The sequence below is a fragment of the Camellia sinensis genome, unplaced genomic scaffold, assembly GCF_055761805.1.
Source record: "Camellia sinensis isolate YWXY unplaced genomic scaffold, ASM5576180v1 Unanchor3, whole genome shotgun sequence".
NCBI classification, from domain to species: domain Eukaryota; kingdom Viridiplantae; phylum Streptophyta; class Magnoliopsida; order Ericales; family Theaceae; genus Camellia; species Camellia sinensis.
Window position 1 is genome coordinate 13,324,260 of NW_028129178.1, and position 113,749 is coordinate 13,438,008.

Consider the following 113,749-nt stretch of genomic DNA (forward strand, 5'->3'; position numbering starts at 1 on the left):
GCCCTTCCCATTTTGGAGAAAACTTGGGCAAAGGCTGTCCTCGCATGATTGGGTCTACAATCTTCCATACTAGATCACCTTCTTCAAACTTCCTTGGTATCACAGTCTGGTTATAGGCTCGGGCGATGGATTCATGATACCTTTCCATGACTTTTGCAGCTCTGTCATGCTTTTCCTCTAATGCTTCCAATCTGGTGGTTCGAGGCTCCAATACCATCCCCGAGGCGAGAGCCATTCGAGCAGATGGCGTTTCCAACTCTATAGGTAACACTGCCTCGGACCCATACACAAGGGAGTAAGGAGTTGCTTGAGTTGGCTTTCTCTTCGAAGTGCGATACGCCCATAGGGCTACTATCAACTGTTCGGACCAAGTCCCCCCAAACTCATCCATCATCTTGCTCAGAATCCTTATCAGTGTCTTGTTTGTGGCTTCCGCCTGCCCGTTCCCTTTTGGATAGTAGGGTGTGGATTTGTGATGCTTCACTTGGTAAGTCTCTAAGAGGCTCTTCACATATTTGTTTATGAAGGGAGTACCGTTATCCGAGAGGATGGTGTTTGGTACCCCAAATCGGCAAATGATATTCTCCTTGATGAAGTTCGCGACTACAGGCCCCGTAGCGTTCTTTAGAGGAATTGCTTCGACCCACTTTGTACTCAATTCTGTGGCTGCGAGAATCCACTTGTACCCCTTAGAAGATGTGGAGATGGGCCCTATCAGATCAAAAGCCCAGGTATGGAACGGCCATGGCGTTCGGATACTATGCAGGTCTACAGCTGGAGCGTGGATCAAATTTCCGTGTTTCTGACAAGTCTGGCACCTCTTCACGTGATGGGATGCATCTGACTCCATGGTCGGCCAGTAATACCCAAGGTGTATAAGTTGCTCGAACAGCCGAGCCCCTCCTTGATGTTCAATCTCGTGGGCTCTTCCGAGGACTAGATCTGACTCCTCCTTGGAGAGACATCTCAGGGGAGTGCCCTCAATACTTCTTCTATACAGCTTGTCCTGATCAAGAAAGTACCGCCTCGCTCTCCTCTTGAGGTGTGCAATGTCCCTCGGGCTCTCAGGTAGTGTTCCCTCTTTGAGATAGTCAATGTAGACTTGCCTCCAGTCAGGGGTATCAATTTCAAAGCAACTCTCATCCTCCCGGATGTATGACTGACACTTGGGGCATTCCCTCTGTAATTGATTTGAGTCCTTCTCCATCTCGGGCCAATAATAACCTTGTCTTTGGATTCTTCTATACAGACTGATATCCCCATCCTCGCAAGACTTTTCATGGATCTGTTGTAGTCGGAAGCTTGCTTCTTGTTGGCCAATACACCGGGCTAGGAATCCGGTACCTCCTCGGAAGTAAAGTTCACCTTGAATAATTGTGAATTGGGCAAGCTTGGCCATAGTCAGTTTTCCAACTTTGCTTCTGAGTTGTTCGAGGACTTCTCCTCTCCAGTCCTCCGGAAGGCCTTTGTCTTCGGGTATTATTGAAGGTTCTGTTCTTTTCTTGATAACAATTGTTGCCTCTTCCTCTGGAATGTCAACTCTTGCCCCTAATGTTGCGAGGGCATCTGAAAACTTGTTGTCGGAGCGAGGCACATGCTCTATTTCGACCTTCTGAAATTTGTCAAGAAGCCTTTGGACTGTTGTTCGATATGTGGCCAAGGCAGGCTCCTTTAAGACGAACTGTCCTGAAACTTGCTTCACTATCAGCTTTGAGTCCCCCCGGATCCGAATCTTCTTGATACTGTGCTTCTCAGCTGCTATCAAGCCTAAAATAAGAGCCTCATACTCGGCTTCGTTATTCGAACAATGGAAATCCAGTTTATAAGACAAATATAACTTTTTCCCACTTTTGCTTGTAAGGACTATCCCGGTTCCTCCCTTCCCTCCGGCTGCTGCTCCGTCAAAGCTCAACGTCCAGAAGCTTTCCTCGGAAGCCATAGCTGCGTGCACCTCTCCTCTTAATTCTTCATTCACTGGTTCATAGTCACCACTTGGAAATTGGGCAAGGAGATCAGCTAAGGCTTGGCTTTTGATCGCCTTGGGGGCTACACATGTGATCTCGAATTCACCCAATGCTAACAACCATCTTGCCACCTTCCCGGTTAGAGCAGGCTTGCTGAGGAGGTATCGGATTGGATCACTTCTAGTAACAATCTGAATCTGATGTGCTAGGAAATAATGTCTGAGCTTTTGGGCAGTGAATACCAAAGCTAAACAATGTCTCTCTACTGGAGTATATCGGACTTCTGCTCCTCGAATCTTCCGACTGATGTAATACACCGGGCGTTCTACTCCATCTACATCTTGGACCAATAATGCCCCTATGGACTTGGGGGTTGAAGTTAGGTACAACATTAGAGGCACCCCGGGCTGCGGGGCTATCATGGTCTAAGGCGAGGTCAAGGCCGCCTTGATTCTCTCAAAGGCCTTTTGGTGCTCTTGGTTCCACTCGAACTTGGCATCTCCTTTTAACAAAGAGCCGAAAGGCGCAGAGATCTCTGCCAGTGCTGGGATAAACCTCCGAATATAAGACACCTTCCCGAGGAACTTCTTTAACTCCTTCTGAGAATGCGGGGGAGGCATTGCTCTGATAGATTTGACCTTGTCTTCATCTGCCTCGATACCATGCCTATGTACAAGAAACCCGAGGAACTTCCCGGCCGTCACCCCGAAAGCACATTTGAGAGGATTCATCCTCATTTTGAATTTCTGGCACCTCTTGAATACCTTCTCAAGGTCTCGGAGATGGTCTTCTTCTTTCTTGGATTTCACCACTAGATCATCAACATAATCTTCCATCTCATGATGGATCATGTCATGAAAGATTGCAGTCATAGCCCTTTGGTAAGTTGCACCGGCATTCTTGAGTCCGAAAGGCATGACTGTATAGAAGAAGTTTCCGAGAGGTGTTCTAAAAGCAGTCTTTTCTGCGTCCTCTTCAGCCATCTTAATCTGATTGTATCCACTGAATCCATCCATGAATGAGAACATCTGGTGTCCCGAGGTAGTATCCACGAGGGTGTCGATGTGAGGAAGAGGGAATTCATCCTTCGGGCAAGATTTGTTCAAATCTCGAAAGTCTACACATACTCTGATTTGGCCATTCTTCTTCTTTACTAGCACGATGTTTGCTAACCACGTGGGGTACTGTATTGGCCGGATGAAACCAGCCTGTTGAAGTTTTTCAATCTCCTCCTTAATCTTCTCTTCGAGATCTGGATGATATTTTCGAGCAGCTTGCTTAATTGGCTTGGAGTTTGGGAACACATCAAGATAGTGGGAGACTAGGTCAGGATCTAGTCCGGGCATTTCCTTATATAACCAAGCAAACACATCTGAGTATCGGCTTATCAACTTTAACAACTGTTCCCGCTTTTCTGGGCTAAGGCTCGAACTTACGAATACCGGCCTCGGTGCATCTTGTCCATCACTCAGATCTATTTCGATAAGTTGTTCAGGCTGAGGCTTCGGCCCATCTTGCATACATTCTGGAGCCACTTCAGGCTTTATTACTATATCATTGTCAGGAGGCTCTTCTTTTGACTCGGAGTCGGTGACTGAAGAAACCGACTCCCCGCACCTTCATAAATAATACACCATCTTGCCTCCTTCTCGAACTTTCATCACCTTCCGAGGAATAGGCGGACTTTCTGGTCTAGACATCGCCCGCTTACTTGATTCTGTCATCGGCTCCTTGTCATCTTTGATATCCTCCCAACGAGGAATTTTGACCCCTCGAGGCTTAGAGGTGGTGGGAACTTCTTCGACAGCCAGTTCGGTGAAGTAGATGGCATCAGAATAATGAGCTTCATGGATCTCGAACGGCCTTTCTGTAGCCTGAATTGTCACCGTCTTCTTTCCCCATTTAGCCTTAACACACTGATGATAACTTGATGGTACAGCCCCATATCTATGCATCCAGGTCCTCCCTAGAATGATGTGATAATTTGCCTCAGAATCGATAATATGGAACTTGGTGGCCGAGCGAATCTCTCCAACGGCTAAATCAACTGTTACGCATCCGATAGTAACTCTCCTTTCTCCACCGAAGCCAGTGATGACTATCGGCTGCTTCACAATGCGTTCTTCAGTGATTCCGGCCTTTTCTAGAGTAGCGCGAGTCATAATGTTGATAGAGGCTCCACTATCTAGAAAGGCCCTTTTGAACTCAACCCCGTTAATAAAAGCAGTCACATAAAGCGGGCGATTGTGAGAAAAAGGATACTTCCGATCAACCTCGGAGAAAGTAATGGCACTAGATTGCTCTTTTGCCTTCCTCGGGATAGATCCCTCAGTCGACATGCATTCCTCATGGTGTGCCTCGGCTATATTAATGATAGACTTGGTGATTTCTGTTCTTGCCACCTTGGAAAGTCCAAGCTGGTCAAAGAACTGCTTGAACTTCACACAGTCTTGCAAAGTTTTGGCATAGTGATCCGGATCTTTTTCCACTCTTGGAGGCTCGTAGTTAACCATCTCCTCGGTCTCCTCAAAATAAGATGCCACATAAACATGGTGTCCTCCTCTTCCATAGTATTCTTCTCCTCCTTCTGGATCAAAGGGATCTTCGCCATGAGTCATAAATGCTCTGCCCTCTGGATCGATAGCACTTCCATAGTAAACTTGCTCACCCTCTGGCTCGAGGATGTCGTCCAGATAACAGTCATCGTCATCGAGATTGGCGATAGCCTCGATCATCGGGCCTTCATAAGCTATCATAGCAACATTCTTGCCCTTGTCTCGGTGTTGAGGATATGGTTGTTCTCGGATGTCTTGAGTCCCTCGCTTTTTGAACCTCAATTCGTCTGCCTCGACTTTATCTCTGAAGATTTTCCTGAGAGTCCAACACTTCTCTGTCGGATGTTTCAATGTACGATGGTAGACACAAAATTCAGGGCTCTCACGGTCCTTTTTTGATGGCATTTCTTCAACATAAGGCAATTTTAGCTCTCCGTCAGCCACCCATTCCTTAACTAAAGCTTTCACTTCCTCGATTCCACATGGATAAGAAACATTCCCCTTTTCACCATTATATTGCTTTCTTTTCTGGCCCCTATGACCTCCTCCTTGTGAATTTCGGGTATCCGGGGCAGAGGCAGCAGCGACGATAGGTCCACGAGATGACTTGAAACTAGTCTTGTAACTGGCTTTAAATCCGGACTCCTGAGCCTGAGGGATGCTAATGTTCCGAGCTGCTTCTATTAATGCCGAGAAGGTGGGTAGCTTGTGGTTAACTAGAAACATTTTGTACCTGCTCAATGCCCCTTCTAGACAAATTTGAACCAGATAACTCTCCTCAACTGCTTCATGACAATCCACGGCCTTGTCCTGAAACCTTTTGACGTAGTCAAGGATGTCTTCACTTTCTTGTTGCTTCTCTTTACACAATGTAAGTGTGGTCACCTTCTCCGCCACTTGAAAGAACTTGGAGTGGAATTTGTTAACCATTTCCTCCCAACTTCGGACAGAGTTTGGGGCCAAATTAACATACCAACTATATGCTCGGTCGGTGAGGGACTTAGAGAATTCTCTCAGTCGGAGGACGTGGTTTGAACCATGAATACCTAGAGTCTCGATGAATCGCACAACATGTTCTCGGGCATTTCCTTGTTTGCCGTCGAACTTGATGAACTTCGGCACTGTATATCCCTCAGGGTATGGATAGCTCAGCATCTCAATGGGGTAAGGCGGCTTGACGTCTGGATCAGGCAAAGAGGGTAAGGTCCTCTTGCCCCGTTCGAGATCGAACATGGCCTGCACATCGGCGAGAGTGAGAAACTGTTGAGGGAGAGAGTTTGATGGTGGTATTCCCGGGACTTGGCTTATGTACCCGAAGACTGAGCTAGGGGCGTCTTGGCCATTCTGGTGCTGCGAATTCATCATTGGTGAGGACATTTGACGATACTGGCCATCAGCGCCTATAGACAAGCCAGTTGGTGATGGGATATTGAATTGAGGCCCATAGAGTCCACCGCACGGCGCCGCTATACCGGGTTGTGCTTGCAGATTTGTTGTTGGCACCAAAGGAGGCCTGCTTGGTGCTTGGGTAACATTCACTGGTGGCGTAACAAGATTAGGTACGGGCATAGCTCCCTTTTGCGCCATCATGCTCCTTATGTTTTCCTGGACACCAGCAGTCGTTGGAGTGCCGTTCATTACACCAGAAACTCCCCTAGTCACCATTGGATCTTGGCTCGGCACGCCATGGAGCCTGGGCATGGGCAAACTGCTGCCGTCTACTGTGGTTTGAGCATGTGTTACTGTGGCTGTGTTGCCATGAGCCACAGGTTGATTGGGGCCTGCTTCTCCTTGGATTTGATTTTGCGCTCCGGCGGGAATAACTCCACCACCCGTTTGATTTCCGTTTGGCGCCGGTGCAAAATTAGAACTCATCACTAACATGGTGTGAGTGAGATTCTGAAGAGTGGTAAGAATCTCTTGCTGAGTATTTTGAAGTCCTTGAATGGCTTCAAGCAAAAGTGGTTGATCTGGAGCCATGGTTCTGTCATCACCACCATTAGAGGATCCTTGTTGGTGAACTTCATCTTCTCCCGCCATCCTTGTTGGAGTTGTGTGGATTCCAGATCTCGTTGAGACCATTAACCAATCCGCCTCCCCAGCAGAGTCGCCAAAATGTAGGAGAGGGTTCAAGAAAGGAGTTGGAAAATTCGAAGATCGAATTCTCTAGAATATGATGAGAGGCTTAGATTCTTCAATAATCTCAACTTAGGAACACAACAATAAAGGAGATGATGGAGATAAGAGATTGGGTGAAGAAGAAGGCAAAATGGCTAGAGAATAGAATAATGGCAAGGCTCTCCCAGTGATCTCCCACTTTCACTCTCAAGGTTGATAATGGAGAAGGGAAATTAGTTCTTTCCCAAGAGTTAAAAATCTCCAAAATTCATCCCTTGTAAAGCTATGGGTGGGTGCTATTTATAGGCACCTCATGATGTAGGATGGAGCCCATGTGCAAGGCACATGGGGGATATTCTCTCTAACCACTTTGTCCGAGGAGGTGACCTCTCCGAGGAGGTGACTTCTCCGAGGATGAGAAAACCCCGAAGAGGAGATCACTCCCTCGGCGAACCCTTCTTCTTAGCCACACCTAACCAATGATCCCCAATCATCCCAAAGGGTCAGGGGTAGTCCCAGAGGACGTCCTGCCGCAAAATATTGCCGAGTCTCATGGACCCCCCGGGGTCGTGCCACCTCGACCCGGGTATAGGCTAGTTTAACCGAAGAGTGAATTTATCTCCACTCACCGTCCTCGGGATCGGGTCCTTTGTTCGAACTCCATTACGCCCATGGCTCTGGTGCGTAGATCCCGGAAAGCTCCGAGCCCGCAAGTGTTCTGGGACTCATTAACGGAGCGACTTCTAGATTGCGTCTGAATCCGTTCGAAGCCAAGTACTTCGGATCTCTAGATTCGTGGGTCCGAATCCTTTCGAGTCCGAGTGCCTCGGATCTCTAGGCTTGCTTAATACCCTTTCGAGTCCGGGCCCGAGTAAGTCTCTAGGTTCGTGGACCCGAACCCTTTCGAGGCTTACAGCGATTCAATCCGTTTGATGGCGATAAATCTGGGCCCACCGATTCTTGGACTTGCGATAAATTCGGGCCCACTAATCTTGGGCTATTGGGCCTAAATAATTTAGTGGGCTCAAATTAGCCCCTCTTACAGGTGCCAACCTGGTTCTGATCCATGGGTCAAGTAATGACGCTTTCTTTCCCCATGGTTTGCATGTTGTTCTCAGCCTGATTCTTGTATTTGTGTCTTCATTGTTTCATCAGTACTATTTCCTCTTTTGCTGATCAAAAAAAGAAAAGAAAAAAAGGTCACAAACATGTTACTGAAAACCTATTCCTTGGCTCTGTTGATCTTGTTCTGTTGCTCATTTAAAACTAGTTTGAGGATAATTTTGCATATTTGACTTTACTCTCCTATGTCAAACGAATTTTTGAAATCCGATTTTGTACAAATCTAGCAGTCAAGGAGTTTGTATGGTGAAAAGCCAGTTTCCGATGGTTCCCTCTTACAATTGCCTGATCCATAGGCCTCCATGTGAAACTGCTATGTCCCTTTCATCATCACGTGATGTTGTGATGCAACTTTTGCTCACTTTATTACTTCAATGATGCTACCATGGAAGATGGTAGAGCAATAGGTAATGTTAAAACCAGGAAAACGAAGGTAGAATTCCAGTGGATAGATTCCAATCTCATACATGGTTGACCATTTCTCAACCTGTCCCAAACCTATTTCATTTTTGTTCTATTAATATAACTTTGTATATTTCAATAATTAATATGAGTGAACACAAGACTCCTTTATATAGAAGAAGGAGAAGCTAATATGGTAATGCACAATATGGTAATAAAGATATATGGCAAGTATGATAAATAGAATATATAGTTTCTATATTTAACAAATATGATCATCTTTGTTTGCACAGTTGGTAGAACGTAAATAAGAATATCAAAATGTAAAACACCAGCTAGTTTATACATAAACTAGTTTATTCACAAGCATAAAAACTATTTATACCGTTCATTATTACTATACCCCTTCAATATTAGTATAATCATGTCCAGCTGAAAGCAATTGGACTTCCAACAATGTGTTTTCCATCTGACCATTCCAGACGAGCAAAGCTGACCATGCCTGATGGCATAGAACTAGCAGTGAATGTAACTGTATAACTCTGCTTCTCATTAGGTTTACTGAAAGTCAGCGACGCCGGCTCAACCACCATCTTCACTGCCCGTGTCTCTGAAGACATTGAAACCTTGTATGTGGCCGGCATGTCAACATTAGTCAAAGTTCTGGTATACTTAACCACGGTCACTGCATTACTACCACCACCTGGGCCTGAGGCTGTCTGTAATGGAACAGCAAATGAGGGGTAATTAAGATCTCCCAAGCTGTATTTCTTTCCCAACTCACAGGTAAAATATTGATTTGTGATGATCATAATTTGATTTGAAGTGTAGTTTAAGGCGCAAAGGAAGCCTAGATAATCATCAATTGTGGCATCATAGATGAGGCCTGGGTCAAGGGCTGATACTGGCTTCACGTGGCCAGCACCATAATCGAATGGCGTCGATGGTTGTCTAGTTGCAGCATCTTGTATAGTTTTCCCATTCTTGTAGGTGGTGTAGGCTGTGGTCATCAGCGCAGACCTTATAGCTGCCGGGCTCCACTCTGGGTGGGCTCCTTTGAGTAGCGCCGCTAGCCCACTCACATGTGGACATGACATCGATGTACCGGAAATGATGTTGAAGTTCACCCGCCGGGTGTCTTCCTCCATTTCTGTCGGTCCAACTGCACCGGTCCAACCAGCTAGGATATTGACACCCGGTGCTAGCAAATCCGGTTTGAGTATTTCTGGCGTGATTGGGTTTGGACCTCTTGAACTAAACGCTGCCACAACTGGTGATGGTTGGACACCCAACTGGGTGCCTCCGAATATAATTGTGGCTGTTGGATTAGAATCGGAAAATATATAATTCTTTATCATTTCACCTGTTGTCAGACCAACAGCTGCAGTGGCTACGAGATGTGCATCGGCCACTAGTTCTTCCCCATTGATATCAGTATTTGCTAAGATCATTCCTGCGCCACCGGCAGTTTTTACTGTCGCTCCCTTTTGCACCCTAGCATTGAACCCTCGATCACATACCACTATTTTCCCAGCAACTTTCGCGGGAACCAAACCGCCAGTCATGCATAGATTACCATTTGAGTAGTTACTTGCATTACCAGCGTACACAAGTGGCACGAGGGAATCAGATAATGGCTTTCCACTATAAATTGAAACGCCAGATAAATTCATTCCATTACCAAGTTTAACATATGCCGGGAAGTCACGGTCTAGAGTTCCAGCACCTACGGTGGTTATCCATGGTGCAACGTTTGACACGGTCATGGAACGAGGACCGCTATTTCCGGCCGAGCATGATATGAAAATTCCCTTTGACATTACCCCGAATGCTCCAATAGCTACACTATCTCTATAGAAATCAGAAAGTGCGCCGCCAATTGATAGTGAGAGAACATTGACACCATCTTGAGCGGCCTTTTCCATTGCAGCTACTATGTCACTGCCAAAACAGCCTCCAAGCCAACATACTTTGTATATGGCTACTCTGGCATGACTAGCCATCCCTCTTGCTGCCCCTGCAGCATAGCCGAAGAGGCTAGCGTCAGCAACAGCTGACCCAGCTGCAGTAGTTGACGTGTGTGTTCCATGGCCATTATCGTCCCTTGGTGACTTGGACTCCATTTTCTCATCAATTGGTCCGAAAATTGCTTCATACGCTTTTGAAAAGGACCTTGCACCAATTAGTTTCCGGTTACAACTTGATGAGTTGAAGTTGTTGCCTACCTCACACACCCCTTTCCAGCTTCTAGGCACCGGGCTGAGTCCGGCATCATCGAAGCTTTTTATCTCGGGCCACACACCTGTGTCTAACACCCCAACAACTACGTCGCTCACTGCACTAGAATCTGGGAGGAGTGCTTCACTTGTACCGAGTCCAAGGAACTGTGGTGTACGAGTTGTATGAAGCTCATATTTCACTTCTTCTAGGACAGAAAGAATCCCAGTTTGGCCTTCAAGTGCCTTGGCTTCCTCAGCTGTTAGCCTCGCAGAGAAGCCGTGGATTATGTCGTTGTAGGCATAAAGCATGTCCGCAGAAGCCGAGACTGATTTTAAAGACGAGCCATACCATTGGAAGTGATCAATGAAACTCAATGGCATAGATGACTTGTCCATGTGAACGATGTAAGTCTTCTTTACTTCGAGGTGGTTCTTTTCTGCAACCACACATGCATGATGGGTAATTGTAATAAGAAGTGTCAGTATTAACAGTGGGATGAACCTCAAAAAATTCATGTTTACACTAGCTGTGTCTCCGCTCAACCGCTAGAATATATTCAGGACCTCTAAATTTCACATAGGGCTGTATCTCACAGATTTTCTTGGTTCTTTGCTAGTTCATCTCTATGAATTCTGATTTAAGTAGTCGTTAGTGAGGTCAGTAGCATGGGCAATACAGTCCGCATTAGGCGTCCTGTCTGTCAAGATTGCGAAATGAATAGGAGCCACTGAAGTGACAATAAAATGAACATAGTAGATTTGTGATTTCAGCATTTGATTGGAGTCCAATTATGTGGACAGAAAAGAATCCTTTTGCATCTTTCAAAAATTAACTATTCAAGATGAGCTAATTTTGTCTGGTAGTCATCTGAGATAAGTGTTGTTCCATTTTTTTTTTTTAATATTTTGTTTTAACATAGTATCGAACAACAGCATGTGGATGAGCGGATGATATGTAGGCCATCAACGAGTTAAAAGCAGTGGAAAACAATAATTCATGACTATACTATGGAGCTTAACTCAGGTAATGTTTCAATGGGTGATTATTCACTATTCCGAAGTATGAACACGTGGTGCTCCATAAGGTTTTGATTGGTAGAAAGTGATAGGGCTCCACAATTTATGTTGAGGATGGGGAACAACATGAGCTAAATAATTAGTGATTGGTTTAGAATATGGCCACGTGATATTCCTGAATTATTGAATAACTTCCTTGATTGAATACTCTTATTTGCTTTGGGAGATTTGTGCTGCATTATTCTTCATTAAAATTTGTTAGACAAGTTGAGAATTCTAAGAACCCAGTTGTATATTTGGTCTTATCACTTGAAACAAGAAATACAGTTTTATAAAAAATTTCATAGAAGAGAACCTAAACATTTTCTTCCCCTCTTTTTCTTCAGTGCTGGAGGCAAATCATATACTCCTGAGCCTAGTGGAAATTTTTTGGAGAGCTTATGAATGGAGAGTTCAATCTTATCTAGAAATAGATACATGTATCATATAACTATTGATTGATTAGGTGATTGTGTTCCCAATATAAATTTTAGTCCCCAAAGTATGCTATTTTTGGTTCCTAATGATTAAATTGTATCAATTTAGTTCTTCATGTATAAAATGTATTTCAATTTGGGCCCCTAATTTAACTCCATCATTAGACGCCGTTTAAGGTAAGAATAAATATAGATATTCACTTAAAAAATTACACTTTTAGTATGAAAATACGAAATGTGTCATTATTGTGTTTAAAAAATTACAGTTTTAAATATGTGATGCGGCATTTTGGTATAAAATTACACATTTTTCCCTTTCTTTAAAGGTGTTAATTGATGGAGTTTGGTTTAGTGACCTAATTGAAACACTCTTCATATGTTGAGAATTAAATTGACGCAATTTAAATATTAAAATGCAAAATTGCATAAATTTCTTAGTTTGGGGACTTAAAATGTAATTAACCCTAAAATTGTAGGATGAACTTGCCTATTACTGCTATAATTTCTAGAGAAATGATAAAAATTAACAATTTTAAACCTATAAATTCACTAAACAATATGACAAGAAAATTGAGTCTTATATAATTAAATGTGACAAATTAAAATTAAATATGTATCATGAAACATCATTATACACTACAACATATAAGAGTTTTAGAGACTAAATTTCGTAGTCTCTAAAAGTGAAAATTTTGTTGCAAAAGACATTTAGAGACCAATTTCTAGTGTCGTGAGGATAATCACTAAAAGGTCTTCCCGTAAAGTAAAAAACAAAACTTTTAGCGACAAAATTTTGAAAATGTCATTAATAAGTAGACTTTTAGGGACAAAATAATTTATTTTTTGAGACAAAAAATTTGGTTCTAAAAAGATAATAATTCATCACTAATGTTCAATTTTCAGTTCTAAAAATATAATAACAACATTTTATAACAAAAATATTTGATCCCCAAAAAATAATTTTATTTCTAAATTTTTTGCAGTGATATGCCAAATTAGAAAAACTTTTTTTAGATTACTTTTTTTTAGGAGAATCAAACATGTTCTTCCTAATTTTTATGGGTTTTTCTTGTATATGGACAAAGTAATAATGTCCTTTTATGAGACAGCCCACTTAATCATGCATTAATTAGGGATAGTGGGGGAGGACCACCATGTGTCTAAGTCAAATAGGAAGCAGAAAAGGATTTGGGGTTTGGTCCCTCTCTGCTGCTACTTTTAGCTAATCATTCATTCATATTATTGTAGTGATGACATGGATTGAAATTCGGTAAACTCATGTTACATTGTAACCACTGAAAGAAAAGTGAAGTTAATGTTCATGAAGAAGACACTCTTTGATTAGATATAATCATATATGATACATAGTAATAATTGTAATATATTTAGCTACATGGGATTATTGATTTGTTTGTTTCTCCCATTTTATCATCTTCTTGTGGCAATTATCATCTTCTTGGATTTGTTTGAAGTTTAAAACAAGTAGGTGTATCTGGTTAGTCTACACTTTTTATGTTCTATATGGTTCATTGGAACGAGACAAAACAAAATGATCATTCTGTTATAATATTTATTTTCACGTTTGATTCATTAAAAATATTAAAAAATATATTATAAATGAAATTATTATTCGCTATTATAATGAAATCGTCTGTTTGTAAAGAGGCTGAGAAAGGACCATTCCATTTCATTCTATAAATTATAACACTGCATCATTTTGAATACAACATGCCAAACTGCATTCAAAACACTTTGGTATGGTATGTTTCTAAAATAGATGGATTTTCAAACTGGTATTATTTTTTAAGTTTGAACTCTAGTAAGAGAAACTCTAATCGGAAGGTTAAAAGACTTGCTAAAATTATTTTTAAAGGTAGACATCTTAAAAAGTTGCTAGAAGATCTTCTCCAATATTGAGCAGTTGAATGTCTTGTCAAAAAATTATTAAAATTAATTGTTGCTTCAAATTTGACTTGAAGTTTTGTAAAGCAATTTTTGTCACATTAACAAAATTAAATCATGATCACAAGAAAGTATTTGAGTAGATCCAATGGTAAAAACCTGATGTAAGAATTTGTTATGTCAAAACAGCATGTGAACTATTAGAATGACACTACAAGAAAAAAGGCATACAGCGACGTTTTTTTCATGACGTTTTTCAAAAGCGTCGTCAACTCTGTTCAGATTTTTCAATTTCTAAAAGAATTAAACTAAACCATCTTGTTTTGTGCGCCAATTATTTCTTTTAAACAGTGGCTCAACTCAAGGCTATGGCATTCGTTTATCCTGATTGAGCAGAGGTGTGACATTAGGAAGAGAGAGAAATCGAGGCGTTGGATCTTCGATCTCCATCAATTCTTCAACTGTTTGATCCGAAAAATCTTGTTCTACTCTTCATTTGAGCGTATATCTTCCTGATTGTTCGAATCCCTATGATCTAAATCGATCTAGGGCTCAAGGTTAGGGTTTTCTGGAGCGTATATCTTCCAGATTGTTTGAATCCCTATGATCTAAATCGATCTAGGGCTCAAGGTTAGAGTTTTTTGATATAGATTTGCTGCATTCACACAAGATCTATAAAATTTCATGGCTAAAACTAACGATTTGGAATTATTTTCTCTTGATTTAGTTGATTTCCAGCTTTTTCTGCTTTTGTTTTGTGTTTTCTCCTTTCGTTTTTGTTCCTTTATTCTTTCTAGTCCTTGTGTGGAAAACTCTTCTCTTTCATCAGATTGAGCAGCAGCAATGGTGAATCGATTTATCTAGGGCTTCGAGTGCGGTGTTAGTGTCTCTGATCATGTACGGGACAAGCAAGTGGCGTTGGATGTGGATCGTTGGAAACAGTGAGCAGAAGCTCAACGATGAAGAGATGCCGATCTGCTCTCTCTTCGATCAGATCTGTTCTCTCTCTCTCTCTCTCTCCCCGATCTGCTAACATGGTAATATCAGATCTGCTTTGTCTCTCTCTTGTCCATTATTTTGTCTAACTGTTAGTATCTGACTTTAAATTTCCAGATTTTTTTTTATTGTTACTTCACTGGCACTTGTGTTAATGTTGAATGTATTCCCTGTGTGGACACATTGCAGGGGAAATCCAAAGTTCAATTTTCACAAGTATATGATCCGTGCTTTGGAAGATGATTTTAAGAAAGTCGTTGGTATAAGGCAAGTTATAGCTGGGATTTCCTGTGCAAATTGTACAGCTTCTTATTTATTCTTCTGTGTTCGCTTGGTGTATTGCCAAAAATAAAATTCCAAAAGAGAGAGGATAACATTTGCAGCTGCTGGTTTGTCACTACCCAGTGCTGGGAGGGGTAATCTAGGGATATTGTCTTAAAACAAAAAACAAAAAAACTTGTTATTTTTAATCTGCATCTTGTTTAATATCTAATTTGGCTTATTGCAGTTGGTATTTATGGATATTTGTGGTCTCCTTCTTGTTGTTGAACGTTAATGGTATGTTACTATATAAAGTTACTATGAGTCTTTTTAAATTACGTTGCCGAATGTTGTCGAGTGATTTAATTATTTTCTTTTTTGCTTTGATATTAGTTTCTTTTTTTCTTTGTTTTGGGTTTGACAAGAGGTTATTGCGATCCATTCAATGCTTCGGTTCTCTACTTGAAAGGAAGTAGAGTGTTTTTATTTAGTTTTATTAACATGTTTAAGCTGGAGCATGTAATCACCCAGTTAGCTCACGAGGTTGTAGAGAAGCACATTGCAATTGAAGGGGAATTAGTAGTGCAACCTTCAGATAATCATTTTTGGTTCCATCGGCCCCCCATTGTCCTTTTCTTGATGCATTTCATACTGTTGCAAAATGCTTTGACTCCTGCATAATGGGACATGTCCGTTTTATTATCACCAGGCTCGTTATAGGGTGAGATCCATTGCCCCATTTTCACTTTGATATTATTTCTTATTACAGATATTTTGATGTGTAATTATTGTGATGCTATGGGATTTGAATTTATTCTGTTTATTTACTGTTAAAATTCTAATAACATTATCATTTCGACTTTTTAGGGTATTTGTTCAAGTACGCTGCAGTTATAGCACCCTACCACTCTATTAGGGTATCCATTGCCCCATTTTCACTTTCGAATTTTCACTGTGGGTGAAAATTTCCTTTTTTTATTTTTTATTCTTTTATTTTTTCCTTTTATGTCTGACGAGTTTACTGGTTGTCACCACATATTCCTTCAACTTGCCCTTTTATGGTTATAGACAAGACAGACCCTCGAATCCAAAATAAAACACCAAGTTGATATGCTACAACAAATTGTTCTCTTGATCTCTCCTTCGTCTAAAACTTCTTGGGTCATTGACAAATGACAAATGTCCTTGGAGGTGTTGCCTTTTATTGCAACTGGGGGTTGAATTGGAAACTCAACAAATCTTTCTATTGAAATGACATGAATTCCAAAGATTTTTGATGACCAACAAGCTTGGGTTGACAGATCTTGCTTTATTGACAGACATGAGAAAGCCAAAGCTGGCCGCTGAAATTGCAAAGCAGCTTCGTAGATTCCATCAGGTGGAAATTCCAGGCTTCAGAGAACCTCAACTATGGAATGAAGTTTTTAAGTTCTTTAAGAAAGGTCCTTTACTGATTAATGATTATCTTCCTCTACTTAGTGATGGGTATTCATAGTATTATTTCTTATTTGATTAAAAATTGTCTCTAAATTTGGCAGTTGGAGAATATCTTTTTATTCAACATGTTATGTTTCTCACGTTCAAGTATCCTTTTATTTAAAACACTCTAATCCTATTCTTGCAGCATCCACTCTAAAATTTGATGATAGCGAGAAGCAGAGGAAGTATGAGACAATTTCATTTGAAGAAGTTGAAGCTGAGGTTGTTAAGCTCAAGGTATTCACTCTTCTCATGACTTGCTTGTAATTGGCGTAATACTATCTGTTGTCTTTCTTTTCTAATTTAGGGATGGGAATATGAATCTCTCTCCTGATATGCTGTTTCAGGATTTTAGCTACGGTTCATTGTGTGAAATATTTTTTTATGTTCCTTTCTGTCACATTATAGAAATTTGACTTCGCCTTTTTGAGGCATCTGTTTAACTTGGTGGGAGGATTTTGTTTACTCGTCTTTAGATATGTTATGTGTGGTTTAGTGATAGAAGGTCCAAGGTGCAGGAAACTAGACCAACAGAAGATAAGATAAACAAAATTAAATATTGCTTAGAAGTAGATGCGCATTCACTCAAATGATGTATCGATAGATATTGAGCTTAAGAAGTTGCCAATTGGTGATTTAAGTAATTGGAGCAAAACACACCATATGTGCCAAACCTTGAATTAGATTACTTGGCTTCATTTCCCCCTTTTTTCTTTTCCTTAGGCTGATACATTTTTTTGGCTCTAAAATATTTTGTAGTTGACATTTTTATTGTGAAGGGTCATTTCAGTCAACGTTTTAGTTTCTCCTGAAAACTTGCATCTTGAAACAACATGGAAAAGAGTTCTCAAATCACTCTGGTGTTAGGATGAAGACAATTTTCCTTTCTTTCTTGGCTAGCTTCAGAAGTTCTTTTTTGGTTTGCAATAATCATATGCTGATTTTATGTTGAGTGCTCTTGAGTGTTGAGGAGCTATAGATTGATTTGTGGAGAAATATCTTGTGCTTATGAACAGGAATTGACAAGCCGTCTTGCTGCTCCTGTGGTATTTGCGCATAATGACTTACTTTCTGGAAATCTGATGCTCAATGATGAAGAGGGTATCTACAACCATATCTTACGTCTGTATTTTTTCCCTCTCTTTGTGTTCCATTTTAACAATTTCTGTTTCTCTTTTCTCTCTTTATCTTTAAAAAACATAAGAACTAACCCCAAGTTCTCCATGATATGAAAATACTCCCCGTCCTTTTTTTGTGCGACATATTGACCATCCATATATTTCAAGGAAAGTTCTGTTGCATAAGAGGTTTACAAAAGTGCCATTTGACCCTTTTGAATAATTTTTTTGGGATCAGAATTCTTTTTTGCCAGAAATGGTGTGTAGAAAGGCCAAAGTTTTGTTATTCACCATCAATTGGCCAAAGTTTTGTTGTTCACCATCGATTCCTTATAGTTAGCTATGATCATTTGTCTCCCTTTTTAGTGATCCTTACCTTTGTTGGTTGACATCCAGAGAAACTCTACTTCATTGATTTTGAATACGGATCGTACAATTATAGAGGTTTTGACATTGGAAATCACTTCAATGAATATGCGGGCTATGATTGTGACTACAGCTTGTATGGCATCTTCCTTGCTCTTTTCTCATTTTCTTTTATGACGGTGATATACATAGATGAGGTATTGATTCTTGAACTTGGTGTTTATGTAGATATCCGAGTAAAGTTGAGCAGTTTCATTTCTTCAGGCACTATCTAGAACCTGAAAAACCACTCGAGGTACATTAAGTTTGCAAACTTGTTAAACTTACAGCAATTTTGCATTACTTGTGCATCTTTCATGAGGTTCTGAATTGGTAAAAGTAAATTTTTCCCAAAGTGCAAGAAGTTCTTTAAAATTGTGTTTGATGTGCATTTGAATAATTGAAAACTAAAATTGTTGCTTGTCAATAAACAACATATCTGGCAATAAAAAAGGACCCAAACTCATTTTTTATTTCTCGAAGTTTTTGTTGGGTTGCATTAGTTTGTTTAAAGTCAAGCTTTTAAGCAGGGTTGATTTAGGTAGCTTGAAAATTTAAATGAGATCTATGGCGTAAAATCACTTGACATGCGGAGGACATAGATCCCATTCAATAGCAGCTCGAGAATTTTTTAGATCCAAGGCTAAATATGAAAACGAGACCTTATCTTATTTTGTCTTTGAAAATCTAGGGTCTCCAACCATAATTTTTTTTTATTATAAAATATTCTTCGTGGCATTAGGCGACTGACTAAGTTGCTTAATGGTTGAGCCATCTCTGATCCCATTGGTGGGACCTCTGGATGGTTAGTGCTAAAATAATGTACACCTTGCATAATGATAATGCTGTTCTGTATTTAGGTTCTTTTGCCTGAAAATATCACAAATGCAACACAGTCCTTTCCTTTGTTTCATCTAGTTTACTTAGATTTTTCCCTGTGGCTTTCATTGGCCTCGTATATGGTTGTGCATCAATAATCTTTGTTGAAAAGGTTGAAAATGAATCGAGAAAGAATAAACAATCAGTTAACGTTGATGCTTGGACCATATTGCTTCATTGAAAAGACTGCACATTATATGCTTATAATTTGAAAAGCCGTGCAATAATACAAGTAAGCTGTTCTTAACAACAGGTATCTGACAAAGATCTCCAAGCTCTCTATGTTGAGACAAACACTTACATGTTAGCTTCACACTTATATTGGGCTCTGTGGGCCCTAATCCAGGTACTTTTGTTCTGCAAGCTTTGCATTCATGTCTCCACAATGAACCCATATATCATCTAAGTCAGAATATTTGCTCACTGTTGGCAGGCGAAGATGTCTCCGATTGATTTTTGTGCATCGAGCATGATTCAATAATTGTGATAGTTTTGGGACATGGGACAAAAGAATTTGGGAACGGAAAATTCGTAACCCATTATCTATGCCAATCAACTGATCACAAACATAATCTGCAAATTTAGGCCACCCTATCTAGTGAGGTTGAACTTTGATTTAAAACTTATATTTTTATTTTTATGTCACCTCATTAATTAGGTGTGTATGACTATTCCAGACAATTTGATGGAATTTGAAATACTAACACATTAGGTTTATGCAGAGGTCTCCATTTGCACCAGCTCTGGCCGAGGCACTTAGGGACAGGGTGTTTGGTGTGGATGATTCTGAGAGACAATTGCATATAATTTACCTTGCCAATGACATTCTATTTGACAGGTACACTTCCAGTGCTATGCCAAATCTTAGTTCAACATAAATTTGAGTGCTGTTGAAATGAATTTAATTTTGGCTGCTTTTCTGTGTGAATACCTATTGCTTTATTTTCTTCTTCTTTATTACATCTATTGCAAGATTCTTATTCACTGATATTTTCTGCCTCTTACATGCTTCCACTGCTTCATATCTCGTGGTGTCCACTGGCTACTCGAGTACATTATTATGTGTCCTTCCAAATTTGTCATATAAAAAATAATAATAAAATTTGATTTTCCTCCCAGATAGAAATTTCTTTTTAAGTTTGTTCAACTTGATACAATGATATTACACTGGTGTTTTAATGAATATGTGGTATTGATCTATCCTGGTAATTATATTTTGGCAAGCTCTCCTTCATAGATCTTGTTGGAAGTGAATGAGGTGTAGATACTACTAAAGGTTCAATCTTTTGACTCTTTTGGCTTATCTTCAGATATTTATTCATCAATGAAGGTTCAATTTGTTGACTCCTATGGCCTGCAGATCCATGATTTTGACATACTTCTTTCATATTTGTAGGAGATGAACCTGTTGGTTGAGGCAGATCAACCAGGAAATTAGTTGGATGATTATATCTAGATTGAATGCAATCTTGTCCCAGAAGGCTGCTGGCATTCTACAACTACAAAACGTCTGACGTCTAAAGGAGCATAATGTTCTAGTGTCTTCTTCTGATTGCTAGACCAGTATATGTAATCGTTTTCTATGTTGTAGATTCCATTCTTTTTTCAGTGCTGCAAATACTGTGACTAATATAATTAAAATAATATTAAGATTTTTTTTTTTTTTTTTGCACAATGATTGTGGACTATCATTTGATATGATTTTATTATTTGAGTGTGAGTTATTATTTTATATTAGTATTATTTAGTTTTATTAGAGGTATTTTTTTTAGTTCATTAGAGGTATTTTTTTTAGTTCATTTGCATAAAATTAGCATAATTTCAAAAGCAAAAAAAAAAGATACCACGGCGTTTTAAGAAACGCCACCTAAACCTATAAATCTAACGGTCAGATTTTTCAAAAAATATAACGGCATTTCAAAAACGTCGCTAAATATCATAGTGACGTCATAGTACTGTTAGGTAAGACATTTGGCGGCGTTTTTAAAAACGCCGCCTATAATAATATAACGACGTTTTTCAAACGTCTTAAAGTTATAGCGACGGCCGCGTCATCGGCGTTTGGTACTAAACGTCATAAAAAGAGTTAACGACGTTTTTAGTACTTATAGCGGCGTTTTTTAAACGCCGCGAAAAGTAAATTTTCCTGCAGTGTGATATAGTCAAAATATAGTTTATTTGTACTGTAAGTGTAACTTTGTGTTTGGATCATAAATTTGTGTAAGAATAGGAAATAGAAAGAAAAAATACGAGTGAAATATAAATAAAATATAGTTACATTTTGCTTATATTTCGCTTACTAGTTTTTTTTTTTTTTTTTTTCTTTCAAAATCCATAGGCAAATCTATAATCTAAACATAGCTTAATGGCAAAATCATAAGGCTTCCCAAAGTTATTTTTTAGCTAGATATCTCAAAAATCCTTCTTCAATAGTGAGCCAAATGTCTTGCCAAAAAATGGCAAACCAAATCTTGTGTAAATTTTGGCTTGAAGTTTGTTAAAGTCATTTTTGTCACGTCATCAAAACTAAATCATGATCACAATAAATTTGTTGAGGTGTAGATGTGATGGTCAAAAATTGATATGAGAATCGGTTGTGTTAAAATAGCATAAGTAATTCTATTATTTAGAGACCTAACAAAGGCGTTCGAGAGCCTTTCTCTCTAGACGATTTTTGGCGTCTTTCTGGTGAGTTTTAAAAACACTTCTATAGTGTGGATTTGGATTTTTTATGTCTAAGAAGAGGGGTTTGGGAGCTTCTTTTCTATTCCTGCATAGATTTTTTAATTTTTAATACTCACAATAGTCCCCCTTCTCTCACTTCTCCCTTATTGTTATAGGTGTTTTTCTTCTTCAACTCTTGGCTTTAGGTGGTGTCCAAAGTTAAAGAAGGTAGCAAACACAGCAATGGAGATGAGCAGAGGCGGCAGGGACGATAGCAACACCGACAATGTGTTTGGGCTTTATTTTGATACAGAGTACCGCAACTAATTTTTTTTGACCATTTTTGTAATTTGCTATTTATAATTTGTATAAAATTTCTTATTTGGCCATTTGTAATCCCTGAGAAGTTGTTCTAACAAGTCAAAAGACACTTTAACAGTCATTTTAACTTTTACTATTAGAACTTGGGAAATTCTATAATAGAGATTCAATCTTCAATCATGTATCATATGCCCAGTTATGATGTCGGTGGTATTTGGTTACGAACTATTATGGTATTAGTTATGATTCATTATTTTTTAAGTTTTGACTAATTGTGATATTAGTTGTGACTTATCAAAAAAAAAACAACAACAAATAGGTTTCGTTTGTTTCCCGTGAAGTGTTCATGAAAAAAAATATATTTTAATCATTTTTCATTATTTGATTGTATATAAAGTAAGTAAAATATTTTTGTTAAAACAATATTTTTCATGAAGAGTCCAAAAATAAATTTGATTTTAAAATTCCTTAAGTTGTTTTCTGTTAAGTTGTTCGACTCCTCTCGATAATTGAGGAGTGCCGACACGAATGATTGGTTCTCTTAGTATCAATTCAATGTCCACAACTAATTGCAAGTTAGAGAAAGTGCAATATGAGTATTTGGAAAAATATTATACAAATATCAGCCAAACACTGAAAAATAGGAAGAAATTTTTTTTTTTTTGCATAAAATTATTTCACATGAAAAATATATTTTGATGTAAAATATTTTACGCTAAAATAAATGGAACCTTGGTGTTTATACTAACAGCTAAAATCATACGTGAATACTATTGAAAAATAACCAAGTTTTGCACTTGAAATCTAAAAGAATTTGAAGATCATTTTTATTTCCATAATATTCCAATCAATACAACTGTGTCTCTTATACAATCACTGTAACTGCTTAACTCAATATATCAACTAACTAACCATGGTTATTGTAACCTCCTCAACTTCATACACGTGCTCATCCCTTGAGCATTAGCCGCAAATGGCTTGACCAACTCCTTGAGCTGGAGCTGGGACTTGGTCTACAACTAGTGTAGCTCTATTCATGACTGAGGTTCAGACTTTGCTTGTGATTTTGTCTTGAGCTGTGGCTTAACATGCCCCCTCAAGATTAGGGAAGTCTGCAGGACCATAAGCTTGGATTGTAAGTATTGAAATCTCTGATTGGAAAGGGGTTTTGTGAAAATATCAACCAAATTGATCAGAAGTTGAAATGTGACTAATTTGGAGCTGTTTAGTTACTACTCTCTCTCGAAGACAATGGTAATCAACTTCTATGTGTTTTGTTCGGGCATGGAAGACAAGATTAGACGAAAGAGAGATAGTAGATATATTATCACACCAAAGAGTAGGTGCAGGAACTAAAATGTGAAGAGCATGGTAAGCCAACTGAGATCTGCTGTTGTTTGAGCTAAGGCTCGATATTCGGCCTCAATAGAAGAGCGGGCCACAGTGTACTGCTTTTTAGCAAACCAAGAGATCAAATTGGGGCGAAGGAAAATACAATAGTCGGTAGTAGATCTTTTGTCATAAGAGTTGCCAACCCAATCAGAATCAGAGTAAGCTTGAAGAATGAGAGGACCAGGACTAAATTGAAGCCCATGGTCGAGAGTACCTTTAAGATATCTCAGAAGGCGTTTAACATGAGCAAAATGATTAACAAGAGGCAGGCGCATAAATTGGCAAGCATAGTTCACAACAAAGGAAAGATCAGGACGAGTTATAGTTAAGTATTAAAGAGCACCAACAATGCTTTAGTAAAGAAAAGGATTAGAAAATGGGATATAGAAGAGGAATCAATATGTTTAAGAGCCATAGGAGAGGAATAGGATTTACAATTAGACATGCCAGCGTTGGCAAGGATCTCAGTAGCATATTTGTGCTGAGAGAGGAAATATCCTTGAGATGAAGAAGTAACTAAAATGCCAAGAAAATAGTTGATAAACCCAAGTTCTTTCATGGAAAAAATGGGGTGCATTCTCTTACCAAGTTAAGCAATAAAAGAAGAGTCACTACCAGTTAAAAGAACTTCGACAGTTGGCTGTTTGGCCACAGGACTAAATGTCTCATGAAAATTAATACCCTCTGTTTGGAGGAAACCCTTAGCAACTAAACGAGCCTTATATCTTACAATAGTGCCATTTGAAGTTTTATTGATTTTGTACACCCATTTAGAACCAATGGCAGATTTGCTAGGAGGTAATGGCACAAGAGACCATGTGGCTTGTCTTTGTAAGGCTTGAAACTCATCCAGCATTGCAGCTTGCCATTGAGAAGATTGAGCGGCTTCTTTCTCAGATGATGGTTCTATGGAATCAGTGGATACTAAGAAACAAGCGGACACTGACTTGGTTTTAGACCTAGTAAGCATAGGATGGCTATTTTGGACAGGCATGCTAAGATGCAAATCTATAGAAATACAGGAAATAGAGATATAATCAGGAGAAACAGTTAAAGAAGCTGGGAAAGAGGAGACATGTGCTGTAGAAATAAGAGGGACATGTGCTGCAGGAATAAGAGAGACATGTGCTGCAACAGAGGCAGAAATAGGGAGTACAAAAGCTGCAACTCTAGGTACTGTAGATGCAGGAACTGGTGGGATTGCAGAAAAACCTATAGCTATAGGTACTACAGATATAGCAACTGTACGGACTGCGGAAAAATCAGAAGTGGCTGATGACAGAGGGTGTAAGGCAAGACTGGTTGGAGGCCAGAAGAAAATGTGAAGTTGAAATAAAGTAGGAGCTAGAACATTAGCACAGATAGAAAAGTCCTGAAAAGGAAAAGTGGTTTCATCAAATAGAACATGCCTAGAAACATAAAGTCGACCACTGGATACAAAAAGACATCTATAGCCCTTTCTAGAAGGCTGATACCCAAGAAAAACACAAGGAATTGATCTTTGTTGAAGTTTGTCTGCGATATAGGGTCGAAGCCAAGGATAGCACCTACATTCAAAAACCTTCAAAAAATTATAATCAGGAAATTGTTTAAACAATACTTCAAAAGGAGTGAGATTGTCAAGCTTAGAAGTAGGACACCGGTTAATGAGAAAAACATAAGCAGCAAGAGCATCAAACCAAAATTGTATGGGAAGAGAAGACTGATGCATAAGAGTGATAGTGGTTTCAATTAAATGTCTATGCTTCCTCTCAGCCACTCCATTTTGAGTAGGGGTATGTGGACAAGTGAGCTAATGTTCAATACCCTTATTTTTAAGAAAATTCTAAAATTTAATAGCCAAATATTGTCCGCCATTATCATTTCTTAGAATTTTAAGTTTGGTGTGAAACTTTGCTTTCATAAAAGCTTTAAATTTAAAAAACTGGGAGAAAACTTCACTCTTGTAAGATAGAGGAAATAACCATGTAAATTTGCTAAAGTCATAAATGAAAAGGACATAGTATTTATAATTTGAAAGAGAAGTAACAAATGGTTCCCATACATCAGAATGGATTAGAGCTAATTTACAGACGAATTAGAAATACTAAATGGCAACCCATGACTCTTAGACACACAACAATGTGTGCACAATTTATTTGTAGCAACAGCAGTAGCAATAGTAGGTAAATGATGTTGAGAAACAAGATAGTGCAACATCTTGGATGAAGGATGTCCTAATCTAAAATGCCGAAGGGAATCAGTATGAGTAGTAGCAACAGTGGAACAATGAAGACAGATTGTAGGCCTAGAATCAAATGAAGAAGTATCTGAAGTTGGTAGATGATAAAGACCATTAGAATGGCATCTGTTATAAAGAACCTTCTTGGTAACCTTGTCCTGTATAACAAAATAATCAACATCAAAAGTAATGGTGCACTTGTTGTCAGCAATCAATTGATGACCAGAAAGAAGATTTGAAGAAATAAATGGAGCATGTAACAAATTGTTAAGTTTGAAAGGCATAGTTGGGGTAGGAAGAATGCCATTACCAGTATGATGAATAGGCAATGTAGAACCATCTCCCATAGTGACTTGATCAAGTCCATGATAAGGTTGATAGGTACTCAAATTATTGAGATCATTAGTGAAGTGATTCGTAGCATCAAAATCTAAGAACCAAACAGAACTATCGTGAGAAGCAATAGGAGAAGTATGAACAGAATTGGTTGATGAGAATGCAACGTAAGCCCTGGGATGAGACCTAGACATAGGAGAAGAAAAAGGTGAAGGTGCTTGAAAAGTTGAGTCCAATCTATGCCACCATTCCAAAGCTGAATGATTAGGCTTTCCACAAATTTGACATAACAAAGGTCCAATAGTAGAGATACTAGAGGACTGATTTTGAGAAGATGTTCTGCCTCTACCTCTATTCTGAGAAAACTTGCTGCCATTGCCATTGTTTCGACCTCTAAATGAGCCATGACCTCGATATCCCCCTCTCTATGATCCTCTGAAACCACCTCTATAATTTCCTCGTGTAGCAGCATAAGCAAAAGAAAGGTCAGAGGCCTGTGTTTGCTTAAAAGAGGTTTCAACATGAATGGATTCTGAGCACAGTAGAGCAGATAATAGAGATAGGATCAGATCTGGCTCGAATAGTGGTTTTGAAAGCATTATATTCATCAGGTAAACCATTTAAGGTGAGCAAAACTAAATCCTCATCTTCAATTGGTGAACCAGGTAAACTCAACCGATCAGAAACAATCTTGATTTGATTCAAATAGTCTTCCATAGTAAGATTCTTCTTTGTAATATGATTGAGTTTGTTCTTTAACTGGTGTATATAAGATCAAGAAAGGGATGTAAATCGAGTGGCTAGGTAGTCCATACCACTAAACTTGTACCACAGTGCAGAACAAAAGTGAAGATAGATGATGATAAACGTAGCAGTAATACAACTCAACATATGTGCATCAATGGTTATCCAATGAGTATATGCAGGATTTGGAATAGGATTACCATTTGCATTACTAACTGTGGAAGGAGAACGGAGTTCTGAACCATTAACATAGCCCACAAGCTTTGTAGCTCTTAATATATTCTGTAGAAATTTAATGTATAAAGAGAAATAGAGAGAATTAATTATGTATAGAGAAATAGAGAGAATTGTATTATTGATTGATATATATTGATATCTATTACAATGATTCATGATTCCTATATATAAAAGAGGGTGAGTGTGTAGTAGGTAAGGAGTAGGTGAAGTGGAGGTGGTAGTGGTGTAGTGGGTTAGGTTTAGTGGAGTAGGCGAGGTGGTAGTGGTGTAGTGGGTTAGATTTAGTGGAGTAGGTTTAAGTGGGTGAAGTAGGTGGAGAGTAGGTGGATTTTAACAGCCCCCCGCAAACTCAAGGGGGATAGGAACTAACCAACTTGAGTTTGGAGAGAGTAACAAAACAAGAAAATACATAAAAATAAAAGAGGATAAGAGACACTGTATGGTCGTGTCAGACCATTGGTGAAGACACTGGATAGTGGTGTCATAACGTTGTAGAGGACACTGTATGGGGGTGTCATAACCATGTAGAGGACACTGTATGGTGGTGTCATAACGGTGTAGAGGACACTGGATGGCGGTGTCAGACCGATGTAGAAGACAGTTTATGGGGTCATGTCGGACCGTTGTAGCAGACAATGTTGTGACAGTTGTGGTGACAGTTTACGGAGTCTTGCTGGACCCTTGTAGAAACTAACCGGAATCAATGTCGGGACAGTTTACAGAGTCTTGTCGGACCCATGAAGGAGCTAACCGGAATCAATGTCGGGACACTTTACAGAGTCTTGTCGGACCCATGAAGGAGCTAACCGGAATCAATGTCGGGACAGTTTACAGAGTCTTGTCGGACCCTTAAAAAGTCGCACCCTCAAAAGGTGTGCCCAATCTTTCAAAAGGCGTGCCATCAAAAGGCGTGCCCAATCCATAAAAAGGCGTGCCATCAAAAGGCGTGCCATCAAAAGACGCGCCCACTTCATCAAAAGACGTGCCCGACAGAAAGCGTCGAGCCATCAAAAGGGGCGCCTGACACGCGGCGATGCACGTGATTGACAGAGCGCGTGTCGGCCTCGTCGTCTCTGTCTTTATAAACCAAAGCGAAGTCTGAGGCTTGGAAGCATAACAAACCAGTTGAAACCTCTTCGTTCTCTGTAACATTCTGTAACCAACCCTTCTCTGAAACACTCAGCAACCCATAACATGGCCTCTTCTTCCCGTCCAGCTAACCAGAACATGGCCTCCTCTTCCCGTGGGCTGCTTACGCTCTTTGCAGAACTAAATGAGTCCACAAGAGAAATAACTGGTGTGGTGGCCAGTGAACCTCAACCAAACACCTCTGGTTTTGCTCCGTTAAACTTTCCGATGCGGTCGGTGGAGCAAAAAATGGCGGTGCAAACTGATATTGAGGCCAATCAGTATACTCTGAAGTCATGTGTGGAAACCATGACTGCGGTCACAAATTTGTCGCACCGGCTGCAGAGCAGGACAAATGAGGTGCAACAGTTAAACTCCCAGCTGGCTCTGCTCCAACGCATGTATAAGGATGCGCGAGCAGAGATTAGTGTGCTAAAGGCGGAAAATAAGGAGCTGAAGCGGAAGGCCACCGTTATGTTCCGATTTGGAGGGCCGCCATATGCTGCAGTGGAGGAGCAGGGAGTAGTGATCATGCCCAGTGGAGTGGGAAACACGGAGGCAACACCGGCAAGGGCCGCCCAGGACGGAGGCAAGAAGAAAAGACCGGCGGCAGAGTAGAGAAGAAAAAATCCCACCTGTGAATGTGGTTGTTTGTTTGTTTGTTTGTTTTTTTTTTTTTTTTTTTGTAAAATTGTGATCGGGGTTGATCCCTGAGATGAATAAAATATGGTTTGGTGTGCAAAGCTAGATGGTATGAATGGAATTAGAAAAAGATTAAAAATAAGGTGAAAGAAAAATAAAGAAAGAAATAATAAAAATATATTTGAAATCAAAAATGAAAGATGGGGAAATAAGGAAAGTGGTTTGGAGAAAATAAATAAAAATAATGGAGTTTGAAATCAAACGGAGGAGAGATGATGTTTTTTTTTTTTTTTTATAATAAAAAAAAGAGATATATATATATATATATATATAAAATAAAGAAAGTGGGGAAAGTGGCGGTGGATGCAAAGTGGGTTGGAAAGTGAAAAGATGAGAGAGAGAAGGCATGTAGGTGGTTGTCCATTGTGGAGGACAAACATAGTGGGTTATATTATATTCAGAAAGTTGTCCATTGTGAATGATGGTTTTGATGATGGTGATGGAGGAGTGAGTGTGGAGAGTGAAGGGTATTGAAGAAGAGTGAGGAACGATGGGTCTGTGAGACATATGCTTGTGAGAGAAAAGGAATCTGAAAGAAAGAAGAGATGGGTGTTGTAGCTTTCTCTCTCATCCTGGCATTACCGTAAGGGATGAGCTCGGAAAATGGAAGACATGAACACGACTGGACATTCAGCACTCCACATGTCAACCTTGGCATCATATTGCTGAAATTGCAGAATTTCTGGGGCCATATACAGTGGAGACCTGCAAACTGTCTCTGCGTGATCATTAGGATGTAAAATTCTTGAGAGACCAAAATCAGCAATCTTTAGCACTGCATCACTGTGAGGGCTTGAAAGCAAAATGTTCTCTGGTTTCAAAGTGAAGGTATGTGTTGTGTAGAAAATAAGCGGAATAGGTTGAGGTCCGGCGGGCGGTCAAGGCAAGGTTGCCGCCCGCCGGAAGGCGAAGAACACCAAGATCTTTAACCTATAGCTCTGATACCATGTAGAAATTTAATGTATAAAGAGAAATAGAGAGAATTAATTATGTATAGAGAAATAGAGAGAATTGTATTATTGATTGATATATATTGATATCTATTACAATGATTCATGATTCCTATATATAGAAGAGGGTGAGTGTGTAGTAGGTAAGGAGTAGGTGAAGTGGAGGTGGTAGTGGTGTAGTGGGTTAGGTTTAGTGGAGTAGGTGAGGTGGTAGTGGTGTAGTGGGTTAGGTTTAGTGGAGTAGGTTTAAGTGGGTGAAGTAGGTGGAGAGTAGGTGGATTTTAACATATTCTGAAATTGACTCTTCCAAATGATATAATTTGTTGAATCAAGCTTGGTTGAAACAAATGAGTTTAGATTTGAAATAAGAAGAGTGAGATTGGAAGGTAACACAAAAATGTTTGAAGAAACTGTAGAAGATGATGTAGTTGCAATTGTTATAGCAGCTTCTTGCATGTTTGCCGCCATTATTGTATCTTGTTGAAGATACAATGCTCGGTGGAGCTTTCTAGGCTCTAAAAGAATTTGAAGAAGATCATTTTTATTTCCATAATATTCCAATCAATACAACTATGTCTCTTATACAATCACTGTAATTGCCTAGCTCAATACATCAACTAACCATGGTTATGTTTATATAACTTCCTAATAGATTCTTCTAACCACCACAAGTGGATTGTAAACTCCTTAACTTCATACATGTACACATCCTTTGAGCATTAGCCGCAGATGGCTTGACCAACTCCTTGAGCTGGAGCTGGGGCTTGTTCTACAACTGGTATAGCTCTGTTCTTGACTGAGGTTGAGACTTTGCTTGTGACTTTGTCTTGAGCCCTGGCTTAACAAAATCTTCAACATGAAATGCTTTACTTTGGTCTGTAGTTCCCACTTAGGCTTGTGGTTAGAAGTAACCCTGATAATACGTTCATTTTGGATAGCATTTGCTTAGAATCATCTCTCAAAAAGAGCTTGAAGTTGTCTAGATATGAGGTAACTTGGGTTCAATTAGATTGGGTTCGACTGGGTAAGAGATATCTTGGATTATTGATTTAAAAAAAAAAAAAAAAACGCATACACACACACACAAAAGAGGCCCAAAGAACTTTCATTCATCATGCTCTCGAAGGAACAATAATACTAGTCATAAGATAGATATAGACTTAACCTTTTCCAAGAGGGTGGGAGATAAAGTTGTCGTTATCCACATTAGAAGCTCTTGAAAATTCTTGTCCTTGATCACCAACTCTCTTTGAGTTCACATAATTTTTAGCTTAAACTCATGAATAAAGGGTTGGTTACTCACCTAGAGGCTCCAATCCTCCCAAATATAGTTAAATCATGTGCTAATCCACTTAATTTTCCAATTCCCATGCAAAATCTTCAATGTTGTACCCTTTCTCTCTCTAAATTCGACTCACTCTCTCTAGAGTGCTTATTTCTAATATTTGAGCTCCAAGGAAATAAGTATAAGTGTAATTAGGCTCTTATATATGCTTGCTTAATCAAATTTGATTAAGGCTAAGTAATTGTGCTTAATTAGTTAGTTTGCTCTAATCATTCTGATCCAAATCAATTTTTGATTAAATTTCACCATAGGCTCTAAAAATCACACTTTAATACAATGGTGCAGACAATTTCAGTTTCCATAACCTGTACGGTCTTCAATTTCAAATTATAGCAGTAAATTGAACAGATTTTCTCACGGTCAATAGATAAAAATTCAAAAATACATATAATCACATAATTAGCATTCAAAATCATATCAAGCTCATAATTATAGGCATAATTAGGATTAATTAGCATAACACGGGACAGGGTTATCACAAGCATAGTTCACAGCAAAGAAAAGATCAAGACGAGTCATAGTTAAGTATTAAAGAGCACCAACAATGCTTCAGTAAATAGAAGGATTAGAAAATGGGATATCAGGCGAGGAATCAATATGTTTAAGAGCCATAAGAGAGGAATAAGATTTATAGTCAAGCATGCCAGCTTTGGCAAGGATCTCAATAGCATATTTGTGCTGAGAGAGGAAATATCCTCAAGATAAAGAAGTGACTGAAATGCCAAGAAAATAGTTGATAAACCCAAGTTCTTTCATGGAAAAAGTGGAGTGCATTTGCTTAACAAGTTAAGCAATAGAAGAAGAGTCACTACCAATCAAAAGAACTCTGACAGTTGGCTATTTGGCCACAAGACTAAATGTCTCATGAAAATCAATGCCTTCTGTTTGGTAGAAACCCTTAGCAACCAAACGGGCCTCATATTGTGCAGTAGTGCTATCTGGATTTTTCTTGATTTTGTACACCCATTTAGAACCAATGGCAGATTTGCTGGGAGGTAATGGCATAAGAGACCATGTGGCTTGTCTTTGCCAGGTTTGAAACTCATCCAGCATTGCAGCTTGCCATTGAGAAGATTGAGCGGCTTCTTTGTAAGTAGATGGTTCTATGGAATTAGTGGATGCTAAGAAACAAGTGGACACTGACTTGGTCTTAGACCTGGTAAACATATGATGGTTATTTTGGATAGGCATGCTAAGAAGCAAATCTATAGAAATAGAGGAAATAGGGATAGAAGAAGGAGAAACAATGAAAGAAGCTGGAAAAGGGGAGACATGTGTTGCAGAAATACGAGGGACATGTCCTACAACTGAGGCAGAAATAGGGACTACAAAAGTTGCAACTGTAGGTACTGCAGATGCAGGAATTGGTGGGATTGCAGAAAAATCTACACCTGTAGGTACTACAGATGTAGGAACTGTAGGGACTGCAGAAAAATCAAAGGTGGTTGATGACAGAGGGTGTAAGGCAGGACTAGTTGGAGGCCAGAAGAAAGTGTGAATTTGAAGTAAAGTAGGAATGGAAACATTAGCATAGAGAGAAAAGTCCTGAAACGGAAAAGTGGTTTCATCAAATAGAACATGCCTAGAAACATAAAGTCAATCACTGGACACATCAAGACATCTATAGCCCTTTGTAGAAGGCTGATACCCAAGAAAAACACAAGGAATTGATCTTTGTTGAAGTTTGTCTGCGATATAGGGTCGAAGCCAAGGATAGCACCTACATTCAAAAACCTTCAAAAAATTATAATCAGGAGACTGTTTAAACAATACTTCAAAAGGAGTGAGATTGTGAAGCTTAGAAGTAGGACGCCGGTTAATGAGAAAAACATAAGCAACAAGAGCATCAAACCAAAATTGTATGGGAAGAGAAGACTGATGCATAGGAGTGATAGTGGTTTCAATTAAGTGTCTATGCTTCCTCTCAGCCACTCCATTTTGAGCAAGGGTATGTGGACTAGTGAGCTAATGTTCAACACCCTTAGTTTTAAGAAAACTCTAAAATTTAGTAGCCAAATATTCTCCCCTATTATCACTTCTCCGAATTTTAAGTTTGGTGTGAAACTTTGCTTTCATAAAAGCTTTAAATTTAACAAACTTGGAGAAAACTTCACTCTTGTATGATAGAGGAAATAACCATATAAATTTGCTAAAGTCATCAATGAAAAGGACATAGTATTTATAGTTTGAAAGAGAAGCAACAAATGGTCCCCATACATCAGAATGAATTAGAGCTAAAGGTTTATTTACAGATAAATTAGAAAGACTAAATGGCAACCTATGACTCTTAGACACACAAGAATGTGTGCACAATTTATTTGTAGCAACAGCAGTAGCAATAGTAGGTAAATGATGCTGAGAAACAAGATAGTGCAACTTCTTGGATGAAGGATGTCCTAATCTAAAATGCCAAAGAGAATCAGTATGAGCAGTAGCAACAGTGGAACAATGAAGACAGATTGCATGCCTATAATCAAATGAAGAAATATCTGAAGCTGGTAGATAATAAAGACCATTAGAATGGCATCCTTTATAAAGAACCTTCTTGGTAACCTTATCCTGTATAAAAAAATAATCAATATCAAAAGTAATGATGCACTTGTTGTTAGTAATCAATTGATGAACAGAAAGAAGATTTGAAGAAATAGATGGAACATGTAACAAATTGTTAAGTGTGAAGGGCATAGTTGGGGTAGGAAGAATGCCATTACCAGTATGATGAATAGGCAATGTAGAACCATCTCTCACAGTGACTTGATCAGGGCCATGATAAGGTTGATAGGTACTCAAATTATTGAGATCATTAGTGAAGAGATTTGTAGCAGCAGAATCTAAGAACCATGCAGAACTATCTTGAGAAGCAGTAGGAGAAGCATGATCAGAATTGGTTGATGAGGATGCAACATAAGCCCTGGAATGAGACCTAAACATAGGAGAAGAAGAGGGTGAAGGTGCTTGAAAAGTTGAGTCCAATCTATGCCTCCATTCCAAAGCTGAATGATTAGCCTTTCCACAAATTTGACATAACAAAGGTCCATTAGTAAAGATACTAGAGGACTGATTTTGAGAAGATGTTCTGCCTCCACCTCTATTCTGAGAAAATCTGCTACCATTGCCATTGTTTCGACCTCTAAATAAGCCATGGCCTCAATATCCCCGTCTTTGAGATCATCTGAAACCACCTCTATAATTTCCTCATGTAGTAGCATATATAAAAGAAAGGTCAAAGGCCTGTGTTTGCTTAAGAGAGGTTTCAACATGAGTGGATTCTGAGAACTGTAGAGCAGATAATAGAGATAGGATTAGATTTGGCTCGAATAGTGGTTTTGAAAGCATTATATTCATCAGGTAAACCATTTAAGGTGAGCAATAGTAAATCCTCATCTTCAATTAGTGAACCAGCCATACTCAATTGATCAGAAACAGTCTTGATTTGATTCAAATAGTCTTCCATAGTAAGATTCTTCTTTGTAATATGATTGAGTTTGCTCTTTAACTGATGTATATGAGATCGAGAAAGGGATGTAAATCGAGTGGCTAGTGTAATCTATACCATTAAACTTGTACCACAGTGCAGAACAGAAGTGAAGATAGATGATGATAACGTAGCAATAATACAACTCAACAAATGTGCATCAATGGTGATCCAATGAGTATATGCAGGATTTGGAATCGGATTACCATTTGCATTACTAACTGTGGAAGAAGGACAAAGTTCTGAACCATTAGCATAGCCTACAAGCTTTGTAGCTCTTAATATATTCTGAAATTGACTCTTCCAAATGATATAATTTGTTGAATCAAGCTTGGTTGGAACAAATGAGTTTAGATTTGAAATAAGAAGAGTGAGATTGGAAGGTATCACAAAAATGTTTGAAGAAACTATAGAAGATGATGTAGATGCCATTGTTATAGTAGCTTATTGCAGGTTTGCCACCATTACTGTGTCTTGTTGAAGATACAATGCTCGGAGGAGCTTTCTAGGCTCTTATACCATAAAAGAATTTGAAGAAGATCATTTTTATTTCCATAATATTCCAATCAATACAACTGTGTCTCTTGTACAATCATTATAATTGCCTAACTCAATACATCAACTAACTAACCATGTTATGTTTATATAACTTCCTAACAGATTCTTCTAACCACCACAAGTGGATTGTAACCTCCTCAACTTCATACATGTGCTCATCCCTTGAGCATTAGCCGCAGATGGCTTGACCAACTCCTTGAGCTAGAGCTAGGGCTTGTTCTGCAACTGGTGTAGCTCTGTTCTTGACTTAGGTTGAGACTTTGCTTGTGACTCTGTCTTGAGCTGTGGCTTAACAAAATCTTCAACATAAAATGCTTTACTTTGGTCTGTAGTTCCCACTTCGGTCTGTGGTTAGAAGTAACCTGATAATACTTTCATTTTGGATAGCATTTGCTTAAAATCATCTCTCAAAAGAGCTTGAAGTTGTCTAGATATGAAGTAATTTGGGTTCAATTAGATTGGGTTCGGCTCGGTAAGAGATATCTTGGATTATTGATTTAAAAAAAAAAAAAAAAAAAAAAAAAACACACACACAAAAAAGAGGCCCAAAGAACTTTCATTCATCATGCTCTCGAAGGAACAATAATACTAGTCATGAGATAGATATAGACTTAACTTTTTCCAAGAGGGTGGGAGATAAAGTTGTCGTCATCCACATTAGAAGCTCTTGAAAATTCTATCAGGTACAAATTTATCATTGTTTTGAGCAATTTTTTTATTAACTATTTCATTTTAATTTAGTATTTTAAATTCTTCAATTTTTAAAGAGGTTTTTTTTTTTTTTTTTTTTTTGAAAATAAATCACTGGGCAATGACAAAAGCTAATTTAATTGAAAAGGTTTGGCAAAGACGAAAAATCGATTAAAAAATGCTACATTTTTGAAGTAGAGCTTAAAAACTTAAATTTTACATAATAATATAAATGAAATCATACTTATTAATATCTATCATCTATTTTCAACAGATATGCTAATTTAAACTTCTCAAATCATCAATAAAGCAAAATTTTATTTTGATATAAAAAAAAACAAATATAGATAATATATACTGATTGGTTCTATTTTAATAACATTGAAAACTAGATTAGCATGGCCTTGAGGGTTGAAAAAATACAGAAAGGGTTTTATTTTGCCAAGGATTTTTTTTTTTTTAAAAAAAAAAAAAACAACAACCAAAATCTCAAAATGTGCAATATGTTGGCAGAATTAGTACTTGAGATGATGTTATCAATTTTTCCTTACAAATTCTTTAATAACTCACTATATATAGTTTATTTTATTTTTTTTTAAATAAAAAAATAGATTCTAAATTTTGGTGCAGTGGACTCAAATCAATAGCATTGCTCAAAAGAGTTTTGATTGACAAATGACAATCCAATTAGCACAAGGTGTTCAAAAACATATAAATAAATTCAAAGGTGACAATTGATAATTCAAGGAGCCTAGAGTGTTGAAAAATATATTTTAGAGGTGACAAATGGAAAATCAAAATATGCATACATTATATATATATATATATATATATGAAAATAAAAAAAATAAAAAAAATAAAAACTTGAGGGTGTTACCCTCACATGAATGTTGCGTTGCCTATGGTCATCCGTTCACTTTGCTCAATTTCATTAATCAGAGAACCACTTAAAATACGGTGATGTTTTATAAAACTATGGAATAATTATTGAAAAATTATTAATATATGAAAACAATGTGATACTAGGACCATATGAATGCTGTGAAGATATATATCTTTTTCATGTTGTTATGCCATCAGTTTCAATTATTATCGGTTAAAGCTGGAATAGATAGAGAGAGTTATGCTTTTTAAAGACTTTTCAATTGTGTTTAGATCATAAATTATGAATTTTTTATATTATCATCTCAACCTATGGAGGAGAGCTGAGGCCTCCGAAACAAAAACAAAAAAACCTGGTGTGGTGGGAGGCCACCATGTTGCAACTTACAATTAATTGATTGACGCTTCATGTACGTAAGAGTTGTTTACTCTTTATTTATTTATTTATTTATTTTTAGAAAGGTTAGTGTTCACCTTTTGCCCACGGCAGAATCAGAAAATTAAATTAAGAGGGACACTCATTAATTATATTTTCTTTTTTATAACTAAAAATAAGAAGGTAATAATAATTTTTGAATTAATATTAAGTACAAAAAATTAAATAAATTGTTACAAAAGTATTTCACATAAAATTTTATAATTAATTTCGAATAAAATCGAAAAGAAAGTATTGCGTATAACTAGTGTATCATGAATTATGTAAAAAAGTCATATATTTAAGTTATAATGGAAACATAAATCAATTTTTTACAAAATTTGAGAAAAAATTGCATATAATAGTGATATCACGCCATTATTAACATATGATATCACCAACTAATAGGAAAGCAACATATGAAGGATGAACTCCACATGCAAATATAACTAGCACTCTAATAATTTTTACATATATATAGTGAGATTAATTATTTTTACATATCAATAATGATAGATATTACCCCTTGACTTTCACCTAGCATCTCTCATGGGGTCACCAAGGCCCCTAAAACTAATTGGACCCCCTCAGCACAAGTAATTAGGCAAAGAAAACAAAAGGATTTCAAAATTTGAATTAGTTGGGTTGGTTGTGAAGACAAAATATGTTCAGTTCTAGTAAATCAAGGATTTAGTGAAAAATAAATAGCACCACCTTCTTGCTTTGTAAACAACTTAGTTTGCAATGCAAACCCTAAATCCTAAACCCTAAACCCTAAACCAATAGCAGCACAAGCAAACTTAGTTTGCGTTGTATCTACTTGTGTTTGTTGCTTTACAAGTGATGGCGAGCATGGAAAGAAATTTGAGTCCTAGTTTTTGTACAAGAGTCTTTACCCTATATAAATATATATAATCTCAATGATTCAATAAAATTGATATTATGAGAATTTGAGATTGTATTTGTATGAAATTGCCTAACCCTTGCGAGGGTGAAACACCTCTTTCCCTCTCTTCTTCTCCATCTTCTCTTTTTCTTCTTTGGACACATATCCAAGTTACTATTCACAGACCTCAAAAAGTGCACTTTTCTGTCCCCAAACCCTCTCCAATCACCCTCAAATCAATCATAATCCCTTCTTCTACGTCTTAGCCTTCAACTTAACCGTTAAAACCCCATTACTCACTGTTTAAACCCTTAAATAGCCTTTATTTTGAAAATCGATCAAGTTGCCTGTCGGTTGTGCTTACACTGTCCTACATCAGTTTAGAATTAGAGCTTCAAGATCCTATTGCACCAATTTGTCGTTAAGATCATTTTCTTTACTACAATTTTGACTAAAGCTAAATTGGTTTCCAAAATTTAAAGCTTTATCAAAAGATCATAAGGCTATGAAGGAAGATATCACATCATTGAGGAAGATAATATTGAGTAAAAGAATGAAACTGATGCAGTGCTTGAAGAAACTAAAAGACCAAGATGAGCATGTTGCCGACATTGAGGAACACCCAGGAGTGATCACCTCCTCTCCATCACTACAACTCAATTGAAACATAGCCTGACCTTTGGCTTGCCTATGTCTCCTCTATGCACTCACTCCCCAAGTTGGGTTCACTTTGCTCATTACTATGATGGCCATCACTTGGAAGCCTAGGCTTGGGAGCAGAGCCTGCATTCGTTGGTTAGGATCATTGCAGGATTGTGGATTGAAGGTTAGGATCACTGGTTCATCAGGATTTCTTGGTTGTCTCCCCAGGGAAGACGGCTTCTCTTTGACCAGTCTTAGAGAGGGAACGTTGACGTACTCATGCTTGTTGCATACCATGATAATACACTTCCCAAGATATCATATTTACCTTTGTAGCTCCTATGATGTAGTCTTCCCAAGGTATGAATTGTATGATGGAACAATAAGCTTGTTAAGGGCAACTCACCACCTGCCTTAAAGTGGCTTGGTCTCCAACACTTCAGGAGATTATAAAAGGGGTATCCATTCACATAGTTAGCAACACAACACTAGCATAGTTTAAACAAAGCAATCTCATAACTTATGTTTTCAAGGTCTATCACTGCCAACCTCTTTTTCTATATGATTGCCTTGGTCTTCTCCTTTGCAGCCCCAGCGATCCTTGGCCACTGAAGTGCTAGCCATTTTCCTTGAGATCCATATTCAACCACCTCTAATACCTAAAACCTAAGCAATATCACAACACGGACACACTAACACCAATTTTCAAAAAATACAGGACACAACATGTTGGGAACACAGACAAAATATATAATTTTATATATTTATTATATGTCATATATATGAATATATCATTCAAAGATAATAAAAAAAATATAACACTTGGTTTTATAATTTACATTGTTTTTCGTTTATTATTGTATCCTAAGTTGTTTAATTCAAACTTATAATTAGTTTCATGCATGTATAATTGATGGACACGTGTGTGTCCTCCGAGTGTCCAAAGAGTGTTCGGGTTTAAAAAAAATTTAAAAAAATAAGAGACATTTTGATGAGTGTCGGACACACGTTGAGAAGTGTCCAACAAGTGTAACTGTCTGACGGACACGCCACCATCTTAGAAGTGCCTGTGCCTCTTGGCCTAAAACCTAGGTTTGAATACCTTGGGCTTGTGGGATGTGGCTTTTGTCACAATAGGTTTACTATGCTAGGATGGGATGCTTGTTTGCTTACGTGACTTCTGTGATTATGTGACTAAATGGGTATGAGATTAAACTTCTCGGATGTGATTTGCGCCCATGGAATTCTTAGAATTCCTTTTAGAAAAGCACTTGATCAATACTCTTTCTACTTGAAGCCTTTGAACGTTTGTGGGACGAACCAATATCCTAGAGAGGGGTAATTCGAGCATTGGCAAGGCGAAATAGGTCTGAAACTGTCACGACCCGAACCCGCCCCTATGGATTAAGGCCATAACCGGCCAATAATCACGAGATTACCTACGGCCTCAAACCAAATAAAACAAAACTCATCAGAGTAAAGGGACCAAACGGAAGCAAATTTAAAACTTTGTCCATAGAGCTGTGCTTATATGCACACCATAGCGTTCCAAACATTTATATGTTAATAACTCACATCAAAATATGTACTAACACAAAACACTGTACATACAGGATCATACAAGTTTAAGTCAGTCGAACCCAAGACTCATATACAAAAGTAGTCAAATGCTTTCGCCAACATAACAAAACTATGAACAAAGGACAAAGGCGAAGACAGTCTCATACGTGAGACGTTTGGGCTGACTCCTCAAAACTTTGACTGTTTCTCACAATTTCACCGAGGCTAGTTCTGGACGTCCCTTGGCTCACCTACATGTACATGAATGAGCGTGAGCGAAAGCCTAGTGAATAATATCAAATAAGGAAGATACATAAGCAATCTTTGAAACAGTTATAGTAGCAGGCCTTCGGCCTAATCACTTGTATCACTCGGCCTTCGGCCCATTCATTCATGTCAATCGGCCTTCGGCCCAATCATTTATGTCAATCGGCCTTCGGCCAATCATTCATGTCAATCAGCCTTCGGCCCAATCATTCATGTCAATCGGGCTTCAGCCCAATCATTTATGTCAATTGGTGTCCACCATTCAAATTAATGAACTTACAAAACTTTCATGGAAGCAAACAACTGGACAACAACATATTTCAAATATCTTGTTAAGATATTACTCACAGTGATCGGCTTGTGGATTTGCCCTGGAGTTTCACCCTACCCATCATATAGCACGTATGGGTCACAAACGATTCAATCCGTTCTTTAATTCACATATTCCTCTTTAGGCTTCATTCTTATCTCTTTAACTCAATTACAATGCTTAATGCATGCCTAAGAGTGCTTGCAAGTGAAAGAGAACGGAAAACGAAACACAGAATACACTTTCAAAATTTCAGAAAACAGGGTCCCCGCTCGAGCGTAGGATTCCCCACTCGAGCGGACCCATTAGGTCTGCAAAAGTGCTGGTTGTATCATTTTTACGCTCGAGCGTGAACTCGGACACTCGAGCGGAAGTTCATCCTACATAGCTCCCCGCTCGAGCGGGCACCATGCCAGCAAGAAAATACTGGGAGCTCGAAATCCCCGCTCGAGCGGACATCAGAAATTCTAGGTTTTCCAAAATGGTTCTTGAGCTCGAATTCAACACTCTAACCAGCATTTCTTGCATGCCATGGCTCAAATTTCACATATACATATACTAACATGATACCAACACCAAATTACAACACAATGAAGCGCAATTTCTTGAATTACTTACATGCATGCCTCAAATTAACCCAAACTCATCACCAACGCATCAAATTCAAACCTGCAAAGCTCATACCTCCATGATCTACTCTTGCATGTGAGAAATATTCATTCATATGAACTTAATTGGTGAAGAGATGACGAAATACATGGATTTCAAACAAGATTCAACATAGATTATACGCATTGTGTTCAAATATGGTAATTCATAGTAATTTCCTACATGCATGCATCTATTGACTTCAAATATAATGAAATCAACCCAATTTCCTTATGATCAAACTAACTCATGTTCTTGACCATTAATCAAACTTGAATTCACAATTTACAACCAAAAATCCATGAGTCAATGGTTGGTTACTCACCTAGGAGCCTTGATTCTCACAATTATGGCCAAGTCTTGCGCCTAGCCTTCCCAATTCACAAATTATAAGCCAAAATACACCAAGCTGTCTCCTTTCCCTCCCAAGGTCGGCTCTCTCTCTCTCTTTTCTAAGACACAAATTCTGATTTTTGAGCTCAAGTGAGTGAATTGGGTGTAGTGCCTTTCCTCACATAAGTCCTACTAATTCCAATTTATTAATATAAAACAATTGGACACTTAATTCGTTAATTTAATCTAATTAATTTTATCCGAATCAATTTCCAATTAAATTTCACCATAGGTTCTAAAAATTACGCTAATCACAGTGGCGTAATCAATTTCGGGTTCTGTGGCCGATAAGGCCTTCAATTTAATTTCCAAAACAGATAATCAAACAGATATTCCTACGGTGAACAGATAGAAATTCAAAACCACATATTTTCACATAATGGCACACACAATCATATCAAACACATAATCATATTCATATTAAGGACCAATTAACATAATAAGGGAGAGGGTTATCACAGTCTTCCCCCCTTTAGGAAGTTTGGTCCCTAAAACTTATTTTACTTTCGTCGGGAAACAAATGTGGGTAGCATAGTCGCATTTCCTCCTCTTTTTCCCATGTAGCATTTGTCCCATAGTGTTCTTTCCATTCCACTTTCACCATTGGGATGGACTTACTTTTCAACTGTTTCACTTGCCAGTCGACGATTCGCTCCGGCCATTCGGTGTACTCCATATTTTCATCAATAGCTACCCGGTGATAATCAATCACATGAAACGGGTCTCGGAGGTAATCCCTCAACATCGACACATGAAACACATTATAGATCTGTTCGAATCCCGGTGGCAAAGCAACTCCATAGGCAACTGGGCTAACCAGAATCCGAAACGGCCCAATATAACGGGGCGACAACTTGCCCTTCGTTCCAAACCTGACTTGGCCTTTCATCGGAGATACACGAATGAACACATGGTCACCAACCTCATACTCAAGAGGTCTTCTCCGAACATCTGCATAATTCTTTTGTTGGTCCTGAGCTGTTTTGAGCCTTTGCCGAATGATCTTGATCTTTTTAGAAATGTCTTGCACAATTTCAGGCCCAAGCAAAGCTCTATCCCCGACCTCGGTCCAACAAATTGGTGATCTACACCGCCTACCATACAAAGCCTCGTACGGCACCATACCGATGCTGGAGTGGAAGCTGTTATTGTATGCAAATTCTACAAGTGGCAAATAGTCTTCCCAACTCTCCTGAAAATCTAAAGCACATATTCGAAGCATATCTTCCAAAGTCTGTATTGTTCGTTCTGATTGCCCATCTGTCTGTAGGTGGAAGGCAGTACTGAACCTTAGTTCTGTCCCCATAGCTTCCTGTAAACTTTTCCACAATCTAGATACAAATTTCGGATCTTTATCCAACACAATAGATACCGGAACTCCGTGTAAACGGACAATCTCATCAACATATATGGTAGCTAATCTATAAGCATTAAACATAGTTCTAACAAGTAGAAAATGCGCAGATTTAGTCAGTCTATCAACTACAATCCAAATAGAATCCATACCTCGAGGAGTCCGAGGTAGGCTAACAACAAAATCCATAGTCACATGTTCCCACTTCCATTCAGGAATAGGGAGAGGTTGCAGTAGACCGCCTGATTTCTGATGTCCAGCTTTAACTTGCTGGCACTAAAGACATTTGGACACATATTCTGCAATCTCCTTCTTCATTTTAGGCCACCAATAGGTTTGTTTCAAATCCCGATACATTTTATTATTGCCCGGATGTATAGCAAACACTGACTTGTGGGCTTCATCTAAAATCCTCTTTTTCAGTTCCGGTACATCTGGGACGCACATTCGGTTTCGGAACTTTAACATTTCACTTTCATTACTAAACTCTGCCTTCGGACTTGTCTCAAATTCGTCAATCACTTTCTTGAGGAATTCGTCCTCTTTCTGTTTCTGTTTAATTTCTTCAATGATTGCCGGTTCGGCTGTAATAGCGGCTATCAATCCGCCCTATTCACACAATACCACTTCAATTTCAGACTTCTCAAAATCTTGCAAGATCTCTTTCTGTTCAATAAGCAAACAAGCCATACTCCTCGTTGATTTTCTGCTCAAGGCATCAACAACTGTGTTAGATTTCCTGGGGTGATACTGAATCTCTAAATCATAATCCTTTATCAGTTCCAGCCATCTCCTTTGTCACATATTCAACTCCTTCTGCGTGAAGAAGTTTCAGACTTTTGTGATCCGTGTAGACTTCACACTTTGCCCCGTACAAATAATGCCGCCAGATTTTCAAAGCAAAAACAACTGCGGCCAATTCTAAGTCATGTGTTGGGTAGTTTTTCTCGTGCAGTTTCAACTGTCGGGAGGCATAAGCTATAACCTTTTCGTTCTGCATTAGCACACAACCCAAACCTTTATAAGACACGTCACTAAAAATTACAAAATTTTTCCTACCTGATGGTTGTGTCAAAATCGATGCAGTGGTCAATCTTGTTTTCAATTCATGAAATGCTGATTCTCTTTCATCATTCCACTTAAAAGGTTGCCCCTTGCGTGTTAGTTGGGTAAGAGGCACAGCTATTTTCGAAAAATCTTTCACAAACCTCCTGTAGTACCCAGCTAAACCCATAAAACTGCGGACTTCTGTTTCATTGGTCGGTGTAGGCCAATTCACAATCGCCTCTATTTTCTGTGGGTCCACTGAAATCTCTTCCTTGTTGATCACATGCCCTAAGAAAACAATTTCATCCAACCAAAACTCACATTTCTTTAGTTTAGCAAACAATTTCCTTTCTCTAAGTATTTGCAGGACAGTTCTCAAGTAATGTTCATGTTCAAGTCTATTCTTGGAGTATATCAAAATATCATCAATAAAAACCACAACAAATTCGTCAAGGTAGGTTTTAAAAATTCGGTTCATTAAGTCCATAAATGCTGCCGGAGCATTAGTCACTCCAAATGGCATAACAAGAAACTCAAAATGTTCATACCTCATTCTGAATGCGATTTTCTCAACATCCTCTACCTTAACTTTCAGCTGATGATACCCGAATCTCAAATCAATCTTAGAAAACACTTGTGATCCCTGCAACTGGTCAAATAAGTCATCAATACGGGGTAGGGGATATTTGTTCTTTATTGTTACCTTGTTCAATTCCCGATAATCGATGCACAGGTGTAGGATTCCAGCCTTCTTTTTCACAAATAATACTGGTGCACCCCAAGGCAAAGTGCTAGGTCGAATAAACCCCTTGTCAAGCAGGTCTTGCAACTGTTCTTTCAATTCTTTCATTTCGGCAGTAGCCATTCTATAGGGAGTCTTGGAAATAGGCTGGGTGCCTGGCACAGTTTCAATAGTAAACTCTATCTCCCTATCTACCAATTCCCCTGGTAATTCATTTGGAAACACGTCTGGAATTCTCTAACAATAGAGATATCATTTAATTCAACATTCACGGATTGTTCAGACAACACATAGCACAAATAACCCTGGCACCCCTTCTTGATTAGTTTACATGCTTTTATTGCAGATATCAAATAAGGTGGAGGCTTTACCCCATTACCCACAAACACAATTTCCTTATGTTCTGGTGGTTTAAACACAACCCGTTTTGTCACACAATCAATGGTGGCATAATATTTGGCCAACCAATCCATGCCCAAAATTACATCAAAATGCCTAAAATTCAAGAGCAACAAATCTACATATAGGATAGCATCCTCAATACGCTTGTCACAAAACCGGTATATGGATTCACACAATACAGATTCCCCAGATGGAGCAGACACACATAGCAGATATGGCAGAAATTCTAGAGGTCTATTCAGTCTAGATGCAAATGCACATGTTACAAATAAGTGTGTTGATCCAGAGTCAATTAACACAAAGGCATCCTGATTACATATAGAAACGGTACTTGAGACAACTGCGTTAGCATTCCGGGTATCGCCCGGAACAAGCGCAAAAACTCTCCCTTGTCTCACGGTATCTCCAGCGGGAGTAGATCTCGTAGCATTTCCCAGTTTTGGGACTAATGCTGTCGAACTAGCAGCAAATTTTTCACTGTTCTGTTTGCAATCTCTGGCCATATGCCCCTGTTTACCACAATTAAAACAAGCCCTTGACACACGGTAACAAACCCCACAATGCCTGTTACTACAAATAGTACACAACGAGGTTGTATCTCGGGAAGAATTAGAAGTATTCGAGGAGCCCGTATTTTGCTTCTTTGAAAGCTTCACCTTAGCTAGGAAAACCGTTGATCTTGTACTTATCAGTGACCAAATCGACTATGGGATGTATGGTTGTGCAGGAGTCAAACAAGAAAGCAGAGAAGGCCATTTACTACTTGAGCAAGAAGATGCTAGAATACGAAACCTATTATACTCCCTTGGAAAAAGCTTGTCTAGCCTTGGTTTGGGCTACTAGGAAAGTAAGGCACTACCTGTTAGCACACTCAATAATTCTGGTTTCAATATTCAAATATCTCTTTGAGAAACTAGCGTATACCGGTAGCTTAGCTCGATGGTTGCTTTTGCTTTCCAAGTTTGACCTTACATATGTTAGTTGTAAGTCTGTCAAAAGAAGGGCTGTAGCAAAATTTTGTGGCCGATTATCCAGTTGAAGGAGGAGAACATGCAGAGTACGTGTTCCCAGATGAAGAGTTCTTGCAGCTTGAAGGGGATACCTGGAAATTTTATTTTGACGGAACAACTAATCAATTTGGTTATGGGATAGGGGTGTTGCTTATAGCACCAGATGATGCCTATATACCTCTAGCTTTCAAATATCGATTTAAAGTATCCAATAATCAAGCCGAGTATGAAGCATGTATAGTTGGATTAGAAGTATCCCTAGAACTAGGGACAATAAGGTTGAATGTGATCAAGGATTCAAACTTGGTTGTCTCTCAAGCCAATGGAGATTGGAAAGTCAAAGAGGAGAACGTGAAAGTTTATCATCAGACTTTGAACATGTTGATCCTAAGGTTCGAAAGACTGACATTTACACACCTGGTGAGAGAGAACAACTGATTTGCTGATACATTGGCAACCCTAGCCTCAATGATAGATATACCAGCTGGGGTCAAGATGCATCCAATCCTTATAGAATAGATATATATATACCGGTATACAAGATGATAGCTACAATAGAAGAAGAAGTGCAAGATGAAAATCCCTGGTACTTTGATATTTCAAACTTTTTGGAAAGTAACACGTACTCGTAAGGGGCAAATGCCAAGGACAAAAGAGGGATACAGCATCTATATAGCGATTTTGGCTTAGACCCGACCCATTGATGCCTTGGATCCAAGTTTCATTGTCATATATGATTGTTCATGTCATATTTCTCCTTATTCCTCATTGAGCTTAGTTATTGGAATGTCTTGGTTGCTTTTGGAACAGGTTAGGAGTTAGTTTTTCAAAATGGTTCATGCCCAGATTTTTGCTTCTTCGCTAAAGTGACACTTCTTGCACTCGAGTGGTCTTTGAGAACTCTTAATACTTTTGCAGGCCTACAAAGATATTGGAAGTTGGCATTTATGCTCGAGCGGTGCTTCTTGGCTCGAGCGACACTTCTTGAGCTCGAGCGACGGTCCTTTGTCTGTAAAACTTCTGGGAGTTCGTATTCTTTGCTCAAGTGGTCACTTCATACGCTCGAGCGGTCTCACTTATTGTGTTTGGTCACTCGAGTAGCCATGCCTTCACTTGAGCGGTCTACACCTATATCAGGTCGTAAAGTTCACTTTTTAAGTCAATTTTTTACACATGTCTCTTTCTCTAAATCTCATATCTACTCTCTCTCTCTATAGAAATCATCTCTAAGCTCCGAATACACCTTGATCCACCCATTTCTACACCCTAGTCCCTTTTTTTTTTCCTTTTTTTTTTTTGGGTGAATAAGACATAAAAAAAAAGAGCATGTTGAGGGCTTCGTTTTAATCGCTGAAGTTTGTGTTTTCGCTCCGTTGAGTTCTACCTATCTCTCGTTTGGGTCTTCTTCTTTGAGGTAGGGATTCTCCGCACTTTCTTATGATTTTTAATTTAGTTATTTGTTATTTCTAAAACAATATTGTGATTTGAGGATTTCGAGCAAACCTAGGATTTTGGTTTAAAAATCAAAAAAGGGGTTTTCAAATCGTTTCCTTCAAAATGGTGTGTGATTGGAAATGAGGTTGAGTTGTGATAAAATGGTTGGTTTTGATACTTGGAATTGATTGTGGAAGAAAAGGGAATTTTTTCCCTAAATATCTCATATGTTGATTTTGTATAAATAATTGGAATTGATGTTGGAAATGTGAAATTGGAATGACATTGATGAGGATGGTGGAGTTGGGTATGTATTACCACTCGCATCTTAAAATTTGGAAGCTTAACCTTTATGGAAATTAATTATCTATTTAAAGATATATGTTTTGGGCTATCAGTGAAGGATAGTTATGATTGTTGTAGAAATTACTTGAGAATTAGGAGAATTGAAACTATTTTCTCATCCATTGCATTGAGCATTGTTGCATATTTAATACATTTGAAAAATGTTGTTTTGAGAAAAATGGGTGAATACCATAGTGAATCTAGGTAAGACTGTAGTTGTGGTATTAAGTTGGCCTGTGTGTCCTTAGCGAAAATTCAGAAACCTGCGCAGTTAGGTGTTGAGCCTTCTGGCTAATACCGGTAAAAATGACAAATTGGTAGTGCTTGTAACCTACTTGCAAACACGTTCTAGAGATTCACAATGTTGTATTCATGATTTGTGATATAAACTTGGCATTGCATGGTTTTGGGAAAGAGAAATGAAAATGTTTTGACACGAGCATTGTATATACATTCACCTTATAATTCTATTAAGGTTCATATACTGTGTTAGATTATTTCTACTCAGTTTTGGCTCACCCTATGTGGGAAAATCATTTTCAGGTCCTGATGATATATGCCTCTATTAAGGCAATAGCTTAGGAGGACTTGGAAGGAAGAGTTTCATTTTGTTTATTTTGTTATATTTATTTGTACAAGACTAGGGTTTTAACTGTATTGGATTTAAATTCATTATATTGTAACCAAGCACTGTCAGGGTAAGGTTTGTGAATGTGTATCTGCATATGTTACTCTTTTGTACAATCAATTGGAACTAATAAAAGTTAATTACTTATTCATGTGTTGTTATTTAATGAATATGGTGGATGTTTTATTGTCTCTTATTTCCAGGCGTTACAACTTGGTATTAGAGCGTACCAGGTTTGGATACTTTGGGTACGTAGGGAGTGGTTCTTACCACAATGGGTTTATCTCGCTTGATAGAGATATTTATATGTATGGTGCGCTATGTGATAACATGCTTATATGGCTAAGTGAGTATGGAGTTTAGTTTCTAAAATGTTGATTGGAGTCTACGAGTTTCTAGAAGTCCTGTTAGAAAAGCACTTGATCACTGCTATTTCTAACTAGAACTCTGGCAATGTCGCGGGACGATCATTACCTAGAAGAGCACTTGATCATTAGGACACGAGTGAGTTAGCTTTGGCACATTTGTAAATGTGCTAATCTCTGGTGTTACCTTTATTAGGATGTCAGGACATGAACGTGGTGGTAGTAGGCATGGAAGGCCTAGACGGCAGGAGGTGCTGATAATGGATGATATTATGGTACAGGAGAAAGGGGTTGGTCAGGCCAATGTGGCCGAACCGGTTGGTTAGTAGGCCATGGGCGCTTTGGCCCGAGAAATGGCCGAAGCTTTGTGAGAATCCATGGACATTTTCAGGGCTGAGAATCAAGTCTAGGCCCATGTTGTTGAGACAAGGCCGTCTTTCTTAAAGAGGGAGTTCTTCCGGTCAAATCCGAATGAGTTTTTGAAAGCTGATGAATGGCTCGAGCAGATGGTAAAGATGTTCAAGATGCTTGGCATCGAGGACGATGGATTAAGAGTGACCTTGGCATCCTTCCAATTGAAGGGAGATGCGGGTCAGTAGTGGAAGTTTGTGCAGGGGCACATCGAGGTGATTTGGGAGGCCTTTATCAACGCTTTCTCGGATAAGTTTTTGCCTCCCACTGTGATGGAGAAGTTGAGGGAATAGTTCTTGAAGCTTAAGTAGCATAACACACTAGTGGTTATGTTTAAGGCTACCTTCACTAGCTTCTCGACGTTTGCACTGGAGTTAGTAGCAACGGAAAAACGCCGCTACTTAGAGTTTGAGAAGAGGTTGAGAACCGAACTCCTTTTCAAGGTGGCCACATCCATGATTAGAGATTACGGTAATCTTGTGGAGGCAGCGGCTCACTTGGAAACCATGATCCAATTCGAGGAGAAGAGGATGATGGGTTCTAGGCAAATGAGTCAGAAGGTTTAGGAAGAGACTATGGGGAGTAAGAGGCAGAGGGGTTCTAACCCACAACAATCCCAGGGAGCACAGTCTAGGTCCACTTTTCCTGTACCAAGCTCTGGGTCAGGGAGAGGTGGTCAGGGAGGGATTATTTGTTTCAAGTGTGGCCAGCTGGGTCACAAGTCAGCAGTTTGCCCATAGAAGGGAAGAGGGCAACAGTCTGCACCGTCTGCGGCTCGTTCTCAGAGCCTAGTCAGGGGAGAGTGCAGCCGCCAACCTGTTATCAGTGTGAGCAGTGAGAGCATGTGAGGAGGTTTTGCCCTTAGTTGGGTGGCACATCTGGTGCGTCTGGCCAGAGACAAACATAGAGTCATCAACCGGCACAGTCAGCTCAGGCCTCGAAGGCGAATTAGGGGGCCTCTTTGGCTCAATCCGTGCATCAGACTTATGCTCTGAGTGGTGAGTAGGTAAAGTAGACACCTACTGGGTGTGTGTATGCTGTTACCAAGCCAGATTTAGTGTCAGCACCTTCTGTAGTGGGAGGTAACTTCTTATTGTGTAATTCTGTTGCCAATGTGTTGATTGATACAAATGGATCACATTCTTTTATCTCGTTTGCATTTCTATCAGCATTGGGGTTAGAAGTGGCTCGGTTAGCATCTCCACTTACGGTAGAGTCACCGATTGGTGGAGAGGTTGTATTGGACTAGGGGTGTTGGAGTTGTGAGATAGAGGTTGCTAGTCGTCGATTTGCTTTTGCATTTGTGTTGATTGATATGTTGAGCTCTGATGTTATATTGGGCATGGATTGGTTGTCATCGTATCGCGCTATTATAGATTGTTACCGTCAGAGGGTCACTGTATGTACCTTGAGTGGTGACTATTTTTATTTCTTGGGGGATCACGTTGATATAGCTTTGTTGCCAATGTGTGATTTGCGTGGTTGGGGTGAGCATAGTCTTCTTCGTGCTACATTCTTAGGTGTTGAGAGTGATGTAGTCCGAATTTAGTTGCCAAGGGTATAGTCTGTGAATACCCAGACGTCTTTCCCGAGGATCTCACTAGTTTGCCACCTCAGCGTGAGGTAGAGCTCTCTATTGATCTTGTGAATGTGTATCTGTATATGTTACTCTTATGTACAATCAATTGGAACTAATGGAAGTTAATCACTTATTCATCTGTTGTTATTTAATGAATATGGTAGATGGTTTATTGTCTCTTATTTCGGGGCGTTACAGTCTGGCCGCTCAGTTCATCATCTGCAGAGATAAGTTGTACAAAATAAGGCATCTAAGAATGCACAAGTTGTGTGCAGAAGAGAAAGAGGCAAAGCGCATCATGGAAGTTATCCATGAGGAAGAATGTGGAGGACACATGAATGGTATAATGTTGGCCAAAAAGATTCTTAGACAAAGATACTATTAGTTAACTATGGAAAGTGATTTGTATTAGTTTTTTTAAGCGATGCCACAAGTGTTAGATTCATGCTATCCATATGAATATCTCGCCATCAAAGCTTTACAATATAACCTCACCATGGCCTTTCTTAGTTTGGGCCATAGACGTCATTAGAGCAGTTGCACAATAGGGTTCAAATGGGCATGAATTCATTCTAGTTGCTATTGATTACTTCACCAAGTGGGTAGAAGCACAATCATATTCAATGTTGAAAGCATCGCATGTAGCCAAGTTCATCAGAAACAGCATCATCTGCAGATATGGCATGCCAAATGAAATCATTTCACACAATGGTTGACATTTCAAAGGAGAGGTGGTTGATCTACTTGAAAAGTACGATGTAGCCTTTCACAAGTCATCAACATATAGGCCGCAAACCAATAGAGTCGTTGAAGCTGCAAATAAGAACATCAAAACCATTCTTCGTAAGACGGTGGAGACCTATAGAGATTGGCCCGACAAATTGCCTTTTGCACTTTGGAGATACAGGACATCAATCTGAACGTCTACAAGGGCAACCCCCTACTCTTTGGTATATGGAATGGAGGCTGGTATGCCAAGTAAGATAGAAGTGCCTTCATTGAGGATTATGGCTAAATGTCAAATAGTTGAAGCTGACTGGCAATAGAACCGATTTAAGGAGTTGATGTTGTTTGATGAGGGGAGATTGAAGGCATTATACCACATTCAAGGGTATCAGTGCAGGATTGCCAGAACATTCAACAAAAAGCTCAGATCCAAGAATTTAAGAAAGGAGACTTAGTGTTGAAGAACAATCGAGCCCTTATTCACGACCCTAGAGGCAAGTTCAAACCCAATTAGACAATCCTTACATTATTAAGTCAATCTAGTCAGGAGGAGCGGCAGTTTTGATGGATTTGGATGGATTGGAGTTCTCACAACCAATCAACATGGACAAACTGAAAAAAGTACTACCCTTGAGAGGCTCGCTAGGTCAAAAACTCAAAAGGGCGGCCTAGACAAAAGTTAGAGCATGAAAAAAAATAATAAAATAAAAAAAAAGGAGGAAAAAAAATATAAATTTTGAAAAGAAATGAAAAATGGAAAAATGAAGAAAAAAAATTACGCTCGCAAGGTCGAAAACCCAGAAGGGTGGCTTTGGCAAAAGTTAGAGCGCAAAAGGAGAGTGAAAATACCCGAGTGAGCCTTAACATGATATAAGAACTGATTCCTGTCTATGGGATACGTAGGCAATTTCATCCTGAAGTTCGGCTATAGTCATAAATCACCTGATTATTCCTGTCTATGTTTGATTGGTTCGTCTCCGTCCAATTCAGTTGTCTTGTTCCTTCCTCATAGGATCATTTGATTCAGAATTTATGCATCTCGAGGGCTAGTTTCATGTTTATCAGGTAATGACCATTCGCAAAAATAGTTTTCGATGAATTTTAATGGAATTGACTAATCTCCTTGAAAATTACCCTGTTTTTGCAAAATTCAGACCATTCATTGGACCATAAAAGCGAAATTTCCAGCACTCACAACTTTCTTTTATTATATGGTTTCAAAATAGATGATGGAATGAGCACGCTAATCTACCTCTCATTTTGATTAAAACTTTTTTTTTATTATTTTAAGAAAACTGAAAAGAGTCAAAGCAATGAACTAGGGGCACAGGTGAGTCAGGTCTTCTATCTCTTATTTGCACTCTCGAAGGTCTCATGTCTCTTTCATACATTGTCGGAGGTCTTCGCTATTAAGACAATGCCAGGTTGTGCCTTTTCTTCAAGCTAGAGCAGATATTCATCGGACAAGGTATGAGTGAAGCTATCAGCAGGAGCCAAAAGTTCTCTCATCCTCTAAACGGGTGTGTATCAGGAGAGATGTGTGGCTCGAACTGGAATTGCAGTAAGGTACTTAACTTCACCAATGGGACGAGTTTAATCATGCCTGATTTGTCGTCTGAACCTAAATGGGAAGTAAAAGACACAGTAGGTCAAGCCGATTAGTTGTACTCAAGAAAAATCCTTAAAAAGATATATGCCCTTAGGACATTTTGTTTGTATCCTCTATTGTCTTTTGAACTATTAATCTTTTTGATAATTTGTTTAAACAATGATGTAACCATATGAACAGTTCAAGCGAGAAGAGATGACTTTGGTATACGTAACAAATTATTTAATGCATCAGATTATCTGTATTGGTTATGATAATCATGTATTAGTATGTTGAAGAGTGGTGTAATATTAGGGCGTTACAAAGAATCTTTGCATTATTACGAAAGACCCTTCACACAAATTAGTACCACCAATATTGGTAAATATTACCAAAGAAAAGGGTAAAATGAGAGAGTCAAATTATAGGTTACCATTAGTAAATTATGCAAAATAAAATGGCAAAATGGGGGAAGGGGGAACCTCAGAGGTGTATTTGTAATTTATCCAAAATCAAAATATTTATGTTTCATAACTAATCAAGAATCTTTGTATAATTACGAAAGAAACCTTCATCTACTACCAATATTGGTAAATAATACACAATAAAAGGGCAAAATGAGAAAACTAAAATGCAAGCCTTAAACAATTCCGAACCAAAGGACAGAATCGAAGGAAAAAAAAAAATATGAGCCACAAGTAGGTAAGCGCTTCTTATATATAGATTAGTTTCAAACGGCCGTGTTATACTATATTTAAGTTTTGTATTTTGATAATTTTTTAAAAATTAAAATATTATTCTATGAAATTGAATAGAACAAATCATTAGATATATGATAGAATTATGTAGTATGATATGTATCATTTTTTGTTTTGTTATACACCCAATGATGTAGACTCTAATTCTGTTACTAGATTATTTTGGGTGAATTTATGAGTCTTTAACATTTCTTCTGAATTTATAAAAAAAACAAAACTATGGTGTGCAACTTTTCTCAATAGATAAATATAAAACAAATACTAAGATAATTCTTCCATCTAAAAAAACTACTAAGATAATTCACTAAACTAATAAAGAAACAGAAGAAAATAAATATACATACAAATGACTGATTTTATTAATATATAAATCACACTCGTATAACAAATGACTAATTTTATTAATAAGTAAATCATTAAGTAAATTAACAATTTTTGATGATATGAAAATATTTTTCAGTTAACCATTTTATTAATAAATAAATCATTAAGTCAATTAATATTTTTTTAATGATATAAGAAATATTTTTCAATAAACAATTTTAATAATTTATTATTAAAATTTATAACAAACGATAGTTGTAATTTTTAGTATTATAAGATCGATTCGTATTTTAAACCAACCTTATCGGTGTAATTGTAATTTATTAAAAAATAAAAGGTTTATGTTTCATAATTGACTAAGAATGTTTGCGTAATTACGAAAAAACCTATTACATAATTGACCAAAAATGTTTGCATAATTACAAAAAAAACTTTCACTCAACCTATAAGCCACCATTACTAAATTATTCAACATGAAAGAGCAAAATCGAAAAGAAAAGACGAACCTCAATCAGCTAAACGGTTCTTATATATTATATATATAGATACATAGATATATATACAAGGGCGGAACCAAGATTCACATATCGAGGGAGCCAAGGTTGGACATATGTATAGATCGACTTAACGGTTATACACTGTTAATTTTCTTGCCTCAACAATTCTCAATATATATTTATAGGACATGCTTGTAGAGTATTTATGATTGTTAGATGCTAAAGTAGCGACCCACAACATGAATTCCATAATTCACCACAATGATCTAACATAAATTGAGTTTTATATGATTTCACCACAAATAAAAAATTGACACTTAACCTGCTATGTCATTGTGCGTCAAATCAAAAGAAATGTTTGAAGAGAATTTTTTTTTTAAACGTCTTAAACATTTTTCTCCATATATATTAGATTAATTAAATTAACGAAATGTTATTTTTATTTCATATCATATTTTTTATTTCATATCATATTATTATTTGCAAAATAAAAATTTAAATACTAAGGGAGTTTGTTATGCATAATGTTCCATAACAATCACATCTTATAAAAAAAAATTTATTAAAATGATTCATAGGCCATAAATAATTCATTACATTTTCACCCTACCATTTATAACATATTCACAACATTTACAAACTTTTACTTTACAAGTATGTACTATAAACTCAATCATTCATAACTCCACACCAAAAAAAATCAGTCACCCATTCTCACCATTAGTTAATAGTAAAAATATTTTTATACCAGTTTTCATTTTTCCGTGTTGCTTCAGCCTAAACTATTAACAAAGCTAACAAGGCCCAAACACACTGCCTCCAACTACCCAAGCACACTACCTCCGGCAACATGCTCTTTATCTATTAAATATATTATATATGTATATATAGAGTTTTTGGGATCAAAAAAGTGTTACAATTGAAATTTAACGTTAAAGCAAATATTAAAGAAATAATGGAACTAATCTCAATTCCATCTTATTCACTTCTCAATTGAATAAATTACTTATATATACAGCTGTAACTACAACCTCTGTATTTTACTAATATATCTTTCTTTAATAGATTTTGTTACAAACAGTTACAACAATATACCAAATTGATCACTTGATCCTTCCCTTTGATGTCACTGTTGAAAATGCAATTGAGATTGCAGATGTTGCCTGGGTGCTGATGATGCTTAATATGCTCAATACTCTCAAATATATGGTAACAGTGTGTCGATCAATCTGTGTGTTCGTTGCGCATTAAAAAATCATGAATCCTGACTTGATTTGGAGGGCAGTGGTGGCCGGACTGGTTGGAGGGCTTAACTGGGTTGCCCTCGGAGGTAGGGAGGGGGGGGTTCAAGGATGGCGTGCAAGGGGGAGGTGCGTGGATGTTGGTGATGAAGTGATTGGTGGCTGGTTTGAGGGGAGGAGAGACGGGGAGGGGTGGCTAGTTCCATCTAAAATCTTACCCCCAAACTTTCCATTTTTGATTGTTATAACCAATTTATAGACAAGTCCCCAAAAAAACTGTTTACTTACAGACTTGGTAGCTCTACTGACTGCTACTTTTTTTTTTATCAGCAAAAAAAGAAACTTTATTGATGTATGAGTGAAGTACAAAGTGCAAACACGTTACATCAAAAAAGGAAAGGGAAGTGCAAAGGCATCACAATGAGCTAAATCATTCCAAATATGTTGGCACCAAAAAACCCATCCTATCATTTGCTAACACGCCCAGAGATGACGAGAAACCAACAAGAAAGCAAACCAACCACCACACCAGCACAACATAACCTAGCCCATCACAGACCCAAAGAACAGCCATCAAAACAGACATAACAAAATAGACCAACAGAACAAAACCAGGAACCAACAGAGCTAAATCATCACAATGAGCTAAAGCATGCTCAGATTCCAGTAAACACTGACTCCAGCTTGCAGCTTGCAGCTTGTTACCTTAGCCCATCACACTTAGCCCAGAATGAACCACAACAGCAGCCAAAACCAATTCATAATGCATACTTGAACCTTAGCTTAGATCACACACAAACAGAGCACAACCAAGGGACAATAACCCCAAAATTCATCCCAGAATCACCCAACATACCCCTAGCAGCAAAACAGATCACCCGCAAAACAGACAAACATATCAGTTCATCAAACTCAGCAAAACAGATTACCAACAAAACAAAACGGATCACTATCAGAACTTGCAGCCAGCTTCCCACCCAGGACTTCCAGTGTTGTACTGACTACTTACTAGCCACAACTCAAACATAAAGGTTAACCACGGAAAGAAACTGCATAACTTGTTATTAGACATACAATAGTACACTAATAAACAACAGATGACATCACATTTGTTATAGAGAACCTAGTTGCATCAGCATTACAAGCTGAAACTAGCAATCTTCCTTCCAGTACTCTGAACTGCACACAAATTACACAAATGAACAAAAAAAGAATAATCATAATCATGTGCAGCAGATTGGAATCACAGTTTTGCAAGACTTGCAATGTGCTCGAGCTGAAGATCTTGTTGGGACCATGATACCCATGGTTATTCAGCTACAGCTTCAGCACGCATTTTTTCATACAAGCGATATATCAGTGTTGATTTTGACATCTGAGGCTCCCTTTCAAGGACAGCAATCACATCCTTAGTGGAGATAGTACGGGCTACTTTAGTTTGAGGCACCACGACTTGATTCCTTGCTAATTTTCTATTCATACCTATTGAGAGAGCATGTGTTAAAATCAGATCATGTGCAACAAATCACGCATTGCCAAGTTATCATATATAGAAATTTTACTTACCACAAAAATGGCTCTGTTTAATTCATTAGAAATACAAATAGTCAACATTGTACATAAAATTTGTTCAACGAGGCAAGAACATGCCATGAGCTATTTTGAGAGATTATCAATTAAGAATCTTCTGTCTAACAATACATAGTTATTAGTTACAATACTTCCCCCTTTCAACAATAGTACCTGTAAAAATTATTCTTCTTGTCTAAAAATAGAAAAGATACGAAATCACAGGGCGCAGGGAGTGGGGTGAGGTGTCAGTATTAAAGGCCAAGAGAGAAGCATTTAAAGTAACCCCTTGGCTTTCACCTAGCGTCTTTCATGGGATCACCAAGGCCCCTAAAACTAATTGGACCCCCTCAGCACTAGTAATTAGGGAAAGAAAACAAAAGGATTACAAAATTTGAATTAGTTGGGTTGGTTGTGAAGACAAAATATGTGCAGTTCTAGTAAATCAAGGATTTAGTGAAAAATAAATAGCACCACCTGTTTGCTTTGTAAACAACTTAGTTTGCAATGCAAACCCTAAACCCTAAAACAATAGCAGCACAAGCAAACTTAGTTTGTGTTGTATCTACTCGTGTTTGTTGCTTTACAAGTGATGGCCAGCATGGAAAGAAATTTCAGTCCTAGTTTTTGTACAGGAGTCTTTACCCTATATATATATATATATATAATCTCAATGATTCAATGAAATTGATATTATGAGAATTTGAGATTGTGTTTGCATGAAATTGCCTAACCCTTGCGAGGGTGAAACACCTCTTTCCCTCTTTTCTTCTCCGTCTTCTCTTTTTCTTCTTTGGACACATATCCAAGTTACTATTCACAGACCTCAGAAAGTGCACTTTTCCATCCCAAAACCCTATCCAATCACCCCCAAATCAATCATAATCCCTTCTTCTACGTATTAGCCTTCAACTTAACCATTAAAACCCCATTACTCACTGTTTAAGCCCTTAAATAGCCTTTGTTTTGAAAATCTATCAAGCTGCCTGTGGGTTGTGCTTACACTGTCCTACATCAGTTTAGAATTAGAGCTTCAAGATCCTATTGCACCAATTTGTTGTTAAGATCATTTTCTTTACTACAATTTTGACTAAAGCTGAATGGGTTCCAAAATTTGAAGCCTTATCAAAAGATCATGAGGCTATGAAGGAAGATATCACATCATCGAGGAAGATAATAATGAGTAAAAGCATGAAACTGCTGCAATGCTTGAAGAAACTAAAAGACCAAGATGAACATGTTGCCAACATTGAGGAACACCCAGGAGTGATCACCTCCTCTCAATCACTCTAACTCAATTGCAACATAGCCTGACCTTTGGCTTGCCTATGTCTCCTCTTAGCACTCACTCCCCAAGTTGGGTTCACTTTGCTCACTACTATGATGGCCATCACTTGGAAGCCTAGGCTGGGAGCAGAGCCTGCATCCGTTGCTTGGGATCATTGCAGGATTGTGGATTGAAGGTTAGGATCACTGGTTTGTCCAGGTTGCTTGGTTGTCTCCCCAGGGAAGACGGCTTCTCTTTGACCAGTCTTAGAGAGGGAACATTGACCTACTCATGCCTGTTGCATGCCATGATAATACACCTCCCAAGATATCATATTTACCTTTGTAGCTCCTATGATGTAGTCTTCCCAATGTATGAATCGTAGGACGCAACAATAAGCTTGTTAAGGGCAACTCACCACCTGTCGGAAGCTTATAAAAGGGTATCCATTCACATAGTTAGCAACACAACACTAGCATAGTTTAAACAAAGCAATCTCATAACTTATGTTTTCAAGGTCTATCACTGCCAACCTCTTTTTCTATATGATTGCCTTGGTCTTTCTCCCTTGCAGCCTCTGGCGATCCTTGGCCACTGAAGTGCTAGCCATTTTCCCAGAGATCCACATTCAACCACCTCTAATACCTAAAACCTAAGAAATATGACAACACGAACACACTAACACCAATTTTCAAAAAAAGCAAGACACAATATGCAGGGAACACAGACGGAATATATAATTTTATATATCTATTATATGTCATATATATGAATATATCATTCAAAGATAATAAAAAAAAAAATACAATATAACACTTAGTTTTATAATTTACACTGTTTTTCTTTTATTATTGTATCCTAAGTTATTTAATTTAAACTTATAATTAGTTTCATGCATGTATAATCAATGGACACGTGTGTGCTCTCCAAGTGTCCGAAGAGTGTTTGAGATTAAAAAACTTTTTAAAAAATAAGAGATGTTTTGATTAGTGTCCAACACACGTTGGGAAGTGTCCAACGAGTGTAAGTGTCTGACGGACACACCACATCTTAGAAGTGCCTGTGCTTCTAGGCCTAAAACCTTGTTTTGAATACATTGGGCTCGTGGGATGTGGCTTTTGTCACAATAGGTTACTATGCTAGGATGGGACGCTTGTTTGCTTGCGTGACTTATGTGATTATGTGACCAAATGGGTATGAGATTAAACTTCTGGGATGTGGTTTGCGCCCATGGAATTCTTAGAATTCCTTTTAGAAGAGTACTTGATTAATACTCTTTCTACTTGGAAATCTTTGAACGTTTGTTGGACGAACCAATATCTTAGAGGGGCAATTCGAGCATTGATGAGGCGAAATAGGTCTGGAACAGTGTTGTAGATTTGCCCAGTATGAATGAAGTGCCATGCATTTGCATAGATTCTCAAATACTAAACCACATGAAGCTAATATACAATAATATGCTGCAAATAATATGCTGCTCCAACTTGGAAACAAGAATGCATATCTATAACATATATAAAAAGTGTAGAACTCCATCCTAACGCATCCTGCATTCTAACACACTTTCCCTAAAAAATTTCCTCATGAAGGTAGAGAATTTCAAAACTACTCGCAATGATCATATTGACGAAATTGCCATCATCTTTCTACTGGAGCCTTCGTCCAAGGCGATGAGGTGTGAGGCTGCTGACAGACTCCGCGTGACCAAATGATGAGGCAAACCAATACTTTGTCCAAAGGGTCATTTCATTTAATTCTCTAGCACATTAACATAAAAAATAAAAAATAATAAAAAAAATTAAAAGAAAAAAAAAATTCTTAAAAAAAATAATAAATTTCACATTCTCCTTTTTGAGGTTATAAAATAAAGATAAGTAACTTAAAATGAAGTCTAAATATTACTTATTGTTTAAAAAAATTAAGATAAACATATTTAAAGTAAAAAATTATGTCTATTTCTTTTTATCTAACAAGAATTCCCATGCATAACACAGGTGTACTATTAGTACATATATATTTTCAGTGATGAAGGCTTTACAACTCATCCTGTTGCTTTTGCAATGACTCTTCTACCCGGGCTAAATACTGAGAATCCAAATGTGCCCCTGCTCAAAAGATAGATTGTTGTACACATCGCTTGCCCTCATGTTGATGCCGTATGTGCTGAAATCTATTTTTGCAAGCGGCGAAATTTGTCTTGACTTCCTATTGTGCTTCTGATTAACCAATTGATGTCTGAATTTGTAGGGTGGCGACTTTTGGCTCTTCTAGATATCAGCCATGTGGTCATAGCATGGCAGTTATGTGACGACCCAACATGCATATCAATATTGCATTTATATTATTATGTGAAATTTGAATGTTGAAATGTGTGTTATGTACTTAATTTGTATGTATTTGTCTAAATTACGGGATATCTGTTAGAATGTCTGGTACAAATCAGGAATTGAAAGTTTAGATGAATTCAGAAACCGAAATTAGTGACTTTAATTAGTTTCACTTAATATTTAGAGTCTTTTGGGGAGTTTAATTAAAATTTGATTCAGATTAAAAATAATTAGAAATAATCAACTAGATATAAGTGGGATTAATTAACCTCAAGCTTGTTTAATTAGCCTAATCTAATTTGACCTATATAGAAGAGGGTTTGAACTCATTTTGTATCACTTGTGCTGGAGAAGTTTATATATATATATATATAGAGAGAGAGAGAGAGAGAGAGTACTAGATAGAGGAAGGCTTGTTTTTGTTGAATGAAAGGAGTAAGTCAAGATTTTGCAAGAATTCTTCAAGTTAAAGACTCTAGGTATGAAATTGAACCCTAATTCATGTAGATTATCTATTTAGCTTCTGTACTCGTGAAGAAATTGAAGTTAAATATGAGTTATTAGAAAGAAATTGATAGGGAGATGATGATAGTTGAGTTATAGGTACATGCATGGTTGAATATGTGATGATTCATCATTTATAGCATGAATTTTATCATCTATGTTGAATTTGGGAGTTGAAGATTATATGCATCAAAGAATTACAAGTTTTAAAGGTTTAATTTCATGTTTTGAAAGCTTTGAAAAGAATTTGAAAACAATTCTTTACATGCATGAAGTTTTTGAGTTCAGTTTTGTCAAATCCATGGTGTTTTGAGTTAATGACGTCAAATTGGTTATGTATTCATGTTTTTCAAAGTGTTTTCATGTGTTTGTACCAGCCATGCAAGCTTTTGAACTTTGAACTCATGTTTTGGAACTCAAGTTCCAGTTTTGAAAACCCAGAATTCAACCTCATCGCTCGAGCACACTTTGAGATCATCCAGTATTTTTGCAGAGCTTTGTTCATAGCTCGAGCGACCAAGAGTCCGCTTGAGCTAACTCAGTTTTTCTTTGCATTCTACTCGAGCGATCAAGTATTCACTCGAGCCTACATAGAGACCATCCGGTACTTTTGTAGACCATGCAGACCGCTTCAGCTAGCCACTCGAACGAACACTCTATTTTCAACCACTTTTGAAAGACATACTCATGTGCATATTTTTGCTCTCATTCTTTTAAGCATTCTTAGGCATTGTTTAAGCCTAATTAGAGAAATAGGAAGCTATAAATCCATCTAAGGAACTGGATTAAGTAATAGGTATTTGTTCGATTGGTATGTTTCAATGTATTTTTGTTATGTGTTTTGTGTAGGTTGGACACCCAAAGTCTAGCATTCGTTCAAGCCCACTATGAGTAATATCTCTATAAAGATATATTCGAAATGTATTTTGAAACTTGCTTAATGATGTTTATGAAATATTATTTTATATGAATGAATGAAGTTCCTTTTTGTTAAATGTATTTGTGGCATCCTTTAGTGAGGCCCTGCATGGGGGCTATAATACCACGGCCCTTCGATTATTGGATTTATAGAAATCTCTAATGTTAGACCCATGTGGTCCCTTCGTTAGACTTTATAGTCCCTTTGATAGATGTAAACCTTAAATATAACAAAACATTGTCCTTCCAAGTGGTTTGAGGAGAAGTCTACAGTGTCCAGCTAGAAGCCCACATGTTGGTCTCCCAGAAGCTTCCACCGCTTGCATAAGAATATGTAGTATTCTTTTCCAACTCGTCAGTGCTCACCTGCATTCTTGTCCCCGTTGCCACTCTATGTTCGCCGTTCTCAACCAGAAAAGAGAAGAGGGTTGTAGGATGCATTATCTCCATCAAAACCATTCTTCCAGATGAGTTCGCCGTTCCACCGCAACTTATTTTTTCTTTTTTCTTTTTTTTTTTGTTTTAAGTTTTATTTATTTATTTATTTATATTTTAAATTAGTTTTTTAGAATCACTTCATTCATATCATACTGGTATATATGATGTTTCGAATTGCAAACAGAGATCGAACCGGAGAGGATTAGTCAAAAACCCATGCATGTAGACAATAAAAACAAATAGATAATTGAATGGTTTTATTATACTGACCACTTCCAGAAACAAAGCAATAAAATATTCCAAGGTTGGAATTTTCATCTTTGGTAATTGAAAGAAAAAATGTACAACTTAAATAATTCTGTGTGTACTTTTTTCCATTGTTGAAGCAAACAAATGGAAGAGAATTATTTGCAACTTTATTTTATCTTGGTCAATAAACTAAAACATGGAATGTCTATGTTGAGTCTTTGATATGAATACTGGGAGTTGGCGTTCAATTATTACTTGTTTCATATTCCATTTGAATCCTTACCGATTCCTATGCACAAGTCTTGCTATCTAGGCAGCGCAGTTGAAATGATTTTGTAGTTAGTCTTAGTCTATTATTTGATTATATTCCAAGCCACATATTGGATTGTTGAATTCACATTACTGGATAAACCTCATAGTAATAAATTATTGTGTATTTTGTTTTAGGTAGGCATTTTTCCAGTGTGGACTGGTGGTGCTATTAAGTCATTTGAGAGTCACCACATGTCTCATTTATGATATGAATAGTTTATTTTGTTCAACTATCCATGTAAATTATTCATAAAAAAAATTACATTAATTCAATAACACGGTCCATGATTTTATAAAATTTTTCTGCAAAAAAAAAAAAACAAACAAACAAACAAACAAAAGAAGAAGAAGAAGAAGAAGTGAACGATCTATTTTTAAAATTAAATTATCATTCTCATTTAAGGTATTGATTATTGAATAGTTTGCAAGTGTACTAACCACATAAGAATATCTATTTGCTGTGGGCCACTTTTCTTTCGAAAGTCACACATGATTTTACTTGCAACTTCTTTTAACAAAATTAGTACATAATTTCATTTACATTCGTTAAGCCCCTACATCATGATACAGTTTTATGCTCAATTTTGTATACTTAAATGTTTATTTGCCACTTAGAAATTGAGATAAGTTGTTTTGATCGTAAAGTTAGGTTGATGAATTAGGGAAGTTAATCAAAGTTAAAGTTTCTGCTCTAATGGAAAATGTTCCATGTAGATTACATTTTTTACCTCTTCTTTTCACTTTTCACTTTTAGACACAAGTGAGTCTGTCTTATATGCATTTATGAATATGAATCTCATTGCTTTGTGTTTAAATGTGAAAAAATCAGATAAAAAATAAAATTATTTAACATTGTTTTTAAATTATATAACATTGTGATACAATAATGTGCTAAAATGACAAAATCAACAATGCCGCGACCCCCACGCGCACACGTGGGGGGCCAGTTAGTACAAAGAAACAAGTTTAAGAAAGAGAGTTATGGCATACCTACACAAGAGTGACTCATATTCAAGTTTTAATCACACCTAGCATGATGATTCTATACCGTGGGGTTACACCAAGGATCAACCTTAAGTCCTTATATTTCTGCTTTAGTTATGGATGAGTTGACAAGAAATATTCAGGATGATGTAGAAGTGTATGCTTTTTGTAGATGATAGCGTATTAGTGGCTGAAACTAGAGAACAAGTTAACACTAAGTTGGAAACTTGTAGAGAAGCACTAGAATAGATTATCGTGTTAGTGCGTCTTAGGTACTGTGCAATAAATGAGTACTCACTAGATTAAAAGAAAAGTTCTATAGAACAGCTATTAGATTAGCGATGTATGAGACAAAATGTTGGGAAACTAAGAAACATGTAGATAAGATAAGTGTTGCTGAGATGAGGATGCTAAGGTAGATGAGTGTTGTAGATAAGCTGAAAGAGAATAGATTGAGATGGTTTGGTCATATACAATGGAGACCAATTAAGGAAGTAGTGAAGAGATATAATACAATAACAGTAGGGAAGTGTTAGAGGAAGGGACAGACCTAGATTGACGTGGGCTAGTGTAGTAATTAGAAATATGAAACTCTTTGGTTTGACTAACCAAATGGCATTTGATAGAGTCAAGTGGAGAAGAAGGATTCATGTAGCCGGTCCTATTTGATGAAACTTAAGGCTTGGTTTAGTTTGGTTTGGTTTGGTTTATTTTTAGTTCACGTTATCTACATATTTTCAGCACTAAACATATATCTCAAGATGGACAATAGTTGAAGTATATCGTTACCTCAAAGTTGTGTGAAAAACTTGAAAGTCTTTCTTCTTTCTTCTTTCCTTCCTTTTATTCATTTCTTTCACTCCTTGTTTAGCGCTGAACATGAGCAGCATTGGCCTAGGGTGTTCCCCTCTATATGAACACTCATCTAATTGCGTAACCTTGGGGTTGTTTGGTGCATCTTGTTGTAAGCTAAAAGCTAATAATTGGAAAACAAAGGCCAAAAGTACCCCTCTCCCAGCTTCTAGATAATCAACTTTTTTCAATTTATTTAAATTATTTCTGCCTAATAAACTATAACCAGAAGTTACACCAAACAGTCTGACACATACTCCCGAATTAAAATAAGCTATAATCAGCTCCTTTAAGTTGCAACAAAAAGCCCCCTTGTAGTTAAAAGGTTCGTTGCATACGTTAAATGCAATTGTGAACCCTACGAACGTGGCCTAGGATAATTTAGTTTAGTTTTCTTCCCTGTATTTTTTTTATTTGCTCAAGAACTAGCAAAGTGCAAGTTGGGGGTGTGAGATGAGTCAAAATGTAAAACATTTAGACCTTTCAAACTACACTTTATATTCAAGAACTCAATGTTACTTGATCAAAATTGAATTTTAGAAACCTAAATTTGCATATTTTTCTGCATGTGCGGAACCTAACTTTTGCATGTGCAGATTTGGCCAATGGAAAGTTGGAAATTTTTTGAATAAGTCTGGGAAATCTACTCTTGCGGAAAATAGTTTTGCTCATGTGGATTTTTACAACAGTAGATTCTTGAGGGCAAATTTTATCCTTATAAATGTCCAAATTTCAAAATTTGTATTTCACACAAAGTTGTAGCCCTTTAAGTCTTCTTTCCAATGCCACTTGAATCACATCAATCCGATATTGGATGAGTGGCTCTGATAGCGAGATTCATCAAATTCAGTCTGTCTTCTCCAAACCTCATGGATTGTGCTTTCTTTGTTCTATTCACTTCAAATCTTCATAGCTTACTGTCGGGCTCGAATTGAAGTTCTCCAAGTATTTAGTAAAGCATGCAAAAGCTTCCCAATCACGCCGTTTTAGTGTAGGGATTCGATCTTCCTAAAAACACTACCATCAATATTTATTTCTTAACTATTAAGTGTAGTTTGGAGGGCCTAAATGTTCTTCGTAAACGTACTACCATCAAGTAATGTTGAGTTGTTGACTATAAAGTGTAGTTTGGAGGGCCTAAAAGTTCTTTCTAAAAATTTGACCAAGTTTGTGTGTCTTGTAGATAAGGTTCTCCAACTTCAAAAAGGGTAGCCGAAAACCTAGAAAAGGCGGCTTCAACCTAGAGAGGTGCTCCCAATCATCAATCCATGGCATTTTTTTTTTTCAATGTTTGAAGATTCCACTCTCTTAGGATCTGGATGAAGCCCTAGTTTAGTGTGGACGATTCATGTTAACCGAAGATGATTCGTGTCTGCGATTTAAATATACACATCCTCTTGATGATGATACTGAGGCTTGTAGCCCCAGTATGTCCCTATTATCCAAATCGATGATTTACTAGATTTCAATACATTAATTACTCGTAACGTGATTAGTGGCGGAATCTAAACCCCAAACTCATCTTTAATTGAAATCCAATTCATTTTATTTCCCTTTTATAATTGCTTTAAGCTAATGTAGATAAAAACAATTATTCTTTTATTCGAATTAATTAAGAATTGATTTCTAAGATTTACACAACTTAAACTTGCTACTATTCTACAAAATTGAGGTGACAGTTAGTTCTTTATTTTTGGTGTGCAAAATACAACCTCCTAGGTGTCAATGTAATTTCCCCTCATTTGATATATTAGTGTATGTATGACTCAGGATGTTTGCATGCTATGTTACACGGACTCGGGTGCGAGTATCGGATGCGGGTGTATATCTAAGGGTCAGACACCCCAAAACTTAAAATGAGGGTACGTGGATACGGATCTAAATCAGGATACGGATACGGGGTACGTCAAATAATTATTTCTTAAATATATATTTTATATAAACATGAGTTAAAAAGTTAACCCAATAAATTTTTTTTATATATAATTTATGGACCAAACATATAAATTAGATACATAACAGCCCATGATATTATAAGATTTGTTGGCCAAAATTTTAAGAGGCACAAATTTTAGTAGGCCCAAAATTTTATTTTATTTATCCCGTTCAACCCAATTTTTTTTTTTATAAATATTTTTATAAAAATAATAAAATAGAGGGATGAAATATAATAAATAAAGAATAAAAGAGAGAGCAAGGGGTAGATCAAGAGGCAGATCAATGTCGGTGGAATGGAAGAGAGAGAGGGAGAGACGGAGAGAGAGAGACGTGACACAGAGTGAGAGGGGCTTATAGTCGTGCTTGTCGAAGACGAAGACGAAGACGAAGACGAAGTCGAAGTCAAAGCACGCTATACGAAGTCGAAGTCGAAGTCAAAGCACGCTATACGAAGTCGAAGTCGAAGTCGACAAAGACAGTCGAAGGACGTGACCAGAGGGATCGAAGTCAACGACAGAGGGATTGATGTTTTGCCCCTTTGAAGTCGGCGACCATGTTCTCTCCTTGCTCTCTCCTCTTTTGTTTCTTCTCCCATGTCCATTTGTAAAGAGTCGTATCCCGCACCCGTACCTGTGTCGTGTCGTGTCGTGTCAACACGGGTACCTCCCAAAAACTAAAGAGTCCGTGTAACGTAGTTTGTATGATCAATCGACCACCATTTTATCATTACTTTTTTCTACAGGTTGGCCAATGGTCTAGCTTTAAAAACCAGCAAATACCGGATTTAATGTGACAAGAAAATCTTAAACTTGATGATTTTAAATGGACAAATAATTCTCACACATGCATGTGTATGTGTACGTATTCATTATCATTTACAAGAGGGTACACGCTATGTGTGTGCTTGAAATCTGACAATCTATAATAGTTCACAACTCAAGCAATTGAGAGAGGTTGACGAGCAGTCATCACATAATTTACAATTGAAGCAGTTAAGAAAGGTTTCCCTCAGTTGCAAAATTTTAGGAGTTATGGGAATTATTTAAACGTGACCAACATGATAGCCTCAAAATAACGGGAACAACCCAAATGGCATCTCCCTTCAGAAGTCTAGATTTTTGTATTTTTTTCTAGAATATAAAGGGAGAAGAACAAATAAATTGCAAAAAATATGGAAGGGGATTCGGGAAGTCAGATAAGTGGAAAAGTCAGATAAGTGGAAAGTCTCATACATAACAAATAATGTGTAAATTATGGGGGAAATATTTTTGGAATATTAAAAAAAATATTCAAGCCAATAGTGTCTTTGATGCAAAGTATAAGAAATTCAAGGAAGGTTAAATTTAAAGAAGTAATGACATTTGGACATTGACATGATTTCATTGAGAAACTTATCAAAATCTTCTATAACTATGTTTCTAGTATTATTAGAGTCTTGTTTTATAATTATATTTACATTCTCTAGGATTTTAAGCTTAGGGATATTTTGTTAATTTCCATAATTTTCAAATATGGGTTGTGTGGATCGCCCATGGATCGTCTTGTAGGTGAAGTTATTTAATTAGTCTTTGTTTTTGTTTTTTATTTAATCTTAGATTAGTTTTTGAAGCCAAAGATATTATAATAATTTTTTTTTTTTTTGGTTTAGGAAGTCTCCTAGTTCTATATAAAGCCGTGTAATACTTATAATTGAATAGAGTTGATATTTTAAAGGATCCTAAGAGTTTTGAAGCCTCTTTGGGTTTGTGTGATGCAACTCTAACCCTAGGTGTGATACCTATTGAATCTAGGTGCGATGACTAGACCTAATGTTTTAAAAACCGAACCAGTGAGCGAATCGGAAAAGAGATTGGGTGAATGGGTTACCGGTTCAACCATCGAGTTGAACCAGAATCGAACCATGATACTATAATTATTTTATAAATATTTTAATAATTTAAATAAATAAAATACATTCATTTAAAATATTTTTACATTTTATTTATTTAAAATATCTTTTATAATTTAAGAAATATATTTATCAAATATATATGTTTATACAATTTTTATATTAATATTGTTGTAAAAATATTAATTATATATGTTTTTGACAGAAATTACTTTGAATACTATAAATATTATACATCTCATATAAATTAACAAAGAGCCATGGTGGCATAGTGGAAATTCATGCTCTCTTAGAGCTTAAGGTGCTAGATTCAACTCCTCCTAGCACCAACTTTTTCAATGTTAGACCATATATAGTAAACTAGACCGGTTTGATCCAACCCGCACCCGGTCGTTCGTTTTACCGGTTTAACCACGAATCTCATCGTTTAGCTTAAAATGACCGGTTTTCAAGTGAGAACGGTTAAGTGAGTATGTCCGGACCGGAGCCTAGACCAATCGACAGTTCAACCGGCCAGTCCAGTCTGATTTTCAAAACATTGCCTAGACCTATCTTCTTTTCTTTTCTTTTATTTCTTCCTTAAATTTCAGCACTTCCACAGCTTAATTACTATTCACGGGGTACTGTTCACAGCACCCAAAACAGTCCCAAAAATCATTCTTCCTTCTTGTTACATTAAACCCTAAACCTAATTCTTCCATACACTAATAGAAGCCCTAAATTTCCCATTACTTTTCATCTTGAAACCACAACGGAAAAAAAAAACCCCACAGAATTCAGCATTGCAGCCCTTACATTTGCCGTCCTGCATCAATTTGGTCGGATTGAAATCTTCTATAATTCTATTTCTAGTATTATCAGTCTTATTTTGTAATTATATTTGTGTTTTCTAGGATTTTAAGGTTAAGGGTATTTTCCTAATTTGCAAAATTTTTGAACATGGGTTGTCTTGTGGGTAAAGTTATTTAGTCTTTTTTTTTTTTCCTTATTTATTCTTAGATTAGTTTTGAAAGTCAAAAATATTATAATAGTTTCATTTTTTTTTGTTATAATTGGTTTAGCAAATCTCATAGTTCTATATAAAGTCATGTAATGCTTATAATTTAACAAAGTTGATATTTTATAGAATTCAAGAGCTTTTGAAGCTTCTTATGGATGGTGTGACGTAATCAAATTCTAGGTGTGATGCCTAAGGAATTCTAGGAGTGATTCCTAGACCTATCTTCTTCTTCTCCTTCTCTTTCTTTCCCTCTTTTATTTTAGGCGCTTTAAACAGCCTAAAACACTGTTCACGAATCCACTGTTCACTGCCTTATAACAGCCCCTAAAACAATGTTAAATCAGCCCCAAAAGCCCACTATTGTGGCTGTCCCGAATTGTCCTACATCAATTTAGGTATCAGAACTTGAGGTTCCGCCATGATGTTTTCACATTGTGAGGGATCCTATACTAGTGGATTAACTTGGGAAGAGCGTAAAGCGCTACTAAGAGCAAAAAAACCAGCTGAGGGATTTTCAAGATGATTTTCTTGATCAATTGTATACTCTTAAGCAAGGTTATATGCGTGTGATTGATTATGCAATAAAATACAAGGAATTCTTTATTAAATCAGGAGTGGTAGAAAGTGAACAGAGGACTATTGCTCGTTTCAAAAGTGAGTTGAGATCTGTAATTAAAGAAGAGATGTCTCATGCACATTTGGAAGATCTTGAAGATGCTATTGAAACGGTTATATGCAATTTGAGTTTTTCATAAAATTAGGGAGAAATCTACAGTTTTTAAGCCAACTACAGAAGGAGGATTGCTACAACCACCACCAAATTGTGTTAGAAATGCATCACAAGTAGGACCAAAACCAAAAATTGTCGTCAAAGATGCGCAACTGAAGTCAAAAGTGAAAGAAAACAATTACATTTTGCCCAAAACAAAAGAAGACCAGATTATTAAGAATAAAAAGGGTCCCATTCATAAGATAAAAGCATACAAATGAATTCTCAAATTGTTCAAGAAGAAGCTAGAGATCAAATTGAAATTTGGATACCATAAAAGCTGTATAGGATGAAAAATTAAAGCAAGAAAAGGCTGATTCGGAGCAAAATATGCCTTTAAAGGTCACTAATGTGTTACCTAAATTTTCTGATGTGGTGCCAACAAACTCATCTAATGAGCCTCTACCCATAACTAATGTCCAACACATACCATACCAAAGTCACAAGAGAATTGCAAAATTGAATTGCATGACAACATTTTGGTTGAGGTAAAGGTTGAGAATATTGAATCCCTGGTCATTGATGCAAGAGGTAACATTCAAATTGATTGTAAGCAACATATTGCAAAGCCAAAAGAGAATTGCATGGATGATGGGGCAATTCAACACTTAGATCAATTCAAGAGTTCACCTTTTACTTCAATTGATTTTGTTATTACAGAAAAATTTAGCTTTAGAGCTAAAAATATCATATTGATTCCATTACTATCGAAAATGAGGAATAAACAATGCTGCCAACTTGAAGACATTAATGTAAAGCCATGAATGCAATTTCAAAGTTTATGATTTCTTATAGTCCAACGCTTCAAAACTCGAGGTCAAGTTTTTTCCAACCAACGGAGAATGATGCAGAATATAAAAAACTCAAGGAAGGCTAAATTTAAAGAAACGATGACATTTCGACATTGACATGATTTCATAGAGAAATTGATAGAAATCTTCTATAATTATGTTTCTAATATTATTAGTCTTATTTTATAATTATATTTATATTTTTTAGGATTTTAAGCTTAAGGGTATTTTGATAATTTGCAAAATTTTCGAATATGGGCTGTGTGGGTCGGCCATGAGTCATCTTGTGGGTGAAATTATTTAATTAGTTTTAGTTTTTGAAGTCAGAGATATTATGATAGTATCCTTTTTTTGTTATAGTTGATTTAGGAAGTCTCCTAATTCTATATAAAGCCATATAATGCTTATAATTTAATAGAGTTGATATTTTATAGAATTCAAGAGCTTTTGAAGCTTCTTATGGATTGTGTGATGCAATCAAACCCTAGGTGTGATGCCTAAAGAATTTTAGGAGTGATTCCTAAGCCTATCTTCTTCTTCTTCTTTCCCTCTTTTATTTTATGCACTTTCAACAGCCTAAAATACTGATCACGAATCCACTGTTCACAGCCTCATAACAGCAGCTAAAACAGTGTCAAATCAGCCCCAAAAGCCCACTGTTGTGGGTCTCCCTAATTGTCCTACATCAGTCTTTGGTTAATGTCAATACGATAACACATATAGGAAAATACCACTATCATTATGTTCTATCTAACAAGCTTTTCACATTGTGTTAAGTAGAGCTTATACATTACATATCACAAAAGTCTATACCAAGCAGCATGGCCCATGTGTATCAATATTGTATTGTATCCAACTGAAACCCAGATAAAAATAGTTACTATGAAACTGATATCCGCCAAATAAATGCACTCGTGCTCATACCAACAAATGGCTTTTTATGTTGTAATTTACATGATGTAGAAGTGATGGATTCCAAAGTTGAGTACCATATGATTCTAATTGTTGGTTGTGTTAGTGAGAAGGGCAGTGTTGTAATTTTCATTATAAGTATAAATAATAAAGAATAGGGAAGAGAACCCGAATGTTCTCATTATCTCTTTCCTTCTATGGCTGTTTCTCTCCTCTCTTTTCTTTCTCTCTTCATTCTTTTATTATTTTATTCAATTCTTCATGGTATCAAAGCCAAACCATGGTCCAAGGGTCTTTTTCGGGACTGAAGAATACGTATTAAGGTAAAAAAAAAAAAAATCTTCCCAGGCTCGTTTTTCAATGCTCTTTCATACTACCTTTTTTCGTTTTTTTCATTGGAGAAGCCTTACTAGGGTTTTCCAAATTTTTCTCTTTTTCGGCAAAATGGCCCTTTTTTGCCAAAACAACCACAGCAGCTTTTCCAGTGCATAAAACCTGTCTTCTTCAGCTTAGAGGGGACCGACTGGGACAGTTTCCTTATTACCCAGGGGCTTTGACAAGTGGTATGGTGTTTTTGATGGTTTGAAGGTATTTTGTGACTGTCGGGTGTGTTTTCTGGAGCTGTTTTTACTCTGTTTGGCACACAACAGTCCCTGTTTTTTGTTCTTTCTTGCTGCTGGGTGTTTCCTTATTGATGGGTGATTCTTTATTCAATTACTAAATAATCATGTCGGAAGAAAGTGTGGTTTCTCAACAACTGGCTAGTGTTGCTCGTCACACTGTTACAAATAATCCCACTTTACAGACTACCACTGTGAAGCTTAATGGCTGTAATTACTTGTCTTGATCTCAATCCGCCAAGTTATCTATCAAAAGCAGGGGGGAAATCGGGTATGTGACAGAAAAGGTACAGCAACCAAAGGATGATGACCTACTTTACGATCAATGGGATATTGAGAATTCCACAATTATGTCTTGGCTTCTTAACTCAATGGAGGCTGAAATCAGTGGTGATTATTTGTTCATGGACACGGCAAAGGAGATTTGGGATGTGGCTGCACAGACTTACTCTAAGAAGGAAAATATGGCACAAGTATATGAATTCAAGTGTAGAATTCACAATACTAAGCAGCGGGATTCTACTGTTGTCACTTTTTTCCATACCCTTCGTGCTTTATGGAAGGAAAATATGGCACAAGTATATGAATTCAAGTGTAGAATTCACAATACTAAGCAGCGGGATTCTACTGTTGTCACTTTTTTCCATACCCTTCGTGCTTTATGGAAGGAATTGGATCGCTATCAGACACTTGCGATGTTTAGTGCCGCAGATGCATTGAGATTGCAAAAGTTGATTCAGCAAGAACGGATTATTGAGTTTCTTGCTGGGTTAAATCCCATGTATGATCAACTCCATATCCAAATTTTGGGTAGAGAGCCACTTCCATTTCTGCAAGAGGTGTTTGCTTATGTTCAGCACGAGGCAAGCATATGCGAGGTTATGCTACACCCGCAGTCCCACGGAGAGTTTAGTTCTTTTTTCTACTATTCCTACGGATTTACGTTTGGTGGCAAGAAACTTGATAAGGGTCAGTCTGGTGATTCTTCTGATGACAAGGATAAGCTTTATTGTGATTTTTGTCACCGCGCGCGACACAATCGGGAGTAGGAGTGCAACTCGGGCTGGCTCAACCCTAGCAACCCGAGCCCAGCCCGAGTTTTTTTAGGGCTTGGGCAACTATATTTTGTAATTTGGACGGGCTTGGGCAGATTTTTGATGCCCGAATTGTAATTCGGACCGGGCTTGGGCAGAATCAGTGGCCAACCCGAGCAACCTGAACCCGAATTGAATTTAATATATTATAAAAATTATATAATATATATAAAAATTAAATAAAAAAGTTGTCCTTTATTTTAATTTTTTATTTTTTTTGGCTGGTCTTTCACCCTTGGATTAACATCTTTTATGTGGATCATTAGATTAAATCTAAAAAGAAAACCCTATCTTATCTCTCTCTCAGACTCATTTCATTTGTTCAGGAGAGTTGAACTTTGAAGAACGGCGGAGATAAGCTTCGACTAACAATGACGATGCCACCAACAACGACGCCACCCTTTCGATAAGCTTCGACGCCACAAAAAACTGGTAGATCCCTCTTTGTGTTTGCATTTATGCTTCAATTTGTCTATTTTTGGTCACTCGTCATTCGATTACCACTCAAAATCAGTGGATCTATGAATTTAAAAAATTTTCTTAATAGATTTGCAAAATATGTTTATGTTAGTGAAATTTTGTGTATATATTTGTTTGGGTTAGTGAAATTTTGTTCTTGCATTTCAAATATGTAACTGATTTATGTTCTCGGGTGTAACGGAAATTCTTGCAATGCAACTGTTGTGATGTATATAATAATTATATTGATTCACATTAAATATATATATATAATCTGGGATTGCATTTCTTGTCTTCGGTTTAATTAAATAACATCATTTATATAAAAACAAAGTCATATTGAATTAAAACTGAGCCGACCAAGCCTGTGCTCTGCTTGCTTGTGTTTGATTCCCAATTGATATATTCAGTAAATATTTGTTTTTGTGTTTCTTTAGTTATGTTATACATATGATTAGATAAAGAGTGCCATATTTATTTATTTGTTTGTAAATATCATCATATTTTTTTCTTCAGTGTAGAGGAAGCTCTTGCAAGATTGTATGTCAGACATGATTGGGGAAACTGATGGCGAAAATAACAAAGAGAAAGATCCAGTTGGGGTGGTGCAAAACCTACGGAAGGTAAGCGCAAGAAACCATATAAATCTAAGTCTCTAGTGTGGGATCATTTTACAAAGATTATACAAACTAATGAGAGTAAAGCAGAATGAGCAAATTGCAACTATTTTGGACGTGAATTTGCTTGTCCAAGTGTTTTAGGTACTAGCACACTTTAGAGACACCTTAAGCAATGCTCTTATTATGACGGTAATAAGGACCCAACCCAACAACATTTGTCTTTCTCCTCAACAGTTGATAGTCAAGCTCAAATTGTGAATTGGAAATTTGATCAAGAACATTGTCGTAGGGAACTTGCTTGTATGATTATCATTGATAAACTACCCTTTAGTTTTGTGGAGAAAGAGGGTTTTAAAAGGTTTGTGAATGCCTTGCAACCAAAATTTCACATTGTTTCAAGAACCACAATCACCAAAGATTGCACAAAAATTTATAATTTTGAAAGGAAACTTTTGAAAGCAATCTTTCAGAATTCAGCTTCACGAGTTTGTCTCACCACAGATTTGTGGACTTCCATTCAAAACCTTGGGTACATGTGTCTCATAGCACATTACGTTGATATTGATTGGAAGTTACAAAAAAAGTTACCAATATTCGTGTTCTTCCAAGTCCACATCATGGTGAGGTAATTGCACAAGCTGTGGAAACATGCTTACTAGAGTGGCAATTGGAAAAATTAGGCACACTTACGGTAGATAACGCAAGCTCCAACGATGTAGCAGCTTTAAGTTTAAAAAGGAAGCTTGTTAAGAGGGATGGGTTGTTATTAAATGGTGATTTTTTTCATGTGAGGTGTTTTGCTCAAATCCTAAATCTGATTGTGAGGGATGGAATTGAGGAGGCTAAGAGTTCAATATTGGCTCTTAGAGATTATGTGAAATATGTAAGGAGTTCCTCATCTCGATTGCTGATGTTCAAAAAATGTGCCGAGGAGGAAAGAGTTTTGGGTAAGAGGGCTTTGTGTTTAGATGTAGAAACGCGATGGAATTCAACTTATATCATGTTAAACAATGCAATTGAATATCAATTAGTATTTGAGAGATTGGAGGAGAAGGATGTGTGTTTCAAAATCGAGGTTAAGAATGTTACGACGGAGGAGGATTGGATGACAGTTAAAAGTCTTCACAAGTTCCTTGAGAACTTTTATGTGATAACAAAGCGTGTCTCCAGTTCCAAGTATGTGACTTCTAATTATTTCCTTCTTGAAGACCAATAGGATTCAAGCTCTCCTCTTGAGTTGGGCAAATCATGAGAACGAGTTCTTTTCTAGCATGGCCATGAAAATGAAATTGAAGTTTGAGAAGTATTATAACATCGAAAAGATTAATCCTTTGTTGATTGTTGCTGTTGTTTTAGATCCACGTTACAAGTTGAAGTATGTTAAGTTTTCTTTCACAAGATATTATTCCATTAGTGATGTTGATGCTATGATTGAAAAAGTGAAGCTTATCATGAAGCAACTTTATGAGCATTACTCCTCCTTTGTGTTAGAATCTATGGAAAATGTGGGTGTCTCCAAAGGTGGAAATGATGTTAGAATGGATGATCTTGGGGTTTCAAGTGTTGGGGTTGATATGCATAAACAAGATTGGCATCAATTCTTGAAAGCTGAAGAAACTGTGGTCATTAAATCCGAGTTTGATCGTTATTTGGAAGATGGGGTTGAAGAGGAATCCGAACACTTTGACATTTTAGCTTGGTGGAAAATGAAAGCTTCTACATATCGTGTGCTTTGTCTTATAGCACGTGATATTTTATCCATTCCTATATCAACTGTTGCTTTAGAATCGGCATTTAGCATCGGGGGTCGAGTACTTGATCAATTTCGCAGTTCTTTAACTCCTAAAATTGTGGAGGCTTTGATTTGTGGACAAGATTGGTTAAGGAGTTCATCAAGTCCAATTGATGTTGAAGAAAAATTAGAGGATCTTGAGAAACTAGAGTCAAGTAAGTTAGTCTTTACACTTGTGCTTTGTTTTTAATTTACAAATCTTATTATATTATCTCAAGTATTTTAATTTTTGCAGCCATAACGGATGAAATTGGTACTCTTTCTATATCGAGTTCAAGTAATGTTTGAAAGAAATTTTACCACGAGGTAAGAATAATTTAATATTTCATTTGATTTGTATTATTTTATTGGAGTTTTTTGTAATTATGTTCTGTTTTTTTTTAGGACATGGTTGCATTGAGATGAAGATGTGAAGATCAAAATATGAAATTTCTGTTAGATTGAAGTTTTTGCTGGACTGCTACTTGGATCACTGCTTTTTATTTTGTTGATTTCAGTTTATGTATGGAATAATGAAGCACTGTTTGATGTATGGAATAATGAACCATTGTTGTTTTCAATTTATGTTTGGCATCTAGGATGATGTTGAAGTTTGTATTGAAGTTTGATGATGTTGAAGTTTGTTGTGTGGAAGTTTTATATGTACTAGACTACTAGTGTTTGTGGCTGTTGTTTGATTTATGCACCAGATTTGAAATCTATTGATTATAGCTAAGCAGTACTCAGATTATTTTGTGGAAGCAGATTGTTGGACTTGTGAATTTCGGGCAATTCGGGCTAACCCCAGTTTGGCTTCGAAAGCTTGGTCCGGGCTTGAGCAGCAATGCTCGGGTTGATGGTTGGGCTTGGGCGGGCTTGGGCACTGCCAAATACAATTCGGGCTGGGCTTGGGCAAACCCCCAACCCGACCAAACCCGCCCGAGTTACACCCCTAATCAGGAGCACTATTGGAAACTTCATGGTCGTCCTCCGTTAGGGGGTAGAGGCGGTCACACTATTGGTAGAGGTGGATCGTTGATTCTGGTGCTTCTGATTATATGACTAGTTTGTCTAATTTGTTCTCTTCTTATACTAATTGTTCAAGATAACAAGTTAAAATAGCTGATTGTTCTCTTTCATCTGTGTCTGGCAAAGGTTCAGTGTCTATTACTCCTTTAATGCCACTTTCTTATGTATTGCATGTTCCTAACCTGTCTAATAGTCTCCGTTCTGTTAGTAATCTTACCAAACAACTTAACTATTGCGTGATCTTTTTTCCCACACATTGTGTTTTTCAGGATCGTGTCACAAGGAAGACGATTGGCAGTGGTAAGAAAAGAGACGATCTTTACTTTCTGGACTCTCAAGGGTTACCTGATGGTCCAGTTCAGCAAGCTCATCAATCTATGACATGTGCAACTTCAAAGGAGCAGTTGTGGCTTCTACATCGACAATTAGACCATCCTTCATTTCTTTTGTTACAAAAAAAATTTTCCTTCTTTGTTTTCTCAATTAGATATTTCTAAATTGGTTTGTGAACCTTGTGAACTTGCTAAGCACAATCATGAGTCTTTTCCTATCAGTAATAATAGTACCTCTCCTGTCACTATATTTCATACTGATGTTTAGGGTCCTAGTCAAGTTGTTCATTTGTCTGGTTTCAAATGATTTGTTACTTTCATTGATGGTTTTTCTCGTGTTATTTGGGTTTATTTGATGGAGGACAAGAGTAAAGTGTTTTCTTGTTTTCAACTGTCGCACAACATGATACTCACCCAATTCAATACCCCTATTCATATTGTTCGCTCTGACAATGGGGGTGTGTATTTTAATGGGGGCCTTTGTCCCTATTTTCGTCACCATAGTATTATCTATCAAACCTCTTGCAGTGACACCCCCCAAAAGAATGGTGTCACTAAACGGAAGAATCGTCACCTCCTTGAAGTTGCTAGGGTCTTGAGTTTTTCTGAGTTTTCCCAAGGTCTATTGAGTTGATGTTGTCCTCACCGGTGCTTATCTTCTTAACTGCATGCCTTCTAGAGAGTCCTAGGTTTCCAGTCCTCCATTGAAACTTTTATCCACCTCCTCCGCCTCCACCTAGTTTTCAGTTCCTTTTCGTGTTTTTGGTTGTATATGCTACGTTCATATTCCACAATGTCTACATGGTAAGCTTGATCCTAGGGCAACCAAATGCAACTTTGTTGGTTATTCTCCCACTCAAAAAGATTACAAGTGTTATCATCCTCTGTTAGGTAGACGGTTTGTATCCATGGATGTGACCTTCTTTGAAGCTATGTCTTATTACCTGCCGAAGCCTTCTCTTTAGGGGGCACAGTTGAGTGAAGATCCATCTTCTCCTGTGCTACCTATTGTGTCATGAAGCCCAATGGATCAAGGTTCTAAGGAACATACGGTTTCTATGGAGAAGGAAAATGCTCATGACCATGAAATATCTCCTAGGGAGTTGAAAGTATACTCTAGACGACAGAAGGATAAGACTGTCTCTCTTCCATCTACTTGGCAATCTGATTCCTCTGACTCAAGTAGTCTTGTTTGTGTACCTAGTTTTGAACTCTTTGATCATGGACTTATTCCTTATGTTGAATCCGATCTTAATGTTCCTATTGCTCTTCGTAAAGGTGTGAGATCATGTACTCAATATCCTACCTCTAACTTTGTTTACTTGCATCATCTTTCACCATCTTATCATGCTTTTGCATCCCAACTTTCTTTTGTGTTTGTTCCTCTGAATGTCCAAGAAGCACTTAATGATCCTAAGTGGAGAAATGCATGAAGAGATGAATGCTCTAAAGAAAATAATACTTGGGAGCTGGTTGAATTACCTGACAGGAAGAAGTTAGTTGGAAGTAAGTGGGCTTCACTATGAAACATAAGGCGAATGATTTAGTTGAGAAATAGAAAGCAAGACTAGTAGCCAAAGGATTTACTCAAACATATGGAATTGATTATCAAGAGACAAATAGCAAAGATGAATTCCATCAGAGTCATTGTTTCATTGGCAGCCAACAGCTTGATGTAAAAAATACCTTTCTTCATGGTGACTGGGAAAAGGAGGTGTGTATGGATATCCCTCATGGATTTCCACTTCCTAATAATAGTGAAAAGGTTTGCAGTCTAAATAAGTCACTGGTTTGAAGCAATCACTGAGAGCTTGGTTTAAGAGATTTATCAAAGCTATGCTCAGATTTGGGTATTATCAATGTTAAGTTGATCACACTTGTTTGTCAAACATTCCTCACATAAGAAGACAACTGCACTAATGGTGTGTGTTGATGATATTGTATTTGTTATTTTCAGAGAATACCAAGATTAGGGAATGATTAGGCTATCATCCCCTATTTATATTAATGAAGTTAATAATTACAGGGGAACCCTAAGACACAAAATAATTACAAAATAATAACCCAAAAACATAATATATTATTCTAACACTCTCCCTCAAACTGGTGTGAAGATATCTCCCATGCCCAACTTGCCTAAGATGTCATGAAATGGCTTACTCCCAACTCCCTTGGTGAAAATGCGAGCAAGTTGTTCACCAGACTGCACAAAGGGAGTACATATTGTGCCACTAATGAGTTTCTCCTTAATGAAGTGGCGATCAATCTCAACATACTTTGTCCTGTCATGTAGAACCAGATTGTGAGCGATGTTGATAGCGGCCTTATTATCATAGTATAACTGCATGGAGTCCGTCTGATCAATATCCAAATCACTCAACAATAACTTGATCCATAAGAGCTCACACACCCCTTGTGTCATAGCTCTAAACTCAGCTTCTGCACTTGACCTAGCAACCACATTCTATTTCGTACTCCTCCAACTAACTAGGTTGCCTCCAACAAAGGTGCAATACCCTGAAGGCGATCTCCTATCAGTCACTGATCCAGCCCAGTCAGCATCTGTATAGGCTTCCACACGAAGATGATCATACTTTGAAAAATAAAGACCCTTACCAGGAGCAGACTACCTCAAATTCTCATGACAGTCTCGAAGTGAATCTGATGAGGATCATGCATAAACTGGCTAACCACACTGACAGCAACAGCAATATCAGGACGGAAATGAGATAGGTAAATGAGCTTACCCACTAATTGCTGATAGCTCTCCCTGTCAACAGCTGCTCCTTCATCATCCCTCAGTTTCTGATTAGGTTCTAGTGGAGTGTCATAAGCCTTGCAGCCAAGCATCCCAGTTTCCTTCAACAGATCAAGCACATACTTCCTCTGTGAGATAAATATCCCATCCTCGGAGCAAGCAACTTCAATTCCCAAAAAATACTTCAAGCTCCCCAAGTCTTTGATTTTCAAACTCATTGGCTAAATATTTCTTCAACAGAAGAATTTCCTCACTATCATCGCCCGTAAGAACTATGTCATCTACATAAATAATGAGTTTTGTAGTCTTACCAAGTGAGGAATGTTTCACAAACAATGTGTGATTTGCCTGACTCTGTTTGAAGCCATATTTAAGCATAGCCTGAGTGAATCTCTCAAACCAAGCCCTTGAAGACTGTTTGAGATCATATAATGACTTCCGAAGCCTACATACTTTGCCTTTTGTCTGATGATCCTCAAAACCAAGAGGAATGTCCATATATACCTCCTCTTCGAGGTCACTATGGAGAAAGGTATTCTTTACATCAAACTAATAAAGTGGCCAACCAAACTGATGAAGTGGACAATTTAGATTAGCTGCTAGAGAGAGAAGAACTCTGACTGAATTCATCTTAGCCATGGGTGCAAAGGTATCCTGATAGTCAACGCCATATATCTGAGTGAACCCTTTTGCCACAAGTCTAGCCTTGTAATGCTCAATAGAACCATCCGCTTTGTGTTTCACAGTATACACCCATTTGCATCCCACAAGTCGTTTGCTCTTAGGTAACTCAATCAATTTCCAAGTGCCATTCTTCCTATGGGCTTTCATTTCCTCAATCATAGCAAGTTTCTACTCAGAGGTAGCAAGAGCATCCTGAAAATGGTTAGGAATGCTAACAGAGGAAATATTTGACACAAATGCTCTATATAAGGACGACAAATGAGAGTAGGACACAAAATTGGAGATAGAGTGTTGAGTACAAGATCTCACACCCTTTCTCTTGGCAATAGGATCATCAAGATCAATGGACTCCAGAGATTTAAAGTTACCTGGACTCTCATCAGAAGTAGGAGATGGCAGTGGATGAGCAAAAGTGGTCTCTTGTATCCAGTTAACTTTGTCTGTCTTTGTCCCTAACATACACTTGCCCTTCCCTATCCTTCGTGATATTGGGTTCTGTAGTCCCAGTAGGAGGTGGTGGTGCAAGAACAGCAGATTCCGCAATAGGAATCACAGGTATCACTTCACACCAAGGCTCCCTCTGAAGGGAGGACTGTGACACCAGAGAGGATAAGGAATAGGACTGGGACTCAAAGAAAGTAACATCTATGGACACAAACCACTTACAAGAATGAGGGTGGTAACACTTATACCCTTTTTGAGTAGGAGAGTAACCAAGGAAAACACATTTGAGGGAACGAGGGTCCAATTTACCATGAGTAGGAGAGTGAGTATGGACAAAACAGACACAACCAAATATTTTGAGAAGAATAGAAAACAAGGACTGGGAACCTAGGAGAACTTGAAGAGGAGCTAGTTTTTGCAAGACCTGGGTAGGAAGACGATTAATAAGATGGGCAGCGGTGAGAACGACGTCACCCCAGTGAAACCGAGGCACACTCATAGAAAAACACATGCACCGAGCCATGTCAAGAAGATGGCGATTCTTGCGTTCCGCCACCCCATTTTGTTGAGGCGTATTGGTGCAAGAGGTCTGATGGATAATGCCATGAGTATAAAAATATTGCCCTAACCCAGAATCTATGTATTCAACCCCATTATCAGAACGGAATATTTTGACAGTGGCCCCAAATTGAGTACAAATCATCTTATGAAAATTGCGAAACACAGAGAAAACATCATTCTTGTCTTTATGAGATACACCCAAGTAGTACGAGAAAAATCATCAATAAATGTAACAAACCAGAGATGATATTTCACAGACACAACACGAAATGGACCCCAGACATCAAAATGTATTAATGAGAAAGAATCTAAGCTTTTATTAAAACTGGAAGCAAAAGAAGCTCTGTGTTGTTTTCCAAACTGACAAGACTCACAAAGAAATTCAGACACATTATTGTTTGAAAAAACAAATGGAAAGAAATGCTTAAGTAAATAAAAAAAAGGATGCCTAAGACGCCGATGCCACAACCATATATCATCGGTGGTAGTAGGACCCGTGGTGAAAAAATGAGCAAGCTTGTCCCGTTGATCCAGGAAGTAGAGACCATTTTCTGCACTACCACTGCCAATCGTCCTCCTCGTGACAAGGTCCTGAAAAAGACAATGATCAGGAAAAGATGTCACACTACAATTCAAATCCTTTGTAATACGACTCAAGGATAGCAGGTTAACAGAAAAATTGGGAACATGAAGAACAGAAAAGAGGTAAAGTAGGAGTGACATGGACTAAACTTTTCCCAGAAACAGTACCATCTGCAATCTTGACTTTGTCCTGACCTAAAGAGGGCTTATAGGCAGAGAAAAGGTCACAGGAGCCAGACATATGATCTAAGGCACCAGAATCAAAAATCCAAGGCAAAAACTTATGAGACAAGAAAACACAAGGAGAAGAGGCTAAGTTACTTAAGCGGGCAAACGACTAGGACGATGTACTAAGAGCAGTAGAAGACCGGCGGTCTAGCAAGTGACGCAGAACATCCTCAAGCTCATGAGTAGTCATGTTAGAGAGACCATCAGAAGCCTGGCCAACAGAAGCAGAAGTAGAATCAAGTGTATCAACGACACTAGACTGATGAGCCCGTGGATAGGAGCCACGTCCTTTAGACTGGCTTGACCAACCTCCTCTAGAACCAGACCAATCACCTCGACCCTAGGATGGAGTCCCATGAAGCTTCCAACATGTCTCACAAGTATGTCGTGGCTTCTTACAGTAATCACAGAATACACAGTCCTTGGCGGCAGATGGAGAGATGGGAGTCAGGCTGAGGCCATCTCTAGAGGTAGACAGTAATGCTGAGCGGTCAGTAGAGACAAGGGACATCATAGCAAACTGGCGACTCTTCTCATTCTGTACATAGGCAAATGCCTCCTGAAGTGAAGGAAGAGTATCCATTCTCAAAACTTGACTCTGAACCGGATCATAATCCACATTGAGACCGGCCAGAAACTTGAAGACCATTTCCTGTGCAATGAACTTTCGGTACCCGACCAGCAGTGCAAATAGGTTTATAGTCTTGCAGGTGATCAAGGAGTTTCTAGCCATTGGTGAGGAAGGTGAAGTACTAAAGAACCGTCTGCTCCCCCTGAACAAAGCTCACAATAGAGCGGCGCAACTCAAATGCCTGTGAGAAATTCCCTTTGTAAGAATAGGTGGTAGCCACAACATCCCAAACATCTTGGGCAGTCTCCATAGATAAGTAGCCCTCGCCAATGTCTGGTATCGAATGAATAAGCCAACCCATAATCAAAGAGTTGGTAATCTCCCATTGGTCACAACCCGGGTCAACTGTGCTAGGTGCCTGTATCTTGCCATCCAAATACCTCATCTTCCCTCTACTCTTCAAAAACATAGTCAAACTCTGCGACCACGCGAGATAGTTCTGACCATTAAATAGAGAGGTAGTGATTTTAAGACTAGGGTTGCGGTTCTCAGTCATAGTAGTAGGTATAGGGAAACTCTCACTCTTAGGTGTCGAAGAAGTAGTGGATACACCGGTGGAATATGCCATAGATACCATACTACCAAACCCTCAACAAAACTAGTGCCAATCACAAACTCGGAAGGCAGAGGAATATAAACACAATGACCACTAAGAAAATTAAAGACTTAAAAAACTCATCAACTTTTTCTTCTTCTCTCTTTTTATTTTTTTTATTTTTTTATTATTTGTGTGTGTGTGTGTGTGTGTTTTTAAATTAAATTAAAGGGAAAAATGAGGTGAGGTGAATATAGACCACAAACAGAGCTTCCAAGTCACGAAGAGAACTCATCGATGCATCATCACGAAGACGCGACAAGAACAGACGACAAACAATCAGAGACAGATGCACCCAGTCGAGGCTACGACGACAGCAAAGGCAGACGTACCTAGTCAGGGCTGCCTATGGCTCTTCCAGCCCAGTCAGCTATTGCCGTCAGGCCTCCTAGCCTTAGCTTCGTCAGCGACACACCCAGTCAAGGCTGCCTAGGGCTCTCCTAGCCTTGTCAACCACTGCCGTTAGGCCTCTTGACCTGAGCTCTGTCGGCAAGTGAAGATAGTCCTAAGGGTGTGACGATGGAAGACAACTGTGTGGTGGCTCCGGTGGGTACTGCATGGATAGAGAAATTTAGGTTTTAGGGTTAGGCTCCATGTTAATTTTAGAGAATACCAAGATTAGGGAATGATTAGGCTATCATCCCCTATTTATATTAATGGAGTTAATAATTACAAGGGAGCCATAAGGCATAAAATAATTACAAAATAATAACCCACAAACATAATATATTATTCTAACAGTATTGACTAGGAATGATATAGTTGAGATGGAGAAATTGAAGAATTCCTTGGCTAAGGAGTTTGAGATAAATGACTTGGGGGAATTAAAAAACTTCTTGGGTATTGAGGTTGCTTAATCTAGACATGGTATTTTCATCTCCCAACGTAAGTATCTACTTTATCTTCTTAAGGAGACCACGATGTCAGGATGTAAACCTATAGACACTCCTATTGAACAAAATCATAGACTGGGGATAGTAAAAGTGATATTTCTATTGATAGGGGTCGTTACCAAAAACTTGTTGGTAGACTTATTTACCTTTCACTCACTCATTCCAACTTAGCATAGAAGTCAGAGTGGTTAGTCAGTTTATGCATTCACCTCGTGAAGTTCATATGGAGTCTCTATATAGAATTTTGCGGTACTTGAAGTTAGTTCCTAGTAGGGGCATATTGTTTTCAAAACATGATGGTTTGCAAATAGAAGCTTATAATGATGCAAATCGGGTAGGATCCATCATTGATAAGGGATCCACTTCAAGGTATTGCACCTTTGTAGACAGTAATCTCGTGACGGAGCGTACCAAGAAGAATTTGTGGTTGCCAGATTGAGTGCAGAGGCAGAATTTAGAGCAATGGCTCATGGAATATGTGAATTGCTCTGGTTGAAGTCAATTTTGAAAGAGTTCGGTTTTAATCAGAAAATCCCTATGAAACTGAAATTAATATTGCACACAATCTAGTCCAACATAATAGAACAAAACATGTGGAGGCTGATAGACACTTCACCAAAGAGAAATTGAATGAGGGTTTAATTTGTACAGTATTTATGAAGACAAGAGATCAATTTGCAGATATTTTGACCAAGGGAGTTTTACTCGGTCCTTGACAAGTTGGGCATTCGCAATATCTTTGTCCCAACTTGAGGGGGAGTGTTGGCTATGTGTTAGTAAGGAGTATTGTAATTTTCCTTACAAGTATAAATAATAAAGAATGGGGAAGAGAACCCTAATGTTCTCATTCTCTCTCTTCCTCTACGGCTGTTTCTCACCTCTCTTCTCTCCTCTCTTCTCTTTCTCTCTTCATTCTTCTATTGTTTTATTCAATTCTTCACTAATGCCAAAATTTGGCCAAAGATCAACATAATCATGCTTACCAGCTGTCATGACAGCAGCAGTGGAGCCCCTTTTCTCTCCTTCTTGATCATCCCTTGCATTTTTTGAAGAGGATGATAAAGGCTTGCGGCTAACATCTTTAGTCAGCTGAGAACCAGAAGCTGCATCGGTTCCTCCTTCACGTTTCTGCCGGGCCTGCTCAGCCATTAGTTGCCATTTTGACAGCATATCATCTCCTCCAACGGCAGCTCGGGCAGCAACATTTGCAGCTGTTGTCCGCATTTTGTCATCCTCCTCTTTGTTTGCCTGTATACGTATTTAAAAAAAATAATAATAAATAAATCTTTGTTTTCTTTTAGTGGCAAATGGTTTGCAATCAATCATACTTGATACCTTAAGTGATTTCACACGACCATCATCCTTCTCCTTATCGCCATCAACTCCAGCATTACCTTCTGGCTGCAATCACAAACAAAAATATAGAGAACTTAAAGCATATACACCTAAAGAGGCAAATGCATAAATTAAATTTAACAAATGAGAGAAACTCACATCATTGAGCTTTTGGAGTTTTTCTGCTTCAGCCTGCTTTTTCTCCCATTCTTCCCTGGCTTTTCGGTTCATTGCCAAGATTTGTTGCTGAACATCTGAAGTGATAAGAGTTCGGTGCCCTGGCTTCTCAATATTGACCCGCTGCAGAATTTATTTCAGACCATCAAAATAATGAGTCCTTTCAACTTTCTTCTTTACAATTTTTAAAAAAGAACAAAGGACAAAAAAGGAGAAAAACTGACCTGTTTTGACAATCTGATCAGATTCCTTATCAGTCCACGCATTCTTTCCTCCACACACTGGCCATTCAGTTGCATAAGAAAGGTGAAAAGATTAACAAGCAAGAAGCAGAAGTGTCAAAAATCTCACCAATGACAAGCATCGCTCCACATCATTGTTCATACTCCTTAGACCACACTTTGACACTGTCACAAATACACACCATCCCAACATGTCAAGCTATGTACTTTTAAAATTGCTTTTGCCTCCAGAAACTAAATCATAAATTCACATGATATGAATACTCTCATCACAAAATGAAGAAGCTTTAACTGATTTCTGCCAATTTTTTTTGAAGAGGAATTTTCTGCAAAATCAGCCTTTCTTCTTCTTCTTGTACAACCCTTCGAGATGCGTCTGAAACTCGACTATCTTCCTTGGGCCCAGAAAACAGTTGTTCTTCCTCTTCCTATGTTACACGAAATATCAAAAGAATTGTGAGCTCCTTACTTAAAGCCAGTGCATTGTACATTTAGCAGATACTTTTAACTACATATGAAGTTGGTAGCAAAATAACTTACCCTAAGATTAACTCCACTGACAGCAGTTACATCATTGAGTTGTTCAATGCTTTGATCCAAGAAGGCCCCAGATAGTTTTTGCTTCTTACTGTCAAAAATCCCATAAATGTGTGAATACAGGGGAAAAAATGGTTGATAATGAGAAGTATGAAACAAAATTACACCGACCAATCAAAATTATCCTCCAGTTGTGTTAGGCAAAGAGTTATATTACCTTGGTAGGGGTGGCGAAGAACCAAGTGATTCAAGTGGTTTCTTTTGTCCAATAGAAGGCTTTTTCGGGGGTGTCTTCACATTATTTCCAGGTCCAACTGGAGGCGTTGCAGATGAGATCTGAGAACGTAACTGATAAAACATGAAGGCAAAAGTATGCCAATCAATAGCAGTAAGCGAAGATATGATAAAAGAAGTCACTAGTGATTACTTCAAAACAAGAATTTGACAGCAGAGTAAACCACAAAGTAGACCCAGGTTGTAGCCCAAGTGGTCATGGAGAGGGCACTTAGGTGTCAACGTATGGAGAGACATTGGCCTGCATTGTAATCTTAACTATTAACACACTAACACTATCTTTGTCACCAAAAAAATAAAAAAATAAAGTAAACTAGAAAGAAAGTCCCTTTTTCTAACAGAAAAATAAATATTTTCATTAATAGGAAAACAAAATGCCTTAAAATTAAAAAAAAAAAAAACAAACAAACAATAACAACAAACAAAAAGTGGGTTGAGTTGGCTTATCAACGAAGAAGAAAAATCTAGGAATCACTCCTAGAATCCCTTTAGACATCACACCTAGGGTCTAGTTGCATCACACAAACCCTAAAGAAACTTTAAAGCTCTCAACTTTTTGTAAAATATCAACTCTATTGAATTAGAGGCATTTCATGGCTTTATATAGACTTTAGAGACTTCCTAAACCAACTACAATAAAAAAAAGAAACTACCATAATATCTTAGACTTTCAAAACTAATTTAAGACCAAATAAGAAACACAAATAAAATTCAATTAAATAACTTGATCCACAAGACGACCCATGAGCGGCCCATATAACCCATGTCAACAAATATAAAATTACCAAAATACCTAAAAATCCTAAAAACCATAAAAAATAATAATAAAATAAGACTCTAATAATACTAGAAACATAATTATAGAAGATTTCTATCAGTTTCTCTATGAAATTATGCCAATGTCCAAGTATCATCACTTCTCTAAATTTAGCCTTCTTTGAGTTTCTTATACTCTGCATCATTAAGGCTCTCTTAAATCATTTTGTCAATACCTATTCTAAGCTGAAAATTGATAATCTATAAATAGAATTTAAAAGCACATGACAATCAGTTTTTTCAACTTATGTATGTTATTTTTACAGCATAAGCTATAAACAAAAGTTACAACAAAGAGTTTAGTACAGAATCCCCAAATAAAAAATAAAAAAGAAGCCATAAGCAGCTTATTTAAGTTACAAGAAACAGGCCTTCTATATATATATATATATCACTCTGCTTCAGAATGTTTCTCCAGATTTGAGCAGAGAACTGGCACTCAAAGAATAGGTGATTAGTCAATTTACTTAGGCAAGACAGCCATTTAATGAATGCCCACTTGGAACATTTTGATTAAACCACAAAAGTAAACAACTTTGCTCACGAGCTCACAGCCTCCCAAACTCATTTTGGAGAATAGACCCCATTAGAAAAGCAGATCCAAATTACATTATCAGGTCTTGTTGTTACTGCCTGCTGAGTTTTAGGAGTATTTTCCATGATCTCCTAGGTTACTCTGTTTCTCATTCTAGGCCACTTCCAGGTTCCATGATATATAAAAAAAAAAAAGTGAAAAATAAATCTTAAATAGAAAAAATAATAATGATGAAATAATAAATAAATGTAAAAAAAGCCTCATTTAAAATTGTTGCTTTAAGCCTCAAATTACCTCAAGCCAGCCCTGTAAATAAACCAGTCACCTCAGCTCTCCATTATTAGAAAGAATCCAAACAAGACTGTTTAATGGCACAGTTCTCTTTCCTATCTATAAATTTAACAGCACAACTGCAGGATGAATGCTAACAAAAACTAAACAGATTTTGGCTTCAACTAGCACCTATAGACAACCAGACATTATAAAAATATCCATATTGCAGGAAAAAAAAGTACATTTTTATGTTGAGTATCCAAACCTATGAACCTATTTGTCATGGAAGATTTTTACAACAAACAGAAAAGGGGATGGTTAATTTTCCTTCAAATTTTCTATGTTGTCTTCACTGTTGCACTGGCAGAGTGATTTTAAGTGGATGGGAATTTATTACAGCTCATCCTGATTTTTTGAATTCATGCATCGGAAACTCAAACAACAAAACAAGCAGATAAGTGTAAATGATCAAAACAAGGTTACCGAGATATTAGGGTCCAGGCCCAGCTGGGCAGTGATAGACATCCTCGAGGGCTGCGCCTCAAGAGTTTCATCTTCTAAAGTTCCTGTAATTGCATTCCCACGTTCAACCTGTAAAGGAGAGAAAGAAGACAATCCCTGGGGAGAAGACAACAGTGATTTGTGCTGTTGCTCATTCCCCTGATCAACTGGCTCTTGTTTAATGTGAGTCATTGATGATAGAGCACAATTTTTCTGCTCTTTACTGGTTGATGATTGCCATTGAACTGAATTCTGTTGCAAAGTTGAATTATTTGTCAAATGGGTTAGAGTTCCACCCTGCACTCTCTTCGGTTCACTAAAAGGATTTTGCCTCTCAAAATTAGGCACATTCAACACATTCATGACCTGAGTTGATGTTCCTAACTGAGTTGCACCAATACTTTGATGAACGGGACCCTGCCTCATTTGTGAATCATGGGGCTGTTGTTTGAGAGATGCTGCTGAAGAATTAACATTTGTTCCAGAAAATGGGTGACCATAATTACCACCTGTACTTCCATAAATGGGAAAAGATGATTGTGAGAAGTGCAAATGTTGTTGCTGCTGCTTGCTAAGTCCTTGTATGGGGATTGTGGACCGCTCCCTTTCTTGGTTTATGTTACTCAAACTGGATGAAGACATTTGGCTTGCTGGCATACCATGTGAATCTAAATGGCTTTCCATCTCTTGGGATTTTTTACCATTATTATCCGTCGCTGCATTGCTTGAATCAGTCTTCAGTTGAGCTGCAGAAGAAGGAATATGAGAGGGGTCTGTAGGAGAGGTGACACCCTTCCGGTGAAGTTGTGCAAATGACTGGGGAGCCATTCCCTGTTGGGCACCAACAGGTGGCATTTTCAGATGATGTTGTTGCCCAGATGCTTGAGACTGTAATGAGAATTGGTTGGGTCCAGTCTGTGAATTTCGAGCAGCCTGTTTTCCAGTTGGATTTCAGCACTAAACCCCAACCAAAAGAGACTCAATATAATTAGATAATCAGTTTATATTTACCTGGGCTTGCAATTTATACACTGCCATCTTGAGCATCTGGTCCCCTACAATACCTCTCATGTGCCGGACAAATCCATCTTTGGATATTTCATTTTTCTGAAAATAGCAAAATATTTTACCCATTAGGATGAGATGTAATACAAAAGAAATCATCCCATGCAAGACATTCATAACAGTTAAAGAAATGCATGTCATAGACCCACCTTTAATTTATAATAAAGAGTATGAAGTTGCATGGCTCTGTCTTTATCAAGTTGGGGTTGTAAGACCGGAAGCAGCATGGCAAATGGAACTTGTTTTCCACGGTTCATTGGATTCGTTGCCTGTTCTGTTGTCATTGCCTGTTGATTATTCATATTTTGTAACTTTGGGTTATGAGACTCACTCTCTGGATTGTGTGTTCTGTCTGGCTCTAGGTTATGGACAGGATTCTTTTCAGAACTCTGAACACCCAGTGTTTGAGAAAAATGGAAGGGATTTTGTTCCAATTGCGGTTGCTGACGGTCATCTTGCGGCTGTTTCAATTCCTGTGAGGTGTCAATTTGTTGCTGCTGACACTCAGGACCTACACCATGCTGCTTTAGCTCCATTTCGGATGAATGTGGATCTTGCTGCTGGGATCCATTCAGATCTTGACGATTTTGAAAATTGGCATTTTCATCTTGGCTGGAAGTTTGCCACTGTGGAAATAACTGACTGGAAGTGTGATTGCTTCCTTGAGATAAAGCTACTGTTGAAGTTCAGCATATCATGATTAATCAAGAAGTTTCTAACCATGGTGTACAAAACAATAGAAAAGCCAAGACATGAAATTACAAATCCACAGTATACCTAAGAATGCATGCAAGTTAGTCACAGGCTTTAAGTTCCAAAGTCTTCAAAAGTGAAACTTCAAAGTGTGATCCTTGATGGACTCACTATATTATAAAAACAATAACAATTGAACGGAAAATATTGAGCCATTTATATTGCAGTACCCTACTCAGTATGACTCAATAGAAACTCACAAATGTATTCTCATTACAATGCTCTGCAATTAATCATAAATAAATAATATAAACAAAAACAGCAAGCTTTTACAAACCAAATAGTTCCCAGAATCATCAAACTCACCGCTTAGTCCTTGTTGCAGCCTTATTGCTTAGTCCTCACTAAGCTATCACACTTGGACAACTATAACAACAAAAACTCATTGCAGCCTTATTGCTTAGTCCTCACTAAGCTATCACACTTGAACAACTACAACAGCAACAAAAGGCAGGCCTCTTCCTTCCAGACCACAAAGTTAAATAAGTATACTTTTTAACTTTTTACAAAAAGATGTGAAAAAAGCAGAGAGCTGACGCGACCCAAAAAAGATAAAAAGATAAAAATAAAATAAAATAAAATAAAAAAGTGCACCTTTGTAGGGGATGCCAAATAGTGCCTAATAAATGTAAAATACCATATACAAGCTGGTTTACACGAATAATTAGCCAGGCTTCCGCATGGAATTTGGCATCTGAACCCGTAGGGGAAAGTTATCCTAGCATGTGAAATGTGGAAAATGCTAAATCAGAATTCATAATTCTCGACTCAGCTCCCAAACCGATCAATGATTCAGTTTCTTATTACATTAAACTAAGGCTGTGTTTGGTTCATAGATTTGGGTAGGGATTTGGAAAGAGAAAGGGAAAGGGAAAAGGTGTGTAAAATGTAGCTATATTTCATCCACATTTCACATACGTTTTCCGTTTCCATTTCCGTTTCCAAATCCTTACCCTGAACCACACACAGCCTAAGTAGACGCTTACAGTCAAATTTGTTTCATTGCATTAATTTATATCCTTAACTTTTATATCCAAAATATCTACAGACGAATATATAATTATAGGTGGAGATTTCAATGGTCATGTAGGAAAAGATAAGCTGACGTACAAGAGGATACATGGTGCATATGGTTTTGGTCACCAAAATGAGGCCTTAGGGTGAATCTTTAGGGTGAATCTTAGATTTCATGGTAGCATTTGATTTTATAGTAATCAACAACTGTTTAAAAAGAGAGAATCTTTAATAACTTTTAAAAGTGGGTCAAATAAGAGTCAACTAGATTATTTTCTTTTTAAAAAAAATAGATTGCTTAATATGTAAATATATATATATATATATATTGATAAATGGAAGTAACTTTATTAGAAAAAGAGCATCAAGATGATGCTAACAAATACAATGAAACCAACAAAACTACATATCAGCTAAACAAAGAATCAACAAAATCCAGAAAATAAAACAAATCTGGCTCAACCCTCCCTAACACCCAACTAGACAACACCATTAAAAATTTATTCTTCAAACAAGACACCGACACGCAAACCCCTTGAAAAGTCCAACGATTACGCTCCAACCAAACCAACTACAGAAAACACAGGGAAGCCTAATTCCAAGCCTTCCCCCGATGCCGCTTCCCCACCAGACACCCCCTCCAACTACACAACACCTCCCTCACATTCCCCTGCTGCACCCAATTCAACCCAAACACTGGAAAAATCAACCACCAGAGCTAAAAAGCGACAGGACAATGAAACAGCAAATGCAGGACGAATTCTGCGTCCTGGCAACACATAGAACACCAATTGACCAAAATCTGACGACAACGAATCAAATAGTCCAAAGTCAAAATCCTATCACGCACACCTGTCCACACAAAAAATGCCACTTTAGTTGGCGCACCAACAAACCACACACTCCTCCATGGGAATGAACAATCCACAAGGCCCACTTGGGCCCAGTAAAAAGAACCCTGCCAGAAAATCCCTTTAGCACCCTTAGTAAAAAGAACCCATTGGAACCTGACATCCCATACCACCCTCCCATTTAGTGGAGATAGATATGATGATACCACAACATCCTTATCAAAAACCAAACTACCAAACTCTGATCTCCACACCACCTATCCTTCTAGAACCACACCCGCACACCCTTTCCCACCCGAAAACTAACCCACCGCCAAAACTCCCTCACACCTAGCCAAATACCTTTTCACAAACCCCAACCACCCTACCCAACCTCATATTTTGCAACCACAATCCGACGCCATAGACGCTCCGTTTCACCTATAAACCGCCAAAGCCACTTCCCCAATACAGCCCTGTTGAAAACCACCAACTTCCTTAACCCCAAACCACCCCCATGTTTCGGACTACACAACTCATTCCATCCTACCAAATGGAACTTAGATTCATCACTCAAACCACCCCAAAGGAACTTCAGTTGCAACTTCTCCAAAAGTCAAACATCTGATGCTGGAATGACATGCACTAACACAAAATACATAGAAATACTCCCTCACGTACTCTTGATCAACATCAACTTCCCGCCTTTAGACAAGTATTGATGAGTCCAACCTGCCAAATGACGCTAAACCCGCTCCACCACCCCATCCCACACAACCGTTGCTTTATAAGCTAACCCTAAAGGCAAACCCAAATATGATATTGGCAAAACAAAAACCTTACACCCCAGAATCGCCGCCAATCAAAGACCACCCACCATCAAATTTACTCTCAAACCTGAAACCACCTCAAAACATAAAAACACATATCAAAGAGCACCTAATTGCGCCACCTCAACGCCAAAAAAAAAAACAAAAAGGACATCATCAGTATACAAGAGGTGAGACACAACCAACGGCTCACCCGCCTCCATGCCCACTTTGAAACCTTCCAGCAAACCCCCTTGCACCACTCCAGACAACAAACGACTTAATGCCTCCATAACCAAGATAAAAAGCAAAAGAGACAAAGGGTCACCCCAGCGCAACCCACGACCAGTCTGGAAAAAAACCCACAAGGGTCCCATTCACCAACACCAACATCTGAACCATCAAAATACAAAACCGCACCCACCGAATCCATTGCCCACCACCATAACCCATCTTCTCCAACACATAGACCAAAAATTCCCAATCCACATTATTGTAAGCCTTCTCAATATCAAGCTTACACATAACCCTAGTCGACCTTCTTGGATACTAGAATCAACACATTCATTTGCCACCAACACAGCATCTAAAATCTGACGACTTGCCACAAACACATTTTGAGATTCTGAAACAACCTCCTTAAGGGTGCCTTTAAATCTCCTTGCCAGAACCTTAGCCAAAAGCTTGTACACACCCCCCAACAAATTGATCGGCCAAAAATCATGAATATCCTTTGCCCCGCCTTTCTTAGGGATCAAAGCAATAAACGCCACATTGACACTTCTCAAAACGCCCACACTTAAAGAACTACCCAAACATGGCCAACATATCTCCCTTAACCATCTCCCAACAGTGCGGGAAAAAAGCCAAAGTGAAACCATCAGCCCGAACCTGTATCCCCATTAAGCTCGAACCTGTATCCCTATTAAGCTCACACAACGCCCCCAACACCTCCCCACAAAACGGTCGTTCCAACCCCTCCCATCATCATCCGAAATTCTATCAAAAACCACACCCTTAAGGCCTAGATGCCACTCTTCCCTACCCCCATGAAAAAGATGTGATGCAGGACAGCATTGTAAGAGCTGTTCTGGGGCAGTGAAAGTACCCGTGAACAGTGTTTAGGCTGGTTAAAGTGCAGAAAATAAAAGAGGGAAACAAGGAGAAGAAGAAGATAAGTCTAGGAATACTCCTAGAACTCCTTAGGCATCATACCTAGGGTTTGATTGCATCACACAATCCATAAAGAAGATTTAAAAGCTCTAAATTCTCTGAAATATCAAGTCTAAATAATTAAAAGCATTACATGGCTTTATATAGAACTAAGAGACTTCCTAAACCAATTAGAACAAAAAAAAAAAACTACTATAATAGTTTAGACTTCCAAAACTAATTTAAAACCAAATAAGAAACATAAATAAAATATAATCAAATAACTTGACCCACAAGACGACCCATGGGTAACCCGTATAACCTATGTCTAGAAATTATGAAATTACCTAAATACCCTAAACTAAAATAACAATAATAAAACATGACTCATAAGCCTAAAACATAACTAGCCACGGTCCCAAATGAGAATGCATGCCAAATCAAAGCATGGGCCTTAGAGGCATCTCTTCCTTGTCTCTTGTACACCTTAAGAGGCTGCTGCCACTTGCCTCCATCAAGATGCCTATAAAACTCTGTTATACCAGCACTGATCTCCCCCTTAGATTCCAACTCCACACCATCCACACAAATCTTCTCGATTTGATTGACCCTCCTATAAGCATTACCTATACAATGGAAAAACTTCATATTGTGATCCCCTTCCTTCAACAACAAACACCATGACTGTTGACGAAAACTAATTTCTTCCATCTAAGCAACAAAACTAAACTCCTCTTTTGCCTTGTCCCTAAGAAAGACAGTTGTTGTTGACAAACTCCCCACACTCTCCTGCTCATTTATCTCTTGAATCACTACCAAATTCGCCCCATTCTGACCCTCTACATACCCAAATACCTTCCTATTCCATTTCTTTAGATTCTTCTTAAGCAACTTCAACTTCCTAGCCAACCTGCAATCTTATGTTACACAAACTCATCAAAATAAATCAAATACCTGTGTTGGACACACAACACTCAAGACAAGAGTATGGGATATGTGTCGGATACTTTTCAATAAATACTTCTTATATAATTGCATATAACACTATTATTATATATACATATTGTCATATAATAATTATAAATGTCTTTTTGACACTATAAGTTATATATAGTACTATTTTATCTCACATGATTAAAAATATAAAAATAAGACATTTTTTTGCGGAGCCCACATACCCTTAAATATATAGTTTGATGAGTATGATATCAAGATACATACCCGCACCGGACACCGGTATCCAAGTCCATGTAACATAGCCTGCAACTACGAGAACCAAACACCACATAACCATTCCACTAACCCAAACCATATCCAAGAAACCTTCAGATTTCAACCACATGTTTTCAAACGGAAAAGGCGACAGACCACAACGAACTCCCCCACTATCAAGCAAAATGGGCCAATAATTCGAAACCGGATAAGACAACTTAATTTGGAGGACAATAGAAAAATGCTCCTCCCAATCCCCAATCACCAAGAAACGATCTAAACGAGACATATCTTGTCCTCCAAACCAAGAATAACAACCCCCTTGTAGTGGCAAGTCAATCAGCTGACCCTCATCAACAAATCTAGAAAACTACCTCATCGAACTAACAAATATATGGCAACTTGCCTTCTTCACCTAGAACCGAACAACTTTAAAATCACCCCCCACACTCCACGGTAACCCCCACCTCAAAGTGACACATTCCAACTCTTTCCAAAACGTAACACGCACAAAACTCAAACATGGGCCATAAACCCCAGTAAAGACCCACCGAAAACCATCCTCCACACACCGAAACACACAAGAAACCGAAAAACCTCCCAACTCCCCTGGGATACGCTCATAATTAATTGAGCACTCAAGATCACGAAGCTCTCAATCCCCCTTCCTCCACTTTGTCACCTCCACCACACCCTCTCTAACCAGCACCTTACTACGCCATGACGCCACAATCATTGAAAACAACTAAAACGCTTCCACTTCCTCCTCATGTCCCTCAAAGGGCACCCCCAAAACACGACTCACCTCATTAATCCGACCTAACACCCATTCTGACACCTCTTCTGCAGACGGGCACATCCCTACCCTGGAAACCCGTCTCCACTCCCGTCTCATCCTGACCCTTGATCACTACAATTGGTCTAGCCAACAACTAATCCACATCTTTCTTGCCATTAGCCTCCCCAACCCTAAAAATTGACCCCCCTTCTCCATCATTAGTCAACCCATCAGCACCATCATCTGCCAGATCCTCCCAACGATTAGGCACCACCACCATCGCCAATTCCCAACCACCCGCTGGACCGGACACCTCCTTGAAGCCCTGACCAACCGAAGGTGTCAACATAGGCTCCGGCAATGGCGCCACATTTGCCACTTGAAAACACCTACCTGATGGCCAACTAACACCCCATCATCCACCATATCAAACACTTGACCCAGCTTAACCCATTGCTCCTCAGCCCTTTGCGTCGTAGCCACCACCACAGCCATATGAGAGCCCACTACTCAATGACCATCAGCCACCACATCGATTGACATCACGAACCCCAGATTGAACACACTCGGAGCCTGTAGCACTACCTCTTGTGTTGGAAACCTTGCCGGTATTAGAAAACCAGCCTTGCAATGCCCTCCAGACACACTCTGAGCACGCCCACGCTGCGCGTAACCTCACTAGCCCAACGGCCTTTGGAGTGATCCGGAAACCTGGTGTAGAGATGAATTTGGACCCAGATTATAGCCCCATCCCTACACCCCCCGCGAAACAAGCCTGTGTCCAAGCCCATTTTGAAAACCCAACTTTCTATGACAACCATTCTGACCCTGCCCCTTACAGCCCAACCCAAACCCTATAACAGGTGGCCTAGTTGAGAGCCTCACAACACGATCCACACCAACTCCAACCCCAACAGGCCTACCAATTTGTCCCACCAATCAGCCCAACCCCTTGCTCCGACCCAACATTTGCCCATTACGTTACAAGCTCCGACGCATCGACCGGCATTGGGCCACTTCCAAGAAATTATAAAAGATAAGATTTTTAATCCTTATAAAGGAAACTTACCTAAAGAACCTTTTAAGTTACCAATTTGTCCCACCAATCAGCCCAACCCCTTGCTCCAACCCAGCATTGGCCCATTACGTTACAAGCTCCGACGCATCGACCGCCACTTCCAAGAAATTATAAAAGATAAGATTTTTAATCCTTATAAAGGAAACTTACCTAAAGAACCTTTTAAGTTAATTGTACTTGAAAGACATAAACATAATAAAAATTTAAGATATTTTTGGAATAAAATGTTAATTAGGTAGGGTCTTCTACCAATTTATAATACTTATTGGCTTATATTTTATTTTTGTAATCTTTTCAGACACCAAATAGTTTTGAAGTAAATTCTTTTTAAGGACTTAACAGATTCAATTGATAGTTTAATTTAAGAACTAAGTAGCCTTTGATTTATATACTTTAGGGACTTACTAGACTTAATCAATAGTTCAGGGACTAAGTAGATAATTTGGCAATAGTTCAGTGGTAGAAAGTGAAATTAACCGTAATAGAAAAGGACCAAAAAAAAAACTTATGATAAGGTGCCTAGAGATATAATATAGTTGGTGTGTCAAAGAAAACAGGCATGACAGAAGATTATATTAATATGATAAAAGATATGTATGATAGTTGTAACTACAATTAGATCATCTATAGGTTGTAGAAGAAACTATTGAATTTTAAATCATTGTAAGGTTGCATCAAGGGTCCCTTCAGGTCCCTAACTATTTTTCCTTAATCATAAATTAATTAGCACATTCAAGATGATATCTCCTGGCGTATGTTGTTTGCAGATGATAATATTCTAATGGATGAAACTAAGGAAGAAATTAACGGTAAATCTTTACCTACTTTAATTCTATGGATTACATGATCTCCAGCCTCACCATAATTCTATGGATTACATGATCTCCAACCTCACCATATTTATTAATACAATCGAACCTAGGTAACAAGAATGTTCACTATTTGTATTCTTCTAGATTCCAATCTTCACTTCTCTATTATTTTTGCTTTTATAGTTACAAAATTACATTCTATATATTCAGTTTTATTTCAATTAATTTTAAGCATTTTTTTACTCAAGTGTTTTTCTCCAAATTTCTAATTTAGTGTTAGAGAAGAAGCACTTGCCTAAAAAATATTAAAATTAATAAAAATAAAATTGAAACCTATGAAATGTAATTTTTGTGACAATAACAGTAGAAATAATAGAGAAGTGAAGACTGAAAACCAGAAAATAACAAATGGTGAACATTCTTGTTACCTAGGTTCAATTATTAAAAAGGCTAGTGATGATGGAGATAATGTAATCCACATAAATAAAGTAGGTAGCTCAAGTGGAGGAGTGCATCAGACATATTACCGGATTGATGGATACCAATAAAATACAAAGAAAAATTTATACAACAGTTATAAGAACAGCAATGTTGTATGGAACAAAATGCTTGGAAACTAAGAAATAACATGATCATAAAATGAGTGCAGCTAAGATAAGAACGCTTAGATGAATGTGTGACAAGATTATGAAAGATAAAATTAGAAATGAAAATGTCCTTGAAACGACCGGAGGGGTCACACCATTTAGGGATAAATTGAGAAAAAATAGAACATGGTTTGGTCATGTACAAGGAAAACTTATAAATACAATGGTAAGAAAGAGTAATATGATCACTGTAAATAAAAATGTTAGGGGGAGAAAACCTAAACCAACATGGATGTGGCACTTAAGAAAAAATAATTTTTTAATTTAACTAATTAACCTATCCCACTTGAGTGGGATACAAAGCTTAGTTTGGTTTGATTTTGTAACTTTCTATAATATCCGAAATAGAAGCAAAATAATACAAATAAGGGAAACCCATTATCTTCTTCCATACTTGAATTACATGTTGTTTATTAGCTAATAGAGGGGCTATTTATGCTTTCATTTTCAAGAAATATAGAAAAGCCAGAAGAAAGGGGTTGTAGAGAGGTACATACCACTGTCGGAATCAGAGGGTTGAGATGTGGACGTATCGCCCTCTATGTCTCTGTTCAGAGCAGCTGTGAACGCCTCCACGTCCGCCCCTGAATGCATTGTTTCGTCCTACAAACATATATCATCATCAGATAAATAATAAAAAGATTCAGCCTTTATTAACTTCCCAGATTGTACAGACCCCCATTCTACAAATCCAAACAATCTCTAACGTATTTGTGTTTCTGTTCTGCGGGTGTGGATGCTGTGGTGGATGTGCATAGATACATATATATATATATATATAGAGAGAGAGAGAGAGAGAGAGAGAGAGAGAGAGAAGGAACCTCGTCCTCTTCGAGGAGCTTCATAATGGAAGGGTCCATCACAATCTCTGATTTCGCAGGCTGGTGATTGAGAATGGTGTCCGTGTTTTGTATATGCTATGGGCAATTGATCGGTTGCGACTGCGAGGTGAATCTTTCTGCTACCAAGACAAATCTGGTACCTCTTTGACGACGAATTGGAATTGGAATTGGGAATTGGAATTGCGAAACTGAGGAAAACAGTGATAACTTAGCCAAGGACAGACTGAAATCTCCAACGATCTTATTATGTTCTTTCCTTTTTTGCCCGTGATGTCTGATCCGATGAGATATGGTCGGTTTACGCTTTGGCTCCTATGGGTCTTTTTTGCGAACGGTCCAGCTTGTCTCCGGTTAGAGATCAAGACTGGACCGCCTAGTCCAGCTTGTAGGCTTATTTTTATATTTTATTTTGATAATTTGAATCGTGTAATATATAAAATTTATTAAGTATTATATCTTTGTAAACAATTGTATTGATTAGATGTCGATAGCTATTTGATAAAATCAGTTTTGTATAAAAAAAAATAAATAATTGATAAAAATCTGATCTGATTAAATAGCTATCGATATCCAATCAATATGATTTTTAACAAAAATATAATATTCGACGAGTTCTACATATTAACGATTCGAATTATCGAAAAGGAGTCCGAAAATGGACCCACAAACCAAACTGGACAGTCTAATCTTGATCTCTAATTGGAGACAAGCTGAATCTTTTTTGGAAAATTGCTTGCCTCTCCGGTGGATTGGACCATACTGTTGAATGAGTGAGATTTATTACGGGTTTTATTTTGATAATTTGAATCGTTTAATAGATAAAATTTATTGAGTACTTTATGTCTGTAAAAAATACATGATTGGATATCGATAACTTCTTGATCGGAATAAATTTTTGTTAACAATTTATTTTTAAAATCATATTTATTATTGATAAAAATGTGTTCCGATCAAGGGGTTATCGATATCCGATTAACGTAATTTTTTACAGGCATAAAATAGTCAACGAGTTTTACACATTCAACTGTTCGGATTATCAAAACGGAACCCGTGGTGAGCTCTATGAACTCAATAATATGCTCCAGTCTACTATGTGAGCTCGAGAGAAGTCTCTCTTTTTTTTCTTTTCTTTTTTTTACAAATATATATCCAAGAAAGAAATACTCATAAATTTATTCTGAAATTTGTGTGATCTAAATTAAATATGGATTGCATATTATTTGTTGGAAAGTTCTGAATATATTTTGGGAGACGTATGACTCATTTTTTCTTGCTCCACAATTTATATTCTAAAATTTGTGTGATCTAAGCTAAAAATGAATTGCATATTATTTGTTGGAAAGTTCTGAATATATTTTGAGGGACCTATGACTCATTTTATCTTCCTCCACTAACCATGTGTAGTTATTATTATAGTTCAACAAATGAATATTGATAATAACTTTGCTATTTTCTAAATTGCTAACTAAAAATGTTATGTATTTTTACATCATAAATTTTTTTTTGTAGAAATTTATCAAATTTTGGCTACAAAATCTTGTGTTGAATTTGACACCAAATTAAGCAATCTATATAGTAAGGGTAAATTACAATTTAACCCTCTGTGGTTTGCCTAAAAAATATAGAACCCTCCTATAATTTCATTTGTGACACTTAAACCCCATGTACTTCATACTAAAGTGCAATTTCGGATAGAATTGTTTGTTTAAACAGAGAGGATGTGTTGCATGACCATGTATGGTGAGTGGAGCAATTTTTCCTGCCCAAAAACACATGACACATGACCAAAGCACCCTTATTGCTATATACATACAGATTAAGACCGAAACAACAAAGAATCTTCTTTTCCTTTTCTTTTGCTATGTAACCGGGGATACCTACCCCTCCTGTAATGAGTTTGCTTTGCAATGAAAAATTTATAACTTTTTGCTCGCCAAGTATGCTTTTCTTTATCATGCATGAACCTGTTTGTCGTGCCAAGCTTATCAACTCGGTCAATGGTTTTCTAGAGCTGGTCAATTCTTCTAACTCACTTTGCCGAGCTAACCAACCGGCCAAAGATTTTTCAAAATTGGTCAATCCTGCCCACCTATGTTGCCGAGCTAACCAGCCAGGCAAAATTTTTCCAAAGTTGGTCAATCCTGCCAACCTACTTTGCCGAGCTAACCAGCCGGGCAGAGATTTTTCTAATGTTGGTCAATCCACCAACCTACTTTGCCAAGCAGACTAGCCGAGCAATGATTTTTCCAAAGTTGGTCAATATTGGCAACCTACTTTGCCGAGCTAACTAGCTGGGTAATGACTTTTTCAAAGTTGGTCAATCTTACCAACCTACTTTTTCGAGCTGACCGGCCGGGTAAAGATTTTTCAAAGTTCAGACTGAAGTAATACAAGTACAGAAAACTACATGGAAAAGTGTGAAAAGAAAACTGTCTACTTAGTTTATTAATGCTGAGCAAAAAGTTAGAAAAAAAAAATTACATCTTCCAATTACATGGTCTTGGAATAGTTCGTTCATCTGTATCTTCCAAATGGTAGGCTCTCTTTCTTGTTAGCCCCACTACTTTGTATGGTCTTTTCCAATTTGGTCCTAATTTTTCATCACCGGGTATCAAAGTGTTTCCCATGGCTTTGAGTAGAACCTAATCTCCTACCTTGAATTGTATTAGGTGCACTGCCTTGTTGTACTTTCTGAATAGCTCTTGTTGATATGATGCAATGTGAATCAGAGCTCTCTCTCATCGTTCTTTTGCAAGGTCGAGTTCCAAGGTTCTTCATTCAGATCTGGGTCAAAGTTTTCGCTTTTAATAGTGGGAAGGCCAACTTCCAAAGGGATGACAGCTTCCATACTGCAGGCCGAAGCAAAAGCGTTTCCCCGGTTAATCGCCTTGGGGTAGTTCGGTAGGCCCATAGAACGTGGGGGAGCTCTTCAATCCACTTTCCTTTCACCTTTTCTATCCAGGATCACTTTGTTTGACTCTTCAACTTGACCATTGGCTTGTGGGTAAGCCAGGATGGAGTCGTAGAACTTTATCTTGTGCTCTTCATAGAAGCCTCTGAATATCCTTCCATCAAATTGTGTGACGCTGCCTGATATCAAGGCCTTGGAATTCCAAACCAAGTGATAATGTTCTGCCAGGCAAATTTCTTGACGTTTTTTTCTTTGATGGAAGCAAGTGCCTCTGCTTCAACCCACTTTGTTAAGTAGTCAGTCGTCGCAATGAAGAACTTCCTATTGCCCGGTGCGACTAGGAGTGGTTCCAGTATATCTAAACCCCACATCGCAAAAGGACAACGGTTGGTTAAATGAAAGAGTTCTTTTGCTGGTTATTAGATTTGGTGCGCAAACTTCTGGCACTTTTCACACTTCCTGACATACTTCTCTGCTTCTGCTTACATATACAGCCACCAATATCCTTGCGAGATAGCTCGGTAGGCCAAAGATCTCCCCCATTGGTGACTTCCACATATTCCTTCGTGAATTTCAAACAAGTAGGCCTCAACCTTGCTAGGGTGCACACATTTCAAGTATGGCCCTATGAATGTTTTTTTATGCAATGCTAAAGATGGGGACAACCAAAACTGCTATGACTTCACTCGAATTTTTTTCGCCTCATTCTTGTCTTCTAGCAAGATGCTGCCCTTTAAGAAAATAATGATTAGGTCCATCCAAGAAGGTCCTATCTCGACGCACAATACTTCTTCCTCTTCAGGTTCTTCAATACTTGGCCTTGGCAGGAACTTAATCAACAAAGGGTTTGGAATGGAAGTGTCGGACATTGATGCGAAGCCGGCCAACTCATCCACTTTGTTATTTTCATCTCGGCCGATCAGTTCTATCATAACGACTTCAAACTTTTTAATTTATGTTTTGACCAGCTCTTGATACTTGGCCATTTTATCATCCTTTGTCTCATATTCGCCAGATATTTGGTTAACTACCAATTGAGAGTCGCTGTACACCATTAGCTTAATAGCCTTCATCCGAAAGGTAGATTTCAGATTGGCCAAGAATGCTTCGTACTTCGCTTCATTATTGGACACTGGAAACCCAAGTCTGATCACCTGCTTAATAGTCAGGCCATCTGGCAAGATAAGGACTATTCCCAGTCCAGCTCCATGTCTGTTAGAAGCTTTATCCACAAAAAGCTTCCACATCTCTCCCACGAATAACTTCCAACAAGTAGATGGCTCTGAAGATGTCCTAGTATCTGGTATTTCGACTATATCCTCCAAGTCTTTGTCCATTATTGGTTTGTCAATCTCTTTGTTCAATTGTTCTATCATTTTCCTTTCAAGCACGTCATTGCAAATCACGTTTGTCATTGCGTGGCTTACCTCATCACCTCCTGGCAATGTGTCGTTGACCTCAGTGGGCAGTGCAACCACTGCTAGGTTCAATAGCGCATTGTGCAGTTCATCCGCTTAAGGTGGTAATGCAACTTGTTGCTAGGTGGTGCGGGGTTGCGCTATTCCCATAGCACTTTTCCCTCTTCGTTCAGTTTCCATAGTCAGTTCGACCGAGCAAACAAAGTAACTTCCTGGGGAGAACTCCACCACAGAGTGTGTTAATACTTGGGCCTTTATTGTTGTTCTAGGTTGGAACTTGATATCGAACTGTCCTAACACCACTGCCCACTTTAGTATCCTCCCAGAAAAGTCTGCCCTTTCAAATAGGGCCTTCAAAGGAAATGCGGCCAATACTACCACTATGTGCACGTAGAAGTAGTACGGCAGCTTCCTAGATACCATCATTAGAGCCAAGGCAAGCTTCTCTAATGGAAAGTATCTCATTTCAACGCCCAGCATTGTCTTGCTCACATAAAAGATAGGCAAGTGTTGTATTTCTTCTACACACCAACACCGAGCTGACGGTGTGCTGGGAAATTGCAAGGTACAAGTAGAGCTTTTCTCTAAGCACTGGAGTTGTGAAAAGTGCTAGAGAAGACAAGTAGTCCTTCAAGCTTTTCAAAGCTCGGTCACATTCTTCGTCCCATTCAAATTTCACCTTAAGCGCCTGGAAGAAAGGCCGGCATCGGTCTGATGACTGACTGATGAATCTATTCAGCACGATGGCTAACCCTGTTAAGTGCTGCAATTTCTTGATAGTGTTTAGCCTTTCAAGTTTTTGAATGGCCTTAATTTGGGAAGGAATTGCTTCTATTCCGCAGTTGGTCACCAAGAAGCCTAAAAATTTACCTGATCCCACGCCAAACACACACTTAGACGCATTTAGTCACAACTCGCGTGCCTTCAGAATTCGAAACATCTCTACCAGATCATTAAGATAATCTAACTCATCCTTGCACTTGATCACCATGTCGTCAATGTAAGCATACATCATTCTACCCAATAATGGCGCAAACATTTTGGTGACCATACGTTGAAATGTTGCCTTTGCATTCTTTAGGCCAAAAGGCATGACCTTGTAACAGTACAACCCTCTTAGAGTTCTGAAGTACGTGATCTCCTGGTCCAGTTCATACACAGCGATCTGATGATATCCGCGATATGCATCTAGAAAGGTAAGTCGATTATGACCAGCATTTAGGTCCATTAGCTGATCAATCCTTGGCAAAGGAAAGCTATCCTTTGGGCATGCTTTGTTGACTGTTTTGTAGTCCACGCAAACGTGCCATTTTTCATTCTTCTTTGGTACATCCACAGTGTTCAAAATCCACTTTGGATAGTAGACTTCTTAGATTGCCCTTACTTCCAGCAAGTTCTGCACTTCCTTAGCCACTACCTCGGCATGTTATGGAGCTGATCTGCGAGTTCTTTGTCTTGTCTAACCAGTCTGGCGATAGGGTTGACATTGAGTTAATAACAGATGAAGTTTGGATCAATACCGGGCATTTCGTATGGCGTCTAGGCAAACACTTCGAGATTGGAGATCAAAAAATCTATGATCTCCTTTCTTTCAATGCTGGACAAAGATAAGTTGAGCAAGAAAAACTTCTCTGGGTTGTTCTCTTTAATCCTTACTTCCGCCAGATCCTCTACGGCCTTCTGTTCGGCTGTTTTGTTGACGTTCCAAGTATCTCATTGTTCTTCAGTTCTTCCACTATCTACACAAATCCTTTGGCAACGTGGCTGCCATTCATGATCACGAACTTGGACATGATTTGGTGTCTCAAGACCTCTTCAATCACTCCAGCTTCGTTTGGGAACCACATTACTTGATGGTAAGTTAACACTACGACTTGCATAGCATGCAACCATGCTCTCTAATGAATGATGCTATGAGTGGATGCGACTTTCAAAACCCAGAACTCTACTTGTTTGACCATCAAGCTTGCTTTGACCGGCAGAATTCTTACCAATCGACCATTCAGGCATTGAATTAAAGCCCACAAATGGGCAATATGGATGGTGCCAAGTCCTTGTCATCCAACTTCAATTGTTTGAAAGTTTCATAGTACATTATTTTGCATGAACTCGGTTGATCAATCAAGATCTTTCTGATGTCAAAATTCTTGGCGCGCGCAAAGTAACCACTAGCGCGTCATTACGGGGGTTCTACAACCTTGCTAGGTCACGGTCAGAGAAAGGGATGCCATTATTTGCTTCTGTCTTCCCTTTCTTCATAGTCAGCTGAACACTTAACACCTCCCTCATGTGCTTTGCCTTTTTTATCATTCTTCTGAGCTCGCAGACTCGCTTAGGTTCAATGATCCCATGTATCACATTAATCATGCCTTGTGACGGACTGTCTACTGGTATTCCGTCTGGCACATTACGGTCTTGGGGGATTGGCTCCCCCCTCAATGTATCGGTCCAAGTGGCTTACTTTCACCAATTTCTCCAAATGTTGCTTCAGTGGCATGCAATCTTCAGTTCGGTGCCTAACTTTGTTATGGAAAGTGCACCAATATTTGTTGTCATAGCCCCTTTGTGCTTTCCCTAATTTGGAAGGCCGCCAAACAAAGGGTTTATCGCGTATCTTGTTGAAAATTCAATAGATGGGCCTCTTAATAACTGTCGTGATGGTAGTGCGAACCTTCCACTTCCTTGCTTTGGTTTCTTCATCATTTGGCAAGCTGCCACGATTGTTGTAGCTCAGTTTTCCCTTTTTACCAACCATGTTTATTTTAGCTGTGGATTTTTTGTCCAACATTGCTATTGTGCTGGATCTTGCCTTAGCGCAGGCACCATCCTCTTCCACCTTGATGTGTTGATGCACCATCTCCATCAAGGCTTCCATGGTAAGAGGTAGCGTCATGGTCATGGCATCCCTCAATCTGTGCCCAACCGGCAAGCCACGCTTATATTGGGCAATAGCTAGGTTGGTGGGGCATTCGCTAATTTGATTAAATGTTTCCTTATACCTATTGTTGTAGGATTTCAATGTCTCCTTCTTGTCCATGTCAATGGCCAGCAATTGATCAACCTCTACAAGCGTCTTGCGTTTGTCTTAAACCTGGTGACAAACACCTCTTCATGCTACGCCTAGGAGGCAATGCTACCCTCTGGCAACCTTTTAAACTAGGTTAACCCTAAATCTCCAATGCTTGACAGAAACAGGATGCACATCAAGGCATCATTTCATCTGTGTATAGCCATCATTTGTCGAAAGTGGCTAAGGAGCATGTAAGGATCTGACTTTCTGTCATAGATTGTGAACTTAGTTTAGGTTGGTCAAAACCTGAAGGTAGAGGTTCATTCTCAATCATTGAGACAAACGACAAACTCTATAACAACATTCTGCTTGTTGGCTCATAAGCAAGGCGCAGCATTAGCATTGTAATCTCGAAGCTTCTATGCTTCCTAAGAGCCAATCGCTATAGAGCAGATACCGTTTAAGGGTCATGCGCCTAGGAAACTTCTTTCCTTCGTGCCCTTTCTTCTAAAACAGTTCTCAATTTTTTTGATTTGGGCAACTTGGTGTATCGCGAAGATGTTTGATGAGAGTGTGAAGGTCGATAGCTACTCTTTTTTGTGTATGACCTTTTAGACCTCGGCCTCTCAGACCTAGAGTAACAAGTTCTGGAAGTCCTTGACTAGGTGCCACCTGTCCTGAGGCTTCTGCTCCGAAAATGTGTGGGCTTGGCATAACCATCCTGATCTCTAGAACGATGACATCACGTTCATCCCTCACGAATCTCAACCCTAGCCACGCACTTGCCTTTCACCTGGCATTTTAGAGCTTCCATGTCTACTGCTATCCTCCTTATCAACTTGTCCTACTTCCTTATGCGATCCTTCAGAACTTGGGTATTTGTTTATCTCCTTTATCTAATTAGGCTTCGAGAGTGGCGAGGGCTCAAACCCTGCTTTTCTCGCGTGCCCTTGTGCGGGTTCCGTTGTTGAGGGTCCAAGTATGGCATAGGGGGAGCAAAAGGCAATTCCTTACACCTCCTGTTCATTTCAGGCGCCTAGTCGTCAATGGCAGATTGTGGCAGATCTTTATTGTGTGCCATTCAAACTTACTGAAGGAAAGCTTGATCAAAAGGTCAGTTCTCTGAACACTTCCCACAGACGACGACAATTGTACGAGCATGAAATAATCTTCACTTGTATAATTATGTTGATCAAGGTTGCGTTCCTCCAAACGTCATCGTAACACTTGAAATCACAAATGTGAGCTAACTGGCGGGTATGTGCCAAAAACCCGTCTAATGCCTAAGTTAGCAAGTAGACTAAGAAAGTAAAAGCTTTGTAAATTCGGGGGTTAGAATTGCAATACCTGATATTAGGGTTTAACTTGAGCTTTTGTAGATTCTGCATGACACAATCTTAGTAGGACTCTAATTCTCCTTTGTAGAGTCTTTCTAAGAATCATAATTCCAAAAGATAATGTTTATCATTTGACACCCCCCCTTGTTGCAAGCCAAGTGAGATAGCACAACTCTTTGCTCGGCTCTCTACCAGTCAGCCGAGCTATCTTGATTCCGTTCGCCAGACGACCATGCACCGTGCTGCACTGTGCTCTCATAGCTCGGCACACCAACTCCCTAGCGTTGCGCATCCTTCTCCCCCATCTCGGTCAAAGCTTCATTCTCACCATCATTTAACCGTCTTCCACATAGCTCAATCAAGATGTTGACTGCCTATAAGATATAGTCAAATCTAAGGGCATGGGCCTCTGCTAGCTCGGTCAACATCTTTCATCGACCTAGCCATTGATTGGCTCAAAGCAATGTTATTTGCAAAACGTTGCTCGACTCACAACACAGTCCAAATCAGGAAGACACTTCTAAGTAGATCGACCCAATTTGGTTTACAAATTACCCTTTCAAGTTGTATAATTTTTGTTATATAAGCTTATTAAAAGCTTATTTTTGTTATATAATTTTTATACATGGAGTTACATAAATCCTAAATAGTCATAAAAGCTTTTTCTAATCTCAATTGGATAAGTAACCTTTCCCCGCATATGTGTCTCTCAAGCTAACAACTTTTTATTGAATGCATAGTTGATTGCATGCCTTGTGATATAAGAAGGAAAAGGGCCTTGCATCTCATCCTGAGGCCATTTGGTAACAATGACTTGTTGTGCCCATTTACCTAAAGAAAAATGCTATGTTGCAAAACTACCCAGATTTTCTTGGGTAGTATATTTGTGTGGTGCAGAATGAATTGATGAAATGTAAGTTCAAGTGTAAATAAATCTGAATCGTAGATTGATTTTTGGGTAAAATTTGAGATAATATTTCTAAGACCGTAATATTATTGATATTTAAAATTTGTTAAGAGTATTGTAAGTGTACTTCTCATTAGAGTATCCAGAGGTCTTGAAAATTGTTATCGAAATTTGTAACAAAAATTTATTTTTATTTTTTTATTAAAATAGTGATGCAGTCCTCACTTTAAAATTTGATAATCAATATTCTTCTGATATTCATTAACAAAACCTTTGACTATGTTATACAAACAAAAAATTAATGCATACTGATATAACTCATTGTAAATCTTTCACTTCAAAATAGAATATTATTGAAGATAGATTTATTTATAATAATATCATTGCCACATAATTTTTGTCAAATTTTTTTAAGAAAATATTTTCAGAAAATCAATTTAATGCAAATAAATAATAAAAATAAAACACAAGAAATTCTTTACTGAAATTCAATAAACTAAATACATATTGTGACCGAGACCAGCATTTGAACACTGTATCTTTAAGACAGAAATTTGCCCTCGCCACTAGTACTTGCGATTGATAGGCGGCCTGCCTTCAGTATACAACGATCAGCACACAAAAATTACACAACTTTCTGTGTGCATAGCGAACCAATTTGTGTCATGCACTCTTTCTTATATACTCGACTAGAGATAATGTATGAATCCTAAAACTCCTTAACAAATGAATGCCATAGAGATGGTATTTATAGAAGTGATGAAGACCATTCTAAAGGGTCATGATTCCTGGGTCACACCCTTTCATATGAAGAGACACTAAAGGGTTGCATCTTTTTCATTCAAATAGAGCCAATTTCCATCAACTTCTAAAATTTTCCAACAATCCCGCACATGAATTAAATTGATAACACAATGCAAATGAAATACGAACATTGACAAAGAGAGTACAAATTGGAAATATGCTACATCAAGATAAGTAGCTTATGGTCTTGAACCTTCCTTAGTAAAAGACTATTGCATTTACTAGCTGATCAGTGGACGTAATGCCTTGCACTGTTCAACTGTTTATATAAGCCAATACAATAGAATTCACACAAAATATCTCCGAACATAGCTTAGTTCTTTTGGTTGTGCCCATTTTGGCCTTAGGCAATTCCTGATTTTCATGAATGCTTTAGAGAATTCAGCCTTATCAATTCTCATAGAAGTGACCCTTTCACACTTATATAGGTGATTCTTATTTTGAGTCTCTTAAATACTCCTCTTGAAAATAGCCCTCTAGGTTTTTCAAGATGTAAGTAATCATTAAAAGCACAACTTACCCTTAATCCCTTTCATACAATACATGTTATAGATATCACTCTTATCATAGGAATGGATAGGAGATTAACTTCCTTAGTGATTTTGGGTGAGTCATCCACAATTCGGTTGTCTCGTTGAATCTAGATCTTGGAATCTCCAGTCACAGTCAGTTAGGTTGGATTGCCATTATGGCGACTCTTAATTAATAGGCTTTAATCACATTTCCCTTCATGAACTTTCCCTCATTTGCTTTCTCGTCAAACCTTTTGTTCAGCGGCCTCAATTTTTCATTTGACTGTCACCTTTATATATCATTCATTAGTTAGTAGATCCACCATATTGTCTTCAAACAATACTCATAGCTGAAAGCAAATGCCTTGTGATATTAAATCTTTGAATACATCAACACTTATGGTTACTCTATGTCATTCCTATTTTTGAATTCATATAATAGACATAGAGATGTTCCCTAGGAGTTAATGAAGCCATTTTTGCTTCTCTTCTAACTTTGTCCTAGACAAATAATTGAGATCCTTTGTGGACCTACTATCGGGAACTGTCACCTTAGCAGAACACATTCAAGCTAAGTATTTTAAGAAAAATGGGAAAATCAATTTTCCCTTGTAAGAATATTACCACATAAAAATATCAATACACCCCTACAATTATGATATAATGCAAAATATAATATACATCACTTGTTGACTATGGTGTACTTAAATAACAAAATTCTAAAAAAGAATTTATGAAATAGAAAACTCAAAATAATTATGACTACACAAGTCACAATTTCATGAGTTAACAAAATCATATCCTCATAAAGGTTTGGTCCAATAACCACACAATCAAGAACCGCATTTGATTGTAAAATTTTTTGTAATGCATTTGAGTTTCTGTAGATAACTTATTATGAAAAACCTCATTTGATTATAAAAATTCTTGCAATGCATTTGAGTTTCTGTGGGTACCTTGTCATGAATCATGATTAACAAGCAACTATGCTTCTCTCCC

At 38.0% G+C, this 113,749-nt stretch overlaps 4 protein-coding genes and 1 long non-coding RNA gene across 17 annotated transcripts; 2 read left to right on the top strand and 3 right to left on the bottom strand.

Annotated features, from left to right (window-relative positions):
* Positions 1–8,398: 8,398 nt before the first annotated feature.
* Positions 8,399–11,161, bottom strand: LOC114260309 (subtilisin-like protease SBT1.7). The gene has a single exon (XM_028200394.2). The coding sequence runs from the start codon at positions 10,894–10,896 to the stop codon at positions 8,584–8,586; it is 2,313 nt and encodes a 770-aa protein (XP_028056195.2). The 5' UTR covers positions 10,897–11,161; the 3' UTR covers positions 8,399–8,583.
* Positions 11,162–14,142: 2,981 nt separating this feature from the next.
* LOC114277112 (putative ethanolamine kinase) lies at positions 14,143–20,543 on the top strand. 8 transcript variants are annotated; one of them, XR_014358660.1, is made up of 12 exons: positions 14,206–14,405; positions 14,573–14,812; positions 14,961–15,038; positions 15,280–15,329; positions 16,352–16,474; positions 16,657–16,748; positions 17,528–17,633; positions 18,026–18,131; positions 18,224–18,290; positions 19,167–19,259; positions 19,347–19,516; positions 19,636–19,762. XR_014358660.1 is itself a non-coding variant. In XM_082912526.1 (12 exons), exons 3-12 carry the CDS (start codon positions 14,992–14,994, stop codon positions 20,314–20,316), a joined length of 807 nt encoding a protein of 268 aa, XP_082768652.1. In that variant the 5' UTR covers positions 14,206–14,405; positions 14,573–14,812; positions 14,961–14,991; the 3' UTR covers positions 20,317–20,543. The 8 variants fall into 8 exon arrangements, 6 of the variants coding, with proteins under 6 accessions (XP_082768650.1, XP_082768652.1, XP_082768649.1 ...); XR_014358661.1 differs by having other exon boundaries at positions 17,528–17,612; XM_082912526.1 differs by lacking the exon at positions 19,347–19,516 and adding an exon at positions 20,310–20,543 and having other exon boundaries at positions 19,636–19,751.
* A 4,433-nt stretch (positions 20,544–24,976) lies between these two features.
* On the bottom strand, positions 24,977–25,960 carry LOC145816055 (uncharacterized). Its single transcript, XR_014358544.1, has 2 exons — positions 25,822–25,960; positions 24,977–25,669 (listed from the first exon to the last, which is right to left on the bottom strand). It is a non-coding gene; the product is annotated as an uncharacterized LOC145816055 (long non-coding RNA).
* A 19,970-nt stretch (positions 25,961–45,930) lies between these two features.
* Positions 45,931–51,916, top strand: LOC145816100 (uncharacterized). The gene is made up of 5 exons (XM_082912342.1): positions 45,931–46,071; positions 46,235–46,626; positions 49,203–49,327; positions 51,161–51,337; positions 51,723–51,916. Exons 1-5 carry the CDS (start codon positions 45,931–45,933, stop codon positions 51,914–51,916), a joined length of 1,029 nt encoding a protein of 342 aa, XP_082768468.1.
* A 5,246-nt stretch (positions 51,917–57,162) lies between these two features.
* On the bottom strand, positions 57,163–102,167 carry LOC114260312 (transcription initiation factor TFIID subunit 4b). Of its 6 annotated transcripts, none has more exons than XR_014358641.1 (15): positions 101,831–102,165; positions 101,507–101,612; positions 92,074–92,600; positions 91,871–91,966; positions 90,842–91,792; positions 88,658–88,788; positions 88,444–88,531; positions 88,196–88,331; positions 88,013–88,068; positions 87,886–87,942; positions 87,644–87,784; positions 87,485–87,550; positions 87,133–87,397; positions 59,500–59,618; positions 57,163–57,612 (listed from the first exon to the last, which is right to left on the bottom strand). XR_014358641.1 is itself a non-coding variant. In XM_082912483.1 (15 exons), exons 4-15 carry the CDS (start codon positions 92,458–92,460, stop codon positions 57,440–57,442), a joined length of 2,547 nt encoding a protein of 848 aa, XP_082768609.1. In that variant the 5' UTR covers positions 92,461–92,600; positions 92,702–92,787; positions 101,507–101,612; positions 101,831–102,167; the 3' UTR covers positions 57,163–57,439. The 6 variants fall into 6 exon arrangements, 5 of the variants coding, with proteins under 5 accessions (XP_082768609.1, XP_028056200.2, XP_028056201.2 ...); XM_082912483.1 differs by lacking the exon at positions 59,500–59,618 and adding an exon at positions 92,702–92,787 and having other exon boundaries at positions 101,831–102,167; XM_028200399.2 differs by lacking the exon at positions 59,500–59,618.
* Between the last annotated feature and the right edge of the window lie 11,582 nt (positions 102,168–113,749).

Coding starts and splice junctions, on each gene's coding strand:
- LOC114260309 (XM_028200394.2), bottom strand. CDS start 10,896: ATGAATTTTTTGAGGTTCATCCCACTGTTAATACTGACACTTCTTATT.
- LOC114277112 (XM_082912524.1), top strand. CDS start 14,992: ATGATCCGTGCTTTGGAAGATGATTTTAAGAAAGTCGTTGGTATAAG. Junction 16,475..16,656: donor TTTTAAGTTCTTTAAGAAAG/GTCCTTTACTGA, acceptor CTATTCTTGCAG/CATCCACTCTAAAATTTGAT. Junction 16,749..17,527: donor CTGAGGTTGTTAAGCTCAAG/GTATTCACTCTT, acceptor GCTTATGAACAG/GAATTGACAAGCCGTCTTGC.
- LOC145816100 (XM_082912342.1), top strand. CDS start 45,931: ATGGGATGTATGGTTGTGCAGGAGTCAAACAAGAAAGCAGAGAAGGCC. Junction 49,328..51,160: donor CAATGTGGCCGAACCGGTTG/GTTAGTAGGCCA, acceptor TGAATATGGTAG/ATGGTTTATTGTCTCTTATT. Junction 51,338..51,722: donor ATGTGGAGGACACATGAATG/GTATAATGTTGG, acceptor GACATTTCAAAG/GAGAGGTGGTTGATCTACTT.
- LOC114260312 (XM_028200399.2), bottom strand. CDS start 101,869: ATGGACCCTTCCATTATGAAGCTCCTCGAAGAGGACGAG. Junction 101,613..101,830: donor AGCTCCTCGAAGAGGACGAG/GTTCCTTCTCTC, acceptor ATATGTTTGTAG/GACGAAACAATGCATTCAGG. Junction 92,601..101,506: donor ACCCTCTGATTCCGACAGTG/GTATGTACCTCT, acceptor GAACTTCAACAG/TAGCTTTATCTCAAGGAAGC.